Source organism: Emys orbicularis, chromosome 12 (assembly GCF_028017835.1).
Source record: "Emys orbicularis isolate rEmyOrb1 chromosome 12, rEmyOrb1.hap1, whole genome shotgun sequence".
NCBI lineage: Eukaryota > Metazoa > Chordata > Testudines > Emydidae > Emys > Emys orbicularis.
Genome location: NC_088694.1, coordinates 21474570 through 21618748, shown reverse-complemented (window position 1 = coordinate 21618748; position 144179 = coordinate 21474570).

Genomic DNA, 144179 nt, shown 5'->3' with positions numbered 1-144179 from the left:
TAACACACAAGGCTTCAGTTCCCTTATAATTGTTTATTCCACTTAGTCCAACTGTGGATGTCCTCATTATCCATATGAATGCCAACGCCTTTGTCTAATCCTAATCTGCCGGTCTTGCTTGGCCGTACTGTGCAGCTCTTGTTACTGCTTCACCACACAGGATCACCCATCTCCTCTTCACCTCTCCCCTAATTTAGCATCCCCATCTCAGTCATCCTGGGCTACAGCATTACAGAAGTTGCCCTGCTTTTCCTTTCCCATTTTAATACCACTATCCAATGCTCAGACACATTGCTACCAAGCACTAAAAAGCCATTTTTTTTTAAATTCACAGGTGTGACGCCAATAACATCTATTAGAGGGCAGGTGAATCGAAAAAGCTTAAAATGTCAGATCTATCTATTATATCCTAATAGGAACCTTCTAAAATATAAGGCTATAGTGCCATCTTGGGATTGTGGTGACATCAAACCTATGCCCCACTCCTATGGTTTATGATGTCACCAAAAGCCCTTGATGGCATTACAGCCTTGTAAGTCACAATTTCACATCATCTATTCAATACATCACTCATCAAGCTGTTCAGAACAACCTAGGTTTAACACGCTTAACATTTTACAGGTGGCAGGCAGAGAAAAGCTGACCTTTCGCAAAGAGATGAACCCTTTAAAGATGGTGTAGCCAGGGACTGCAGAGTGTTCTTTATTTCCCTATGCAGAGAGTAAACTGATGCTCTAGTCTGAAAAACTTAATTTGAATTAAGAGATGAACAAAACAAGAAAGAACAAAAGTAAAGTCTTCCCAAGAGAGCACATGGTGTGTTCATCTTCTCTGAGTGCAGAAGGAGTCTGCCATATAAGTCTGCACTAAGCGGAAACACAAGCTGGCTGCCTGTATCAGCACACAGCAAGGCCCTTAGAGAATTAAAGCTACTGAACACAAAAAAAAGAAACAAAGACCAAACAGTTACCTTGCTACGTACACCATGGATAGCACATAGGCTAGTAATATGGGGCAGAGGTGATCATCTTTAATCCAACCAAGTTTTAATAGGAACTAAATGACAGCCATTCAATGGCTTATATGAAATCAATTGGTAGTCATGGTGGATATCAGCCTGGTTCCCAGTGGACATATGTCCCAATCACCAGAAAACCCCATCTCTCTTCAGTGCTGTCAATTTGTCACCTTTCACCAGCACTAGATTCCAGTATTGTCAACCCCAAGCACTAAAAATTCTTGAGTTAGGCCCCAAAAAATCATGAGATTGGCTTAAAAACCTTAGACAAAAGTGTTCCTCTGCAACCACGAGGGCTAGAAACTTACTTTTCTTTAAGCAAAAGCCAAGCTTCTCACATCAATACTTGACTCCAGGAGCTGGGGCTGTAAGAAAAACACCAGCTACCCCAAACCTCGAGATAAAAAGTCCCAAGAATTAGCAGCACTGAAACTCACTTTTAAACAACAGACGCTGCTGTTGTCTTACAGCCAAGCTTCTCTTCAAGTATTATGTGCGTGTAGCTAATTGTGCTTATCACATGATAATGTACCACGGTCTGTCTTACAGTACAATGGCGGCCCTCATTTCCAGTTCAAACAATGGCCCGAGGTGGTGCCGGATGCGAAATGAATCGCTATCATGCAGTAGCTGAGCAATGCATATCTCTTAGTGCATTTTGTTTCCTTTAACGCATTTCTTTTTTCATGACCTGCTACTAAAATCTCTTTGCTAAGGGTTTTGGCGTCATCTACGCCACACAAGAAAAGTGTCTGTTAACACATTTAGGTCCTGGTTTTAATTTCTACAGTATTCCCTTTAATAACAATGTCTAATTAAAACATCTGTTAAAAAGTCTGTAACATTAACTTTACAGGGAGAATTCAGTAGAATTATATTTAAATTGCAGCCATTTAACGGGCTTCCTAATTAGGCTGCTTTTTAAAACAAAAACATTACACAAATTAAAATCAGGCCCAGTTTTTTTATTATTATTATTATAACACACACTGTGGTCAAAAGAAGGCAGGCAGTATATGGTGGAATGTGAAGGGGGGAAAAAACAGCAGTCAGTGGTGGAAATGCTAAAGTGCATGATAAGAGTGGATGTATCAAAGGGTAAGGATCCTTTGGCAAATGAGAAATTCTTTCTGGCCCTTTAAATAAATTGTTTCTAAGTGAATCCCTGGAAATACCATCTGCTTGGTGGTTTTCCCCCCAACCCCTGCTTTGGACCCTGTTCAATCCTGAAGGGGAAGAAAAATTGTCTGGCTTCCCCATTGCAGAAGCCTTGAGAAATTGATTTACAGGGTTTTTTGCTGCCGTACGTGATTGTCCACAGCACAGAAGCCTGGATAGATTTGTTCCTGGGCCCAGGTCCTTTACAAGTTTATTAATAATACTTAACATGTGCAAAGTGCTATAGAAGAAATGCTAAGTAATGAATTCTCACAACTCTCCTTTGAAGTAGGTAAATGCGATTTACCCCATTTTACAAGAGGTGTGGTGAGGGGAAAGCAAGACAGAAAGGATAAGACTTTTATTTTCAAACACGGCCTTCTGCAGTTCTGAGTGCCCAACTTGAAACAACTCGGGCTCATTTTTCAGAGGTTCAGAGGCCCCCACAATTCCAGATGTTCCCCAGCCTAGAGAGCGGAAATCCTCCTGAGTTTTCTCCGTAAAGCTTGATCACCTCCACCTTCCCCTCTTCCAACATGGCAGAATATGTGCTGCTGTGGCATGCTTATACTGGTTTATCACTTTGCACATGTCCACATGAGAGCACAATTTAGATTGGAAGCAGAACTCATGCAGACAAAGTCCCAGTAACTTCAGTAGGATGGGCGAGGTGGGGGGAAGCTTTGTAAGAGCAGGAAATGGCACACGTGATTTGAACTATTAGGAGCAGACAATGCTGTAGGTTGAAAGTAGAGCAGGGTGGGAACTGGATTGTCCATTTCATGGGAAAATCCACAATTTTGAAGTTTTTTCCATTACCAAATGGAACGAAAACAAAACAATTCTAAATTTCCTGTGAAATGAAATTGTGAGAGGGGGAAATTGTTTTGGGTTGGTCAAGAAATATCATTTTCATAAAACTGAAATGTCTTATTCTGATTTTCATTTTTTTAATATTTTTGAATTTTACTATAATATAAAAGAAATTTCAAAATTAAATGAAAAACCGAACCCCCCCCATTCCAAAAACATTGAAATGGAATATTTCAACCTGATCAAAATGCTATTTTTTTCATTCCCCCCACTAAATGAAATATTGTCAAAATCAGCACATTTCCATGAAATGTTTTGCTTTCAATGAATGGGCATTGTCCAGCAGAAAATGTTTCCATTGCAAAGTTTCTGACCAGCTCTAGTGGAAAGGAAGGCTTGCAGTCCAGCAGCCTAGGCTGTGATCCTGAAATCAGATCTATGCAGATGGAGCCACATGCCTGGATAGTACCCTATTTACTTCCCTGAACCTCTGTATAGGCACATAGGTCCAGTCATGTGGATCCAAGTGCAGGGTTCAGGGCCTTCTAGCTTGATCTTGCATACTGAACACTCTGGTCTTGACCTAGCAAAGCACTTAAGCACATGAGTAGTCCCACAATAACAACTAATGATATGTAGTATAACAGAGCCATAATTCTTGAGGATTGAAGGAACATAGTCTTTGGCCTTGTGTGGGCATTTGGGGGTCTGAAGGGAGTGAATGTGGAGAACAGGCTCAAACAGCTAGCTATGCATAACTTTATGTCCTTATGTCCTACCTTTGTCCTCTCTTAACCATCAACAGTATTTGAAGGGTGTAAGCCCCAAGGAATTATTTGGGTGTTACAAAGAGTTGTAAATAGAAGCAATGGGACAAAACTACAGACCCTATCCTGCAGCCCTTACTCATCCTGTAAATAATCTTTCCTCATCAGAGTAGTTCCATTGCAGTCAATGGATCTATTTATGTGGGTAAAGGCTACTAATGGGAGTGAGGATTGCAGGACTGGGCCCATAAAGAAGAAAAACATAGACTGAATAATCAAGAAAATCTTCCTGACAGTGAGACCCATTAAACTGTGAAAGAATCTCCCAAGGAAAGTGAATATCTTAGCACTTGGGAATACATAAAGCTTGATGGGACAAAACCTGTAGAAAATGTACTGTAAGGAATAGTCTAACACCAACAGAAGGATAGACTGATATATAATGGTAGGACTTCAAATCTTCTATACTGATACAAACCCATTTTGTTTGTATGCTAGTATTTCAATAGAGATGTACAGAAACTATAGTATGAACATTACCTACACACACATGACATATGGCTGGCAACTGGATTTGTTTGGTTTTATACCTTCCTCTTACTTCAGACAAGCCAGCCCAAAACCAGGAAATTCAATGGTACAAAAACAGCAACAAAAATGTTTACAAACCCAGTTTAAAAATGCATTCAGATTCTTGAGAAAAGTTCTGGTTTTATTCCAATTCACTCACCCTCTCTTACTTTAAGAACAACCTGAAATGAGCTCAAAACCAAACACCAGATTTTTGTTTGGATTCAGATCCAGACTTGGCAACTCGCTCCCCTTCTCCTTATAATGGACCAAAGCAAAACCCCAACATTTACAATCCCTGCTCTACCCTTTTTAATTAATCCTCCAAGATCGGGCTCTATCTTCAAAGAAGGCCAGGAAGTGATGGCCATTCATTTGTAGTGAGTTTTCTGGCAAACGCTCCAGATAACCAAGACTCTGATAAAGGCAACTCTGGGAATGATCTGTAGGAAACTTTGCTGGGGGAAGTTGTGCTTTGAGATAGGGAGGGAGCATGGTCAGTGAATTTTCAGCATGTTTAAAGCATTGAGAAATAAAGTTGTCTTGGAACAAGTCCCAGAGAGTCTGTCCAGTTACTGGTGGGGGAAGGAGGGTTCAATAGTTTAGTATGGCATTACGCATTTGTGGAGTGGAAATTACAGTTCAGCGTGTGGGCACACTTGATTGGACAAGCTTTCAGTTGATGGGTTCTTCTGTTCAATTACTACTAAAATTCATCAAATGGAACAGAGCGGTTTTAATGCCAGTAATTGTTGTACAAAATGCTCTGTAATTGGTCTTACAAATGAAGCTGAAGAGCAAGATCAAACTCCATTGAAAATGAATCTGTCTTTCCACTGAGGAGTTCAAGAGTTGGTTCTAAAATCCATTTCACGGGAAAGTGTTTAGCCCATTCTAATTCTGGTTTGTTTTGTGTAACTCCTTTTATTTGCTTCTTTTGGCCTACCATATGCAAATGAACAACTAACTCTTGAGACTAAGTTCCATGTACTCCCTTTGCTGATAAGTCTAAAAGTGGTAGAATTGTAGATTGCTAACAGTGGGCAAACATCACGAGTGCCTTACGGTGCATTCAGAGTAATTACCCAAAATTTGGATTCTTATCCAAATTATCATTAGGCTTAAAGAGGGTAAGCATAAAGGCCAGAAAGACATCTATAGACATAGATATAAAAACAGTGGCTCCACAGATGTCCTTGGCTGTGGAATAGCCAATAGGAGTTTGACATTAATTGGAAATATTCATACTTACAGCTGCAGCCAAAATGGAACAGCATACTGAAGTACATTTTTGTGTGCCAACCTGTTGTGATCTCTAAAAATCTGGCCCTGAATAAGTTAGAGATAAAGGACAAATACTAGACTTGGGGCTTAATGTTATTAGGGGCTTAAAGCACCTAAGCACCTACATAAAAGTGACCTGATTTTTCAGCAGCAAAAACTGCTCAGCTCAATTGAAGCTGATGGTGCTCAGCTCCTCTGAAAATCAGGCTGCTTTTACATAGAAGCCTAAGAGTGGGTTTTGGTGCCTAGTTGTAGGCACCAGAGTTTGAAAATCGGAGCCAGAAATCAGTAGGCTGAATATGCATGTCGTTGCTTTTCCCTCTCTTAAGAAAGATTTTTCAATGTGCATGTGTTGCCTTTTGAAACCATTTCACTTAAGCCATAGATCAAGAGACTCTGCAGTCTCGTAGCTATGATCTGCTCCTTGCTCTCAGTGGAGGTAAGTGTGTGGTTGTTCTCAGTTATGTGCCTGCCCTGAAAGTTCTTTTCTATTCTTTTCAATATAAGCCCAGCTGCAGCTTTATACATTTTAGCAGCCAGATAGCCAATACACACGTTCTAAAGGGAAAGTTCAAAATGAAACTCAGCCTCAGCACTCCTCTCTGCTCTGTCTTTAGGTACTTATATAGCCCTATTACCTTAATATTTGAGCACCTCACAATCTTTAATGTATTTATCCTCACAGCTCCCCTGTGAGGTAGGGAAGTGTTATTATCCCCATTTTACAGAAGGGGAGTTGAGGCACAGAGAGGCTAAGGGACTTGCACAAGCAGGGACACCATTTAGGGAGGATAAGGGAGGCATCTGCCCCTTTCCCCCCCCCCAGTTTCATATCACGTTTGGGTGAAGTTGCAGCAGGAAGGAAGATGCTGCCCTTCCTCCCCCTGCTGCCCTGCTCTGCTGCCATCTGCAGCCACAGCGCTGCCTCTGCCCCTGCCCCCCTACTCCGCCGTGGAGCCGCTGCTGGTCAAGCTGCTCGGGACTGGGAGCCTGCCTCCTGATCTGCTGTGCAGAGTGGTAGAACTGGGCGCTGTCTCATGGGAAGTCTGGGGAAGAACAGGGAATTGAATCCAGATACCCCAAGTCGCTGGCTAGCACCCTAACCACTGGACTCCCCTTCCTCCCCTCTAGCCTATGCACCCCCTACTGGGCAAGCAGGGTGCTGCCTGTGTTCTCCATATAGGGCTACTATGGAGCATGGGGATTTGAATTTCACCCACACAGAGAAGTAAATAAAAGGGGGAACCTAAGCTCTCTTAGAAACATGGGGGGAAGTGTTGCTTGTCAACTACAGAGGGACAACAGAAGCCCATTCGAACAGATGATCATAAATAGGCATGAGAGCAAAACCAGTATTAGAGAGCTAAAGTGAAGCCTGTGCTAACAGCCATCTGCTAGCTACGATCAGCCAGACAGTAAAATCTTACCAGTGGCCAGAGTTTTTCCATGTTAATTGAACTGTGTAATGTTTCTGTTGGTTATAACTAGGGCTGGTCAAAAATTATCCATCAAAACTGTTTTTCTTCCCAGCTGGACTACATCTTTCATAATGCACCTGCCTTCTCTCGCCATGAGACCATGGTGAATTATGGGAGATGTAGTCCAATTGAGGAGTCCAGCCTATAGAAGAGAATGGGAACATCAGGGCATCTGATCTACAACTCCTATGAGGCACCACAGCAGCATTTCTGAATCAAAATATTTCAGTCTTCAGACTTTTTTTTCCAGTTTTGAGCCAAAATATTTCAGTATTTTAATTTCCTCTGAAAAATCTAAATTTTTCATGGAAAATTTAGCCAACACTTTTTTTCCCATTGTCGTCAATTCTCTACAGAAGAAAAATGTCATTTCCTGACCAGCTCTAGTTATGACAGCCAGCGGTTTGCTTCTCCCACCAGAAGAGATGAGTAATGCCCATTGACTTCAGTAGGAGTTGCTCCTGTCCTATTGGGAGGAAACAGGGCCCCAGAGAAATAACAATCCCCTTGAGTGGCCAAAATTAACAGACGTCATATTTATTTTGAAAACTTGGTGGTTTTCTTTTAACTCTTCAAGCTCCTTGTATGGTGAAGGGTCAGGAATCATGAAGTGTCCTTGCAGCACCAACTTTTTAACTTTGGTGGAAGTGTAGGAAGGCACACAGAGATATCTATGCTGCTATCCTGGATATGGACTGAACATCCATCAGGTACTAGAGAGATTAACGTGGCCAGTTTCCAATGGGGAAGGGTCCTCATAATGGTGTTGTTTTGACTGTCTCTCAAAAGGACCCACTGTGTAACAGCCAAGATCTGTCAGGCTGGCAGTTATAATTGGGTGCTGTTTCACAAAGGGTTATACAAGAACAAGATACAGCAGTCTTTCGCTATCACCACTTACAAATGAAGGGAAGGACAATGGGCTGGGAGCAATAGACTTTAAATGCTCAGATGCTGTGGTACTGAGCGCCAAATCAGTACCTGGAGAGCCAGAACCCTGTTAGCAGAAATAGAAGCCTTAATGTAAATAGATGTGAAGCACAGTCCAGTTGTTAGGGAGTTAGTATGGGATTTAAGAGATCCAAGTTCAGATCCTTGATCCTCTATGAACATTCTATGTGACCTTGGGCAAGTCACTTAGTCTCTCTCTCTGCCTTTGTCCCCCCTCTGCAATAGGAGTAATAGTACTTTCCTCCCTCACCGGGGTGTTGTAAAATAGTATGGTAATGGGAGGTATGTAAGCAACCAGGATATCTAGATTTGAAGTAGTATACCCTGCTTCTAATTATTAGCACAACTTTATTTTTAAAAAATGAAAGAACCCAGGAAGTTATATAAGGTTCTCCAGACATCATGGATTTAGTCAGCTGGTCCAATGTGACAGACAGCAATACTTCATTCTGGTTTCTTAATTATTTCAGCCAAAATAACTTTCGCACACACCACTGCCATCTCTTCCCCTTCCTCCCTTCCCCCCCCCCCCCCCCAAGTTTCCTATTTTTCATCAGCTGTTCTGGAACCTACAACATATTGTTCATGCTGTTTCTATCAGGGCCTTTTCTGCTTTGTTCTACTTTCAAAAAAAAATTTAAAAGGGCTCAGAGGGGATCACTTCTCTTTGTACAGTGAGTTGAGAGTTTTCTTATGGCATGACTTGAGGGTTGGGGGGGGGGAGCGAATCAGAACTTGAGTTGAAAAGACAAAATCCTAGGCTAAGAACTCCCTGTGCTATTGACCCAAGTCAACTTAAACCTCTGCAGACATCACAAATCCCTGCTCTGCATTCTTGGTTTGTTGACAGAATCCACCATTTATGTACACGGTCGTCATTAACCTGCTGGGGGCATGCATGCAAGATGTTTAGTACAGCACATCCTAGAAATATGATAGAGAATAAAAGTGCATGTGTGTGTGCGTGTGCATGTGTGCATCTAGGGTATGTGTAACATAATTGTTTTCCCATTAAAAACAGTGTGTAAATAAAAAGAACAGAATTTCAAATGGTATCTGACAAAAGTAAGAACAGGTTGCGGACAAGGTCATTTTTCAAAAAAAATTACGTACTAGCTCTGTTTATTAAATGTGATTGCTTACTACGCATTTAGTACTAATTGGATTACCCATTTTTGTGTTTTTTTTAATGCACTAATAATGGTTTAATTTACTTCCCAAACAGCATTTCATGCAGATCCATTCCCCACCTCTGCCCCCCACTATCTCCCCTCTTTTCTCCCCTGCCCCCCCAAAAAGCCAACAAGAGTCTTACTTCTGTTTGGATCATTGCTGCAACTAACCAACCTCAATCTGGTCCCAGCCTATCCAATTAATCAGTTCACTGGTACTCTGCATCCAGAAGAGAGAGTGAAATAGATTTGGTGGGTTCTGAGAAATGTTCCCTTTTATTTATTTATTTTGTGTCAGTAGAGTTACGGGAATTTAATTAACATTTCTCCATGAAATGCTGGCATGAATTACCCGCTCTGTATCCATCCTGCAGATAAATCAAGAGCAATTTGTACCCTCCTCTATACGATGCTGTTCCTGGGACAGAGCCTTTGGGCAGGTTACAACGAGGGGTGCACAGCACTGGAATGTTTAGACTGAGTAAAGGAGGCTGAACAACATCAAATGGAAAGCCCCACTGTGATTTATGAAGGTATCTAAATAGAGTAACATACTGGTCAAAATGTATGTGCAACACTTTCCTCTACTGGTTGTATTCAGAATTGTTCAGCTATATGTCATATGCGGTATAGGGTTAACCACTCTAGTAGATTTGCCGAGGGACATTGTGTTGCACACCAGAGTACCAGAAATTTAAAAGACTTTGTTCTTACAATGTATAATGTAGGAGAATATACCACATTCTCCCTTTTAAAGAAGATACTAACCGCAATAAGAGGAAATAAAGCTTTTTAATCGGACTCCTTTGTTTTGGTGATTAAGCCTATACTGTCCTTCGAATTTTAAAAAAAACATAGGGCTCAATTCTCAGTTGCACCAAGTTCATGCTTAGCACAGCTCCAGAGGGGCACAATCTTTCTGCACCCCTCAGTCCTGGGGGCAGTTGGGAGCTGATCCAGCCCCCAGTGCAAGTTGGAGCTACTAATCTAATTTACATTTGTAATTTGTAACATCATAAGGAGCAATTACTCCCATGAGGATCAGATGAAACAGTGTGTGCCCTGGCCTCACTCTTGGCCCTCCCCTGACATGCTCCCTACATTGTAGGGGGGGGGGGCGGGGAAAACAGCTGGCATGCAGCTGGCTACATCAGCTTTACGCCACCAAGGGACTCAGAGCAGCTGGAAGCTTGGCAGAGACCGCCAAGGCCCACTGTGTTTCTCTGAGTCTGTGTTTCCAGTGTTGCTCAGTGTACAAACAGATTTGTTTCCCCTTTGGGAATAGATTACTCCTAAGGTCCTAATTCGTTAACAGAGGGAATGTAATGTCCCAAACCCTAGGTCAGGGTATCACTGAATGAATTGGGCAGGAGACTCCTGCATTTAGGAGAGAGCCCCTCTGTGCATGCCACTGCAGTTTTAGGAAAGGAAAAACAGAAACAACAGACCAGAAAGATCTCTTGGGAAATCTGCATAAGGGTAGCAAGGCCTCTTTTATAACCAAACTGCCAAAACTCAGCAGAGATCGCTCTTTGAAGAGTACATGTCTGGAGACCATGGCATGTACTGGGTGGAGCATACCATTGCAAGAGGGTACAGTTTAGGCAGAGTAGGTGCTGAGCCAGGTATTTCCTTTCCAGCATTCCCTTTAAAAGTGAGGGGAGGTATTTCTAAGTGTTTACCTTCCTCTTCTCCCCTCCCCACTGCTCATCCTTTATCGTCACTAGGAATTAAACAGTCTGTGCATCTCACCTACATGTTCCCAATGGAAACAATGATGGATCACAACAAAGGGGCCTATGGCGAAGGCTTGCTTTTATGTGATGTCCTCAAATGCAGCTGACAGATTTGGGACCTCCCACTGTAAAATTTTGTGATGGATCAGCATTGGGGGTCAGCTGGCTTGAGGACAGACACCCACACAACCCCATTGAAAAATCAAAGGTGCCCTTTCATCCGAGTTTGCTGAGGTAAGGTGTTTCCTGTGTCCCCTTTGTATTTAAGCAGCTTTTCCTCTTGTAATCATTGGCAGAGCTGAGCCACTCCACCCCAATGCACCCCCACCTTCCCACAACATAGAAAACACAAATGTAGGGGTTTAAAAGATTGGGGGAGGGGGCAGAGAATCTAGTTGTATGAAAAACAAAGTTAACCGCTAGTGATGGGCTCGTGGATCTGAATGGTATCTGTATTGGATGGCCTGTTGTTCACAGGAGAGTCAGACCTATGAGTACAAACATGCTCTGAAATGCACACGTGCTCACAATTGCTGGTCTTCAATTGCCCAGCCCCACTATGGATCATGAGATGTTAAGACATCTCTTCCGTCCTCTCCCCTGGTTTCCAGCTACCAACAGGACCTTCACTCCCCCTCACTTAGAAGCCTCCAGAGAGTGCATAGGGATTTTCTTCTCTTACCCCACTCTGCACCAAATGGCAAAAAAGGAGAGGGAACTTGGCGAACATAGACCACAGAGTCTATGGGGAAAGCAAGGCTTTCCTCAGCATTCCTTCTCCTCTAGCCCTAGCCGCTATGCTAGGCCAGGATGAGCTAGTCGCTGCACTTGCTCAGGATCTGCTGCTGTAAGTAATTGTTATTATCATTAGCATTTTACAAAGCTAGAGGGGTTGTGACATGCCCAGCCCACAGAGGGTATCAGTCTAAACCAGGATTTCAGCTCAGGAATTCTTGGCTCCCACTTCTGTCCTTGGACCTCTGGATCATGTCTTTGTCTTGTGCACTCTTGGCCTGGCTATGTGCTACTGCTGGGTTCCATGCCAATACACATATACTCTGAATGCAAGCTGCTGTGTCCCTAAATCTGGGCCTGAGGAGCTATGCACATAACTCTCTAGCACCAAGATGAGCAAATATTGACCCTAAATAATAATCCATCAGATAAACTCATTTTATTTTTGTTCTAGAAAGACATGGGCATTGCTAAGAAAAATAAAGAACCTCCATGTATTGCAGCAGCAGTCAGTACATTTCTTAACCCACTTTATTACTTTGTGGTTTACACTTAGTGGGCACTACTTGAAAAATGAAGAACTTGACCCCGCCTGGAGGGAATCTTTAGAGGGTACTGGCTGAGTCCTAGGTCTCGCTGACCTGGGCAGAGAATATGCAGAGAATGCCAGTTATGCTTAATCCCATGTTCTATGTCAATTTCTGCCTGGAGGACCTATTTTGCCTTGAGGTTCCAAACTAGGATGGCCAATTTACATTAACAGGGGAACTAGAATAGGGCTGGAATGGAGATATGGCAAAGTGAAATACGTGCTGCTCTGATCTATCCAGTTCTAAACTCCATAATCTTGCACTTCAAGCTTTCATAAAATCTGGGACGATGAATTCTGGCAGCTAGTGATGGCTCTACATTTTCAAAATTACTAGTGATTGTGGGGGTCCTCTACTTTTGAGTACCCAACTTGAGTCACCTTTAAGAGGCTTGATTTTGCTGGGCTGGGGCTCAGCACTTCCTGAAGAAAAAAAATGTTGACTTACGCTGGGCACCGAAAAACAGAGACACTTAAAATACTTTTGAAAATGCAGTTCATGATCATTACTGGTCACATGTTCTGATCTGACTATGTAGACAGTATTTCATTTATTTCTGTAAAAATGTAATGCCAATCACTGGTGACTGAATAATTCACAGCTAAAACTGGTTGGAAAATGGGGGGCTTTTTCCATGGAAAATGTTGACTTATCATTGAAAAACTAAACACTGAACATTTTCTTCTAAAAACTGCAAGTTTTAGAGCTTTGGTTAAAAAAAATGTTTAGTCTTTGAGTTTTTAGTTTTTTGACTAAAAAGTCAAAAAGATGCATGGAAAGGAGACACTATGAAGAATTTCGCTTAAATGAAAATGCAATTTTCTGTCAGAAAACAGTCTCCAGAAAAAATTTGACCAGTCCTATTCACAACACATAATTCATTTATATTTTACTTCTTCTTTACGTTTGCAAATTGTCCATGAACAGACAGCAGTTCTTCTGTTTATTCACTATTAAAAATTACCAACAAACTTCTTCAGTGGATAATTTTTGCACTGCAGATTGTTCACAAACGATTTGATTTGAATATTTGCACTTCCTCCTGTGTTGGTTACTTAAGTCATACATTATCATTTTTGTTTCCTGATTCTTATATAACTAAGCAACCCAATGTAAACTGAGAATTTTACAATTTGAAATTCACCCCTCCCCCCAAAAAATACTAGAGCAGTGGTTCTCAAACTTTTTTTTTTCATGGACCACTTGAAAATTGCTGAGGGTCTCGGCGGACCACTTAATGATCTTCCCAAATGTTGGTTCTACTGTTAGCTAACTATTGTAAATCACTTTGGATAAAAGTGTTATATAAAAAGACCCCTAATAATTAATGTTTTTTGTTCTACAAATAAAAGCACACAACTCATATTTTAATATCAATAGTCTTACCTTTCTAATGCGATGGATATGCCCTCTCTCCCCCATCGCTGCACCCCTTGAACTGGGGCTGGGAAGGAGGGGGGTGTCTCTAGGCGCCACCCAGGCATGCACCTTAGAGGGAACTATTCGCGGACCAGCTGAACGAAGCTTGCGGACCACTGGTGGTCCAAGGACCACAGTTTGAAAACCTCTGCACTAGAGCTGAACATTTTGCTTAATGTAAGTATCTGCACTGGTAAATGTGTAGCACATGAAGATGAAAAAGTTGTTATGAATGTGGTTGGATCAAAATTTGCTTTCAAAGTCAAACCAATATTCACAGGGAAAAAAATTCCAATATTTGCTCAGCTGTAATGACATCACTAGTAAGAGCTGGGCTCTTTGGTGTAAAAAAGAAAAAAAATCATGTTTGAAATAGTGTCAGAGCTAAATGGACTTGAACAACATGCTTAACCCCAGAGGTTAGTGCCTGTAAAGAGCAAATCTAAAGCCCAAAGGTGCTTTTAGGTGTTTTCTTCTTTCTTAGGCATTGCTTTTGGTTTTCAAAATGTGAACAATTCCAGGTAAGTAACCAAAGGACAGCCTATTTGTCTCCCCCAAGCAGTGATGCATTGTTTTGTGTTTCACCGTACATTAACAGCAACTACATACAGTGTGAATAATGCATCAAGCACCAGAACATGAATGCCTTCAACTCAGCACAAACTTTGTTTCTTTTGAAGAGTGCTATTTTCAAGATTATAGTTGGAGATCTAGCATGTGCTACAGTACATATGGGCAGCCAAACCACTAATTATGCTAAAACCTCAATCCTGCAAGGTCTTTAGTTACCTCAAATCCCTCTGAATTCTCTGAGAGTTGAGGGTGCTTAGGACCGCACAGAATGGAGCCCTTAAAGTGCTAATGTAAATGAATATGAAGTTAGAACAATGATTAACATTGGAGGTAAGTCCTAGTCACAAGGGTTTATATATTAATTTAATAAATCTGAACATTTTCTAATCTTACAAGGTTCAGTTTGAGCTTTGGGTGAAGCTTCTAATTTTAATGTCAGTTTGCTTATTATGGTATAAACATTTGTTTTATTTTATAATATAAGGCTTTGAAACATCTCTTTACGTTCCTCATTCTATAAAAGCATATATTTGAATAGAGGCATAATATGATCTCTTAGTACTGTAATTACCTGGCTAGTGTTTATATGTACCCTGCTTTCTTCTTGATGGAATCAGAACTGCTCAGCCATGTGTCATATACCCTATATTTCTAATAGACAAGAGTGATTCTACTTTAGCTTTCTTAGTACACTGTTTGCAGTGTCATTGTAGCTGCGGTGGTCCCAGAGTATTAGCAGTTTGAAGCTTGTCTCTTTCACCAATAGAAGTCCAATAAGGGATATTACCTCAACCACTGTCTCGTTAATACACTATCGTCACGTAGAACTCAGATCTTCCTGCACTGAGTTACAACCATGATAGCCCAGATAGTCATAGATTTGTTGCCGTATTAATAAGACCATCGGATGTCTCATCTGTACTAAAAGGACTTCAAAGGCCAGATCCTCAGTTGAGCCCTGTCCTCACATGCTTTACTCTGCCCAGGAGCAAAGGGGATTTTCAGAGCTTCCTTACTTTTGGTTAACTCATTATGCAAAGAAATGTTTAATAAACTATTGAAGACTGCTGAAAGATATACATACATATATTACAGCTGTGCAGTCACTCAAATGACTTTGTCTCTGTTTGATTGGTTGTATAGATCACTTATTGTGATTATAGTTTCAGTTGGAGATGCTGAATTAGGCTATGGTGAAATAGATAATGCAGCCCTAATGCCAGCATGAGCTAATAAGAAAACAGCAATGAATCTACTGTTGCGGATTGAAGTACATGCATTTCATATTATTACTCAAGGCTTGTCTCTCCGATTAGATGATTGCATAACCTCAATATTATAAATCTTGCATGATGTGAATTGTTTAGCTGTAACCACAATGAGTTTTTACTAAGGTGGCATTTCTGTCATCTTGTTAAACACAAACACTCTGTATGTAATAGTCAAAAATTTATAACAGTTGCTTTTAGCAAAAGATGGATCTGTCACTCAGAAGATGCAGTTAACACAAATATGCAATCCAAGTACTTAAAGAGCCAGTCATAATGTCAACTTTTGCTTTGGAAAATGTTGCTTTGTGGATTTTTAATTCTGTATGTGCAAATTTGCCTCCAAAGGGAGCTGGAAAACTTACCAGCTTTGAAACATGTCTATATAAAAAGCACTTCTCAGATCTTCCAAGACTTAGTTTATTTAACCAAGTGGAATCAGTCTTATATTCAAAATGATTGCAGCTCACCCAGCCCTCATGGAGAGCCATTGTTCAACATCATATTTGAGCTTGTGACTTCCCAGTTATTTTGACTTGATTTTCCTTGTGGAAACTTGGTCAATATCTAACACGGAGCTATCTGTGTGTAAATTATATAGGACAAGGCTTCATTGGGAATGTGCACGGTCACTGACATTTAAGGGTTTAAGACTCAACAGATCAACCTCAGCAAGGTTCTCTACTCCCATCAATTCACAGGGGATTTATGCCATGAAATCCCATGACTTCTAACAAATTCCCAAACACGCCATCTGACAAATGGATCCTGATGGGAGTGGATACACTGCAAAACTGTGTTCTTGGTGCGGACTTTGTGCATTATTTAGCATTACATATCTCAGTGACAAACTTATCAGCTTCATCACGTATCCTGTAACAAAACAAAATATGTGCCTATTTTAATGAAGGGATACTATCCCACGTTTTTTCTGGTAATCTTGTGCTGAGATAGCCTAACACAGAGGAGGATATTGAAGAGATAACAGGAGTGCTAGTGGTACCACATGCTATCACCCTTAAGAAGACCAAAGATCCTGTATAATCAGAAAACAGAAATATAATGCAAAAGTATTTACAGGGCACCTTATCACTTCAAGCTTCATTATTACAATAAAATTCATGAATTGACATTACTGGATTGAGTCCATAATCAATAACTTTACATGCACAAAAATACATCAAAGATCTAGGCTAAAATTAAAGCTAAACATAGTTAAGCTTGTTCTTGAAATCAGTGTGTTTAACTGGAAGTCTAATGGTGTGATTCTCAGTTGGGAGGGAGATATGAAATAACCAGTCGCCAATAGCCTGTGGTCTGTTTTTTGGAGCTTTGTCATCTCAGCTTGTAATAGGCTGAATAAGAATCTCTGTACCAGATTAGAAAGCAAATGCTTTATCCGGGCAACATTTTCCAAATGGAAAACAGAAACCACAGAGCTTGCAGTGACAGGTACTTGCAATGACTAGGAATGAAAAGTTGGAGAAAGAATGACTCCATGATGTAGCAGGCAAAAACTGTGATGCATCCTGGCCAGTTATCCTCCAGCCACCAGATTGTATCTAATTTTACACACCCACTTTTGCACATACAACTGATTGTTTCCATAAAATTCCACACGCCACAAATTTTCAGAAGCAAATCCCAAAGCTGCACGTGCAAATCATTTATATGGCTGCCCAACTGTCCAGGCTGCATATTATTTATGTTATAGCGAGGCCATGTCGGGAGAGTCATTAGAAGTGGCTTTTGTTTTATAAAAACAATGAGGAATCTGGTGGCACCTTAAAGACTAACAAATTTATTTGGGCATAAGCTTTCGTGGGTAAAAAAACACACTTCTTCAGATGCATGGAGTGAAAATTACAGATGGAGGCATTATATAATGACACATGAAGAGAAGGGAGTTACCTCACAAGTGGAGAACCAGTGCTGACAGGGCCAATTCAATCAGGTTGGATGTGGTCCACTCCCAATAATTGATGAGGAGGTGTCAATACCAAGAGAGGGCAAATTGCTTTTGTAGTGAGCCTGCCACTCCTGAACCACACCCCCTGCTTCAAAACACTCCCAGACTTCGGGAAGTCCAGATCCAAACTTTGTGGCTCAGACCTAGCTCTGAATGTGAACCTGTGGGTTTGATTCTATATGACTCCACAAAGCTCATATAGGTGTGTGTGTGTGTTGGGGGCGGAGGCGGGGGTGGGGGCAGGGGAGTGACAGTAGTCTCGCATTGGGGAATACTGAAGACAAAGACAACAAACTGTGACCAGCACTTGTTCCTAAGGGTATGTCTACACTACGAAATTAGGTTGAATTTATAGAAGCCGGTTTTATAGAAATCGGTTGTATACAGCCAATTGTGTGTGTCCCCACATAAAATGCTCTAAGTGCATTAAGTCGGCGGACCGCGTCCACAGTACCGAGGCTAGCGTCGACTTCCGGAGCGTTGCACTGTGGGTAGCTATCCCACAGTTCCCACAGTCTCCGCCGCCCATTGGAATTCTGGGTTGAGATCCCAATGCCTGAATGATGCAAAACAGTGTCACGGGGGGTTCTGGGTACATGTCGTCAGGCACCTCCCCCTCCGTCAGAGCAACGGCAGACAATCGATTCGCGCCTTTTTACCTGGGTTACCTGTGCAGACAACATACCACGCCAAGCATGGAGCCCGCTCAGCTCAGCTCAGCTCACCGTCACCATATGTCCTCTGGGTGCCGGCAGACGTGGTACTGCATTGCTACACAGCAGCAGCTAATTGCCTTTTGGCAGTAGACGGTGCAGTATGACTGGTAGCCTTCATCGGCGATCTGGGTGCTGGCAGACGTGGGGCTGGCAGACGTGGGGCTGCATTGCACACAGCAGCAGCCCCTTGCCTTTTGGTAGAAGATGGTATATTACGACTGGTATCCGTCGTCATCGTACTGCAGTGGCTGTCAATCATGGCACCTGGGCAGACATGCTCAGTCCTATCGAACTGTCTTGATGATGATGGCTATCAGTCATAGTATGCTATTTTCTGCCAAGCGCCCAGTATTTTCTGCCAAGCACCCAGAAGATGCCGAGGGCTATCAGTCATGCTGCACCGTCGTCTGCCAGCTTAAGATGTAAAAAATAGATTTGTTCTATATTCATTTGCTTCCCCCTCCCTCCGTGAAATCAACGGCCTGCTAAACCCAGGGTTTTGAGTTCAATCTTTGGGGGGGGGCCATTCTGTGTGACAGTTGTTTGTGTTTCTCCCTGATGCACAGCCACCTTTGTTGATTTTAATTCCCTGTACCTGTACGCCATGTCGTCACTCGCCCCTCCCTCCCTCCCTCCCTCCGTCAGATACTAGTTTCGCGCCTTTTTTCAGACCAGACGCCATAGCACTGGGATCATGGAGCCTGCTCAGATCAGCGCGGAAATTATGAGCACTATGAACACCACGTGCATTGTCTTGGAGTTTATGCAGAGCCAGGACATGCCAAAGCAAAACCAGGACCAGCCGAGGAGGCGATTGCAGCGCGGCGACGAGAGTGATGAGGAAATTGACATGGACATAGACCTCTCACAAGGCACAGGCCCCAGCAATGTGCAAATCATGGTGTTACTGGGGCAGGTTCATGCCGTGGAATGCCGATTCTGGGCACGGGAAACAAGCACACGCTGGTGGGACCGCATCGTGCTGCAGGTGTGGGACGATTCCCAGTGGCTGCGAAACTTTTGCATGCGTAAGGGCACTTTCATGGAACTTTGTGACTTGCTTTCCCCTGCCCTGAAGCGCCAGAATACCAGGATGAGAGCAGCCCTCACAGTTGAGAAGCGAGTGGCGATAGCCCTGTGGAAGCTTGCAACGCCAGACAGCTACCGGTCAGTCGGGAATCAATTTGGAGTGGGCAAATCTACTGTGGGGGCTGCTGTGATCCAAGTTGCCAGGGCAATGAAAGACCTGGTGATATCAAGGGTAGTGACTCTGGGAAACGTGCAGGCCATAGTGGATGGCTTTGCTGCAATGGGATTCCCAAACTGTGGTGGGGCGATAGACGGAACCCATATCCCTATCTTGTCACCGGAGCACCAAGCCACCGAGTACATAAACTGCAAGGGGTACTTTTCAATGCTGCTGCAAGCCCTGGTGGATCACAAGGGACGTTTCACCAACATCAACGTGGGATGGCCGGGAAAGGTACATGATGCTCGTGTCTTCAGGCACTCTGGTCTGTTTCAAAAGCTGGAGGAAGGGACTTTCTTCCCGGACCAGAAAATAACCGTTGGGGATGTTGAAATGCCTATCGTGATCCTTGGGGACCCAGCCTACCCCTTAATGCCATGGCTCATGAAGCCGTACACAGGCAGCCTGGACAGGAGTCAGGACCTGTTCAACTTCAGGCTGAGCAAGTGCCGAATGGTGGTGGAATGTGCATTTGGACGTTTAAAAGCACGCTGGCACAGCTTACTGACTCGCTCAGACCTCAGCGAAAAGAATATCCCCATTGTTATTGCTGCTTGCTGTGCGCTCCACAATATCTGTGAGAGTAAGGGGGAGACATTTATGGCGGGGTGGGAGGTTGAGGCAAATCGCCTGGCCGCTGATTACGCGCAGCCAGACACCAGGGCGGTTAGAGGAGCACAGCAGGGTGCGGTGCGCATCAGAGAAGCTTTGAAAATGAGTTTTGTGACTGGCCAGGCTATGGTGTGAAACTTCTGTTTGTTTCTCCTTGATGAACCCTCGCCCCCGCCCCCCCGGTTCACTCTACTTCCCTGTAAACCAACCATCCCTCCCTCCCCTCCCCCCTTCGAGCACCACTTGCAGAGGCAATAAAGTCATTGTTACTTCACATTCATGCATTCTTTATTCATTAATCACACAACTAGGGGGATAATTGCCAAGGTAGCCCGGGATGGGTGGGGGAGGAGGGAAGGAAAAGGACACACTGCAGTTTAAAACTTTAACTCTTGTTGAAGGCCAGCCTTCAGATGTTTGGGCAATCATCTGGGGTGGAGTGACTAGGTGGCCGGAGGCCCCCCCACCGTGTTCTTGGGCGTCTGGGTGAGGAGGCTATGGAACTTGGGGAGGAGGGCTGTGTTGGTTACACAGGGGCTGTGGCGGCGGTCTCTGCTCCTGCTGCCTTTCCTGCAGCTCAACCATACGCTGGAGCATATCAGTTTGATGCTCCAGCAGCCGGAGCATCGACTCTTGCCTTCTGTCTGCAAGCTGACGCCACCTATCATCTTCAGCCCGCCACTTGCTCTGTTCATCCCGCGATTCAGCCCGCCACCTTTCCTCTTGTTCATACTGTGCTTTTCTGTAGTCTGACATTGACTGCCTCCACGCATTCTGCTGTGCTCTGTCAGCGTGGGAGGACATCTGGAGCTCCGTGAATATATCATCCCGAGTCCGCCGTTTTCTCCTTCTAATCTTCACTAGCCTCTGTGAAGGAGAAACATTTGCAGCTGGTGGAGGAGAAGGGAGAGGTAGTTAAAAAAGACACATTTTAGAGAACAATGGGTACACTCTTTCACGTTAAATTTTGCTGTTCACATTACACAGCACATGTGCTTTCGTTACAAGGTCGCATTTTTCCTCTTATATTGAGGGCCTGCCGGTTTGGTGTGAGAGATCCCTCACGCAGTGCCAGGCAACAGATTTCGGCTTGCAGGCAGCCATGGTAAGCCACAGTCTTTTGGCTTTTTTAACCTTCTTAACATGTGGGAATGGTTTCAAACAGTAGCGCCCTCATTTCCCATACCAAGCACCCGTTGGGTTGGCCATTTAAAATGGGTTTGCAATGTAAAAGGAGGGGCTGCGGTTTCCGGGTTAACATGCAGCACAAACCCAACTAACCCCCCTCCCCCCCACACCCAATTATCGGGGATGATCACTTCACCCCTCCCCCCCACCGCGTGGCTAACAGCGGGGAACATTTCTGTTCAGCAGAGCAGGAAGGGGCACCTCTGAATGTCCCCTTAATAAAATTGCCCCATTTCAACCAGGTGACCGTGAATGATCTCACTCTCCTGAGGATAACAAAGAGCGATAAGGAATGGATGTTGTCTGCATGCCAGCAAACACCGGGACCATACGCTGCCATGCTTTGTTATGCAATGATTCCAGACTACGTGCTACTGGCCTGGCGTGGTAAAGTGTCCTACCATGGCGGACGGGATAAGGCAGCCCTCCCCAGAAACCTTTTGCAAAGGCTTTGGGAGTACATGAAGGAGAGCTTTCTGGAGATGTCCCTGGAGGATTTCCGCTCCATCCCCATACACGTTAACAGACTTTTCCAGTAGCTGTACTGGCCGCGATTGCCAGGGCAAATTAATCATTAATCATTAAACACGCTTGCTTTTAAACCATGTGTAATATACAAAGGTACACTCACCAGAGGTCCCCTGTGTGCCCTCAGGGTCTGGGAGCACGCCTTGGGTGAGTTCGGGGGTTACTGGTTCCAGGTCCAGGGTGATAAACATATCCTGGCTGTTGGGGAAACCGGTTTCTCCGCTTCCTTGCTGCTGTGAGCTATCTACATTATCTTCATCCTCATCTTCCTCGTACCCCGAACCCGCTTCCCTGTGTGTTTCTCCAGTGAGGGAGTCATAGCACACGGTTGGGGTAGTGGTGGCTGCACCCCCTAGCATGGCATGCAGCTCCGCGGCATGTTTGCGGCTCTGCCCCGGAACTTCCGTTTGCCTCTCTGGCTTTGTGGTAGGCTTGCCTTAGCTCCTTAATTTTCACGCGGCACTGCTGTGCGTCCCTGTTATGGCCTCTGTCCTTCATGGCCTTGGAGACCTTTTCTAATATTTTGCCATTTCGTTTACTGCTACGGCATTCAGCTAGCACTGATTCATCTCCCCATATGGCGAGCAGATCCCGTACCTCCCGTTCGGTCCATGATGGAGCTCTTTTGCGATCCTGGGACTCCATCACGGTTACCTGTGCTGATGAGCTCTGCATGGTCACCTGTGCTCTCCACGCTGAGCAAACAGGAAATGAAATTCAAACGTTCGCGGGGCTTTTCCTGTCTACCTGGTCAGTGCATCTGAGTTGAGAGTGCTGTCCAGAGCGGTCACAATGAAGCACTGTGGGATAGCTCCCGGAGGCCAATAACGTCGAATTCCATCCACACTACCCCAATTCCGACCCGCTAAGGCCGATTTTATCGCTAATCCCCTCGTCGGAGGTGGAGTAAAGAAACCGGTTTAAAGGGCCCTTTAAGTCGAAAGAAAGGGCTTCGTCGTGTGAACGTGTCCAGGCTTAATTCGATTTAACGCTGCTAAAGTCGACCTAAACTCGTAGTGTAGACCAGGCCTAAGTCTCCGCTAGCTGCTTTACAATGCTGAAACAGTGACTGACCTGGGACAGGCTTTCTTACACAGACAAAAGGAAAAAATAGTTTTTAATATCAGTTTTTAAAAAAAGAATGTATAGCCCCTATAAACTGTTAAGCTTCACTTTATTGACCATAAATCTGTGTTTTGCTCAATGCAAACGTTTTTCATCTTGTACAGAAAAATGCTGAAACAGCTACAAACACCAAAAACATGACGTTTTCTCTCCCGGACAATTTATATGTAAGTTATTAAATTTCTGGTTTTAAAGCACAGTTACTGCACCGCACTCCCCACAGGGGAAGATTAACTTTGCCTACTATGGCCGAGCTCTGAGCTAGCAGCTCGCTGGTGGGAATGTACCGGGAAAATCAATGAGTCAATTTGATGGGGGAGGACATTAAGTTTTGAGCGGGGAGTGGGGGAATGGGCTGGATATTTCCAGGGCCTGGTAGGGATGACAGGTTTTGATTGGATAAGGGGCTCTAAAGATTCATATCTGAAATCCCGTTTTGGTTAGTAAGGACCAGGACCAAACCAAGAGCATCGGGAACTCTCCTGAAAAGCCATTTGATTGTTTCCCTCCCTCTGCTCCCAGTGGTTGCAGAACCTAAGGGCTGGTCTTCACTACCTGCCCGGATCGGCGGGTAGAAATCGATCTCTCGGGGATCGATATATCGCGTCTCTTCAGGACGCAATAATCGATCCCCGAATTGACGTGCGTACTCCACCAGCCCAGGTAGGAGTAAGCGCCGTCGACGGGAGAGCCGTGGCGGTCGATTTGCCGCCGTCCTCACAGCGGGGTAAGTCGGATCAGATACGTCGAATTCAGCTACGCTATTCCCGTAGCTGAATTTGCGTATCTGAAATCAATCCCCCCCATAGTGTAGACGTAGCCTCAGTCTCAGGGCCACTCTTCAGCTCTGCTCTGGCACATTTGCTGTGCTGAAGTGGCACAAAGCTGATGGAAGCCACTAGCCTGGGATTCCCCAGCATAGGGGACATGTTGGAGGAGTAGCCAGAGTACCAATACACTCCCATGGTCCCAGGCAAACCTTCCTTTTCAAGGCCATACCAGTCAGCATGGTTGAGAGCAGGCCTGAGATGGCTGTAGGTCAGGGAATGGGCATATCAACAATGTTGTGTAAGAAATCTTGCGCAACTGCAGCCTATGCTATATAGTCGTTGTCCTGGGGAATACACTGGAGAATCCTATTTCTAGGGCCGTCAATCCCACACTTTTTTTAGGGACTACGTGTACACCAACAATGTAAATTAGAATGAGAACATTGGGAATCCCTTAGGTTTTCAGCCCCATTTGGTAATCAAGGGTTTTGATGCAAAAGAACATTGGATAGGAAGCAAAACTTTTTGGGTTCTCCTCTGTAGGCAGTGCAGCCGGGAGGTGGCAACTACTGAGAGACAGAACTGTAATCTAGTAGCTCTGTCCCTAGCTAGGAGGTGGTGAACTTCAGTCTCCTCAGCACAGGCTTAGGTTTTCTGGGGGGGTAATGAAGCACAGTGGATGCAGCCGTGGTCTGGAACTCAGGAGAGCTGGATTCTAGTCCCACCTCTGCCCTTGCCCTGCTGTGTAACCTTGGACACTTCACTTCTCTGTACTTCAGTTTGTCCATCTATAAAATGCAGCTAATGATCCAGACCTTCCTTTAGAAAGTACTTTAGCTCTATAGATTAAAAGTGCTGTATAATGACTTGGTATTAATAATAACACTATGCAAAATTCAAGAATTTACAAAGCTGGGTAAAGAAATCAATGTCTGCCAAATAAGAAAGGATAAAATGGTAAGAAAAGAAAAAATATTTTTCAGCGTCTAGCATGAGATGGTACCTGACACTGTGCCTTTAAAATTCTCGTGTCTCCAGTACTCCTGGACTTAGAGTGGGCCATTTTCACAAAGCAGCTTTGTATCAGCAGATGAATCTTATTTGGTTATTTGTATTTGATGGCTCTTTTTTTCCCCCCGTCTGCTGAGGGAAAGGAACTTCTGAGATTAGCTATATTTTTTTCTTCTCATCTCAGTGTCCTAATTTACAATTATTCCACATTTCCTTTTTAACTTGGGTTCACCTTCTCCCCACCAATTCTTCATCAGCTTCTATAGCAGGCAGTCTCTACCTAGCCATACAGGGGTAAGAGTCTCAGTGGAAATAATGCATTGGATCATAACCAGGGTGCAATGCTTTTCTTTGGTAATAAATCATGATGACAGCATTGTAAACAAGAGGCACAATGAGCCCCTGTAAATAAAGGAGGGGTGGGATTGTGGGGAAACATATGTAAAGCGGGAACGGGTGAAATACCATCAAAGGAAACAGGTGCAGGAACTGCGTGATTTTAAAGGTGAAATTGTCTCTCTAATTTTTAATTTTTTACTTCACTTTCTTGAGTGTGCAGCTATGTGCCAGAACTTTCTCCATCCAGTTCATTTTTAAAAAGCAGTACCTGTGCTTTTCCTTTTCTGCTACTAGAGATTCTGCATGCACCTGCTTGTTTTCTGCACTGCTTAGCCCAAATCCTGCTGTACACGGTTTGCTTTTCTCTTTTTTGCTAAATTCACATAGTCCCTTATATGAATTATAGCTCACAAAGTAGCTGTTAAAATGAAAAATGGGCTCCAGCCAATAACCCCAGCTCCATCCTCACCCAACCCCATCATCAAACCTGCTTCGCATTCTGAATCCAAATGTTGTGGTTCAGGCTCATCACAAAGTTTAATTAAAATTCGAAATGACAAACAATCCTTCACAGCAGCCTAATCCTCATGAAATGAGCAACCCTACAATAATAAACCTGTGTGATAGAGGAAACAAACCTTGGTAGGTAAGCAGCTTAGAGTTTGTCTTCTAAGGGGCTTTTGATGAACAATAGCAAGAAAAAAGTCATACTAGAAATTACTCTAAAAAATAACTAAATAGTGATGAGGATGTGGGGTAAAGTCCTGGCTCCATTGAAGTCAGTGGCAGAACTCCCATTGACTTCAATGGAGTCATTGAATAATGGATTACATGCATTCAGGTTGGCTTGATTTCCAAAAGTGCTGAGTACCTGCTCCCACCGAAGTCAGTAAGAAATATGGATATAGAGAACCTCTGATAAATCTGATCTGTTTCCGACTGTGGAAATGGGGGAACCTACCATTTGTCTTTATTGTTAATATTATTTTTTTTCTAAAGCGACAAATATCTATAAACATATATATCTCTGACCCACATTGGTGGTTAGCATAAAATTATCATAATGTTGGGCTTGTGCTTTTTTCAAAACTGTGTAGAGAGTATAGAAAGATTTGAGTTTCTTCTGGGTCAGTTGCTCTGACTCTCATGATTTGACTTGGCAGCATAATTAATAAGCTCTGTAGACTCCTTGACTGCCTGGGTTTTCTCTGCCTCTTCAGAGCTTATAAATTTAGCAGGAGTAGAAAGAGCTAACAAGGCTGGCAAGTGAGTGAAGCTTAGACCAGAGAAAGCCCATGAGGCAAGGACTCCTGAGGCAGATACCAGAGACCTTACAGAGTTTCTAAACTCTGCCAAGTTCTTGACAGAGTTTATTCGTGGTCGTAAAAGTCATATGTCAAAATTCTTCTCTATACAGAGATCTAGCATGAAGCCTATGTATCATTTAATTCCCACGTATGGCCTCAAAACAGGGTTAAAGTGCTGCATATATAGACCTTGCGTTGGCCTGTGGGGTGAAAAATATCTAAAATTTACCAGGCAAATTTCCCACAAATATTCTAATGCAGCAAGTCCGACTAAGGCTGGCCAAATAAAGCCAGTTTGGAGATTGTAGACCAACCCATAAACTTCCCCCCAAATGGTTAGAAAATTTTTATACAAAAGTGAAACCTCTATTTTTTTTCAAATTGTCATATATTTTGGATGCTTTGTCCAATTAAACTCAAATCATCCCCCCAGAGTCTCTTCCCCTCCTCCCCTCTCCCGAACTCCCCACTTCTCCTCTAGCAGAAAGCCACACATGAGAAGTTTCAGGTAGAATGGTTTTGTTCTGATGAAGTCTAGCAGTCTGGCTGACTCTTATCCAGAAGAGTGTTACGGATAATAAACCTTTTGTTAAGGTTTGACCAAGAACATACAGAAATGACAATTCCCCAACTCCTCACCTGAAATTTACGGTGATTGCCTAAATATATAGGTTTCCCAAACAGTTCAGAATATGTGGTTGATGGGTAATAAAATAAAAGGTCTGTTTCCCAAGACATTGAGATATCCAGGCGAAAGACATTATAGGCTTTGGCTTCATTGCAAAAAAAAAAAAAAGAAGAAGTGTGTTTTTTATACTGAATGATTTCCTAGTGGAGACACAGGTCATTTTTAACTTGAGGTAGCCAGTCAAAGTCAATACTAAACCCCAGTCCTGGTATTTACCTTGACTAGCTACTTTGAGGTAAAAACTAGCTGTGCCTTGTTTCAAGTAGGAACAAGACAACCTGTGGAACTTGTTGCCAGGGGATGTTATGAAGGGCAAAGCAATAACAGAGTTCTAAAAAGAACTGGATAAGTTCATGGAGGATAGGTCCATCAATGGCTATTAGCCAAGATAGTCAGGGATGCAACCCCATGCTCTGAGTGTCTCTAGCCTCTGTTTGCCAGAAGCTGGGAATGGGTGACAGGGGATGGATCACTCAATGATTACCTGTTCTGTTCATTCCCTCTGAAGCACCTGGCATTGGCAATTGTTGGACGACAGGATACTGGGCTAGATGGACCATTGGTCTGCCCTATTATGGCCATTCTTATGTTCTTTACATCGTTAGTTATCTCAATGTAAAAAACACACCTTTTTTTGCAGCAAAGACCTTGCCATAAAGACACATACACACTTATATATAAGTGTAACTCCCATTGAAATTTAATGGATGTTACATACCTATCTGTTATTTGTCTATTCTCCTACTAAGGCCTTGTCTTCACAATAAAATGGTATTGTGGGTTTAAGCATGACCAACTGACATGAAGTTGAACATGATTGGTCCTTGTCTACACTGACTACAAAGTCACCCTCAGCATCATGTTAGCTAATTCAGCTTGTCAGTCACATTCTAACACAGTAAGATATGATAGTGAAGATAAGCCCAACACTAGCTCACATTTGAGAAAACAGTCATTTCATCAGCCCCCTGGATTTACCAGTGGACCCACAGCTGCACCTACAAGTTCCCCTCCAGCCCGATGGTCCTGTTGTGAGGTGACTCAGCTACAACTCCTTTTCATAAATATTTTAAAACATCAAAAGTCATTTTAGCTCTTTGCTCTTTGGCTCACATGAACAGGGCCAAAGTCAGAAACATTTGCCTGTTTATGTGGTGTTTGAATTGGCAATTACAAAAGCTCTGGGCCCAGAGGGTGGATAGCAAAGCTATTGTTTGTTTCTTCTTCACTAGTCGCGGGCTCCATCTCTGCTTCAGGAAACCTGGATTCATGAATCGATCAGTTTGTTCACCGAATACTGACAAACCTTTCGCCAGCTTTGCACTCCCAAGCAGAGTTGTTGTAGGCAGGCATCCAGGTGGTGAAAAGAGGAGGAGAAAGTGCCGTGATCATGTAGGGCTTCCAAACATCCTGAGCCCCTGCTCCCTTCCCACCTCTCCAATCCTTTGACAAGCTGCCTTAATGGATAGGCAGTGTCCTTCACCATAAGGGCTAAATTTAAAACTTTCCTATGCTTCCCTTGTCAAAGTTAAAAGCTTTTCATGTCTGTGTTAATGTTTTTTTGTTGTTGTTTTTTCTGTCTGCTGGCACCAGTGACAAATACTACATCTTGCTTTGAGTCACAGTATATTGAATGGCTGGCAGAGGCAGAATAAGGCACCTGTAATTTATCTCCGGGAGTTTGGTTTGGATGACACTGCTGGGAACAGAAGGGGGCTCTGAGCTGTCACCTGATTACTAATTCTAAGATTTCTCCTCAGAGAGTGAGGAGGAGTGAGTTAGGATGAAGGGTACAAAAAGCAAATCAATAAACAGGTTAGTGTTTGCATCATTATTAACACTCTGGCTGTCAACACACCCATTGAAACTATCGCTCACGGCAGCTTCAGATTTAATGGTCAGTGCAACAGATTTACTGTAAATGTTAGCTAAGGCAGAGCAAGAGAGGGGGAAAAAATCTCATTGACAAATAGCAGAGATTTCAGTGGGATGCATGAAACCGTTTATGTGTGTGCATAAATAACCGAGAGATCGCTTCTCCGAGGCCAGTGGCTTTCTGCAGTATTTCTTCCTACGGGGTTGAAATGCATCCACCCCTTAGCCCCCCGCCCCCACTTCCTGCTTCACTCACTACACTTTTCCACAGCTGTACATCAATTAAATCACTAACAGAGCTTTGATCTCAGGAACTCATCGCAAACCCCTTAATTAGCCTGGGGAGCGGATGGTTGGGAGGGGAGGAAGGTGCTGCTGTTTGTAACACCAAATCAGTACGTTGAGGATGCATTTCCCTGTGGAGCTGTCATCTCTCAAGGAATATGACAGGTGGGAGTGGGAGAGCAGATACTGTACATTATACATCCAATTTGGCCAACTTGTTCGTAGTACCCCAGCCCCAGCTATACCTGTTGAGGAGGCTGGGGAAGGGGAAAGTTTTAAAATAAATAAATGATAGGTGGGAGGGTTGTGAATTTGTGCCCATGGCAGGGGGAAATTCACCCTATGCAGAGAGCCAACACACAGCCTGGGCACCACGTATGTCCCCAACTTAGGGCTTGAGGGGGAGTTAAATAGGACATAAGCCTTGTATTGGCATCTGGACCAGGTGAATTTCACCCGATGGAGAGGAAATGATAGCTCTGGCTAGAGCCAGGTGTATAATACAGATAGTGTAGGTTCTGCCCAAACCTATCCCTACCACCAACCACAAGCTCCACCAGTCCACCCTGACCCTGGCTGGCAAACCTGCCACTCAGACTGAATACAGACAGCCTATGGGCCGGATTTTCTGTGGTTTTATGGGCAAAAGTGCCCTGGATACAATAACCCAACCCATTCCCAATAGTGATGCTAAGGAGAGAGTTTTCTATAAAGTTGGATTTTTTTAAAGCAGTTGATGGTTTCCTGGCTTTCTGTCCCCCACCCCCACCCCGGAAAAAGGAAATCTTTGCAGAAATAAAAAAAATTCAAGAGAAACTCTTGAAATTCCTCCTTCCACTGTGACCTACCTCAGCACCTATTGCAATTAACCTGCAATTAAACCGTACCAAATAATATAAACAAGGATACGATCAGTGACCCTGCTCAGATTACTGATGTGAAGATAAATCCACCACAGAAGTAAACTGGCTGCACACTAATCGCTCCAGGTGCTGTCTGCACGATCACTTTTTCAAATGAGAACCTCATCAAGAAATTAAACTTGTGAACATGAACTCAAGCTGTTTTCACTGTGGAGGACTTCCCAGATTGCAGTGTGATTTGGAACAAGAATCCACAGCTGCTTCAGGTTTTGTTTTAAATAGTTTACACACCAATATACAATGTCAACAGATGCAACCCCACCTCACTGTAAATGCTGACACCCACTTATGCTGTTAAAACAGCAGAAATGCTCTAAGGGTCGTGTTAGGTGCTGAGCACTCCTGTGAGGTACCAGTAGGCCCATTGTGAGAAATCTGGGACCCTGGTACATCCTGTTCGCTGGGGCGTCATCCCTTCCCATTTCACCACAGTGACAGACATTTTGGGGAACCCCTGAATTTGGGGCCCCAGTATAATTGTCCCTCTTTTCCCTCTCGTCAGCCCTGAGTACAAGCGCACACAGCTCCCACTGATTTATATGGGTCTTGAGCACCACTCAGCACCTTCAGGTTTGAAGCCAAAGGCAGAATGCATCATGCTGTTGCCCTCGGTTTTGTTCTCCTTCATCCACCTCTAGCTGTTAGTCCTCATCCACAAAGCTATCAGCAGGTGAGGATCTGTCTGCCTCAGGAACCACCTCATTCTGAATATCCCCCTGAGAATATTTTGATCCAAAGTGAAGTTTAGACCCTGGTGAACCTCTTGGGAGCCAGGGGAAGGGCATTTTTGGTGTCAGTCCCTGGCCTGTGGAACTCCTTACCACTGGAGATGAGCATGAACTCAGGTATCTGCTCCTTCACGACAAAACCAAAGACTGCAATAGAAAGCTTTGCCAGCCTATTTTTATCCATGTGTTGCTTCCTCTACAGGCTGTGAGCTTTCACAAACATAGCTCATAGAAAACTCCCACTCAAGGGAGAAGCAGAAAAACCAGGCAGAATCCAGTCATCAGGGAAGAATTTTGAAACTAAAGTGAGAACTATGGCACCACCCCATACATAGGACTTGACAGAGCTGGCTCTCTACTTGTGGGATAGTCAGCTGACCCTACAAAGGTGTGTAGTCATGGATGTGCAGCCTCTGTACACGGATAAGATGCAGTGCTTCCCCTGGGGCTGCATGGCTCTGCACTGTTCCCAACACAGGCAGTTCCTAAATGGCATGATCAAGCCATAGGTGAAAGAATTTGATGCTCAGGAAGCTGCCAGATTGACAGCTCTGTAGGTATATGAGGAGAAACAACTGTGCTGGTCCCCCTTAATCTCCCACAAGTCAACGTATTTCAACATCTAAGGGTGAGTGTGTAAGGCCTGCTCTACATTACATAGTTAGGTTGACGTAAGCTGCCTTGCATTGGCCTAACTGTGGAAATGTCTTCACTTAAATTTGGCTCCCGATGGCATAAGTGCCTCTCTTCGCCGATTTAGTAACGTCACCTCTCTGAGGGGTGTAGAGTCACGGTCAATGTAATCAGGTCGATGCAGTGTCAGTGTAGACACTGTGTTGCTTACATCAACTGCTCCTGGCCTTCAGGAGCCATCCCACAGTGCCCCACACTGACGATACTAGGGCTCCTGGTGAGGACGTGCACCGCCAACCCAAGGAGCCAAGCATTCACAAGCAAGCGATTTAATAACTGTGGTGGCTGTATGTCAGTGTAAGTTAGGTCAATATAATTTTGTAGTGTAGACATGGCCTACGTCTTTTTGCTCTACTGGCCAACAATGGTGCTAATAACTACTGCCAGTTAGATGTGGCTGCTCTTTTAACATCCAATACAGGTCTCCAGCTTCCCTTTATCCTGAAGTTCATTGTAAATAACCCTGAGAGCAAAACTTGGGTAGTTTATGTCTTTCATCCTAATCTTGATTGGTATCCAGACACCATGTACATACAGCTTCATTCGGAGTTTTCTTGTGTTCTGGCTTATATGAGTGAACTTCAAAAAATTCAGAGTTTTGGCTCAATTTGGATAAATCCCCCCAAATTTGGAGGCTAATTATTTAAATCTGTTGAGGTCTTTGCTTTTCATCAAGACTACCTTTTCAGCATCCCGTCCTTCTCCTAGAAGAGGACTGATGGTCCAATCCTTAGGGTACTAACCTCAGATTAGGGAGCCAGGGATCCATTCTCTGCTCTGCCACAGGCTTCCTGTGTGACTGTGAGTGAGTTACTTAGCCTCTCTATGCCTCAGTTTCCCCTGTGTACAATGGGGATTATAGCACTGCCCTACCTCACAGGGTCATTGTGAGGATGACATTAAAGACTGTGAGATGCTCACATACTACGGTAGTGGGGATCACAGAAATACTTAAGATAGATCCCTCCTAAACTAGCCCCAATTCCACGATATCTTAACCATCCTTTCCCTATAATGCCCACACCTTCCAGCTGCACTCATTAACTTGCATTAAGCCTTTTTTAGCTAGAAGCTGCACCCAAGTGCACCACAGAGATGCTGTTTCAGGTTCCTAGCTTTGGCCAGCCTTTCTGCATAAGAAGTTCTAAAAACAAATAAGCCAATTGAAAATGTAGCATTGAAGTGTATTTTTTTTAAAAGGCTAGAGCTAGAAGCAGAGAGCTGGAGCAGTGTCATCTCTGGGAGCTCAGCTCTAATACCCATCAATTCAGAGATCATTTTGCTCTCTCTAATTTGCACACGACAGAAAAGATCCCTCTTACAAGCGTTAATTGGAAGCAAACTGTAAAAGCAGCCCCCTCTCTGATGCAAGCTATTGCAATGGTCAAAATCTTGCTGCACGCAGCAGGGATGTTAAAAAGAGAACCCATTGCAGAGTCCCTGTGATTCAGTGAGATATTTGGACAAGGTGACCTCGGCAAGTGCACATTAGCCATATTATTAGCCAATAAACTGTCTCATTGCTTTACATATACACATGCCCCACATATTGAAGGAGAAGTTTAGCTTGATTATCAATGGGGGGATGAGCCAACAATTACTTTCATTATTGAATATCCTATTAATTATTCAGAAGGTGAATCAATTATTCATATCTCATTTAAACTAGGGAGGGAAAACATTGCCTCTTGACAGAGCCATTTTCAGCATCTTTGGATACAATGGTGATTCTGTCACTATAGGAGAGAATTATTGAAATGCAGAAATTTGTCCAGAAATGATCTTCCATGAGCTGCTCATTCACCAATGCAAATACAGCACCAAAGGCCAAAGCTAGGAACCTTCAACAATGTTGGTACCTTCTGGAGACTCTCCCAATTCATAATTATTTATTCTTATTATTGACATGCATTTTTGTACCTGCTACTCACTTAGGGTGACCAGACAGCAAATGTGAAAAATCGGGACGGGGGTGGGGGGTAATAGGAGCCTATATTAAAAAAAAGACCCAAAAATCGGGACTGTCCCTATAAAATCGGGACATCTGCTCACCCTATACTCACTCCACAATTCAGGCACACATCCTTATTCAGATAACATATGTGCTTAACTTTGAGCTTTGAAGTCAATGAGATTTACGCAGATGTCTAAAGCTAAGCATATGCTTGAGTGCTGTTCTCCTGAATATGAAAGGACTTAAATATGTATTTATTTGATTTATTGAATCAGGGCCTTACCACTAATATAGACTCCAGAAATGATCCTAGACATTTTTTACAAATAAGGCCCTGTTCATGAAAGCTGCTCCATGTGAGAATTTCATGGGAAAAGCAGATTTAAATTGCTCTTTCCAAATGCCGATAACATGGCACTTAGCTTTTATCAATGGTTTAATATTGTTTTCAGTTATTGTTTTCATGCCATACAGATTAGTCATGTTGGGGCAAATTTTTAAAGGTATTTAGATGCTTAAGAAGCAGATAGGTGCCTATGCACTTTTGAAAATCCCACAAGGCACCTAACTCCCATGGTGTGTGTTGGTAGTTCCCATGGGAGTTAGATGCCTAAACGCCTGAGCCCTTCTGAAAAGTGAAGCCTTAATCTCTTTGAGCCACAATTCCCCATCTATAAAATAGGGATATTAATACTTCCTTTCTCCTATCCTTTGTCTGCCTTGTCCATTTCAATTGTAAGCTCTTCTGGTCCCTTGCTATGTGTATGTAAAGCGCCAGGCACAATGCAGTTTGGAGTCTGATTGGGTCTTCTCCTGCAATACAAATAAACAATAGTAACAACATCATCAATTTGCAAACTGTATGGAAAGGCCAAAGTCTGAAAACTCTGCCACTCCATCGGTAACAAAACTACACACTTATATAGTGCCAGCTGGCAGCAGCCATTGGAAGTATATAGGAACAGAAGTAAGTAACAACTTTTTCTTTGCTTGAGACAAATAGGTCCCAAGGACATTTAGCATCTGGGGATGCTCCTTCCACCTTGCTCTCCCATGTGGTTGCTTGTTTTATATGCCTCTAAGCCTTAAGGCCGTCCCTCTAGTAATTTTGATTTTGCGTAAGACAGAAAAAAGACACCATTTTGGAAACAAATTGTCAATTACCAAACGATCAAGCCTTCCATTTGTTTGTTAGATTGGCTCTCAAATAGTCCAATTAATTATAACTGAGCTAATTATTAAGATACACTGGTAGTCATCTCCTCTTTCAGATGGAAGGAGAGAGTCTTTCCCTCTGCTTTGCAGTCACAATTGCAGCCTTCTCCAATAGGGCGATTTATCTCTGTCAAGCCAGTAAAATGATCATGCCAATTACATCACACAAGTAATTGCTGTTGTATCCCCATGGAATTCCCCCTGCATATTCAGGTGGAATATGAATGAGGGAAGGCCAGAGGAGAGTGGCTGCGGCTAGGTGGAACTTTTAGCCCCTTGTAATTGGATCATCTCAATAGTGACCAAGGGCACAGGTGATCAGCCCATGTGCCAAAGCCCACAGGTACTCGTAAAAGTTCATTTTTGTGGCCTGTAAAGGATGAAACAATCTTGCCTGTAATAGAATTGTCACTGTGGAACTCTTGGTATATAAAGCAGCGGTTCTCAAACTATGGGTCAGGAGCCCAAAGTGGGTCATGACCCCATTTTAATGGGGTCGCCACTGCTGGCTTAGATTTGCTGGGGCCCAGGGTCGAAGCCCAAGCCCCATCACCCAGGGCCAAAGCCAAAGCCAGAGGGCTTCAGTGCTGGGTCGCGGGGCTCAGGTTACAGGCCCCTGCCTGGGACTGAAGCCGTTGGACTTTGGCTTTGGTCCCACCCAGGGCAGTGGGGCTTGGGCTTTGGCTTTGCCCCCACCCTCCAGGGCAGGAGGGCTCAGCCAGGCTCAGTCCCTCCTCCTGGGGTCGTGCAGTAATTTTTGTTGTCAGAAGGGGGTCGCAGTGCAATGAAGTTTGAGAATCCCTGATCTAGAGCATTACAGAGACAGTCACTTTCAAAGCCTGACTGTCCCCTTTGACACTCTTAATTCCCTCTCCTTTTCTTTTCTCCTTCCTCTGCTTCATTACAGTATCCCACCTCTGGCTCCTGTACTGCTTCACTTTACCTGGGGTCACAGGAGCCAGTCAAAGCCTATGCAGCATGAACTCCTGAGTCTCACTACTAACTCACAAAGCAGAGGGTATGCTGCAGTGCAAAGTGCTGCCAAAGCAGGAATCAGATTATGCAGATAGATATGCATACTTATATGAACCATGTCTTTATGTGTGTGTGTGTGTGTACACACACACACACACACACACACACACACACTGTAATATAAATATATGTGTGTATTTATAAAAAGACATACCCACCTGTGTTATAATATATGTGTGTGTGTGTATACATCTATATCTCTATATATGCACACACACAAACAACTACAGAGGAGCTCTGAAAGACAGTTACCACAGAAGAGGTTAACTTTGGACAATACCAGATAACTGCTGTTGCTGCTAAACAAAGTAAATGTCCCCACCTTTTGCCCTTGGCCTGCCACATAATATTACAAGCAAATGCTTCTGTATGTGGACAGACACCATACCAAGAACCCAATCTTGGATCTTAACCACCACAAACGTGAACGTGTAACCTAGTTAATATCACGTTTATTAGAGGGAAGGGGAACAGAAAATGAAGATATACTTCATGTTGTTGCTAATTAGAAAAATTGAGACTTTGCATCTGTGTAATGCAGAGCAACATGTGGTGCTAACAGATGTGAACTCATTACACAGCTGCATCAAAGGAAATTGTGCTGCAGTAGCGACAAAAATCTCAAAATCAGATTTCTCCAGGTAGGAGTCAAATACCTCAGCCTCACATTGGTTTCCCCTTTTCCCTGCAAAGGTTTTACTGACTCACCTTAGGAACAGGGATGCTGGGAAGGCAGGGGCTTAGTGAGGATCAATTCCATTTTTAAAGACCCACTGAAACCTCCTGTTAAAATTTGGTAAATATTCCCTTTAGAGAGAACTCAGTTTATGTTGTTGTTTAACTATTGTATTGCACAGGCATTCCGAGGCCCCAGAGAGAAGGAGGGCCTATGGTAGGTGTTATAGAAATAGAATAAAAGACAGTGCCTCCCTCAAGTTATATATTTTCTGTAGGTCTTTGTTCTTTGGTAGGAAGATATGCATGGAAACCGGATATTTTTAAAAATTGCTTCACCTGCATCCTCTGCTTATTCTTCACCTGAACTCATAGAGGCCAGCCAGCTCATCCTGGATTGGCATGATGCTCAGGGCAGGAGAGGAGAGGTGAAGGTCTGTGCCTCCCACATGCAGTGGCCGCCGGGGGTTGGTTTGCCTCTGCTGCACAAACTAAGGCAGCTCTAGGAACAGGGCTGCAATAAGAATGGAACAGATTCTGTGAAGACTTGCTTTGATCACGCCTAACTATGCTGTGAAGCAATCCCAGGGCCCAGTTTCGTATAATACAAATCATCATTAACACACCATCCACAAATGATAGTTTAACATACTGCACACTGGGGCTGGTGCAGACTGGGCCACAGAGTAAGGGAGCTGTAACCAGATCCCTGAAGCCCCCTTTCCCACAAAGTGGACACTGGATGCAGGAGAGAATTAGTCCAGAAAATAGACTCTCAAAGGATGAGAGATCTAAACATCAGACTATCCACTTAAAAACCAACCCGCTTCTGTCTCAGCAGCCTTTAAAGTGCAGACTGGAACATTAGTTGCAACAATATATTGTCTTTTTTTTTCTGTTCCAGAGTACTTCTAGCCAATGGAAACATAGCTGGCATCCCATACTAAACTGTCCCATATGAAATAAACTCTGAGACAATTAACACTTTAATTGCTAGATTACAATGTTGTGCCAAGCACATACCTGACACTGAGGTTTCTGCATTCTTTGAATAGTCCTGAAGCATGCGGGAATAAATATGTATGACAGTGGTCCCTCAGCGACTATCAAAAAAGTGAGATGCTGCTATCCTAGTGAATATAAATACACCTCTACCCTGATATAACGCGACCCGATATAACACGAATTCGGATACAACGCGGTAAAGCAGCGCTCCGGGGGGGCAGGGCTGCGTACTCCGGCGGATCAAAGCAAGTTCGATACAACACGGTTTCACCTATAACACGGTAAGATTTTTTGGCTTCCGAGGACAGCGTTATATCAGGGTAGAGGTGTATAAGGCTCCAATTCAGCAAAGCACATGCTTAAGTGTTTTGCTGAAACAGGACCTAAATGAACAAATTTATGTACTGGATGCTTCAGTGGAAAAAAATGCTTCATATATCCTCCCACCTGCTGAAATAGTCCAAGAATCATTATTTTCAGTGTAAAAACGTGGCTGGTGGTGAGCACGACACGGGTTCTCTAGAAAAGTTCCTGATTGCATTTGTGTGGGCAAATTTGCAAAATCTGGTCTAATATGGATTTAGCATAAACCACTCTGTGTGGCCATTTGTATAAATGTTCCTCTGCCCTAACCCAGCTATAGAGTTGCCTTTACTCACCCTTCTTTGTACTGCTTGGACATGCCATGTGCCACGTAAAAGCCCATAACCTTATGCGAGGCAGCTGAAGCTCTCAGGCCCCTTGTGGTGTATGTTTCATTTCATAGACTTTAGGGTCACTTTTCTTGTGGTCTCTCTTAAACAAAATCACAAAAGCAATTTAAAATCGCTTAAGCAAATCATGAAAGATGCAATATGGGCAAAGGGCTGTGAATAATGGTTAGCCTAAAGCATCACAACAAAAGGAGTGACTGTGTTTCCCTTCAAGTCCTTTCTCTTGGTCTGTATCCTTCTGTTTGATTGTTTCTTCTGTCTAGGTTTTGTGCAGAAACTCATCATAGTAGCAAGAGACTACAACAGACATTTAACATCTCTGAGAAGTCGTCTTGAAAGACGCTCCTTTACCTGAGTGATCTCCAAGACACAGAGTTTGAAACAGAACCTATTATTTTACAGCGTCAGGGATACAAGAGCTGGCAAACAATAATAGCCAGCTCCCTATGGAGTGACTAGCTGCTGGTACAAAATAAACATCAGTCTACTCAGTGAACATTATAGTCTGCTTTAGCTCATCACCTACACTTGGCCACAAGTTCCTGGGAGTCCCCATCCAATGCTGATACAGAGCAAAGTCAGAGGTGATCAGAATAAAGCTAAGTCTTCAGAGACATTGTCCTCCATTCTATGCCCTTATGCCACCCCACTGGGTGTAATCAGGGATATGTGTCATATGCCACAGAATACAATTTCTTATTTCCCTGGGGACAACTTTCTTATGGGCATGGACAAGCTTTTTCATCCTTCATCAAGCCTTTCATTAGCACTGCACTAGCTCTCTCTGTCAAATTCTACTAGCTGAGCAAGTGATCATATTGGACCAAATTCTTGCCGTGGGAATGTGTCAATTTGGACAAAATTTAGGTTTCAAAGAAACGAAAGGGAAAAAAAGCCTTTTGATAAGGTCGCCACCTTCAGATGGGAACTTTCTGAATTTGTGTTTCAAAATTTATTTTCCTCTTATAATAAATAAATAAATTAAATAAAGTCCAAAGCAAAACAAAACATTTTGACTGACTCGAAACAAGGTGGTGGGTTTTTTCAAAACATTTATTCCACAAGAATTTTCTAAATTCTTTGTTTTCATTCCAGTTTGGATTAAAAAAAAATTTTCAAACTCTCCGAATTTCCCATGGAAGGGCTATTCCAGTGCCTGCACAGCTCTAATGTTGGATACATGGAAAATTAGTTGTTTCCATGAACATGTTTCACCGTCCTCACCCTACCCATCACTTTTATTTATCTCCTATCTCTTCTTGGCCTCCTTTCTTCCATAGCCCCACCCCTATTTGAGTGTCATTTCCTCTCTGTGCTCCCAGTGTTGTGTCATAAGGATGCCTTCTCCCCATGCCCTTTTAGAAGACAAGAGAATTAAGCCAAAGGGCCACATAAAGAGAAACAGCTCAAAGATGCATCTAGAGCAGATGAATGAGACCCAGAAGGAAAACATTTTTTACATGAATTGTACAGCAGAAGTTTAACAGGTGAATCTGGATAACACAGAGGAAGCTTTCATTTCCATTCAAAATTCTTGGCCCTTTTGTAATAAACACATCGTTTTCTAGGGCTTGGTTTCCTCAAACCTCTTGGGTAGGAGCTGACCGGCAGTATCCAACAGCTTGGCCCAGATTTTCAGAAGTCACTAGTGATTTTGGTTTCTCAGTTGTTGGGTGCCCAAGCTGAGACAACCTAAAGTGGCCTGATATTCAGAGGTGCTCTGCACTTTCTGAAAATCAAGCCCCTTCGGAGTATCTCAAGTTGGACACCCAAACACTGCAGCAACAAAAAATCACTATTGACTTTTGAAAACCTTGCCCCTTTATTTTAGCTACACTGAGTAAAGAGAGACCTCAAGTTTTTTGGTCAAGCCAGACGCTCTCAGCAGATCTGCTGCAGAACACACTGCACGATTTTCATTCCAGTCTCACTGCAAGAGGACAGCATTGACAGTGTCTCAGAAACTGGATGAAATTCAGACCCATATTCAAACTCTGTGGTAGACCCTTACCTATATCATGGGCCATATTGAAACCTCAAATCTGAATACTTGCCAAACATTGCAGAACTTTGGGTCCAGAGCTGCATTTTGTGGTTCAGGCTTATCTCTACCCCATACAAAACTGCTTCCTGTCCTGCTGAATATAAGACTGATCCTTGGAATGCAACACTCATGCTGTTTCTATAGGAACAAGTTTGTGGCTTCACATTTTCAATGTATGGACAAGTATGTGGAAGAGGAAGTGAAATATTAGTGCTAGTGATAGAATCTGTGTATAGTGAGGGTAGGGGGTTCGAAACAGATTATGTGAATCATTGTATAACCCAAAAGTCCTGCTAGATTAAAGGGGACATGGTGGTACAGAATAGACAAGTGAGTTCTCCCTCTGGGAGATTCTATTTGATGCCTTTACTGTGGTGTCAGAATGCTGCTTCATAGCCTGCTAATGGAACACAGAAACCCTGAAAGCAACTAGTGGGGTCATCAAAAAGAGAGCTGATAAGATGGCTCAGAGGGGAGACCTTTTTTGTTCTTCCCTCCAGAAACTACTCAATAAATGCTTTTAACATACCTTTAAAAAAATCTCATGAAACTTACGCATGATATTAACATTTCTCAAGTTTTCAATTAGCCCAAATGATCTTGTTAAAAGCTATTAATAAACCACCTTTAGCTGAGGGCATGCATGCCACCTGTTTGTAGCACGAAGACAAGCCAGCTCTGGTGGAGTGAAAGCATCAGTGAAAAATTAACTGCCTGATATTAACTTTAAGCATCCGAATGATTAAACCATTGTGCTGTGATTGTGTACGATACTCCCTTTCTTCAGCAATTAAGGCTGTATTGATCTGATAATGTGAGGAAAGGAACTGGGAGAGTAACACTCATTCAGACTGCCATAATGAAGAGTGATCATCTTTTGTTCCAGAGCATGCAACGTTCAGCAGGAGGGGTTGCTTGTAGATAGGGTACCACCACACTATTTCCTCTCGCCTCCCTCCCTTCCCCTAACTATGCCCCACAACACAAACACTTTGATCAAACATCTGTTTAAAATAAAAGCAACAAAGAGTAAACTGGCTTCATGTTGCTCCATAACAGCTTAGGATGAAATCCATATCTTCCACCAGCCTTTTGTCTTAAGCAATGGAGATTTTGCATTTGACATCCAATCAAAGAAGCAGTGAGAAGGAAGAGAGAGAAGGGTGAGCAGCATGGCTGAAAATGCACAACCCTTCATGTTTAAAAGCAAACTTGGACTCCCCCTCCCCCCCCAGTTGCTGAGCGCCCAGAGCTCTGATTGACTTTGGCGTGCTAAGGGCTAATGAAAATCAGGCACAAATTATTCAACAGAAATGAACATTTCCCAGGAAAGTTCTTTGGATTTCCAAGATTTCTACTTCCGCTTGAACGGTCTCTTGCAGTATGTGTTAACTACTTATGCTAAAGAATCTGTTCCACCTTGTATTTAGCTGATACAATGAGTACCTTTCCCAGGCCTGAAGAAGAGATCTGTGTAAACTCAAAAGCTTGTCTCTCTCAGCAACAGAAGTTGGTCCAATAAAAGATATTACCTCACCCACCTTGTCTCTCCAAAATTTCTAGTAGAATTCTTCACAAGTTCCTGAATTGGGCCAGACTGGCTTACCACCCTCCTTAGAACCTAACTGTACAAGGGAACTAATCCAATAGCTTTCCATTGGATCTAACAGAGTCTTTCAATTGACTTCAATGGGCATTGGATCAGAACCAAGGTGAAAATATCTTGCAAAAGGTATTTACTGGAACACCTTAAGCTTTGCAGTACACACGCAATGTCTTGCATCCATATACAACAGATGTCCCAGGTATTTTACAAGGTGTTGGTTGTACCTGTTGGTTGCAACATCTAGGAAGAAGTTTTCAGGTAAGGTCCAGTTAAACTAGTACAATCTATGACAGTTTTCTCATGGTGTGGACAGTAAGCTCACATGTTGCAATGGTACCAATTCAGCCAGTCACCTTCTCTCTCCTACATTATCTCTCTCCCACATTGCAGTTTCTTGCATTTGGAAATTACCCCAAAACTTCTAATTCCAGCAGTTATGCAGGGATAGGTGCCTTAGGAGTTGCAGAGTGCCCGGGTACATCTATGGCTGTAAGGTGTGCTCTGTATGGGTTGGCCAAAATGGTTCCATCAAAAACAGCATTGCTGTACTGCATGCGCTAAACAATTTCAAAGACAGAAAATGCAATAAGTGACTTCATGGAGTTAATGTCCTTGCAATGGCTTCCTCCTTTATTAAATAAATAAATTAATGGAGATATCCCATCTCTTAGAACTGGAAGGGACCTTGAAAGGTCATCGAATCCAGCCCCCTGCCTTCACTAGCAGGACCAAATAGTGATTTTGCCCCAGATCCCTAAGTGGCCCCCTCAAGGATTGAACTCAAAACCCTGGGTTTAGCAGGCCAAAGCTCAAACCACTGCGCTATCCCTCCCTCCAAATTATTGTAGGCACCTCTAATATGCCTTGGGGCACAAAGAGACCTTTGATATGACCATAGTCCAGTTTCTGATCCTAATTGATCAGACTTTAATATACTATCCGCATGCGCACACACACACACACGCATTACTTTTTGTTTCCACTCTGAATACAGCTTCCTAAGCAGATAATTAGCCTACATTAGACCAGGTGTAAGCCCACTAACATCAATGGAGTTTCTCCTGCTTACACAACCTCTGAATTTGGCCCAGTATTTACATTTGCCTGGTGATCTTGCTTTCTACTGATCCCTTGTTCAGGGACAGAACAGCAGAAGCATGTGGGTGCTATTTTTCCATCGCTTATTTCATGGCACATGACTCCAGTTTGTGGAAACTTTAACTGAGATGCCACATTATGTTGATAGCCCATGTAAAGCACATGAACTCATTATTCTCCTATCTAGATTTATTACTTTCTTCTCATGTCTCGTTACATTGACCTGGAGGGTACAAAACACCAGGAGTCAAACCAAAGGGATCTGTGGGTAACATGAGTAACCTGTACTCCTTCTCACCCAAAAAAGCTATCTACCCATCGGCTGACTTTATGCATAGGTCGTTCTTGCAGAGATAGCAGATACCCCTGTTCTAAGGAGTCCCCCAGATAACTGACGAAGCATTTCCACTCATCACAAAATTCACAGGGTACTAACAATTTGGGAAAGTTGGTCTTGTGGCCTGAAGTCCTCGTTTACAGAACAGTTAAAAAATCCCACATTGAACTAACCTTGCATGAGGCTTCCAAAATCCAGCACTGTCCCTCATGTAAATTATAGCTGTCTGTAGGCATTTGCAGAATAATGTTAGAGGGCATTCCTTGCTTAATCACTCTAGCTTTAAGTAAAAAGTCTTTCGTAATCTGTTTCAGTGCCTCTTACTATGGGATCCATAGTACTTGTAATCCATGACAAACTTTGAGAATCAAGCAGTTGGAGAATTGGAAGCATGGGTCGGGGGGAGAGTTGAGCATGAGACCACAGAATTAAACATTTGGAGAAATGCTGCTGGGCATAAACCCTTACTTCTATGGGAAACAAGGGAATTGAGGGAGTGTCACATACAACGCCATCCTTGTAAAAGTGTTGCAGGCCAACATGCCTCTTCCCCAGGGACCCATGAGACCTTTCAAGACTGCAAGCATGTCTGTGTCCACACTTAAAAGTGTGGTAACCAGGGGGGTAGGTTTTCTTCAGCACTGTATGGTGTGTCAAGATCTCAATAACTTTCCAGAGGAATAGGGAATTAATTTGAATGACAGTCTTGCTCCAAATAGATTTTTTTCCCGCATGTGGCAGAATAAAAATGAAGGCACAGAGACTTGCACAGTCATGTAGGGAGTCTGGCAAAGTCAAAAATAGACCCGAGGTAGCCTGACGTCCAACCAGGTGCAGAAATCCCCAAGACTGTCCTTCCTCTCATGACAGCACTGCTTCCTTCAGATCTGATCTTGCATTCCTTACTCAGCTAGAGTTCTCTTTGAAGTGAATGGCCATTCTGCCTAGCTTGAGGGTGCAAAATTGTGCCATTGAGTTGTTTCAAAATTACGTTCAGTTACTTGATTTATAGTCTCATTATATCACCTCCAAGACCACAGTCTCACCATCGTCTCACCAATCACCGCTGCACAGGGCCAAGAATGCATAACGTAGGTGGTCAGTATATCCCTTCATCTTAAGTCAATACACACCTGTTTTCCATTGACCTCCATTCTATCTTTTGGTGCAGAGCACCTTTCATCTCTCTGTGCTTTGCTCTGACTATCCCATTGATGACTGCTAACCTGAACACTAAAGATGTACAGTTTCATTCTGGATTGATAGTTTCCAATGGAATATTTTACTAAGGGTTCTAGTAGATTCTCCATCCCTGGCAATATTTTATCAAGATTGGATATTTTCCTAAAAAATATGCTCTAGTTCAAACAGGATTTTGGGTAATTTCTTTGTCCTGAGACTAGATTATCACAATGGTCCCTTCTGGCCTGAGAATCTGAGTCTAAAGTCCATGGGTGTCAGGGCCCAGGACTTTGAATCGGGCAACTCTCTACAGATTAGCAAAGGGGGCACAGAACTTCCAGCTGTTCTTTTAGACCTCCTGTTATAGCTGTTTCATATTCTCTTTTTTCTTTAGCTTGCTCTCTCTCTAGATCAGTGTTATGCAACAGCTAACGTCAAGGAGCCGTAAAGGGTTAAATGTGAAGTTCTGGAACAATCTGACCTCTCATGCCACAGCACTGCCCTTTTGCCTTTTCCTTATGTATACACATAGTACGCATTCCTTTCCAGTTAACCCCATTAAGCTTTGGCCCAAACTAGATATAGAACTAAATATGTGTGCACCTGTCCGCCTGTAATGACCTGCTATTATCATTTTCCACCCCTCTTTTTGATTGATGGATACTATATGCATAATGACCCTCAGGGTTCGGGGGTTTTTTTCTTTAGGCTTTGCTAAAGCAACCTGCAAATTAATTTAATATCCTCTTTTGGTTGGGAGATATGAAACCGGGGCTCGAGGCTGATGATGCGTAAACCATTTGTGGCATGTATTTAATCTCCGGACAATGGATAGAGATGTTAGTGCATGCTACACTAAGTTCTATTTACGCTGGCTATTAAGTGCAGTCAAGCCGAAGGCAATCGGAGCACATTACAGGGCCTAATGGGAGAGGAAGCTAAACAACAGTACATTAAAGACTGAAAATGAATTAAGAGGGAAGCATGGTAGAGAAAGCAGACAAGTAAAGGGCTTTGTATATAGATAACTCTTATTGACAGCACAAATATTCATGTACAGTACTCTGAGTTCCCAAATCCAATTTTGGTATTGGATACCACTCTAGAGGGAATGTTTTGAACTCCATTTTCATGCAGATGCAAAGTGACTTGCAGTCCTCCACCACCACCACCACCCATCTCAGTCTTAGTAAATTTCATAACAGAATGCTGGGAAATGGATCTCCATGATAGCTCTGCTACCATGCAAAGCTACGCCTCTCAAACACGTGAATCAATCTGACTTCACTCTCCTTGGCCTGCTATGGAAATTTGATTGCTGTAATGTTGGAAGGTACAGTAATTATGAAGTCACCCTCCTGAAGTTCTGGTCCTGCATTTACTCTCCTCTGTTCTTCTTGACACTTCTTGCACCTGGTGTTGGAAGGCAGTCCTGTCTGTTCACAACCAAAAAAGAGCAAGCCCTTTGGGAAAGACTGGAGAGCAGTCCCATCCATCAGAAAGTGACAGAGCGACAATGATAGAAACACATGTTGTGACAAAAATATATCTTTGCTTCTAAGTTTCTTCTTATGTCTTAGAGAGAAGAATTTAAACACAGCGTTGTTTTTGACCCACATTCTTTTCAAATCCATCTTTCAGGCCTCTATGAGGCATTGCATTGCACTATTTTTCCTTAGCATGGAATGCATTTCTAAAGAGTTAAACATTGTTTTGAATGCCTCCGTATTTTTGAGGGTACACTTTAAGCACAATACTCCTCTTGTTGTGAAGAATCCCAAAGCACCCACTTGGGTTTCCTTAATAAAATGGTTAGCTTTTAACATGGCAAGAAAAGTCCAGAGTTGTAATAAAGAGTTTGAGAGAGAGAGAAATACAGCAGCCAAACCAGTTTAAAAGCGAGCATGTTTGTCACTAAAAGCTCTCAGACTGCTTTTTAGGCATAGTTCTACCTGGGGTGACTAATCTGTAGGAAGTTCTACCTGCAGATTAACGATAGTGGCACACTGGAACCTCAGATGTAATAATGCATCACATGTTATTACTGTAGCACCTAGTAGCCCTGGTCATAGGTTCCTAGAAGCTTTTATGGCAATAGGAACACATCAGTTGCCTCAGACCGTATCTTAGACCTGGTCTACACCTAAAACTTAAGTCAATTTCATGCTGTGTGTGAACCACCATAGACACAGCTAGGAATTCTTCCATTGACCTAACTACTGCCTTTCAGAGAGGTGGATTACCTACATTCATGGAAAAAAACCTTCCAATGTAGCAAGTCTCTACACTACAGTCATGCCATAGTAGCCGCTGTAGTGTAGACATACTCTCAGTCTGTACATTAACTGGGTGGTAATTAACACATTTTGCTTTCCCACAATTTGACTTTTTGTTGTTGTTGCTGCCTACAATCCATAACAATCTTCATTAGCTTAATCTGTGTGCTTTCTCGCTTCTCAGCAAAGTGAGATGGAAGAACAGTAGGAATGAACACCCGTTACATCAATATGTAGAACAAGTGAAGCTCTGAAGCTGCAACGTTCATTTCTTGGTGTCTTCTCTGCAGGTACAGAAGGGTGAATGTTTCTTGAAAGTAAACTCATATGATTCCCATGAAATGAACAGAATGGTTTGACTGCTGTAAAGGATACTTCGGAGTCTTTCACTTGTGAAAATGACCATGTTATGTTGTGTGGGACTTGTGCTGATGGAAGCAACTGCACGTTCACCCTTCATGGATGGAGTAACTTAAAAGGCATGGTAAATAAAGGTGCTGATGGTATGAAAGGTACACTGTACTGCTGCAATAGGTTGACATGATTCTAATAAAAGGCATATTCAATTAAAGAGAAGATTCGGGCATGGTATGGTATCTGTCGTGATGGACACATGACAGCCTATCTGTCTAATCTATCTATGTCTTCACTGCAGAGCTAACCGGAGTGATCAGCACCTGAGGATGAGTACCCAGGTTAGCCTCACCCGGATGTGAGCAGTCACAATGCAGATCCCTACTCATTTACTGTGTCCTCACTGCTGCTGCACTCACCTGTGTGTGTCGCTAGGACTTCTGGGGTATTTCCTTGGTTCTTTTGTGCCACACTAAGTTAAGCTACTCTGAGTCTTTCCCACTGAATTGTGGAAGAACTTGTCTGTCCTTCCGGGCCCCTAGGGGGAATTGTGGGAAGGCACTGGAGGACTGTCAGCTGGAGTGATTTAGCCTGCATCCATACCGCAAAGTACACAAGTTACCAGCCTGAGTGAAAATGGCACCCAAGCTTTAACCCATAACCCCAGCTAGGCCAGCTAGCCCAGGCTGAAAGCACCATTTAACTCAGTGAGAGGGTTTTGTGTGTGGATAGGCAGAGACTTAGGGACAACATCCAAGTAAGCATATGTCTACATTGCGGAGCCTATAATGGCCTAGTTATGTTGGCATAACCTCATAGAATAGAAGCAGCCTACATAGATGGAAAGGGGTTTTCTGTCAGTGCAGGAACACCACCTCCGCTAACAAAGTTAGCTATGTTGACGGAAGCCCTCTACTGTTGACATAGCTGCATCTACACTAGGGGTTATGTTGGCCTAGCTACATCTGTCAGGAGTGTGGTTTTTTTCACACTCCTAATTAACGTAACTATGCCGATATAAGTTTTCAGTGTTGACCAGGCCTGACACTCAAATCTAGTCTTCAGTGAAGGCTTACCCATTGATGTTGACTCAGTGGAACTACCAGAGGAGTGTAAAGTACTACTCAGCATGAATAAGAGTATCTGGGCAATATTTTATTTAATTTATTTATTTATTTATTTATTTCAATGTACATAATATTAAAAAGATGCCTATCAAGGCTCTAGGCATCCTAACACATAATTAGCAGTTCAAAAAATGCAGCATCAAAATAGTCGTTCAAACAGGAACTTGGTCAGCTATCCACCTGCAAAAAAAAATTCCTTCATCATTTTGGGAGGCAAACCCATAGCCTTTTCCCAAAACCAAATTGAACAGGTATCTGTGGATCCAATGCCAGATGTCTTAAATGTTTAATAAATACTTCCCAAAGATTTTCTAAATAATAATTTTAACTATTTCCCACAGGTCAGACAACATTGCTTAGTCAATTACTTCTTTTCAGGAATTATAGTCTATGTCCTTTTATCAAGACAGTGGCTGTACATTTCCTACATGATCTGCAATCAAAGAACAAGGGTTACCGCCATGTGTTTTGATCTAGTTACAGTTTGTGGGAAAATGCCATTCAAGGATCATTTATGTCCATTGTGGTGTCTCCTCTTGCTTGGAAAGGAACAACTTTTCTTTAGAGCTTCTGTTTTCACCTCCCCAGAAGGTCAATCTATCCAAAAAATTAGCACTCTCTGCTGTTGGCTTTTATTTTGAAAGGAAGAATGATATCTGATTTCTCATCTCAACCCTCCCTCCACTTCTTAGAGTACCAGATGGACATGTCAGCTTCTCTCAGGGACTTGTCTGTATTAATTTCCATGGACTTGTAGTCGAGTTAGTAAAATCAGGCAGCTATTTCATCATTCACTCATTTTGCATAGTTACCCTTGATATGTTATAACATCATTGGTTTTTCAAAATGGTGGCAACTCTTTCTTTCTTTCTCAACATCATTTCCTTATTAACCAGCAGGATGTAAATCGAGCTGCCATGTTTAAAGAACTTTAAAATCCCTGCTCACCCTTGTAGCTCACTGAACATTGGGACATGACACCACTTGAAACAAATTAGCAATGTTGTGAGGTCCATCATTACCATTCTGGACCCATTTTATCCACTTTGTGCTGGACCAATCTACATGCACTTTCTTCACCTTCCAATCCCCCCAGTAGCCTTTGCAATTAACAGCTAATTAACAAAGAAAAGAAAAGCTGCCAGGTGGAACATTCGCACTTCTCAGAGGGGAGCAATTAACTACTGCTAGCAAATGGCTGTAAGAACAATATTTTGTTATAGGTTGAATCAATGTGCACAAGATTAGACGTCTTTCTAAAAAACATTCCCTAGCTCAACCACAAGGTGTGGGCTTGATGAAGGAATTACTGGGTAAAAGTCTAGGTCTTATGTTATGTAGAAGGTCAGACTATATTATCATAATGGTCCATTCCTGGCCTTAAGTTCTATGATTCTATGAATCTACTGCTTGTTTTTTTTCCAGGTGCCTTTAATGGGGACTATTTAGTCATTCAGTCTAGGTCATTTATGTAGACTATGGAACTCACACCCGCAAGAAATAAGATTGATCACAGAACTCGCCACTTTCAGAGCTAAATGCAAAACTCATTAGCTTTTTCTGAGTAAGTTACATGTGCACATGTACAAATAAACAGCAGCAAAATAAAACCCTACAATCTAATCAAGCTATTTCTCCTATAGGCAGAGAAGAAAGAGGGGAAAGTCTCTTTCCAATCCCTATTTTGACCTACGAAAAAAGACTGAGTTTAAGTTGGTCTTAGCTAATATGTGCCAGCAGGAGCCTAGTCTATAGTTCAACCTGCTAACTTGATTTAAATGTGTTACCCCACATGTACACTGGGAAAAGGTGCATTTAGGTCAGACTTAGCTGGCTTGTGATAGCTAAGCCTGACTTAAATGTGACCATTTTTCCTAGCCATGACAAGGTCTGATTGACTGGCTTGGGCTGTTTCAAACCTTTGGGCTTGATACTTCTCTCACAAATATCAGTGTAAGTGACTTCTATTTATGCTGGTGCACGTGAAAAGAGAATTGGGGCCGTAGGATCTTCAAGATTTCCTGAGCTAGGGCCTGATTCTGCAAGATAAGAGTGCTTCTGAAAAATTAAGAAAATGCTTAAACACTCCCTTATATCTCAGTATGAACTAAAGGCAAATCTTATTTGAGATTCAAATACCTTTGTGTTCTTTTCGTTTCTTGAATTGCTTACATCTTAAAAGATGTGTGTTTATATATGTGTTTATAATTCCTTCAGCTACAAAGAACACTCGCTGATTAAAATAGCAATTATATAAAAATCTACTTACTTTCCACTACTTGTGCTCGGTTTACATTTCTCTCGGTGCTGACAGTGAAAATTGGCTCAACAGGTTCACAGTTCAGTTTCACTTTCTGGTTCTCATGTCCTGTCACAATGCTGTAATGTTTGGGTAGCAGCAAGCTCTGACTATGTTCACCATGACCCACTGCTCAGTGTGTGTTACTTGTTTCCCCTCTGTGCCCAATCCACAGAGGACAAGAGTCTGTTGCAGCCCTCAGATATAGACACTGGGGATTAATCCAAAGATCTCCAGAGCTTAAAGCTTGGATCTATACCAAAGTGTTGGCCATCATATTTGTCCAGTGCCTGGCACAATGGGGCTCTGATCCCTGACCAGGGCCCCATCATCAATACTGTAATATAAATAGTAATAACAACGATAATAAACTCTGCAGAGGAATGACATCAATCTCTTGGAGGTGAGTGGATTTCAGGCCGACTCATCTGTTGAGTCTAAGTGAATTTTGACAACCCTGACTACAGAGGACTTGCCCTCACCTTCACCCAGGCTCTGTGCAACTTCCCTCTGATGTTCATCATTCCCAAATATCGAAGCAGCGAGTGGTGATGAGACCACTGAACAGCAAATGTCAATAGAGTGACAGTCTATAGAATGACAAGCTATTCATTCCACCCTGCTGGAGCTCACGCGATGACATCTAGTACCAGCGTGCCAAGTCTATCCGCTTAGATGTTTTAGAATTTAGATACAATGTAAATAAGTAGTTTCTGCTCCTGCAGAGAATTCCACGCTTAGGAGCTGGTGAAGAAATTCCATGTGCATAGAATCCCCGAGTCCTGCATAGGCTGGCCAGTAATTCAGGCTTGTAAAAGTATTTTTGGACTCCTGCCCAGTATGTGTACCTCTTAATCCCTAGTTCCAATTGTATAAACAAGGCATGACATAACTGGTATGCCATGGAAATATGCCATATAAAGTTGATTACTGTGCTTCATTCTATTAGAATAGCAGTCATTGTAAACCTATGGATATGGCTAAAGCAATTTATTTGTGTTTCTAAGGGAGATGCACAGATTTAGTCTTTACAGAATGTGATCAAGCTTGACAGACATATACTCTAGCTACTTAAGAGCTCTTACAACACGTCATCCAGCTTTGCACTCGGCAGAGAGTTTCTTATCCTGAGATTTCAAAGGGCCTGATTGCACACGCAAGCAAGGGCCAAGCATAAAGAGGGGTTGGTTTAAAGAGCCTTCCCTGGCCTATTCACCCCTGAGCAGAGCACATTGCAATCCCTGTGCTCTCCTGAATGGAGGAACTGCTTTCAGTGCCATCTCAAAGAAGGCCAGGCCATAACTGCTGGCAGAGCTGACTGGCGATCTCATGATAGATCCTTCTAATGAATAGCGCAGCAGACACATACCCCCTGCATATGATGGCGCTCCAGGAAACTCAATGCCTCCCAGAATTCCCCCTGTGGAATTCACATGGCATTGTCTAGCTCAAAGTGTTTTTGAGTCAGTGTCATCACCGATTTACAGGTCAGACAGAGAAATTAAGATTTGCTCAAGGTCACACAGTGAGTTAGTGGAAAAGTTGTGGGTAGAACCAGATTTCTTCAGTCCCAGCTCTAAGCTCATTCCACTGGACCACAGTCACCTCCTGCCAAAAGGAAGAAACAAGTTTATTTCACATAAATATTTTCCGCCTTGTCAAATGAGGCAATTCTGAACTACTATTGTGCATGCAGGTGCCATAACAATAACCAGGCCACAACTGGTATGGCAAGCTTCCTGTACAATGGAGATAGAGGCAACTTCAGTCTGCACCTAGACAAGTGCCAGGGGTGCATCTGCTCATGGTCCTCAAGTCGCTGTCCACTTTCTTAGCACCCCCTTAACACAAACACTTGACCTACCCACCACCTTCTTTCCTCACTCCTTGCCCCTTGATAAGTGGCCCAATCCCCCACCTGATTGTCAAACACTTCCCTGCAAAATGTCCTGTATAACAGTGGGTTTCAATCTGTGGTCCGTGGACTATGTCTAAAGCAGTGCCCACCACTGGTCTAAGGGGTCCGCAAAAGGCTTAGACTGAAAACTGTCTGAACAGAATTCAACTACATATACAGACGATAGATTTCCAATGGGATCTGCACCTCCATTTGAAATTTCCAGAGGGGTCCACACCTCAATTCAAACTTTTTTAGGGGTCTGCAAATGAAAAAAGGGTAAGAGCCACTGCTGTACAAGAAACTGAAGCCTCCTTAGGGTCCTGTAAATCGTACTTAACATAGGTTCCTGCAAAATCAAGAGCTAGTACATTGTGTTAAATCATCTGAGGAGACACCTTCTTCCTAATGTATTGAAATTGCTGTATTTATAATCGGCAAATGGTCCTGAACCAAGTTCCCTTGAACCTGGGAGTGCACACCCGTCCTCTTTGAGGTGCACAATTTCAGTTTCCATCCCTCAAATTTCACTAGGAGTTTCAGATTCAAGCAAAACCAAAACCTCACCATGAAGCTCAGCCAAACCCAGTGGCGCTTAGCCAAAGCTCAGGTTGAAAGCACAACTGCATTTGCTGGGTTCCAGGTCACCTGAAACACAACACCAATTTGCCCAAAGAGTCACAAAAGCTATGAAAATCTTGTTGAATCTGGCCCAAGAAGATTCACGTGGTTTCAGGTTTCATTTACAAAGCAGCTCAAAGCAAAGCACCTAGCACATTTCTGGGGTGATAAGTCTTTAATAATAATAATAATTAATTAATAATTAATAATATAATAGTCACTCATGTGGGATATAGTCAGGGAGTACTTTTGACCAACAGCGTATACATCTCAAAAACCCACTTTAGGGCCTAGTCTAACAACTCCCTTTGAAGCCAAAGTGTCTCCCAAAAGGGAGTTGATTAAGGCCCTGTGCCAGTATAATTAAACATGTGGAAGCCGGTAGTGTTATGAAGTCAGCTAGAGAATGCTTTGAAGACATCTCTGTGCTGTGAAGACATCTCTCTAGCCTGATGAGAAACGTAAGCGCACCTTCACGTGTTCATTTCCCTAGCCTGATTCTTTAGCACAGTCTCTCTCTCTCTCTCTGCCTTTCTGAAGCCTTCTTCAAAAGGTTTTTCAGCCTGGAACTGTACTTGATTTTAGTCTAATTGGAATGAAATGTAAGACCCAAATCTTGGTTCTCATTGGCATGGGGACACTTGTGTACAATCACAGTATGCAAAGCAGCAGAAGCCTGAATTCATAATTGGAGGTTCCAAAATGTAATTATGAAAGATGAAATGCTCCTTTCAATGAGAAGGCCGTAAATAGAATAATTAATTTTGTGTTTGCTTGAACAATTCTGTATTATGGACCTTACACTGGAACTGAAATTAATTAAGTGCACCAGGATTTATGGAGGAGGTGAAGAGAGAGGGAAAAAAAAGAATTAATCTGAAGTAAAAGATAGATGACTTTGTGAGTGTAATGATGCGTTAGTCTGGGGTATTCTTTAACAAATTTAGCAGGCATGTTCTGGGTACAAACAGCACACACTGACAGAATTATCACAACTAATGCAGCTGCTGGACTCTGAGCAAATTGAGATTGCAGATGAGTACTTTAGATTTAGAGCCATTAACTCTTTATGTGCAAGAGGCTCTGCCTCTGTTAGTTTGGTGGGAATTAATACTATTATTTATTGTTTGTATTTCGGTAGTGCCTATGGGCGTCATTCAGGGATCTGGGCCCCATTGTGCTATGCACTGTATATACATGTAATGAAAAGATGGCCCCTGCCCCAAAGGTCTTGTGTGTTGGAGCATTTGGACAGTTCTGGTAGGAAAGCTGAAGGAAAGCAAAGCACTAGAATAGGAAAGCAAATTAAAGTAAAGTTTGGGGAAATTCGGGGCAAAACAGTCTCAGACATATTTGAAACTTCAGAAAGAAGGGACGGCTGGCTATTGTAGTTTCCTAAACAGTGGGTTCAAAACTGTGAAGTGTTGAAGGAATAATTTAAATTAGGTGCCATATTCCTCTCACTCCCAGGGTAAGGCCTCTTCCTAAATTATTGAAAAGAAGCAATTTTCACCCCTAGTTGGCAACCTTAGAGTCGCCATACTGGATCAGATGGCTAGGACATCTAGAATAGGATCCTGAATCTGGCATTCAGAAAGGTCAATTATAATGAATTTCTAGTTCCCAAAAAGGAAATATAAAGTTATGTTATTTTCTTTAAAATTACGCCAGTCAGACTTACTTCAGTGGAGAGCCAGGAATAATCAAAGCAATATTTCCCCCAGCCACCAGTGCAGGAATATCACTCAGAAGCAATAGTTTTCAAAAAGTTGGCCAACAGTGGAGGATCACTCCTGCAGGTAAGGAAGGCATGGCACACCAAGTCTTTGGGTCATCATTTTCACCTACTAAAGAGCCAAATCCAGAGTAGCTATAAAACTCACTGATGTTTCTGGGAATTGCAGGAACTGAGTACCCATCAGGATCTGTCATAAAGCAATATTATGAAGGTGGTGAATAGCTCACAAGTAATGAAGTGCGTTCCCCTTATCCCTATGTAAAGACCACTAACGCTGTTTGAAAACATCTGGGGGTGCGGGAAAAGTCACTCATATTATTATTATTTATTGTTGCAGTGGCTCCGAATGGCCCTAGTCATGCACCAGGATTCCATTGTGCTAGGCACTGGACAAACAGAACAAAAAGCTAGTTTCTGCTCCAAAGAGCTTACAATTTACGTATATGTCTTGCACCTCCATTTATCAAATATGCATAATGGTGAAATACATTCCGCCACCCCCAGCACATGCACACTCTTATAAAAAGCCAGAGTAAAAAGGTTTTGTTTGGTTAATTAAATGGGAATTGGGGTGGGGGGAAGGGGGTAAAATCCAATCCACAGGCAAGACATAGGGACTTCCACATGGGCAGCTTTCAGGTCTGGGCCACATGCCCATGTGCTAGCAAGATGCAGTGGTTATATATCCACAAATGAGGAAGCAGACACTTATGCACCAGAGTGGTGAGCTTGCCCCAACATTGCAACAGCTGACCATGCAGATGAGAGCCCCTTTATCATTGAAGAAAGAGGGGTGGTTGCCCTGTGGAAGCTTGCTACTCTGGATGGATGCTAGCCTGCCTTCCCTTCACCCACCCACGTGTGCACATGATCAGCATCATGATTCTGGTGCATGGGTGAATGTTACCCAACAACACCGATTGATCTCTTGGTAACAGAGTGTAGCTGGGGAGCATGCATATCTGCATATTATCAGAGGGGTAGCTGTGTTAGTCTGTATCCACAAAAACAACAAGGAGTCTGGCACCTTAAAGACTAACAGATTTATTTGGGCATAAGCTTTCATGGGTAAAACACCCACTTCTTCCATGCATCTGAAGAAGTGGGTGTTTTACCCATGAAAGCTTATGCCCAAGTAAATCTGTTAGTCTTTAAGGTGCCACCAGACTCCTCGTTGTTTTTATCTGCATATTGATATTTCTTTTCATTTAATCCCGTGTAATGCTAAATATGAACTATGGTTAGTCCACCTCAAATTTTCAGCGAGCTGCATTTTCCACTTGCTTGGTTATAGCTCTTTAAGTGATACATTATATTGTTTGCAAGAATACTTCTACAAAGTCTTTGCTTCATTTAACTTGTAAAACAATTCAGCCAGATTGGTCTATAAAAGGTGTACTTAAAAACAGGATTACGCCGGGACTCAAAAGTGCCGGGTGTTAAAATATAGTCTCTCATTTCCCATGGCCTTCCAAGCATTTGCAAACATATTTATACCTTCTACATTGCAGCAAACGTAATCAGAAGGACAGGCTTGCTAACATCTGTGCATTCCATTCACTTCTGGAGTCTTCTCAGTCTCTTAAGAAACCTGATTCTGGTTGTCAAAATGCATAGTTCTCTATGGTGTGCATTATTCGGACGTTTAGACATCTGTCATCGAGAAGTGTGATGGATGGTTTTATTAACCTGCAAAGGCAAAGACTGTGACAATGAAGGACTCTTAGGCAGGGAGAAAGTATTTTACAAACCTCCAAGTGTGCTTGATCCTTTTCACAGCCTACTGTTGCAGAATAGACAACATTTGGAAGTGAGAGATGTGTTACACATTAGCTGATATCAGACATATTTTCCCCCTGTAGTCTTTGACTGAGTCAAGTCATGTATGTGATGTGCTAACCCCAACAGCAGCAGAGGAAATTGTGTTCAAGATGCACTGACCTCCACATAAAATGAAGCTACAAGTAGCAGTTTGCCTAGCAAGCTGCTGTTGGAAGTAAAGGCTGAGATTTTCAAAGATGCCTAGGGGATTTGGACATCCAGTCCCATTAAAATCAATGACTTTGAACATCTCAGTCATAGTATGTAGCAAATACACCCAACAAAACCCACCCCATCCACCATAACAGTGATTTCTTCTCTCCACTCACAAAACGTTAGCTGTTTGGGAGAATTAACATCTCAACACTTTAGACTCCACAAGCCCGCATTTTAATAATTGCCTCCAATTCTACAGGCATGATTCTGTGCCTAGAAATTCTTTACACAAACTCTGGATCTGGCCCAGGATTCAGGGATGTTCAGATGTGAGGTCTGGATTTGCACTGATCTGCAGTTTAACTAAAGATAATCCTTCCTGTCCCCCATCCCTCAATGAGCAGCTTCTCTTCACAGCCGCGACTGGCCTGGGTCAGCTAACTTGGGCTCGTGAGGCTCAGGCTGTGGGAATAAAAATTGCTGTATAGACATTTGGGCTCTGGCTGAAACCCAAGCTCGGGGACCCTCCACCCTCACAGGCTCCCGGGGCTTGGACTGGAGCCCGAGTCCGAATGTCTATACAGCAATTTTTCAGACCAGGAGCGTGAGCCTGCATCAGATGACCTGGGCCAGCCAGGGTTTTTTTATCTCCATGTAGACATACCCTGAAAGTCTACAAAAACAACAAGGAGTCCGGTGGCACCTTAAATACAAACAGATTTACTTGGGCATAAGCTTTTGTGGGTAAAAAAACTCACTTTTTTGAAGAAGTGAGGTTTTTTACCCACAAAAGCTTATGCCCAAATAAATCTGATAGTCTTTAAGGTGCCACCAGACTCCTTGTTGTTTTTGTGGATACAGACTAACACGGCTACCCCCTGATACTTGACACCCTGAAAGTCTAGTGTCATTATTCTCCAGGAACTGACTGCAAAGCATGCGGTCTCCTGGTTCCCAAGCTCAGCCTACTAGACAATTAAGCACAGCTACAGATACACATAAATACTTTCCTAATGTTGCTGTTCCATGGAGTCTATTACTATAATTGCCACAGGGCCATTATGGGATCATGGATGGGAAGGGAGATGGCTTATGCAGTTATGAATGGGAACTGTTGTAGTCCCTACAGTCATGAATGGGAAGGGAGGTGAAGCTCTCTCGTCAAATATTATCCATGCTATGAAAAAGTCTGAGGACAAGTAGTCTGGTTGTCAGAGGTGCTGAGCACCTGAAGCCCCCTTTGAATTCAATGAATTTGTGGGTGCTCAGCACTTCTGAAAATCAGGCCACAAATTGTTCAGACCAAGATGCCTAAAGTTAAGGTCTTGTTTGAATTTAGACACTCAGGCTTGAGCATTTTGATCTGAGAATCCCTACAATAGAATTCTGTTATACCGGACTAATGCTCAGGAGGAAGTAGTGAGAAGAAGGATGATCCAGTGGTTAGGGTGCTCACATGAGACTTGGAAGACCTTGCTTTAAGTCCTAGCTCTACCGCAGACTTTCTTGCATGACCTTCGGTAAGTCACTGAGGCCATGGCTACACTAGAAACACTAGCGCTAAAGCGCTTCATTGTAGACACTTCCTACAACAATGGAAGGGGTTCTTCCTTCACTGTAGTAAATCCATGGCCCCAAGAGCCAGCAGCTAGGTCAATGGAAGAATTCCTTCATTGACTTAGCACTGTCTACACAGGGACTTAGTGAAGACAGCGTGAATTTTTCACACTCCTGAGAGACATAGCTGGGTCAGCCTAACTGTCTAGTGTACAACAGCCGTAGTATCTCTGCCTAGATAACAGCACTTCCTTTCCTGACAGAGATGTTACAAGGTTTAAAACCAATAAAAGATTGCAAAGCTTTCTGATACTACAATAATAGGGGCCATATAAATATCTACGGTAAGATACTTTCCTAACCCATTACATCATGTACATTGACACGTTTCATTCTTTTGACGGAAACTAGATTCAACCATTTCTAAACATCCAGGTTCTTGACACCTGCTGAAACGAAACAATTTGCCCCCCTTTTTATGAAAAACTTTTATAATTTCATTGAGTTTTTGTCCTTCCCCCTTTATGAAAAGCTGAATTTCAATCTCTTGTTTTGTACCTCTGGCCTGCTCTCTGGTTTATAACTACATGGGAGGAATCAGTGTTGCCAGTTCTCATGATTTTATTGAGAATCTCATGATATTTGATGTTTTCCTTAAAGCCCCAGCTCCTGGAGACAAGAATCTCATGAGAATCTGTTTTTGTTTGGGAAAAAAAAGGTATGTTTCTAGCCTTGATGATTGCAGAAGAAAGCTTGAAAACATTACCCCAGTGTACCCTAATGGCTCCAAAACCAGAAGGCAAATAAAAACAACCCAAAATATATTATTTTTCAAAAATTCTCATGGTTTTTAAGACAATCTCGTAATTTTGGGGGGGGGGCTTGATTTTGGCACATTTGGGGCTGGCAATACTGCATTTATTAAGTAATAAAAATAGAAGACTCTACATCTTGCAGTAACACGGTGACCTGTTTATAGAGACAACCTGGTGATGGCTGCAAAAAAAGGCAAATCTGCCTAATCATTATAACAGGATAATTTGAACTAATTACACAACCTGCAGTTTTACAATTTTATATTGTTAGAAAGAAAACCAAAACTGAGCCCACGTGGCACTAATTCGTCAAATAAATTAACCACATTCTTCTGTTAACTCTCCCTGGTAAAACAGGGTTAAAATTCTCAGATCTCATTCATGTTGCTAATGTCTTGGAGAAAAGAAGGCCAAGATAACAAAAGCCAAATATGCTCTTTTACCATCTCTGACTAACCTTGAGGGGTTTATTCTTGTAATATTTCTCTTAATACAAAAGTGCCTGATTAAGACATCCCTTAAAAAAACATTAATTCAGGAACTAAAAAAAAAAATTCAAATGAACTCAGATTTTCTCTGGTAAGTTAACATTGCATTTAGTATAATGGATAGGGAAAAGGATGGGTTTCATGGGTATAAATCAATAGGCAGGGGGGTCTGATGAAATTGCAACCTGTGAGCGTAAAGCCCCAGTGGTTTGTGATATCATCAGGAGCCCGAGATTAATTCATTTGACAATCCATCCTTCTGCATTCATTATTTTAATAACATGCACACAGGACTGGTTACATATATTAACCAGTTAGCTGAATGTTTATATTCACTTTGGGGCCTGATCCTGCAGCATTTGAAATCAATTGCAAAATTCCAGTTGACCTTCTATGGGAGCAGGGTTGGGACATGTAAAAAGATTATTTTTTTATTGTATTACACAGTGGAAAAATGGAGAGTGGGGGTGGGGAGAGGATTATGGGAAAGGAGCAAAGGGTGAGATGATTCTTTTATGGAAAAATGCCAGAGTAATACGTTGGTCTCATAGATGATTAGGAGCCTGATTCTGCCACTCTTAGGCCATGTCTACACAAAAAGTTAGGTCGACGCCAGTTATATAGCTAAAGAGTTGTGGAAAATCCACATCCCTACGCAATGTGGCTATGCTGACCTAACCCCACGATGGAAGAATTCTTCCATCAACCTAGCTACTGCCTCTTGGGGAGGTGGATTAACAACAGTGATGGGAGACTCCCTCCCACCAGTGTATGTAGTGGCTATACTAAAAGCCTGATGGTGGTGCATCTGCAGCATTTCTAGTGAAGCCTTACTCTCACTGCGTCTGATGAAGTGGGTATTCACCCACAAAAGCTTATGCTCCAATACGTCTGTTAGTCTATAAGGTGCCACAGGACTCTTTGTCGCTTCTCACTGAATAGTATCTTCCTATGAAGCTACTCCCATTGATTTCAATAGGACTTCAGAGGGAGTAAGGTTATGTCTACATTACGGAGGCTATGCCAGCAGCTATACTGCTATTACCAGCTAGTGTAGATGTAGTGTAGACCAATAGGAGGTGTTTTTCTGCTGGATAAGAACACCACCTTCTCGAACGACATTAGCTATGCCAGCAGAGACACTCTTCTGTTGGCATAGCTGCATATACAATGGAGGTTTTGTCAGCTTAGCTATCTTGATCAGGGATGCGCTTTTTTCATAAGAACGTAAGAACAGCCATACTGGTCAGACCAATGGTCCATCTATCCCAGTATCGTGTCTTCCAAGTGGCCAGTGCCAGATGCTTCAGAGGGAATTAACAGAACAGGTTTATTAACTAATGAGTCTTAGGTACACCTAGAGCATGGAGTGGTAACAGCTAATTTAGACCCCATCATTTTATATGTATAGTTGAGATTGTTTTCCAATGTGTAGTACTTTGCAATTACCAACACTGAATTTCATCTGCCATTTTGTTGCCCAGTCACCCAGTTTTATGAGATCCCTTTGTAACTCTTCGTGGTCAACTTTGTACTTAACTATCTTGAGTAATTTTGTGTCATCTGCAAACTTTTCCACCTTACTATTTACCCCTTTTTCCAGATCATTTAGGAATATTTTGAACATCGTTGATCTCAGTACAGATCCTTGGGGGACACTGCTATTTACCTCTCTCCACTGTGAAAAATGACTATTTGTTCCTCCCTTTGTTTTCTATCTTTTAACCAGTTACAGATCCATGAGAGGACCTTTCCTCTTACCCCATGACGACTTATTTTGCTTAAGAACCTTTGGAGAGGGCCCTTGTCAAAGTATACTACATCCACTGGATCACCCTCGTCCACATGTTTGTTGACAACCTCCAAGAATTCTAATAGCTATGTTGACCCTTCCCCAACGTATTGTGTTCATCTGTGTCTGATAATTCTGTTCTTTACTATAGTTTCAACCAATTTGTCTGGTACTCAAGTTGAGTTTACCAGCCTGTAATTGCCAGGATCTCCTCTGGAACCTTTTTAAAAAATCAGTGTTACATTAGCTACCCTCTTGTCATCTGGTACAGAGGCTGATTTAAGTGATAGGTTACATACCACAGCTAGTAGTTTTGCAATTTCATATTTGAGTTCCTTCAGAAGTCTTGGGTGAATCCCATCTGGTTCTGTGGGCTTATCACTGTTTAATTTATCAATTTGTTCCAAAAGCTCTTCTATTGACAGCTCAGTCTGGGAGACTTCTTCAGATTTGTCACCTAAAAAGAATGGCTCAGGTGTGGGATTTGCCCTTATATCCTCTGCAGTGAAGACCAATGTAAAGAATTCATTTAGCTTCTCTGTGAACAGCCTTGTCTTCCTTGAGTGCTGCTTTAGCACCTTGATTGTCCAGCGGCCCCACTGATTGCTTGGCAGGCTTCCTGCTTCTGATGTACTTAAAAAACATTACTGTTAGTTTTTGGGCCTTTTGCTAGTTGCTCTTCAAAGTCTTTTTTGGCCTGCCTAATTATACTGTTACATTTCACTTGCCAGAGTTTATACTCCTTTCTACTTTCCTCAGTAGGATTTGACTTCCTACCTCCTCTTTTTCTCTGTCGTTTAGCCATGGTGGCATTTTTGGTCCTCTTGCTGGTATTTTTTTTTTTTAATATTTTTTTTGGCATACATTTCGTTTGAACCTCTACTTTGGAGTTATTAAAAAGTTCCCATGTACATGCAGGTATTTCACTCTTGTGATTGTTCCTTTTAATTTCCACTTAACTCACTTACTCATTTTTGTGCAGTTCCCTTTTCTGAAGTTAAATGTTACTGCGGTGGGTTTCTTTGGTATTTTCCCCCTCTACAAAGACGTCCAATTGAATTACATTATGGTCGCTATTACCGAGCAGTTCAGCTATATTCATCTCTTGGACCAGACCCTGTGCACCACTTAGAACTAAACGAAGAATTGCCTCTCCCGTTGTGGGTTCCAGGATTAGCTGCTCTAAGAAGCAGCCATTCATGTTGTCTAGAAATTTAATCTCTGCATCCCATCCTGAGGTGACATGTACCCAGTCAATAAGGGGGTAATTAAAATCCCCTCCATTATTACTGAGTTTTCTGTTTTTGTAGCCTCTCTAATTTCCCTGAGCTTTTCACATTCACTGTCACCATCCTGATCAGGTGGTTGGTAGTATATTCCTACTGCTATACTCTTGTTTTTCAAGCATAGAATTTCTATCCATAGAGAATGCATGATTCATTTAATATTTTTACTATATTTGACTCTATGCTTTCTTTCACATATAGTGCCACTCCCCCACCAGCACGATCTGTTCTGTCATTCCTATATATTTTGGACTTTGGTATTACAGTGTCTCATTGCTTATCATCATTTCACCAAGTTTCGATGATGCCTATTATACCTGTATCCTCATTTTATATCAGACACTCAAGTTCACCCATTTTAGTATTTAGACTTCTAGCATTTGTATACAATCACTTATCAAATTTGTCAATATTTAGTTGTCTACCTTCATGTGACGTAATTGAATGGGACTCTTTTTTTTACTGTTTCTCTTCAATCCCTACCTGTACTTTATCAACTTCTATCCTCTCCCCTTTACTAGGATATAAAGAATCCTCCTTAATAAATCTTCCCTGAGGGATGACTCTGTCCACACTGTATGCTCCTCTGCACCTTGTGACTTTCCCCGAGAATTAGTTTAAAAATTCCTCTATGACCTTTTTGATTTTACATGCCAGCAATCTGGTTCCATTTTGGCTTAGTCTGAGCCCATCCTTCCTGTCTAGGCTCCTCCTTTTCCCAGTTCCTAAAAAACCTAAATGCTTCCTCTGAACACCATCATCTCATCCACTCTCTGAGACCTTGCAGTTCTGCCAATCTACCTGGTCCTGTGTGTAGAACTGGAAGCATTTCAGAAAATGCTACCATGAAGGTCCTGGACTTTAGTCTCTTACTTAGCAGCCTAAATTTGGCCTCCAGGATCTCCTACCTTTCTCTATATCATTAGTACCTACACGTACTACCACCATGGTCCTCTCCAACACTGCACATAAATCTGTCTAGATGTCTCGAGAGGTCTGCAAACTTTGCATCTGGCAGGCAATTTACAATGCAGTCCTACCAGTCATCATAAACCTATCTATATTTCTAATAATCAAATCCCCCTTTACTATTACTTGTCTCTTCCTAATAAAGATACCTTGGAGGGGGTATCTTCAATGCAAGATAATACTATTACATCATCTGGATGGAGAATCCCAACTATAGGATCCTTTCCCTCTGCTCCGGCTTGATATTCTCCTTCTCTGAGACTTTCATCCTCCTCAAAAGTACAGTGGCTTTTAGACCAGGGGTGGGGCCACTCTACTGTGTCCCAGAAATTCTCATCTATGTACCTCTGTCTCCTTTAGCTCCTCCAGCTCAACCACTCTGGTCTCAAGAGCCCGTACTTGGTCTCTGAGGATCATAAGTGGCTTGCGTCGAATGCACACATATGCATTCAATGCAGTAAGCCGGATTGCCCCCACTCTTCTGCTGGACTTCTGCCTGCATTATTTTTTCTCGTGTAGGGGTTTTCACACCTCTGGCCAACGTAGCTATGCCAGTATAAGGTTTAAGTGTACACCACATTTAAGAGACTACTTGGCATGGGTAAGAGGGTAAGAATCTGGTCTGGGTAGTAGTCTGCTTGCTGCATAGTTTGCCTAGCAGTGAATTCTCTCTATACTTTATGGAATAGCGAAAGATTCCAAATGGAGATGTGTTGTTTTGAATGCAGAGATAAAATCAGATGCTGTAGCCTTTAAGCTTTTACTGTTCATTTGCTGTTCAGATCGTTGTATACTGACAGCCAAATCCTGCTAAATTTGAACCTGATCCAATGCCCACTGAGGTCAATAGAAGAATGCCCATTGACTTCAGCAGTCTTGAGATCAGGTCCTTCTTCATATGCATAGTCCCATTAGCTTCAGTTGGACTATTTGTGAGAGTAAGTCAGGCAGCATTTGGTCCTGAGTCTTCAAATTTCACAGTCCATTATGGAGCAATTCTGTAGACATGCTGAAACCCTGTCATAGTCTTTTGTTAGGGACTAGGAAACTTTTCTGTCCAGCTGGAGTTAAGTGTATCTCATTACTCAAGGAAATTTGGATTTGGACAATTCTTCAATGACAAGCAACATATTGTCATAATTAGCAACAGTGGATTGAGAGTCCTGGAAACTGAATAGATCAAATATGCCAATTTAGGAATATGTTTAATTGGCACCATGCAATGCAACATATAACCTAAGAATGCTCTCCCACACCCCAATCATTTATTTCTTCAGTTTCCAACTAATGGGCCTTGCTATTAATATCGTGTGGTAACTTTGACTGTGTTAAAGTGCCTATTGGTCTGAACAGGGGACTGGGAATCTGGAACTACTGAGTTCTAATCCAGTAAATAAATTTCCACATGTGGGCAGAAGGGAGCAGAGTATAAAACATATCACCTTGTAGTCTGACGTTCCTTTAATTTGATGTGAATGTTGCACAGGAGACTAAAAGATCCAGTTCTATTCCACAAGCAAAGCAGATGTACCATGAAGCCCATGGACACTATTGGCCAAGGTCATGCCCTCTAAATCCACATATGGAGGCCATAAAGGAGTCTCCCCCATTCTATGATAAAGGGGAGGCTCAAAGGCTTCCATGGCTCCATCCCTTCCTCTGGACCTGTGTGGAAGTTTAGATCTAGAGCCGTGTAACCATCTTTGGAGCTTCGTTTTATCACTGGTCCTATAATGCTTGGAAAGTGAAGCAGTGATGCGAGGAGGAGCAGAAGCCACGAACCTTCCCAGCTCCTCTCAGATTTATTAGAACTTTAGAAATCTCCCTTCTTTTTCCGTAACTCCTTTACATGAATTATTAACAATCACCTACTTGTCTGCTGTCCATTACGTTGGCAATTATAAACTAGGCCTGTAGCATTCATGAGGGGGTCATTCGCCTTCCCAAGGGAGCTCCAATGCAATTTGGCAGTTGCTCAGAAATCAATTCATGCTCACCTGGAATAAAGCATGGATAGTTACTCTTCCTCCTAAAGTTTGAGGGAGGCCATCATGAATTTGCAAGCTGTGACAAAGAAAGGTGTGAAGTTGCATCATCACTGTACAACCTTAAACACACCCTCAGTTGTGTTGGGACACCCAAGTATCTTCAGCTTCCCAATGAGTTCAATTACCATAGCCCCCACAACTGCACTTCATGAAGACTGCAAGATGGGGGAAGGATAATCTTGTGCTTTGGGGTATAGATCTGAGAGTCAGGAGAGAAGGCTGCTTTTTCCTGCTCTGCCACAGACTTTGTGTGTGACCTTGGACAAGTTATTTAACATAGGCCTCAGATTTCCCCATTTGCCAATAATATTTCCTTACCCTAAAAAACTGTTGTGTCCTTAGCTCTTTATACAACAAACATAACAGGAAGGAACCACACGAGCAGAGTGGGGTCCAAATGAACTATATACAGCATTTGAGGCCTAGCTACATATGCACATGGCTGCAGTGGCCCCTGAACCATAGAAGACAGCCAAAGCTACCAGTGGGTGTACAAACCATCCAACGGACTACCAACCAATTCCTAAATACTACACATGGTGTCATTATTGTTTGCAAAACGCCTTGAGATCTTTGAGCAGAAGGCCCTATAGACATGCATAGTATTATTCTTTTGCTACAAATATACACTATTACATTTTCATAGTTGTGGGCCAATGTCTCATCAAGCATAAAGTCACACCACATATTCGCCTAGCCAGAATCTTCATCAGTCATTCAGATTCCCCTTCCTCATACGGCTTGTTTTATAATGAAAGAGAGCCACTCTAACTTTTTTAATGAAACCAATTTTCATATTGTCCACATATACATACAGTTAAGAAATTACAGTGACAGTGATAAAAAATGTTAATTTTTCTTTCCAGATGCTTGTAAAACAGCCTTAACATATGTCCGCTGTTTAATTAACAGAGCAGCAGCATGGTGGAGAGGAGCCAAGCTAATAATTTAAAGAAGCATTCTCCCTCCCTTGATTTGAATCCCAAAACACATCCATCATGTGCATTTCTGAAACTGCAAAAGATTTAATTTTCTGAACTTTCAGTAAACATCATAAAACAAGTCAAAGAGAAACCAGGAGTCAGGAGCCTTTGAAAGCGTCCAGCTTCGGAACTCACTCAAGAAATTCATTTTGTAAAGTGAATTAAAAAATTGAGCGTTTTTGTTACATTAGCTTTTATTGTCATCTGCTGCTTGGTGGCCAAAAGGTGCTATTTGCTGCTCTGATTCTCCTTCTGAGCTTCTTGCTCAGACTCATGATTCTTTCATATGGAGTGAAATTCACCTCTGAGCACAGAGCCAGCGCAAAGCCAATCTGTCCTTGGTGCTTATATGCACCCCATGATCGTAGTATTTGAGTACCTCATAGTTTTTATATGTATTAATCCTGACACCCCTGTATGTTAGGGCAGTGCAGTTATCTCCAATTTACACATGGGAAATGGAAGTGCAGAGAATCAAAGGCCCAGATCCTCAAAGGTATTTAGGCACCTAACTCGCATCTGGGCCAAAGTGACTTGGCTTAGGCTACCCAGGGAGAAAGTAATTGAATGCAGGTCTCCCGAGCTGCAGGGGAGCACTCTTACCCACTGGCCCATCCTTCCTCTCTATGCACTGCTTAAGTCCCACAGGGTGAGTTTCACCGATGGACCTTTTCTATATAACCTGAATCTATTTCAAGAATCTCAGAGAAGCAAAAGCCCTCCAGTTGTGTGCAACTCTTGCCAGCAAATCCACTCCTTCACCCTGATTGTATATAGATATGGATTTAAGACTTAAAGTTCAAATCCAAATTCCAACTCTGCCAAACTTTTGGGGGTGTTCAGATCTCTGGCTTTGGTTCTCCCAGTACAGAGACACCCGGGAAAGCCAGCACTACCCATCCGCCACAAGCAGCAACTACACCCATGTCTCCCACCATCAGACCTAGAGCTGTCAACTGCTCATGAGGGACCAATATGCCTAGGGAAGGTATATTGTATTTTATGAATTTGGGGGTTTTGCCCAAAATGCAGGGTTGGAGGGGAAGGGAGTTTTGTTCCCAGAGGAACACATTGTAGAACATAAAGGAGCGTGCTATCCTGGGAAACTACATCCTCCACTATGGGACAAGGAAGAGATTTCTGACAAGCAATGCCATCTTTCATTAAATGGAAGGGCACAGAAAAACAGATGTTAAATTTCAACAGGCAAGTGGAAAGATGTTGTCAGGGCAATGCTTTCCTTATACACATTTGGAGAGCATGCTCTGTCGTTCGGCAACTCACAACATAATCTGCTGACAGATCAGAGATTGCAAGTACTAATTTACCCCTTGATCCACCAGTTGTTCTTTGGGGTCTTGCTGGGGATGCTATTAATGAGTTTGAAAATACCAAATGAATGCGGCATTTACGGTGGCAGCACTTAGCTCTCTCACCACTCACTTTGCATTAGCATACCAGCATGGCTGGATTCAGGATAGACATGGCAAAATGGAGAGAGAAGTGGAGGCAAGAGCCTATAAACTCACGTGAGGGTCTGCTCCACATATGGACAATCAAAACCAAGAACCTCCAGTCCTATAAAGGATACTGTTTAAAAGATGGTCCTATGCTTTCCAAGATCTGCAAGGCCTAGATAAAATGGAGTAGAAAAATACTCCGCTTGAAATGGGCAGCATTTTCACAAAGCCTAGATCAGCATAGTCTGTTAATCCCAGGGTAGCTCAATACTTGTATGTTTAATCATTTCAGCAGGGAAGGCAAGACACTATCAGAAGGGCAGCAAAAATAGAAACCACGATGTCCTAGTCTAACTCTCCAGGTAACATTCATCCCTGCTGTAACTCCACTGACTTTGATGGGGTTACAGGAGGGATTAATTTGCCTCATTGTTTTGATCTTGAGATGCAGGATTGACTTTCTACCAGTGCTTCATCCCAGATGCTTTAGAATAACTATGCCATCAGCTTTCAGAGTAGCAGCCGTGTTAGTCTGTATCCGCAAAAAGAACAGGAGTACTTGTGGCACCTAAGGTGCCACAAGTACTCCTGTTCTTTATGCCATCAGCAACAACATCATATCAAAATGGAGACTCAGTCACATTGCGTAGGATAAGTCTGGAACCAATGAGAAAGATCCAGACTCATTCACATGGTAGGATAAGCTCTTTGCGACTGTAGCGAGTAGATGGAATTACAGCGGGGGAGGGGGGGTATATGCATAAGGACCATCTTACAAGAAATGTATTACACATTGTAGACCTGAGTATAAACAGCTGGAACAACCAGCAATGAGTCAGCTAATATACCAGTGACTTTCTCCAGAAACGTGGCCAGCTATTCCCTTAAAGAACCAGTTTTGGCTAGCTCTCCAAAGAAGGCTCAGTGATTGTGTGTACATTAAAAATGCTATCACCATTATGGGTAGTTCACTAAAGGTACAAGAGCATGACAAATATATGTAATTTGTAAATTGGCCGGTCTTTTACAATAATTTAGAGACACTAGTTAGAGGCAATAGAAACCCAACAATTACTGATGTTTAAGGTTTGCATTGTTGCTCTGTGAATATTTCATGCATAAATGAACTTCCCCTGGACCAACTGCTGTTTCTGATGAGGCACTCTGAGGCTTTATTGCCAAATACTCAGCAGGGCTCCAACAATGAGCCACATAACGGATGATGCATCGCTTTCAGAGCTTAAATAATGCAGGGTATCCGTAGTTTATAGAGTGATAGTACACTTTATTTACATATCAATTGACTGGCCATACTGAATATGAAGAACTATGAGAAGGAAAGGATATAGCACTTTTAATATTTCATATTGGTAAGCACCCTGCAAAAATAGGATACCCAGGCTGAGATTTTAACTGTACTGTGTATTTGTGTGTGTGTGCTTTTGGCAAAAGCTTTCCCCAAAGTCAAGAAAATATGTACATATTCCTATTTCGGCGAAATTCTTCACAGCTGATAAAAATAAACTGCATAAATCTACCAACCTGAAGTTAAATTTTCAAGTATAGCTTGTTAGGAAACAGAAACAAGTGCACCCTTAACATCTCTCCTGATTCTTTCCTAGGGTGTGCTGGTTTCTGTACTCTTGGTTTTTTTTTTAATCCAGTATCTGCCATACTGTAGACAGGCAAAGAAAACTTTTGTCTGTGGACAGTCCAGCCCAGAGCACAGCAGCACCCTGCTGGAAATCCCTGTGGAATGCACAGTGCTCATAGGAAAGGTGTTACCCAGAAACAGAGCCTTCTGTAACAACTGGAGAGGTATCCAACAAAGACCAAAGTCAGTTTGGGTTCATGCAAAAGAAGCATAATTTAAAGATATCTGCGTGAGTGGCAAGAATTGGTTCCTTCCCATCTTTTCACTGATTTTAATGAGCTTTGGATCAGACCCTGTATGAGTATTGGTTCCTATAAGCCTAGGCAGGCATCATCTATAAGGCAGCATTCCTAGTCTGCCCCCTGTGTGGTGGAGCTTAGAGAATTAACATGACACAGACACCATATTATTTAAAACAATTAGTTTTGTCTGTGTGTGGGGCACGGCATTAGTCACTCCAGTGATAAATGTGACTAGTAAGGAGAATGACACAGTATAACCTAGGGCACGTTTCTTTACCTGATTTCCTCTTGCAGGGCTGATGGAGTGCATCTCTCAAGTAACATACTATAATCCAAGACTATGTACAATTTTCATGTGCAAAGCTATTCTGCAGTGACATATCCTCTTTATTATACCACAGTCAGAGGAGAACTTATGTGTGTTCATCTCTTTTTGTAAGAACCTATTAAAATTCCAATGCAAATTACCAGACTCCCAATCTGGGCTTCATTGAGAAACACTGTTTCCTGCTTTCCCCTGTAATGAAATTATTGGCTGTGCAGATGGTCCATTTTTAAACTAATACAATCTCCTACTGGTTCTTTTAATAGAGTGCATCCGTGTATGTACATATGTATATGCACACACTCTCAGAGACGCACACACTGTTTTATACCATGTACATATGTATATAGTTAGCTAAATAGTGAATTATAATTATGAATATAATGGGTGAAACAGCTACATATTCTATCTATGTGGATTAAAAAATAAACAGGGAAATCTAAAGGCAGTTTAGCCTCTGGAAACTAATACACTGAAGGACCAAGTTGTGAAAATGCTTGATTATTCTCTTTCGCTCATTTCATCCCTAAGGGATCTTCTTGAACTGTTACTTTAACTGCTCAGCTTGCCTTTTCCACTGTGATAGTCAGCAGATGAAGCCCTTCACATTTAAGTGTAATAGTGCCAGAGAGACCAACTGCTCCTCAGAGTTATGACCTATAAATGTCGCTTCTGTGTCAGAATGAGAATGTGCCACAGAAGATGCTGAAGTCTGTAGAGGGTTTACTTGACAATTCATGCAAGCCATTAAACTTATTCCTCCCCTCGCCCCCACCCACCATCCCGTACACTGGGATTTCTTTCTTTCATGGATTTCTGAATGTTTCTTCTGATGCTGGTAATAACCAAGCAATTTATCTCCATTTTCAAACAGTACAAGCACGGGGTGGACTGTGCAGCATCCATCTAAAGCTGGTCTTCTTTTCACTTGGGGTTCACAGACACTTTATGTTCCCCTGCCCTGGTCCTGGCTTGACTTTTACACCAACGTACAGATAACTGATGCTCTAGGTCATGCGTCTTTAAGTGGGGGTGTCCTGTTGCATAATGCAACAATATATTCAGCTGCATCCACATTCCATAGATGACAGGGAAGTGGGGGAGAGATTAAAGCAGGGACCTATTGGGATCCAGGCCCTGCTGGTAATGCTAAAATGTCAGTGAGGTATAGCAGCGGGTGACAGTGCACGGCCCAGGTGTCTGCTCAGGTGGGCTTTGGCAGTCCCACCTGGCTGTTAGTGCCTTCAATTGCCATCCCTGGGAACCCACATTTTCTTCTCTGTCTTTGACTCTGACTGGCGGTGGCTGAGGGGGCTCCAGACAGAGGATGAGAAGATCTCACACCGCTCCACAGCAACCAGCGCCTTTTGACTGGTTAAAAAACAGAGCGAACATAGTCTCCTAGCCAGCCCCCCCTCAGCCAGAACATCAAAGGCTCCTACATAGGGCCTGAGGGTTGAAGGAGGAGCTATAAAGACCTTGCGGGGGAGGAATTCGGGATCCTTTGGGGCTGTGGCAGAGATCTTCGGATGGCAGGTTGGTCTACATGAAGAGAACCCAGTTGGTTTTCTTTTCTGCTCCAGTACCTTACTTTTTACATAAATCTCTTTATTGTAAGAGATTAATACAACATTCATTGAGGAGGAAATAGCAGTATGTTCTGTTTAATCAACGAGACCTTTAGAAGGTGATTAATCTCGTGGTTAAGGAGCAGGACTAGGAGTCAGGACTCTTTGATTATGTCCCTGGCTCTGGCACAAACTTTTTGCGTGATCTTAGGACCAAATTCATCACTAGCAAAAGCACAACTCCACTGGCTCAGTGGAAGTGCACGCATTTACCCCAGGCCAATATTTGGCCCTCGGTGCATGGTTGCTCATCTGCAAAATGGACCTACATATTTACCTACTCATATTACTTTATTATTTCTTTAGTGCTGCCAATGTGGGTGGGACTGTACAAGATGGTATGAGACCCCCAGGGAGTTTACAATCTACAAGCCAGATCCAGATAAGCTGTGATGTGCTGGGGAACAAGAGGTGGTGTGTTAACCAAGGACATGTCTACACTGTGTGTCAGTGCACACCAGAACATGGAAACTATTGGGCCAGATCCTCAGCTGATGAAAACTGATTTTGGTGACTTACATCAGCTGATGATCTGGCCCATTTTATTTTTGACTGAAGAGGGTTGATCTTTTGGGGCATTATGGAAAAAGCAACTTCTTAGGGGGAATTTGAATGAAGAGAGGCTCAGGGCTTGATGCACAAAGATAGAAAGGTTCAGTCCATGCATAGAAGAGAAAGAAACAAAGGGAGTGGTGAGGCTGAGAGTACTGAGGACACAAAGGGGGCCAGGAAAGCTATGGTGAGAGACAAAATCTGAGCTCTGTGCCAGGGCAGAGCTTTACAGGTTCTTGAGGGTGAAGATGTGAAGTTTAAACTTGAAATGGTGTCTAAAGGGAAGCCAGAGGAGGGAGTTGAAAAGGAGGCAGTCACATGAATAGGGGAAGGAGATAATTTTAGCAGCTGAATTCTGGATGGCCCAGTGGAGGGAGTGTGATGCAGGAGTCCAGTTCTATCATGCCGGGCATAGGGCTGTTTACGTGCAACGCATTATTATATTTCACACACAGGAAGGTCTGGATGAACAGGCAGCTTGTGGCCCTAGACTGTGAAAGTCAGAAACTCCCATCTGAGTGCTTTCCCCTTGCCTGAGCCATCTTCCCCTGGTGTCTTGCTGACGGCTTTCCTTTAAAGCTCTTGTCACTCACCCGGTTCTCAGCATTATGCTGGCATATCAAGCCATTTATCATAAGGATGCTTCTTGGTAGGGTACCCTGTTATGTTCCAGCTCCAAAGCTCTGACATCAGGGGGCATCTTCCCACTTGCCAGTCACTGAGACCATTCCCGCAATGCTGACACCCACCTCCCCAAACTTCATTGACTATGAGGCAACAAGGGGCTGTATTTAATTCTGCACTCATGCATAGCTGAGGACACAGACTATTTTTCAGTCACTTGACTGGTGAAGATGGTTACGGGGGGGGGAGGGGGGGAGGGGCTGACATTCTTTTTGAGACTGCCACCTGGGAATGCCAGCACTTCTACTAATGCACACTGAACAGCTAAATCATACATTATTGATTTGTCAGACGTATTTGCATATAAATAAGCATGATCATTCATACAAACCTTAATGTTGTTGTTCTCCCTTTAGTGTTGTGATCACAGATGAATGATTCTAGTTAGACACAATCCAGGAAAGCTTGTACCACTGCAGCAAAGTAAGCTGCTGATTTAAAACTACATTTATTGGAGCATGTAAGTGTGACAGTCTATTGGCAAATTTTGGGATAATTAGTCTAACAGACAAGATAAATGAATCCTGAAAGTGGTATTGTGAGGAAGAAATGATCCCTCCATGCTAGTAAAGCTTTGATGCCAGAAATATTGCAAATGATAATTAACTGGGAAACAGAGAGGAATTATGTTTCAATTGTATTTTCAAAAGAGCTTAGAATCTTACACACAAATTGATTGGGTTCCCCCCCCACACACACACACACACAACGTGTGATTATGAAAGCTTGTCTAATTTACTATATGAACTATGAAGCGTGTGAGAAATCGCCAGCTTGCCTTTATACATCTTGTTCATACATTTCATCCTGGCAGATATCTGCTTATTGTTTTTAAGCAAACCAATACAGGTATTTTTCAATTAGTCTTTCCCAAGGCTTAATCTAGACAGATCTGCTGGCCAGCCCAACACACTGACCCATGAAAATTATATCTGCTGTATTAATTCATTAAGCTTGCAATATCAAGCTGTAAAATCTCGCCCACAATAACATCACCCGTGCGAGTGGGCTAAATCTGAAACCCTCCTTTAAAAAGAAAATGTTATAGACTGTGCAATGCAGGGGAAACATTGCTCACTAACACTTCATTTTAATTGTCCTAAATTAGAGCTGAAGACTTACAGAAGTGCACGTGACAGCCAATGAATATCAAATGAATTCATTAGGATCGGTGCTGTTACAATGAATAACTAATCTGTAACGATGGGGCACAACTCTGTGCCTCGCCCCCTTTCTGCATGGAACGCAAGAGGGACCGATCCTGCCCTTCTGCTTGAATGATATGAGCATGCTTTGCCCCATGCGTAATAATAAATAAATAGAGTACGCTCAAAGAACTCAGCTCTCGGTCTCATGTTGAAGCCAGATTGTGTAGAGTCCTTTGTGAATGTGCTAGAGGGGAAAGAGTGCTCCGGGAACCCTTTTGTCCACATGAGGCAGCCATCATCTGACTGTAACATGCTGGAGAGGACAAAGGGGAAAGAGGGTCATTCAGATCTTCCTGCAGAAGTGGTGTGTCTTGGCAGGTTGGGGCATAGCTATGGCTTTGTCTCTCTCTGCACAGTGTCTCTCTAAGTGCTGGCAGGGCTGCCCTAGGAGGGAGTGCTGGCTGCATGATTTCAGAAGTGTAGTAAGAGCCACGGCTCAGAATGTTCCACCCACAGCTCAAGAGGCATTCTGCCTTATGCAGGAAAAATCTGGGCCAGAGTGCACCGGAGTAGCTTTGCCAGGGAAACAATGGTGGTTTCTTAAGTGCTAAGGCCTGCCATTCAAGCTGTAGACCTGAGCATAAGGCAGACACCACTTTGGTTGTGGTAGTTGATGATCTCCTCCAAGCAGTGGACAAAAGTAAAGCATATGTGATGGCCCCCTCCAGGCTGGCATAACAGGTATTGATCCAGACCTTCACAGCTAAATGATGAGCTGCTACACCTTGAGCTAAACCTCTGTAGCTGGGGACCATAAGGCCTGGTCTACACTGGGGGTGGGGGGGCGGGCGATCTAAGTTACGCAACTTCAGCTACGTGAATAACATAGCTGAAGTCAACGTACTTAGATCGACTTACCATGGTGTCTTCACCACGGTGAGTCTACTGCTGCCACTCCCCCGTCGACTCTGCCTGCGCCTCTCACGGTGGTGGAGTACAGGAGTCGACGGGAGAGTGCTCAGGGGTCGATTTATCGCGTCTAGACTAGATGCGATAAATCGATCCCTGCCCGCCGATCTGGCAGGTAGTGTAGACATACCCTAAGAGACTCATAAGCTCTGTGGATCGGCACAGAGGAAGATCTGTAACAAAAGCTCAAATTCTCTCCTCACTTACACCCCATGGGAGGCAATTGAAATCACTCTACAGCGTTCCCGTGTATGCTCCAGCAATGGGTGATACATACATGCTGATCACATTAGATCTGTCAGCACCTTTGTGAGATTTTGTTGACTTGCTTGTGGAACCTAGCAGAGGTGGATGGAGCCACTCTTGAGAGGCTCTGTTTTCATCCTTTGTAGAAAACATAAAGGATATTTGTGGGCAATTGCTGTTCTCTCCTGGGGGTATCTTGAGGTCTGTACCCTTACCCTCTCGTTTAACATGGGTAGGAGGCTGCTGGAAGGAATACTTAGGAGACATGTGGTGCAGTGTATTCAACAAGCTGATAGCTTCCAACTCTCTGCTATTACAGTTGACATGGTTGGAGAAGTTAAATGAATTTTGACTATATATTAATTATAAATACCGTATATACTCGTTCATAAGCCGAATATTTTTGGTAAAAAAGTGACGCATCAAAGAGCGGGGGTCAGCTTATCAATGGGTCTACACCAAAATTTGATGATTTTAAACTCTATGGAATCATTGAACTGAATATCTAATACAGGGATCGGCAACCTTTGGCATGCGGCCTGCCAGGGTAAGCACCCTGGCGGTCTGGGCCGGTTTGTTTACCTGCCACATCCGCAGGTTTGGCCGATCGCGGCTCCCACTGGCCACAGTTCACCACTCTAGGCCAATGGGGGCGGCAGGAAGTGGCAGCCAGTACATCCCTCGGCCCACACCGCTTCCCACTGCCCCCATTGGCCTGGAGCAGCAGACCGCAGCCAGTGGGAGCCGCGATCGGCTGAACCTGCATGCCACTTCCTGCAGTTCCCATTGGCTGGGAATGGCGAACTGCAGCCACAGGGAGCTGAGGGGCTCGCCTGCAGATGCTCCAAGTAAACAAAATGTCCCGACCCGCCAGCGGCTTACCCTGATGGGCCGGGAGCCAAAGTTTTCCAACCCCTGAAATATAGGGTCAGCTTATGAAAGGGTCATACAGTTTTTGCTATTTTTACCTATCCATTTGGGGGGGGGGTCAGCTTATAAACGAATGGACTAATGAACGAGTATATACGGTAATTATCTTAACAAAAAAGTGGAAATGATAAAGTCAAAATGAAATGTTTCAAGCTTATGGAAATGAATCATTTCAATAATTTTCCATCAGCATTTTTGGACAAAATCGATATGTTCCTGCAAAACAGTTTGATTTTATCAAATCAGAATTTCCCAACAGAAAATTCTCGACCAGCTCTACACAAGCCCACTGATTTCAATGGCCTCCCATGGAGTGTAAGCGAGGGGAAATTTTGAGCTTTGGCACTGCCTGACTTTTGGTTGCACTGTTCTTAGGGATTGGGTTATTTTTTAAAAGAGAAAGGTAAGAATCCTTATCGCAATATAAAGTGCATTAAGATCCTGTGTGGTGTTCCTATTGATCGACAGCAGGCCAATGGAGACACTCTGTGAACATTGTTAGAGCCACAGCCCCAAGTATTGCCCACCTGCTCTCGAGACTATTCCAACCTCCCCCACTCAGGGCCGGCTCCAGCTTTTATGCCGCCCCAAGCGGCGAAGCAGAAAAAAATAAATAAATAAAGCCACGGCACTTCAGCGGCAGCTCCACCGCGCCGCCTCATTCTTCGGCGGCGGGTCCTTCCCTCTGAGAGGGACTGAGGGACCCGCCGCCAAATTGCCGCCGAAGACCCGGACGTGCCGCCCCTTTCCATTGGCCACCCCAAGCACCTGCTTCCTGCGCTGGTGCCTGGAGCCGGCCCTGCCCCCACTCCTCAGCTCCAGTGCGCTGATGCCTCCCCTGCCCTTTCAATGTGGAGCAACTTCCATCCATTGATGGCCCTCCATGCCTGCAGGTGGAGTGGAGCGGAACGGCAGGATCTTACCCCTCATGAAGTAGGCAAGTGATTTCTGAGGTAAAAATATTTAGGGCCTTGTGTGAGATCTCTGCTCTGGGGCTGATTTCACCCCTTGATTTAAAAAAACAATTCTGACCTACTGAGGCCTTGGTACTTTAGAAGGTTTTGTTTACTTGTTTAATTGTCTGTTTAGTATTATTAAATAATCATGTACTGCATCCATATAATGCTTTGCATTCTGAAGATTCCCAAAGCACTTTATAAACACCCACTCCTAGTACTCCTAGGACAGGAATCACTTCACCCAGCACTAAAATGCACCAGTGATGGTTGCAGAGCTACAGACAGCTCCTCTGTCCTCTTCCTGGTCTGTCTGAATGCTCCTCCTCAGGTGTCAGGCTTTGGGCCTTTACCTGTCCTGGGGTGGCATTCCTCAAGTCCCCCACTCTTAGACCAGTTTCTGGGCTACAGTACCCTGTGTATAAAAAACCATGCTTACCCAGCAGGTCCTAGTGCATCTTCCTTGCAGGAGTCTGTGACCAGTGGAGAATATAGTGACACATACTCTTCTTAATCCAAAGTATCACTTATTTTAACAGTAGGAACCTAGCATAAGAGAAAAAGGATTTTAAAACAACAGTCTTACACACATGTCTATCTTACCCAAAGGCTTATCATCCCCTGATGGTAGCTTGGGTAGACCTAACATCCTCAAACACCCCAGCAAGTCCTAGGTGTCAGTCTGTTCTGCCTAACCAGCTCCCCAACAATGGCCTCCCCACAGAAAGAACTGTTCCTTTTTTAGCCAGGTATAGTCCTTTTTCTGACCTGACATTATCTCCTTACAACCCTCAAGTGTTTGGCTCCAGATAAGCCATGTCTCAGCATTCTTCTTCCTGCCTGCTTGTTTTCCTTACAGCTCACTATTAAACTAAACCAATATATTCACCGAGTAAACACCCCAATAGCCAGGTCAATATACGAGACTCATAAATTATCACAGAGCAGCTCTGTTTCCATCACAGCAACTATCTCTGGCATGGAATGCAGCAGAAATATAACAGTGATCACTAACAGTACAAGAAGAGAAGAAGAATACTGTATCCATTCAAAAATTCAGGTAGAATTTTACATAAATGGAATGTAATTACTCCTAATGGAAATTTGTCTTTGACATCAGCAATAACCAACTATCCCTGCTTTTGGAAAAAAATGGACAGGAACCAGATTCTGATGTCAGTTACAGAGAGAATCTGATCCAAACCTTTGGTTTTAAGGCTCAACCAAAAATTCACCACGTTATTGTTCCCTACCAGCATGAAGGGACATTGGTTCAGTACTGATTCAGGCCTTGTCTATAATTGAAAGGTGTGCTGTTAAAACCTGTTAGCTAACACTTTTAACTAACATTCTAAAGCTGTAGTGTAGACAAGGGAGCATAGACTTTAACGTGAGGTAGCTCCATAAGTTGAAACCTAGGGCACTGGTGCCTAAGAGTTAGCACAAGAGACGAAGCATCACAATTTCTGGGTTTTAGTCCTACCTCTTCCACTGACTCTTTTTATGACGGCTTAGTCCAAAATTTTCAAAAGTGACCTCCACGTTTGGGTGCCTCCATTTCTGGGCATTCAGCCTAATGATCAGAAATGCTGAGCCATGGCAGCTCCCATTGAAATCCACTGGAGTTGCAGGTGCTCAGCATGTCTGAAAGTCAAGCCCAAGGTATCTCAAGTGCCCAAACCTCTCATAAGAACATAAGAAAGGCCGTACTGGGTCAGACCAAAGGTCCATCTAGCCCAGTATCTGTCTACCGACAGTGGCCAATGCCAGGTGCCCCAGAGGGAGTGAACCTAACAGGCAATGATCAAGTGATCTCTCTCCTGCCATCCATCTCCATCCTCTGACGAACAGAGGCTAGGGACACCATTCTTACCCATCCTGGCTAATAGCCATTTATGGACTTAGCCACCATGAATGCCTCAGTTTACCTAACTTTAAAATATGTGCTATAATGCTTGCTGCACCCACCTCCAAGCAGGATGGTGAAGCTGAATGAATGCTCATAAAGCATGTAGAAATCTTCTAATGAGAAGCTCTGTTTTAGTGCAAAGAGTCGTAACATTTTGTGATGAGGGAAAGTTCGCCCCTTAGGGAATGTGCCCCCACTTGTGCCCCTGTAAAGCTACTTGAGTGGGACTAACATTCTGTCTGTAAATCCAGCACTACCCAAACTGCTTTAGCAGGGAGTGCTTCTCTTACCACTCTACTTTTGGGAAATAGAAACCGTCCTGGAAAGGTCAAGTGAAGCCCACCGAGTGTGGAGATCTTATTCAGTGTGTATCCTGTGGGTCCGCTCAGCCTGTTTGCAAACCCTCTGTGTGCTTATCATCATGTAATTGAAATAATGCATATTGACAGAGACTTGAAAACAACTGCTCAATTTTCCTCAAAATTAAATTAAACTTCGTTTATTCTGGGGATCGATCCAATTAAAAGGGGGGAAATTTCAGATAGTCCGAGCCATACAATCCATCTTAACACACTGTGTCTATCACTGTGATGTAATAATTCCTCCGATCAATACTTTAAAAGCATTTAGCAGTCTTGATAATGAACTTTTGTCAAAATAGCCTTACAAAGCAATAAATGAGAGCAGATTAATATGTAGTCATAAAGCTATGAATAGTTTAACACTTTGAAAGGGTTCCTTGGTAAATTACAGGCTTTATTTATTTATTTATTATAATCCTGCTCTGTGATATTATTGTCCAAAATTCTGAGTGGTCAAGAAGGGTTTGGACTTCTAATGAATGGTCTGACCCACTCCAGAAGAGAAATGACTAGGACTAGAGACTAAGGAATATAATTTCCCAGTCTATTTTATTTATCTTATCAACATAATTCCGGCAGTTACCTTGAACAAAAATGGATTTGCAGTTGTGTAGATCTCCAGCAAAAGCAGCTCTTTTCAAACCTACAGCCAGGCTGCTTCCCACACACTAAACTGTCCCTGTCAGAGGGCTTGGGTCTGCCATAAACATATGAAAGTTCTTTTACAAGAACTCTGAGTTGTTAAGCCTAACCAATTCTCACTTTGTGAACATTTTCTTCAATGGCCTTATGAATTACCCTTCTGCAGGAAGTCACAACTGGGATATTTTTCTCAACAGTTATTGATTTAATATCTTTACTAGTTTTACCGCACTAAGTTTCAGGTAGCTCTCAGCATTTCCCAGTCTACTTCTTTATGACAGCTGCAGGAACTCTACCCTTCCACTCATGGATGGAATTAAATCCTCGATAACCTCCCAATGCACACATCCAAACATGTGTAAAAGGTTGGGTTAAGGAGACTGGGCTTCTCATAAGGAGCTTTAAACCTGAGAGCTCTGTAAAAACATCTGGTGCTCATTAGAGGGAATATAAGTGAGCTGAGATCCATCTAAACTAGCTGTTTCAGAGAAGGTATATTGCCACACATGATAGCAGGGGAAAGTGGATTTTACTTCTAAAGTGGTCCAGTTAGTCTGTTTGTGTAAAAACCCCTGTTTTAATCTGAAAACTGTTTAGCTAATGCTTCCTGACAATAGAACTTGAAAGGAAGCTTTCTCTGTGTTGGACTCTACTGGCCAGCTGCCATCTTTACACATTTATAATGGAATTTTTGATGTCTTGGTGGGTGATTTCCAACAGTTAGTGGGGCAGGGAAAACTGACCTCAAATAAATACTTTTCAAATGCCTTAAAAAACAACTGCACTGCTTTGGGGTTGCTTGGTTTTTGTTTTGTTTTGTTTGTTTTTAACTTTCAATTGTTTTCAATCTATTGTGAAGGAACCCTTTAGGGGGGCATGACCGTTGGTGCCCAAAAGAAGGCACTTCTATGCTTGTCCGTCCCAGGTCCTTTTTGAGCAGATGGCTTGCACAGCCCTGCAGCATACTGCTGGAGGAATCCATATGCTTCCCCACCATCCCAAGGCAGACGCAGTGCAGGAGGAACACAACTTCACCAGGTCTGCTAAGAGCCCCTGAGCCTCCAGGCTGAGCAGCACAGAAGAGGAGCAGGAGGGAGGGAATGATGGAGAGGACCATCTCCCCAAGAGGTGCGGGAAAAGCTCAGCCAAGCCACTGCTGTGGTCAGTGACAGAAAAACCAATCCCAAATCCCTGTTTCTTTCCCCCAATATTTGGATGTAGTGTTTGATCAAGCAGCTCTCCAGGGTATCTCACTGCCTGACCCAAGACGGGAAGGACAGGTTGTCCCTAGGTTCCAAGCACACACACCAAATATGGCCAGACCCAAGGAACTGCAAATTGCAATGGGCAGTGAGAAAAACACCAGAATCAAATCCATGCCCTCTCATTAAGGACTGGGGTGCAGCAGGGTAAGACTCAGCAACCGCTTAGGGAACCACGCAAACAGATGATCAGTCATAGAATATCAGGACTGGAAGGGACCTCAGGAGGTCATCTAGTCCAACCCCCTGCTCAAAGCAGGACCAATTCCCAACTAAATCATCCCAGCCAGGGCTTTGTCAAGCTGGGCCTTAAAAACCTCCAAGGAAGGAGACTCCACCACCTCCCTAGGTAATGCATTCCAGTGCTTCACCACCCTCCTAGTGAAATAGTGTTTCCTAATATCCAACCTAGACCTCCCCCACTGCAACTTGAGACCATTGCTCCTTGTTCTGTCATCTGCCACCACTGAGAACAGCCGAGCTCCATCGTCTTTGGAACCCCCCCTCAGGTAGTTGAAAGCAGCTATCAAATCCCCCCTCATTCTTCTCTTCTGGAGACTAAACAATCCCAGTTCCCTCAGCCTCTCCTCATAAGTCATGCACTCCAGACCCCTAATCATTTTTGTTGCCCTCCGCTGGACTTTTTCCAATTTTTCCACATCCTTCTTGTAGTGTGGGGCCCAAAACTGGACACAGTACTCCAGATGAGGCCTCAACAATGTAGAATAAAGGGGAACGATCACATTCCTCGATCTGCTGGCAATGCCCCTGCTTATACAGCCCAAAATGCCGTTAGCCTTCTTGGCAACAAGAGCACACTGTTGACTCATATCCAGCTTCTCGTCCACTGTGACCTCTAGGTCCTTTTCTGCAGAACTGCTACCTAGCCATTCGGTCCCTAGTCTGTAGCAGTGCATGGGATTCTTCCGTCCTAAGTGCAGGACTCTGCACTTGTCCTTGTTGAACCTCATCAGGTTTTTTTTGGCCCAATCCTCTAATTTGTCTAGGTCCCTCTGTATCCGATCCCTACCCTCTAGGGTATCTACCACGCCTCCCAGTTTAGTGTCATCTGCAAACTTGCTGAGAGTGCAGTCCACACCATCCTCCAGATCATTAATAAAGATATTAAACAAAACCGGCCCCAGGACCGACCCTTGTGGCACTCCGCTTGAAACCGGCTGCCAACTAGACATGGAGCCATTGATCACTACCCGTTGAGCCCGACGATCTAGCCAGCTTTCTATCCACCTTACAGTCCATTCATCCAGCCCATACTTCTTTAACTTGGCGGCAAGAATACTGTGGGAGACCGTATCAAAAGCTTTGCTAAAGTCAAGGAATAACATATCCACTGCTTTCCCCTCATCCACAGAGGCAGTTATCTCATCATAGAAGGCAATTAAGTTAGTCAGGCACGACTTCCCCTTGGTGAATCCATGCTGACTGTTCCTGATCACTTTCCTCTCCTCTAAGTGTTTCATAATTGATTCCTTGAGGACCTGCTCCATGATTTTTCCAGGGACTGAGGTGAGTCATACGATGTATCCTGGCCTCGCCCTAACTTTGGTCCCAAATAGAACAGCAATTCACCCTCTGAGTCATGCAGGTCCATTGAGTCAATCCCAGTGCTCATGGATGAATTCATATCCAATTGTGGAACACCACATGGCAACATGTGACAAAACTCAGCCACCCATCAAAAGTTACAGCGGCAATTCTCTCTCTCAGGTGCCTGGCTGGCTGGTTCTTGCTCACATGCTCAGTGTCTACCTGATGGCCATATGTGGGGTCAGGAAGGAATTTCCCCCCAGGTCAGACTGGCAGTGACCTTTGGGGCGGGGTTCACCCTCCTGTGCAGTTTGTGGTGAGGGTCATTTGCCAGGATTATCTGGCTATATCTCACTTAATCATTTCCCTGCCATTGCAGGGACATCGAGCACTGGTGCACCTTGATCCCTCCTATTCTCTGCCTGTGGCACATCATAGTCTAGTCTCCTGTGGGCTGTAATGATTCGGTCTCATTTCTGATGTTGGGTTCAGTGTGCAAGAAGAGAGCGGACGGCTTCTCAGTGTTCCAAGCTTCAGCTGAGGTCACTGAGGGAATGGGATGATCCTGTGCTTAAGGCAGAGGACAAGGAGGCAGAACCTCTAGGTTCTTTTCCTGGCTCTGCCACTGACTTGCTGGGTGACCTTGGGCAAGTCCCACAGCCTAAAATTTTAAAACTTGGGTGTCTAAAATTAGGAACCTCAATCCACATTTAGGCACTCAAGCAAGTGGCCTAATTTTCACAGATCCTGAGCAAATTCTGCCCTTAGTTGCAGCTGTGAAACCCACATTGATACACACACACACACACACACACACACACACACAGGAATCACTCCACCTCCCACAGAGCTGCAGCCCTCTCTGCAATGGAACACAGCAGTTGTTTAACAGCTCACAGCAACACTACCCAACAATCTTAGACAGCAAATGAAAAATGCCACTCTACCGAGTAGACGCTGCAGGGGGAATTTAGGTTGAATCTTTACCTCTGATGCTGCCATTCAAAGTGATTTCACACCATTCTCTAAATCCTTGTGACTTGCTGATTTCTGCAGGTTTGGTATATGACAAATCTATACAACTCTGATTTACAGACATTTTGCAGGGGCTCAATAAACGTGAAACACAACAGCACCAAATGAAAAATGTTATCTACAGTAAAACCTTTTAGCTCTGCAGAGCTGGTAGTAAGTGGTGGCATTCCCATTTTGCAAACTTCCCCTGGAAACATTCCATTTGCATGTGATCTATTAATTGTAGAAGAAACATGCACACTCCTCCATTGCGTCCTCATTTCCCTACAACAGGCCAAGGATGGGTCGTTTAAATGTGGCAAAATTCAACTCTCTCTCAAATCTGAAAACAATTTAAGATAGAGACTCATGTTAAAATTGCTGCTTTCTTAAAAGATAAAAACCTAGGCCCAGACCCTCAAAAGTATTTAGATTCGTCTCTTCCATTGATTTAAATGAGCCCTAATGTTTTCTAGAGATCCAGTTTCTTACTCATCTTAGACCCCAGCGTTTTCCACTGTAGACCATATAAACCAGTGAGTCTCAATCTTTTCCATATTGTGTCCCCAGAGATGAGCAGATGTTTCTCAGAACTGTCCCTCAACACATGACCCAAAATAACATTTATTATTCTTTATCATTTGTGTTACCTTAGCACCCCAGAGCCCTAGTCATGGACCAGAACCCCATGGCGCTAGGTGCTGCACAAACACAGAACACAAAGACAGTCCCTGCCCCAGTGAGCTTACAGTCTAAAACAAGAGACAACAAACAGATACAAACAGACTGACGGGGGTGTACAAGGTGTAACTACTGGGGTTACTCTGTACCCAAGCCCCTAGGATGCCAGTAGCGTATCCAATGGACCATGTCTCTGATGCATGCGCTGCAGGTGCTTCAGCAGCTAGCCTTGTAGGTGCTAATCCTGATGGGTCCCAACAACCACTCAAATACTTAGCCAAGGGAACGGATTTGCTAGGGCTGGCAGGAAAGGGAAAGCTCCAAATACCCTAGGTAGAGAGGCATAAACAGTTAATGTTCAAAGTGAGCCACAGCAGTCCAATCGAGAGTCAGAGCTCTGCAGGCCTAGTGCTTGGGATGCTCTCCGTAGCTCAGTCTCTATTCAGGCAAATAAGCATTTTCAGGTTTCCCAGCCAGGCTCCATTAGTGTGTCTCCCTGGGACCCCTCTGTGCTGGCTCCCTACCCAGCTGCTGCTGCTTCCCCATCAGTCCCACACATACCTGCACCCAGCAGGGATGTCTGGCACTCATAGCCTGTTCCACTTGCAGTTCTGTCCACAGTTCCTGGGGTTTCCCTCCAGTTCCCTGCTGCCATGTGGCTGTCACTGCCCCCACAGAGCTTAGCCACCTCCTACTTCCAGACCTTTCTGCTTACATAGTCAGTGGAAGGGGAAATGCAATGAAGCAGGGACTGATGGGAAATATAGGAGGAAGAGGATGGACACTGGGGAATGGGCTGATGGGTGTTGTAGCCCCTTGTTTTGCAGATCCATCACAAAGGAAACAATGAGACAATATTGGTCCGCATGCCATGCAGTGGTCTCGACAATGCGTAGTCTGCTCGTGTGCTAAGTTTTTTTGTAGGTATCACAGAGGAAGAGAATTTTAAGGAGCATTTGTAGCAATCCAGGCTGTGTAAGAACTCTAGCCAACAGCCTTGTCACAGACTGTGTGCTGATTGGCCACATAGGATCAGAAACAAATCCCACACACACACACACACACACACACACAGTGTGCAGTACAACATTCATTCATTATTACTAGACAGTATTTCTGAGTACCCAGAAGTATGTCAGGCACTTCATAGGTACAAATAAAGACATGGACTAACATTTTCAAAAGTGTACATGGTCAGGAATTTTCTGACAAAACAGTTTTTCATCAGAAAATGCCAGTTCAGTGAACCTGAAACTTTTGGATGGACTAGAAAGAGAGGCACACACCAGAGCAGCTAGTAGCCCACCTGGGATGTGGAAGATGCAGGTTCTGATCTGCAGCAGGGGCTTGAACCTGGGTTTTCCACGTGAGTGCCCAAACCACCCGGCTCTTCTGCAATCTCTCTCACTCTCTCTCTCTCTCTCGTTCTGTTTTTCTGCAAAAAATTTCAAAAGGTCTCCGTTTTGTCCTGATTTAGAACACGAACATTTCTTTGAAAGCTCAAAAATTTTAGTGGAATGGGAAAACTGTCCAGTCTTGTGTACACTTAAAAAGTTTGCCAGTCCCTCCTAGTGCAGAAGCAGCTTATACCAGCAATAAAGTCCTTTTGCCGGTATAATTTATTCCAGCTCCTAGACAAAAGTAAAATACCCCAGCAAAAGAATTTTTTTGCCAGAATAACTGTGTCTACACTGGGGTTTTGCTAACATAGCTATGTAGGAGTGGCGTGTTTATTTGGCCAGCAAAGCTATTAAGTATAGGCCAAGTCTAAGTGACTGAGGACCCTAAGTCCCATTTTCAAAGGTGACAGACACACATGGGCTTGTTGTCACTGCAAAATTAACTCATATAACTTGAGTGCTGTCCCTAACTCGAGTCCTGTATATACACAAAAAACCCCTAACGCAAATGTGATGATGCTTTTCACTCAAGTTGGCCTTGTCCAAGAGGGGTTTCAGGCTGAAGGTCGAATGAGCACAACTCGTCCGCTACTAACATGACCACTCAGCAGTGAAGATGCAGGCTAGGCCACTTGAGTGCCCTTACCTCTCCAGCACCTTCTACAATTCCCCTCACATGCCCAGAAAGGACAGACAAGTTCGCCCACCATTTACTAGGAAAGAATTCATAGAGCAGCTCAGCTTATGGCAGCTTACTCTGGGAACTGCCCTGAGAAGTCCTAGAGAGAGACACACGAGTGAATACAGTGCCAGTGCAGACACAGCAACTCAAGTGTTATTTGGCTGTGTGTGGCCACGCTCGCTCGAACTTGAGAGGAGTAACTCAAGCATAGATAACTCAAGACATACAGAGGAGATTAAGTCTCACTGAAAGTCAACAGGAATTGGAATCCTAAGTGCCTAAGTTACTTTTGAAAATGGACTTGAGTTCCTAAATCGGGTGCTTTTGAAGATTTTAATACATGGTCTCTGAACCAGAGAGCTTAAAGTCTAAGGCCCGATCCTGCCAACACTTGCACACCTGCCTAACTTTAAGCACATGAGCAGCCCCATTGGCTTCAATGAGACTACTCATGTGAGTAAAGTTAAACACATGCACTCGTGCTGGTAAGTAGCAATGATGAACTTGCTTCTTGTTGCAGTTAGGGCTGTCCATTGTGCCTGTCGGAGGTTGCCTGCCTCTGAAACACCAGGTACTGGACACAGTTTTAGCAGGGTACCCCCCAGGGGCGTACCTGAGGAGGGGTGGCACTGGTAGTGTAGCCCCAATACCAGGTCAGAGCGGGGCAAGGGCCGGAGCTGTTGTGGCAGCACAGGGCATTCGCATGGATGGCCCTGCCCTCACTCTGATTCCCCACAAGGAGTCATAGGGTGAGGGGGATCAGTCCTGTGGCCTATTCTGTAATAGAGTGGAGCCAGCCCTGTTCCTACCCTGGTAGAACAATGCAGGGAATCCCCACAACGGGACTCCATGTTTAGTTTTCCTCCTCCTCACAGTCTTGCTGAGGGAGGGAGTAATCCAGTCCATTGTTTGTAAATGGCTTTGGCAGCTTCAAGTGGATGGTGTTACCTAAATACAATGCTCCAGAGAAAGAGAGACACTCCAAGGCCCCTAATAATATGCTCTAGGGGGTGGAAAATCCTTCTCAAACCTACATTAGAGGATTTTGGCTCAGAAACTCTAGTGTGATCCAGCGTCACACCGCTAAGTCAATGCGGCTATGCCAGCTGAGGATCTGGCCCATCATCTGAGGAACTGAAAAGATTTACCCTCCTTTCCCTTTAATGGCTCTGAGGTCCCTTTCCAGAGAGAGTTTCTAATTCTTGTTTTCACTCCTTATACGTGTGGGTTTTTTGGGTGGATAAGGGAGGGATAATGCTTATTTTTTGAGGTAATCCATTCCTCCAGGCTTTGGTCTGTTATGTCTCCTCTGCTGGTCCTTTGAAATAAAGGACTATCCAAGCAAACCAGAAAGAAGATATTAAAGAACCCTACTAAAGCCCGATAAATACATTTACAAAGGTTTATAGGTGGAACCATTACAGGTTCAAATGAAACTTACTCCTTCTGTGCATCACAAAAAATTGCTAATAACATTTCTCCCCTCCTCTCCCTCCCCCCCCCCCCAAAAGAGACATGTTTGATGCTAAAGGTATTGCAGTCGCTTTAAGGAACTGGCACATCAAACATCATTTGGGAAATTTCAAAGGGTTGTTTCAGCAGTCTCACTTTCTGCCATTTTTCCCCCTTCCACCCACCCCCCCCCTTTTAATTTTTTAGTTCCTGATGAAGTTTCAGTTACTGCTGAAGTCAGTTCTTGTGTTCTTGGCTATCAAAGAGCATTGCAACATCAACGTCAGAGTTAAACTAAAAAAAAAAAAAAAAAAAAAAGCATCCCTTTTACTTTGGAGATCAGAAAGTCGTATAAAAAGGATGCTGATTTGTGGAATAAAGGGTGGGATTCCCTGCTGAGACGATAGGCATCTTCTGACTTAACTGAGTTAAGATTTGAATACATTTGGCCCAGACAAGGGGAGGAAAAAATCCATTAGTTTTGAGAAAAGCCTCACACAGTTTCAAAAGGAAATATGTTAATACCAAAAAAAAAAAAAAATTTGTATGTATGTTCCAGAGACCAGGAGTTTAATACTACCAGCCAGAAGCAAATAAAGAAATTAAATTACATGACTAGCAGAGAGACGCATCTTGTACAGCCAAGGCATGCACTGGGAAATGTTAAACTCCTCTAGTAGCTCTGCCAGGTAGAAATTTCTTGGGGTAAAATATACCTACCTACAGCCATGGCAGCTGCAAAAATAAAAGGGCATTGGTAACCTGCCACAAATGTCCACAGTGCACAATTCAGCCCCTATGTTTGGCAGAATCTAGATTTCAGTCTTACCCCATCAAATTCACCACTAGGCAGAGCCTTCTTTGGGACATAAGTGGTACATTTGTCTTCTGCTGCCCCCTCTGAATTTCACTCCACAATGAAGTGAACCCACTCAAGACCCTGTGCAACATTTAAGCCCTTTACACCCAGCTTAAGTAGTGCAGAAGGCCTTGTATGACCCCTCTGCACTGAGGCAAATTTCACCCTTTTATGCAACAGTCTGGATACAAGAGGATGTTTGGACCAAATAATGGACTGGGTAAATCTAATGGCCACAGAAGTTGGGAGGCAGTATGGACTTGTGGACAGCGTACAGGCTTAGGACTGACACCTGGGCTCTGTCACTGACCTGCTGGGTGTCCTTGAGCAAGTCACTTCACCACTCTCTGACTCAGTTTTCCCATCTGTACAGCAGGGATAATGATACCTCTTTTGTAAAGTGCCAGTTCTACTATGTGCTACATAACTCTACATAAGATCTAGTTATAATTAGATAGAAAGACTCTAATTGACCTCAGTGGAAGACAGACCAGGCCCATTATAAAAGAGAGAGAAAGGAAAGCAGACATTCGCTAAGTATCAGTATTGTTATATATTAATCAACAACTTGGATTGAAAGTTCTTTTGGGGACAGGAACAGGGCAAAGTGCCTAGCATTACAAACTCCCAATCCCTGTCTACTACTAATAATAATGTGCTTAATGGAGTAGATCAGATTTATACTTCGGGGGATTGATAGGTTATAAACTGTTTGGGGCAGAGACTGTCTCATTTTCCCTCTTCTACAAATGCCTCTAAGAAGGCCAAGCGCACCATACTTCCAGACTCCCATTGCAGTTAAAGCAAGACCATGCCCAACAAGAAACCAAGAGACACTTTCCACCACAGAAATGCAGATGTGGAACCTCAGTGAAGTTTAAACAACACTGGATCATATCATCAGATTATTTCCATTATCTCACAATTCGCTGAATCAATGGGGTTTTCGCCCTCCATTAAAAAGATATTGCCAAAGGGCCCTATTTTCAAGTAACTCCAACTGACCTCAGTTGGAATTACTCATATCCTGTATAGGTATTATCAAAACTAAGATGTTTAGGTTAAAAAAAAATCAGTATAAACAATCTGTGGAGACAGACACGCAGCTCTGAGGCAAAACACCAATTGACTTCTGTCAGTGCTGATTCCCCACTCTGGCACTTCGAGTGCAGAAGGTGGGGGCCTGCAAGGATTCTAAAAATTAATACTGGCCGCTCCAGGCTTGTATTAAACTTCCAAGGTTACAGCTTCTCTGACCTTGGATGGGTAGATGCTGCCACCACCCAAGTGCAAAACCCCTTTTTAGAACTCAGGAAGGCACACTTGGGAATTCCTTCCTGTGGGGTACCCTCAAGCCCCTTCACCCCTCGCCCCCTCCGGGGTAGAGCTGAGAAAGAAAACAAAGGAAATCAGCTGTTGCCACCAGCTAATTAAACATGTACAAAAACCTCTTAGGAGACAAAATCCAATCCTGTTCTTAAAAAAGGTAAATTTTATTAAAAACAAAAAGAAAGAAAATACATTGAAAACTCAGACTATTGCTAGATTTAAAAAAAACAAAACAAAAAAACACAATAATTAATCATCAAGAATAACCTTTTTAAGGTCCAGCTTAAAGGTTACAAGCAAAACAAAAGAATTTGGGGTTAGCACAGAGGAGTCCACAAGCCATAAAGAAATAAACAGAGATAAACCTAATCGCGTCTTCCTAGACATTTCCTGATCTACTTACATATCTGGGGTTTCAAATGAGTAGTTTCTAGGTATGATTTTTCATACCTGGCACAAGCTCTTACAGCATAGCTGCAGCTCTGTCTCTGCTTATCCCCGAGAACAACAGACAGACAGACAAAGGGGAAGTTTTTCCCCCCAATTTTAAAAAGTTCTAGCCTTCCCATTGGCTCTTTTGGTCAGGCGCCCACTCCCTTCATTTTACCTATGCAGGGAGACATTTTAACCCTTCACAGGTAAAGCAAGTAGAGAAGTACTACTAAGAGGGATATTATAGCTAACTGGCTGGGCGCCCATAAAAGGGAGCTACCACCCCCCTTTCATTTATCACAACTTCAAAGTGAGTTTTGCTTGAATAAGGAGTACAGTACTGGGCAGTTGGGTTCAGACTTAAATTTTCCCCTTGCATGTTGAAACTCAGACACAACAGTGTTGTGCTGACACATGAACAATAAAGTGAAAGTGAATAAGGCATGGTCTACGCTTAAAAATTAGATCAACCTAGCTACGTCACTCAGGGCTGGGGGAAAATGTTGCATCCTGAGTGCCCGGGATAGGTTGACTTAATTCCCAATGTAGCGACGGTAAGGTCGATGGAAGAATTCTTCTGTTGACCTAGCTATTGCCTCTCAGAAAGATGGATTAACTCCATTGATGGAAAAAACCTTCCACCAATATAGGTCTATGGCTACAGCATCACAGATGCACAGCACATATTCTAAAGTTGAGTGAAAAATTCTGCAGATCTGATTAATTCAGGGCTGGTCTACGCGACAAAGTTAGGTCAGCTTAACTATATAGCTCAGGGCTGTGAAAAATTGTGCGATGTAATTAAGCCAACCTAAGCCCCAGCATAGACACTGCTAGGTCAACAGAAGAATTCTTCCATCTACCTAGCTGCCAGCTCTCAAAGAGGTAGATTTACCAGAGTAATGGAAGAACCCCTTCTGTCGCTATAGTAAGAGTCTAGACCAGGGATCGGCAACCTTTGGCCTGCAGCCCGCCAGGCCAATGGGGGTTGCGGGAAGCGGCGCGGGCCGAGGGATGTGCTGGCCACCACTTCCCGCCGCCCCCATTGGCCTGGAGCGGCGAACCGTGGCCAGTGGGAGCCACGATCAGCTGAACCTGTGGATGCGGCAGTTAAACAAACTGGCCCAGCCCGCCAGGGTAACCGCGTGCCAAAGGTTGCCGATCCCTGGTCTAAACCACAGTGGTGCCCCTGTGCCATTGTGGTGTTTCTAGGGTAGACATACCCTAAGCCTCCTTTTCTTGCTTTTGGAATGGCCTCCAAAAGAACTCAGTTTCCTCCTATGTATTGTTTGTTTGAATTTATTCAATGCATTATTTTTTAGATCAATTGTAATTATATAAAGAATCACTTTTCCCACCACTGAAACGAAGCCACCTCTGGTGCACAGCAATGGCAGCTGTTAAAGAGCACTAGCAACACCGTGGTAGATTTTAGAAGAGCAAGGAAGAACATTGTAACCAATTGAGGCCCCAGCAGGAATGCTAGAGAAGCTGAATGTAATTTCCTAAACCGGAATTTTGACAGGACACCAAGATTACTGCCCCCTAACTGTGCAAAAAATGTCATGTAATCTTAAATGACCACTGTAGATCTCAGTGGGGAAGGAGGTGCCCTGTTTTTATGTCACATCTAAAAGTTTTGTTCTTCTCTCTTGCGGAGATATTTCATCTCCCAATGTGCATGAAATCCACTGAAAGGGTTTGCAAACTACAGCAAAAATATATACCTCCCCTTGCAACCCTGGCCCAGGAGCACCAGGTGCCTGCAGGGCCGGTTCCAGGCACCAGGCAACCAAGCACATGCTTGGGGCAGCACCTGGTAAGGGGCGGCCAATCTTGGGGTGGCAGGGGGCAGCGTGGCGCGGCATTCCGGGGGGGGCGGGCTCCGGCAGCGCAGCGCTCGGCGGGGGGGGGCAGCGGGCTCCGGCAGCGCGGGGCTCGGCCGGGGAGGGGGGGGCGGGCTCTGGCAGCGCGGCGCTCAGCAGGGGCGGTGCTGGGGGGGGGGGTTCCGGCGGCGCGGCGCTCGGCAGGGGGGGGGCTCAGCGGGCGGCGTTTTTTTTTTGCTGCTTGGGGCAGCAAAAAAGTTAGAGCCAGCCCTGGGTGCCTGGCATGGATCTGAGAAGTTTGGGGAAAGGGCCAGACATGGAGGTGGGAGATCTTGCAGGGGCGGCAGGCTGTAATGTGGAGTTGTCAAAAGAGTAGCACAGTATTAAATCCTTTTGATTGTCCTTCTGCTGAGAGAAGAGATGATATCTCATCATTAATGGACTTGAATTAATATAAATTAGTTGAACATCTCGTTGCCGCTTCCGTTCAGGCAGAGAAAAGGGGTTTATTGGGGAGGTGAAACCAACGATCCCTTTCACCTCACATTCACTCTGCCATCTATAAAGACGCTGCTGACCTCGCACTCTTGTCTCTCCTCCCCTTCCCAGCCCCCCTCCCCTCCCAGTCAGCACCTGGGAACTGTAAAATAAAATGATTATGTGACACACTGGGATTATGGTGCCTGTCCACATCACAGACCTCTAATGACCCTAACAGGAGTGTCAGGTGACCTCTAAATCTGCACTGGGGAGATTGGAGGTCACTAAGATGACTTGAACCTCTGCCATCCTGCAGCCACAGCCACACTGCTTATAGCTTACACTCAGAACAACAGGGGATCAGGGAAACCTCCTTAGAGGCATGGGCTGGGCTATAGTGCAATTTCATCTGCTTCTCTTTGCACCTCACTTTCCTTTTCTTCTTCCATTTGATCTGTGGGTTGCTTTCCTTCCCCCCACCCCTTTGCACAGAGACAAGAGAGAAATTCTTATGCTCTCTTTGAATTTACGAATGAGCAGATTTCGGATCTGAATTAACAACAACATGTATTCTGATGGTGTGCACATTAGAAAATAGTGTAAAATAAGGTTTATTCCAAAGAACTTCCCAATTCGCTTGCTCGCTAGCTAGCTATATATAAATAAATACAGGAAGAGATGTCTTGGTAGATTGAGAGGGGCAGGGTTATTTTTACAAAGCAGGCAAATATTCTTTAAGGTGGGCATAAGCTTTATAATATCTTTTGAAAAGGGTTGAATATTCTACATGGGGGTGGGGTGGCATATGCAAAAAGTATTATTACAGGGGTGCATGGTTCATTTGTCAAAACTGTATATTAAACAGGCAGAACATACAATGTATATTATAGTGAACACACAAAAACTATGTTAAAAAGCACATTATTAATGTTGTGCAGGCAACCTTAATTCTGGCACTTCCTAAATTTTGAGTGCTTGACTTCGCAACCTTAGTAATGTTATTTTAACTTGTGTGTGGTATATTGTGGTACTGTCACTTTAAAATTAGTCATGCGTAATCACCAGGGGGCCTCCAGTTGTGAGGGGTCTCTCCCATAATGCAGGCACAATGAGGGTCTGCACGCTCCTAGTCTGTAGGAGCCATCTTGTTATGTATCTAATAAAGAGAATTGTGGTTTAAACCTTATATCCCTGGTCTCACTCTGAAGTACAGAGGCTGCAACATACTCACAAGGAAGACACCCTCAGCTGTCTGACCATTCTAGAAAGCATGACCGTGGTTGTCTGTAATTGCCTACATTTTTAAAAAAGGAAACTGAAAAAAACAGAAATTCCACAGCATGGCTGAAAGCTTTAGATTCACCACACAGCCCTCTGCCATTTCAGCTAAGAGAGTGACTGATAGCAGTAGTAGGTTGTCTTTTTCTATGCGAATCAGCACTGGAGGGACATGGGATGCTTTGCCAGAGGGTCTCACGAATTGAGGAATGGTGAGACTCAGGAATCTTGAGTTACTCTACTCCAGAGCCTGGAATGTGTGTGCTAATGGGCATAGAGTCTTCTGCCCATTCTCCCCAAGCATGACCCCTTCTACCCAAGCCTCTCCAAACTGTCCCAGTCTCATCTTTTCCCTACCCATGGCTCCTCGGCCCTACTCTTCACCTACTGAGCATGTCCGAACTACATTTTTTCAAAGTTTTATAACTTGATCACACTTGTTCAGATATTCACAAAGACAGCAAAAGGCACATCCTAGACCCAAAGGCCACACCCCATTCCAAATCTCAAGACCCTGCTCCAAAGCATCAGCACACTAGAGCTTTTCAAAGAAAAGGTTGCCAGAATTTTAGACGTGGACAAAACAAAATATTTTCCCTAGCTTTGTTCTTCCCTAACTTCAAAACTATTTTGGCTGGAATTTTCAGAAAAATTCAGCTTGAGAGTGACACCAGCACCGAAAATTTCAAATCAAAAGCTTAAATGTTGGCAAACTCATAAGCAACTGAAAACAGGGTCTTATAATGGGAAGTGTCAGACAACCTTAATAACAGGCAATTATTGAGACACAGCACGAATTCTGACCGAGGTATTCTCTGCTGGGCATTAGTACCCAGGTTATGGCCCTTTTGCACCACCTGAGCCATGCGTATAGAATCTGGCCCTGCAACATCAAATAGCTTCTGGCCTCTGTAAATGAAGATTCAAATACTACCATATGGAGCTGCATCACCTGACCATTGTGTGTGCATGGGCACTCCATGCCACTTCACATTCAGATCATAGGGTCCGTGCCTTCTCCTGTGTCTTGTACAGCACCGAGCACTCTGTTGGCACAGAACAAGTAATAAAATAAAGACAATGATGACGAATGGCTGGGAGAAGTACTGAACTGCCTCACTCCTGTATTAAGGGTGAAATTCACACTTCATAGAGGGCCAGCACAAGGCCTTCGGCACCATTTCACGCCCGCGGTGGACTGCAGAATCAGGGAGTCCTCTGCACCTCTATTTACCATGAAAAGGGCCTCTAAGCTGGTAATAGGGGAGGCCCAGAACAGGATGCCTGCAATACAGTCTTACATGACTCCACTACCTCCAACACAGAGTGCAAGTGGTACAGTGTGCTGCGGATGCTACTCCAGTCCACAGGTTCAAGAGTTGTCTGAGGAGGGAAAGATGGTACTGCAGCCTCACGCCCTGGCTCTAGGTTTAGAAGAGGGTGGTTTTCAGCTCCCAGACCCCACTTCACCTGCATAGTGCCCTTTTACCCATGCTTCCTGGAGGAGATACAGTGTTGCCAAATCTGGCACTTTTATTATGAGTCTTGGGATATTTGGTGTTATTCTTCAAGCCCCGGCTACTGCAGTCAAATTATTTGGGAGAATCACAGTTTAACTGGAAAAAAATATTTTTCTTGACCTGATAGTTGCAGAGAAAAGCCTAAAATCATGACCTGAGTGCATCCTACAGGCTCAAAATGCAAAGAAAAAGAATTCCAAACACATTGTTTCTACATCTCCTGGGGTGTTTAGCCAATCTCATTATTCTAGGGGCTGCTTCATGATTTCAGAACGCTTGTGGCTGGCGGTACTGTGAATTTTACCCTGAGAGATCAGTAGCAAATTTACCTGTGACCACTCGCAATCACCTCACATACCCCGCAGCAGCCTTAACTCAGGCAAGGATAAAAAACCCCATTCCCATATTTCCTTCTTTTCTCTGTTTGTGCCGCACCCCTCCCTCTGACCATATTGCAGGGCTTTCAGGTACCAGCTGCACTGGTGCTTTGGCAAATGCCAGATGAATTGATTGAATTCAAACTGAAGTACTCTGGTCATTGTCTTCCGCTGCAAGGCTAGGAGCTGGGGACAGCCAGCCATGGGGGAAACTGGCTGAAGCGAAAAACTAGGCCCTGGGAGACCAATACTATGTGGAGAGCTCTTACTTCCTGTCTCAGTTACAAATGCAGTCATTGGAAGCTGAGAACACAAGCCCCCACCTGTACCATGAGGCTGATGGATAGACTCCACTGTAGATATGTGAGGGAGAAGGAAGAAGGGGTTTGCTTTCGCTGTTGATCCGACTAAAAAAAAAAAAAAAAAATTCAAATGAACTAATTTCTTGTTCTAAGACCTTTTTTCCCCTTTGCAGCTGCTTCTGATACAAAGGCAGAACCTTATCTCCCTGTTGCACTGATCCAATACTACAAACCACTGCCTTGTTGTAATGCGCAGAATGTTTGGCATCTGAGAGCAGCCTACAAAGAGAGAGAAAGAGGGAGTCACATTCTCTGCCAGTTTCAGCCCTGCTTTTTTTCCTCTCCTCCTTGCGTTTGCTGGCAGCTCGTATGCCTCCTAACACCTGCCTCCCAGATACTTCTGCCACTTAGCCGAATAGGTCATCTGGGGGTCTGTGGCAAAAAGGAAATGCACCTTTCCCTCCTCCTGTCCACTGAACATGTTCCATAACCCCAGGGTCTATATGTAACTTGCTGGTCAATCTATGTTAGGGGGGAAGGGATAGCTCAGTGGTTTGAGCATTGGCCTGCTAAACCCAGGGTTGAGAGTTCAATCCTTGAGGGGGCCATTTGGAGATTTCATTGGGGTTAGTCCTGCTTTGAGCAGGAGGTTGGACTAGATGACCTCCTGAGGTCCCTTCCAACCCTGATATTCTATGATACGCATCCCCCTCCCAGTCAGCGAAGTAGGCTCTTAGCTCAAGCTGTAGAGACTCATGCTTTTAGCTCTGGTGGTCACCAGCCCAATCCCCAGTCTATCTAACATACTTATAAGGCCCCCCATTACTATAACATCTGAGCACCTCGCAATCTTGAATATATTTATCCTCAACACCCCTGTGCTAATATCCCTATTTTACATATGGGGTGCCAGTCCTGCCAACCTCAACTGTTCACAAATCATGAGTATGGACCCCAAAATCTAAAGGTTAGAAATTTGCTTTATTTAAAACGAACACTGAGGTTCACATGTAATATCATCCAGCTGCGTGGGCCTTAAAAATCACAAGACTTGTAACAAAATCACAAGAGGTGACCATGCTAAGGAATTGAGGTATTAAGTGATTTAATCGTGGTCACACATGAAGTTTGATTCCCTGCTCTGCCACAATCTTCTGTGTCCCAGGCTAATGTACTAACCCTTGGAAGACCTTTCCTCATTAAAAAAAATGTACTTGGCAGGAAGGGACCATCCCATATGCACACAGTCTTTCAAGGTGCTGAGTGCCTGTTGATTCACTGGGACGACTATGAAGTCCGCGGCAATGGAGGGCACTCAGCACGTCTCAGGAAATGCTCAGCACTAGAGCCGGGCAGAGAAAGGATTCCATTTTGCAGAGGATTTTGATATTTCAAAATTTGGTCCCATTCTGATTCAAAGTGCAACTAAAGATTTTTAAATTCTCCGTGAAAAGCCATGGAGCCCTGGCTCTGGGGCAGTCCACCTGGCAGGCGGTGTTGGAGCCGCAGACCCAGGAAGCACTGTGAGCTCAGCCTGGCTACTGGAGAGTCTGCCAAGAAGCCAGGAAATGAGCTAGCAGGAAACTAGGTTTTGAATCCTGCCTGGGTTCTGTTGGAACTTTGTTGAAATCGAACCACCTCCACAATGTCGATAACTTCTGATGAAAAACTATTTTGCCGGAATTTTTCCAACCAGCTGTAATCAGCCCCTTGCACTTGCACGTTCCAATGTCTGATACACAGGTGAAAAGGACCTTTCAGACTCCCTTCTGGAAACCACTTATCTATTAAAAATAATTTTCTTACCATCTGAAATTCTCCTTAAATGCTATAGCTATGGAGAATAGGGAGAGAGAGAAAATGAGAATTAGCCAACTTCAGACAACTGCTTGCTCCCACCCGCTCTTCCACACTGCACAAGCCTGGAACTTGCTCTCAAATTGGGATGGAGCCTGCTTATGCTTAATAAGGCCACAGAAGCGAAGAGGCTGCAGCTGTAATGTTTCTGTCAAAGCAAATGAGGTCATTAACAGACGAGTTCAGTGATAGAATTGTCTCTCACAGTATTTATTATATGGTCCTTTTCCTGACACCTCCCACTGAGAGAATATTAAATATTTAATGCACACCAAGGCTGCGCTCATTTTTCATCCCCACTTCAGCATTCAAGTCGGCTCCAATCTGCTGCTAGCTACAAAGTCGACTGGACAATGGACCATAATGAATTAACCCTTTGGCGGGCGCGGTAGCATTTACAGAATTGCAGAAAGACTAGGTGCTTTATCATGTCTGACTTGTGCTCGGGCTCTAGAATTCAATTCTCAATTTATTAAAACAAGGAGGGGGGATAATTTGGAAAACATGCTAGGGGAAACAAAGCAAAAAATAAAGCAGGGGGAGATGAAAATGTTAGCCTGCCAAGGTGACAGCGGCTTATTTATTTATTATTTCTTGAGACATCGTCTCCAAAAATTAGGGTCCCTGCTGTGAAAATTAAACCAGTGTTTAGAAAGCCAGAACATCAGCTAGTCCTGCAAACAAAATATGGGAAGAAACGAAAAGCTTGTGCAAAGGGAGACCCGACTGGTCACAGAAGATGCTGAAAGCAGAGACACTCCGATGGACTTTCTCAGGGATGGAGGTTCCCAGGCAGAGGACTGGATTCTCCACTGTTTTGGACCCTGTGTTGTTATTTGCCCCTGGGCAAAGTAGGTGAAAGGCAATTGTAAAATATTAATGCACTGATTCAATTGAGACATGCATCCATTTTGCCTGGGTACACAAAGTACAAGGCTGTAAAGAACCAGGCCCAAGGTCCTTAGACTCAGAAGGCCCTGCCTTAGCCTGATCTAGGAGTTCTAAATACTATGGAGATAGTTTCACTATATGGCTGAGTTTTCAAAAGAGTCTAAAAGCATTTTTGAAAGTCCAACCCTGGATGCCCAAGTGTCCTAGGAGCACAAATCCCATTGACTGTCAATAAGGCTTCGGCTCCCGCATCACTTAGGTACAGTACTTGTGAATATTCCATCCCCAAAGCCTTCAACAGTTCCATCGGAGCTGGATGGCTAAACTCTAATAGGATCCTTTGGAAATCCCAACCAAGATGTTTAGAGTAGACCAAACTTTCAGACAGGGAACAAGGCCAGCCCAGTCAGTGCATTTTCTTTTGTGAAACTCCATCTAGCTGGTCCTAGAGGCTAAGAGATACCCACCATGAGCCAAGCCATGTATGTATGTCCATGACAAGGGAATGTTTAAACAACAGGTATCCGGACTAGTGACAGCTGTGAACATCTCCTAGGTAACCATGTAAGGAAGTAAGATATTCTAAAGTCATATGGCCCAGATTATTCCCTGGGTGAGGGGCTCGGGCAAAGGAAATCTTATGGGGGCATATCTGTGAGGGATCCACACATCATCCCACCAGAGCAGCAGGGTTTGCCCCACTGCAGGAAAAAAAATAAAAAAAAATAAAAAAAAAACACACCCCACTAGGCCACCCCAAATCTGGCAGATCCCATGGAATCTGCAGGGAAGCCTTGTGCCTCCAAATTCCCAGCAGAGCCCCTGGCTCCACCTCTCTGGCAGCACAGCTCCATGAGAGCCACAGTACCAAGAAATCTCCCTGGTCACAGGTCCTCCCAGAGATCCACAAGTAGGGGCTCCACAGGGCTGCTGAAGAAGGGAATGGTATGCAGGATAATGAATCCATAAACAGAGAGTCTGTCCTGATCTCTAGCCACCAGTTCCACCCTTAAGCACTGTCAGGAGGAGGAGAAGTTTACAATCTGAATATTTCCAGGCCAATGACTTTGTTTTTTACTTTTCCCAGACCATTTTACCATCACAACCTCCGAAATCATAGGATGCAGAGTTGTTATAGCTGTACTAATCCAGGTAAGTACAGAATAGACAGTCATACAGCTTTCTCCCATAAAACTGTTAGGCAAATCCAACCCTTACACACTACACTACACTAGCAAGGAGGTACACTGGTACATTGCCCCTTGATTCAGGCTCAGTCTACCACTTGCTTATCTTGTTAACCCTCTCTGTCACTTTCACTAGGTTCCAAGAAATATGATTCCCACCCACATGATGTGAAATCAGCCTGTGTTCATTTGACCTTTTTAATGTTTTGTAATTTGATTGGGTGACCATTCCCATATTTCTTTGTCAGCAGCCCAGTAACCTGAAAGGAAGAAGTGGAAGAGACAGCCAGTTGAAATACACAATATAGCAAGTGGGAAATAGTGGGGCCTCGGAATCCTGGGATGACTGAAATCTACAGCCTCACAAACATGGATCAGCCTAACTGTGCTTTTGGGGTCTTTCTGAAATAATCTAACAATGTTGCCTAGTGGCTGGAGTAGGGAGCTGAGTCACCACTAAGAGGAGAGGAGAGAAGAGATCTGAACCCAAGATTCTAAGGCCTAGTCTACACTTAACAGTTTTACTGGTGTAACTATATCAGTGAGGGGGTAATTTGCTGGGTCCTTCAGCAAGTCTTTTAATGTTTATGTGCCTCTGTTTCCCCATCTGCAAAATGGGGATAAGCTTAATACTGTTTTAAACTGCTTTCAAACCCCCAGATGACAGGTACTCTAAAAGGACAAAATATGATTAGACACTTTTAATTAAGAAAAAAATAAAGACATTCCCTGAAAGCACTAGTTTTCTGCTGTAAACCCCACAAAACCAACACATCAGTGTAGGAACAAACCAAAGGAATCAGCATTCACTACCACTATAGTCTCTTTGTGTAAGATCACCAGTGAAATGGAACAGGCTGCTGAGAAACAGTTTTTGACATGAAATTGTTTCTTTCATTACACTCATGGGGGCTTACTTATGGAGCTGAGGTTAACAATACAGCCCATGCTTCCAGCACTCACAAAAGGAAACAGTAGCCAGTTGTTTGGTCTGGTTTGTGTGATCCTAGCTGCAGTCCCCTTTGTTTTTACTTCCCTTCAGCAAACCTCTCCCTGTAGATTGACCCCTGCCCATCACAGAGAGTTGCTTATATAGGCCAGCAAAAACTGCAGCAGTTGGTGTTTTCAAATATTCATCTTTTTCTAAGGTTGTTGGGAGGTTTTCTGCTACTTAGTCCAGAGCTTTGGCTTTTTTCATTACCCAGACAGTTTGCAATATAGTTTCATCATAATTATCCCTTTTCAGCTTCTGCTGAAGTGATTGGCTGTAGAGCTATAGCAGCATAGAGTAGTCTCAAATTAAAGCAGACTTGGGTCACTTATTTACATAACTTTTGCCATTTTTGCTCTGATCAATCCATGAATTTGAATGCATCCCACAGCTACTGGGAGAAAATAGGGTTTAAAAGGTGTCATAGGCTGCTCCAGTGGTGTAGCGCTAAACCCAGCATGCTGTCACATATGGGATTGTAGAAGTGCAGACTCACCCCTGTGGCACCTCCTGCTGGTCATCCATGGGAATTAGCTCAATCCAGCCCAGAGCACCCTCTGCATGCCAGTGATCCACCTGTCCTCTGGTCCTGTGTCCCTCCCTGGACCCCCAGTGTCCCTTTAACTGGGGTGCTGCCCCCTGGCAGCACCCCACCAATCTGGGTCTTCCCTCCCTGGGGAACCCCCAACCCACTATCCCTCAGTTTTGGCTACTGCCCAGTCTCCATCTAACCCCATTCACTAGGGCAGACTGCAGTATCAACCACTCATCATAGGCAAAGGGGTTTGGACCTGCTGCCTTTGCCTACCCCTTGGGCTGCCCCCTACAACCCCCAGTACCTCTTGGCCTTATACTAGGCCACAGCCTGGGGCTTTCCAGGCAGGAGCTCCCCAGCTCCTCTGCCTTTCCCCAGCCCTGCTCCACCCAGGTACCCTGCGTCTAGCTCCCTGCAGCCAGGTCCTTCTCCCTCTATAGGCATAGGGAGACTGTTTGCTCCTGGCTTCCCTGGCCTTTTCATACAGGCCAGCTGTGGCCTGATTAGGGTGTGGCCCAGCTGCAGCCGCTTCCCCAATTAGCCCAGCTTTTAGCGTTACAGCTTTCAAGCCCTCCCAGGCCACTTTTTAAACCCCTCAGGGCAGGAGCGGGTAACCACCCCGCTACAGGGATCAGAATTTGCACTGCACTCGGGGCTGAAAATGCTGATGAGGCAGTATGCTCCAACCCTAGGGAATAGGGAGAGCATAAGCTTTGTATCCTCTCCAGTGAGCCCTTCTAGTTGATGCAGGGAGAAGCATAGGTGTCCTCCAAAGGAAGTCACATCCATCCTTGATCCTCACATGGAAAATCACCCATCCTCTGTGATTTGGGTCTTTGTCAATGGGAGGGAAAATAAGGACACCTCTACTCCCTCCCCTCACCAAAATATAAAACAGCTACTGATGCACACTTTATTTTGAAAATAAAACATAAGCCATAAACTAACCCAACAAAACTAAGCTTTAGGATGGGTGCAGGTGCAAGAGGGTGAATGAAAGAGGTCAGACCAGGTGTATAAAGGTAATTGTAGGGTTCACTTTGCACACTGAAGGGACTCTACTATCATACATTACTATTATTAATCTAAAGTTACTTCGTCTATAGGGACATTTTCATCCATTTTCCTGTTAGTTTGTCTTAGGAGTCATTGTTCTGTTTTTGGAACAATCCCTTGTATCCAAATACAGAAGACTGCATTGCCAGCTGAAATCAGCACCAAGTGGACTGATTTCAGACCTGTCTTCACTTGCTCACACCGGTTCTGCACTGACATACCTTCGTTGACATCAGTGGGGATTCTCCTGATTGACTTGCACAGAGCAAACCTCACCTGTGCAAGTGAGAAGAGAACCAAAGCTATTGTCTCATCCTTACATATCCACTAGAAATGAGTCCAACATTCAGATTCCAGATCCAGATTGGAAACACTCCAAAATTCAAGGGTTTCTAACAGGCCTTATTCTCCTACCACAAGTACAAGTAACTCTGGCAAGCCAGGGATAAATGAGTAGGTGGGGCAGGCAAAGGAAAGGCAATAGTAAAAGTCATCTGACACCAGGGCTTGCATAGCATTTGAGTCTAAAACAAGGGACATCACCCATAAGAAGGGACAGAGTATGATCCTAAAATGCCAATAATCATGATGCGTTTCCACTCTATGTCACAGAGGGAGTTCATTTAGGATATTTTTCCCTGTTATTCAGACTCAGAGTTATTCCATAGACTTGTACTCTCGCTGCAAAGCTGGCCTATCAAGTAGTTTGGATGCAATCATGTTGGAAATCCAGCTCCTGAGTAGAAGTTAATGAGGCAGTAATGAAGTCCGGTCACCCCCAATCTTAGCACCATAACATCGCACAATTCTTTACATAAGGATGATCCGCTCTCGGTACTGTCTCCAATGTGCTGAGGCACAAGCTGGCTATTATATACATTTAACTAACTCTATTTGTACAACCAGGCACATCTCGTGAACAGCTCTGGTTTGGGCCACAGGGTTTCAAAGCGAAGTGGAGTGATTCCATCCCAGCCAAAGTGTTAATAAGATAATTTAGACGTAGAACTCCCCCTCAGGGTATCCTAATGTTCATTAGGAAACACTGAAATCTGAAATAAAAGGAGGAAATAAAGTTTAGTGGATTAAAATTGAGAATCCTCCACAGAATAATCCTAAAATGGAACAGGCCAAGCCCACAAAGATAGATCCCAGGGGATCAGAAATACATAGATCCCAGGGGATCAGAAAAAGTTCAGGGTGATCCTTGTGGAGCCCCCCAATGCTTCTTTGTTGGCTCCATAGTCCCACTCACTGGGGCCCTTTGCAAGTCTCTTAACCTCTCTCTGCCACAGTGTCTCCATCCCTAAAAGGAGATAACAATACTTTGCTACCTCACAGTATGTTGGGAAGATTATTTAGTTAATGGCTGTGAATGTAAAATTGCTGTATATATGCTACGTATAACTATTCTGCAGGGTACCTAGGTTCTGCATAAGAGTCATTATTATTTCTTAAGTACTAGAAGTGGATGGATCATCCAGTTGTTAGAATGCTAGCTTGAGTCTTCAGCGACCCAGGCTGTATTCCCTTTTCTGCTTCCTGTGTGACCTTGGGCAAGTCACTTAGTCTCTCTGTGCCTCAGTTTCCCTTCTGTAAATAGAATAGTACTTCCTTATCACTCCAAGTTGTTGTTAGAATAAATACATTAAAGATTATGATGTGCTCAGATACTGTGGTGTCAGGGTCCATATTGATGTCTAAGCTAAAGAGAGATAGAAGGGCTCAGTCTTATATTGGCCAAAAAGTTAAGACTAGAAGAGCTTGCAGTATAAAATGATCAGGCTTGCAGCTCTACATGTGCTACCTTTGTTTGTCCTGCATTACCATATTTCGGCTGTAAAGGGCAATGCCCCCCCCCCCCCCCCCCCCGCCACCTGAAGGAGGCCATCACCAGCTCATTTCATGCAGGCCACTGAACAGCCATCAGATAATAATGACTTTAGGCTCAGATTTTTCAAAGGAGCCTAAGGGATTTTGATGCCCAAATCCCACTGAAAGTCAAAGGGAGTTGTGTGCCTTTGTAAATCTCAGCCATGGCTCATTACTGACTCATTATTTTTAAAATAAACTCTGCTAGGAGGGCCAGAGGCCTGGCCAGTTCCCATTCAAATCACACCGCACATGCTTCCCCCTGCCCTCTCTTTTCTCTCTTCTCTGGCTCTTGAGCACTGATGCAAGAATTTCAAGCAACATCAACCCTGATGTAACTCCACTTGATTTACTGGCAGCTGGAGGCTATCCTCTGGCTGCTGCGGCGCTGAATGACGGACGACACACAGCCCTTGTTCCTTCCCTGACAAATCTCAAGTTAACACGAAAGGTCGTGTGAGACTTGAGACACCAGAGCAATCGGGGTAGTGGGAGGGGGAATGAAAGAGCCACCACCTGAATTTAAATAACAGCGCCACTCAGCACACTGCTTACTGCATCGAAATACAATGACGCCTGTGCTAAGGGACTACTCAACGGGCTGAGAACAAGGCATTAAGTTTATGGGGCAGAGCCTCCACTGTAGTTCCATTGGAGTCACTGGAGCTAGGATGATGAGGTACACCAGCTGACGCTCCACCCCGATTATTATGTTTATCTGCTCTCTGCTGTTTCAGTAAGAGTCTTGAAGCAATGCATGGAACTATGGCCAAGTGTAGTGTCTCTGGAGTACACACAAAGGACCCAATTCTACCCTTACTTACACTGCAGCGTGTGGATCAGGAAGTCAATGGCGTGAATCTGGTAAAGGGTCCAATCCAGCTGTCATTGATGAGGAACGCCTCTCATTGGATTGGGTACCAGTGAGTAAAGAATCGGGCCCTCTCTGTGTCGGTACGAGCTGTAGTGGAGCTGTCTTGCAGGACAGGGTGTTGCTGTACTTGGAATCAATTCAGGGTGGTTTCTGGTCTCAGTGGAGAGGAGGTCGCTTATCACAAGTAATTGAGCATTGTAAAATGATTTGGGAAGATCTTCATGTGGTTGCTTTCACTCAGTGTCATTTGGGAGTCTTTCTGTTGGATCAGTAGGCTTTGGATCAGCCCTAATCAACAGTATCAATTCCACTAGACAGCAAGACTAAGCCTAGGCCTGGAAGCTGACAATTCCTGCATTCTAATCCTGGTTCTAATCACAGCTCTCTCTTGGGCAAATCACATAGTGGCTTTGTGCCTCAGTTTCCTCACCTGTAAAATAGGGATAATATTTACTTACTGAAAAGCATCTGAAGATAAAGAGTGCAAAGGCTTATTACTTATTAATCACCATGTGAAGTCAGGGGGGAAAGAGTTACATATAATAAACTGGAAATACTGTCCATCACAAGCTCATTAGGGCTGCGTTCTTGAGGTACCAAATCCGGATATTTGGAATGATTTTGCAATGATACATGAGCAAATTAAATCATCATGTTTGATATAATAGATGCTCATGGTGGTTTTTAAAAAAGGACGAAAAATACTTTGAGAATGAGATCAAGCAATATATGCACACAGAGACAGTGAGAGAGAGAGAAAGAGTCTGTCTGAATGAACAAAGATTGAGCATGTGCTCTAAAGAGGGTTAAATTGCAAATATGGAAGTCCTACAAGGATTTCAGAGGCAAAGTAAGTGGGTTGTTACTATTGAGAGCACAAGCTGGTATTGAGTACAATGAAGCTGAGTTATGAAAAGCACTGCATAACTGATCTCTCCAATTTTGGCAAGGGATAATGTTTATTTTGACTTCGGATTGATTTTCCATTGCCCTGCACCTTGGGGTAGTCATTTAGACTTGTGCCAAGTAGGATTAATACACTACTATTCTGATTTGGTAGCATTTCACACCCACTCTACACTCACTTGGCGCAAGCATAAATGACTATCAGAGTTGCAGGGCAGTGAAAAATCAGACCCTTTTTATGTATGGTGAGTGGAGTCTTAAAAATGAGAGCAAGGGGTGACATCAAATGCCTGTAAAAAGAAAAATGAAAATGATGGTCCAAATTCTGATCTCAGTGACACTGGAGCAATTCCAGAGCATTGCCTCTGATTTTAATGGCGTTACATCAGTGTAATTGAGAGCAGAATCTGGCTCAAGAGGCCTGATTTTCCATTCCATTGCACTGATTTTACTGTGTTACTCCATTATCATCTATGGATTTACATTCTTGCAAAACAATTGTAACAGGGTGGAGCAACACCTGTGCATTGCTATTTGCCACATGATGGACCTAACCCCAAACCCCTGCAAACGGAGATGGGATCCGAACATTGTGACTTGAGCCCATGTGCCATTACTATTGACTGTATCAAACAGAAAAACAAGATGAATCATTGCAAAGGGAACAGGATATCTCTACTGTAAAAGGGAGAGGCAGACCATATACATATGGTGCTGGAGGGATGTACTCTAGCAATGTTAAAGATCTTGCCAATACCGACAAATAACTGTCCCATTGGCTGAGACACACATTGTATTCTCCAATCCTCTGAGTCCCCTTAGCAAGTCCCACTATCAGCAGTAACACCTGTTGTTGGGGGCATAACTGAAGCTAAACCATAGACTCTCTCCTGATGCTAACACACTCAGTCAACGCGCTGCTGTGAAGCAAACCTCAACCAGATGGATCAGGACTTGGCCAGTGGGAGTTTTTACAGACAAATCTCTCCTCCTAAAAGAACTGATGCTGCTGTAGTTATGACCTACAGATCCATCACCAAACAGCAGGGCATGACCATCAGGATAAAAAAAAAAAAACACAAAAAGCCCCTAAAACTGCAGAACAGAATAATTCTGAGTCTGAACAGCAGGGCCGTAGCAACAAAGAACGTGGCCCCCTCCGAACGGTGGCCCCCTCCGAACATATGTCCGGGCGGGGCCCCTTACAATGCAGAAACTGGAATGCGGTATTTATTTTGCCACTTTTAGGGGCCCCCTTCCTTGCGGGGCCCCCTCCGGTCGGAGGGTACGGAGGGCGCTCGCTACGCCTCTGCTGAACAGGAAGAGTCTGTGATAACAGAAGGCCTGCTACTATACGCTACTTGTCAGCCACTCGGTCCTCCCACCCAGATGAGCATGTCTGATCACCAAAGATATTGTAGGGAGTGAGGAGAAGAGAGGAAGGGCCATTCACAGAATAGGATTTATCCCTGAAGCAATCAGAACCCTGCCTCACTCCTCCTTTTGCTTATGTTTTTATAAATAACCATCCATGTCAGTGAATGGAATAATTTTCTTTAGTGGTTGATAATAGGAGAGATCCACTTCTGTGTGTCCTGGAATTTGTAAGGCACAGACTGATGAAAGAAAGAAAGAATGGATGGGTGGATTTGGGCCATCAACAATATAATCCCATACTCCGTCAACTCCATACTTCATCCTTTACTTAATCAACAAGATTAAGACTTGTCATAAGTGACTATAACTCCATTCATTTCCCTGGAGTTGCACCCGTTTTAATCAGGGATGGACTTGGCTCCATAAGTGCCAATACAGCGCAGCGTAAAGATGGAGAGAACCTTTAGTCTATCTCCTGCCTCTTGGCAGTTAAATCCTGGCTTGCAGTAGGTGCCTAAATGGAAGCTGAGCTCTTCTGAAAAATCTAGCCCTATATTTTACATAAATAGACATGTATAGCTATTTGGGTACCTTTGGGTACCTAGGTACTTAAGTCACATTGACTTCAATGTACTTCAATGCCTTCCTAAACAGGGATGCTTTCCTGAATTGGTCCATGGCCCCCATCACCTTAGTGTCCCAGGGTGGGATCCACAAAGGGGCTTAGGTGTTGCAACACTGAGTGTCACAGTGCCTAACTTTTAGGAGCCTAGAAAATCACAGGAACACCACTGCACTCCTCACAGCTGAGTTAGGCACCTAGGCTCCATATACAACGAATGGGGAGAGTCCGGCACCTTACAATGTGATCCACAAAAGCCAGCACGCGAGGCGGCTCTGCACCTAAGGATAGCCAATGGGAGATGCTGACTAGAGAGTGTGTGTTAAGCCCCACCCTGATGGGTGTCTTAAGTCTGGGCTTCAGGGAGGCACCTAGCTCTGCTTAGTGAGCCACGAACGGGAACCAGCTGCCTGGAGTTGGGCGGCTTAACCGCTTCTTGTGGGAATGAGTTAGGTACCTCAACAGCTAGAGGACCAGCTGCCCACCTTGTAGCTTTTAGCCCAGTGGTTGAAGCACTCCCCAGGGATGTAGGAAACACAGGTTCAACTCCCCCACCCCCTGCCAGAGGGGGAGAAAGGATTTGAACAGGGGTCTTCCATCATTCAAAATAGTGTGCTAACCACTGAGCTATGGGATATCTGCTATAGAGCTCCCTCCACCTCACCTGTTCCACTCTGGAGAAATAATGAAAGAACAATTGGAGCAGGGGGAATGGATCCAGGGTCTCCCACCTCTCTAGTGGGTGCCCTAACCAGGGACTACAGAGCCAGTCTCTCACTCTCTCTCTCTCTATGGCCCACTGACTGTTCCACTGTGGATAAATACTTAGTCATTGGGCCAGAGAGCGAGCGGAAGTGACTCTGGTCCAGTGACTTAAGTCTGGAGTTTAGGCACCTTTCTGGCTCATGACCCAAGTGCCTATAAGCACAATCTGACAGTCTATAACATCCATTTTCAACATTGGGAAACTGGTCAATATAATACATGCCGGGAAATAGTTCATACAGTGAAAACCATTTAGAGTGGCATTCGTTGATGTTTTTCAACAGCTTATGTGAAGTTTCTCTATAAGCAGAATTTCAGTTTGCATGTGCCAGTGATTTGGAACAACTTCTGCTCCAGTGAAATTGGCGTTCCACTCCAGCCACGTTCACTATAAGAGCTGGTCCCACCACTGCATATTGGCTGATGATTTTACAGAGGCGCGTTTTTCCCGTAGAGATTTGCCATATATTACAGACCAACAGTCATCAAAGTTCCCTTGCACTGACAATACCAGCTAGAAGAACTAAAGCTGTAAAAGGAGGAAAGGGATTTCATCCAGATAGACGGCTGGAAGAAAGCCTGACACACTTTATTGTGGTCACACAGACCATTCCTTTGTCTCTGCATTTGGAGTACTTGGGGAGCTTTGAAGCATTTAATAAAACTTTGAAAATATCCTTAAGGAATCACTTTTCATGTAGTCCATTAATTTGTCCTAATGTTCTCCGATTCATGTATTTTATAGTGTCTTTTTGATTGCCTTTGTTTCTAATTGTGGACTTTCTTCTTTTTTCTTTTCTTTTTTTAAACAATGGTTCTAGCTGCTTCTGCAACTGCAGGATTTGGGGAGTCTATGTGGCAACTGGCCTTTGGCTAAGTGAACACATAAAGGATCCTCACTTGATTTATATGTGAAATTAGTTGGGTCTTCCCCCACTCCACCCCATAAAGAATAAATAAAAGTAACAGGATACATAAAAGTGGCATTCTGAAAAGCGTCTGCAGCATCCTTCACAACTGACAACTTCCACTAGATGGTGCTGGTGTCACTAGTGCTCAGGAGTTCATATTGTGGCAATTAAGGAAACAGCCTATGTGAGGGGCTCAGCACTCAAAGAGTGCTCAGCCTCTTGCAGGATCTGTCCCTAAGAAGTGATGCTGTGATAGAAAAGCACCTGATAGCTCACCTATTGAATATGAAGCTCACATATCTCAGCTTTCTTCAGAGAGGTTCTCTCATCCGCAGTACTTTCCTGCTCTCTCTCCCATCAAAATTCAGCCAGATTATCAGAACGTGCCTCCCCATCTCTACATGGAGAGATGACACATGTTCTAGGTTTGGCAGCGTGTCAAGCTACCATAACCCAAAAGGAATGGGTATGCAGAGATCTGCCTATCATGCTGACCTGAATTGTTTCTTTGTACTCCCCCATCTATCTGTCTGGATTCATCTATCTCTTGTTTTATACTTAGATTGTAAGCCCTTTGGGGCAGGCACTGTCTTTTTGTTCTAGGCTTGTACAGTGTCTAGCACAGTGGGGTCTTGGTCCACAACTGGGGCTCCTAGCCACTATGGTAACCCAAATAATTAATAATATAATACGTCTTCTGGGCATAAAAGATTCCACCACATTTTATACACAGATAGCTGGTGACTGGCAAAATTCCAGTTTGAGCTAATTCTATTCTGCAAAAATAGAGTCCCTCTGTAATTTCAGTTGGGTGTAGTATTCTTATTCACTTCCTGTCCTCCCCAGTCAAGTGGTGTTGCTCTGTGCTTATAAACAGATGCTGTATTCCACTTCAAGTGTAACTTTATTTCAGAGATAAGATAGACAGCTAGATTTGTATTTAGTACTTTGGGATCATTGGGGATAAAAAGTTGTATATAAAACATAGGATCTTTTTTCAGTTGTAAGCTGTTTGGGGCAGGAACTATGCCTTCCTTTGTGTTTGTATGGGACTGAGCACACTGTGGATGTTACCATAACAATATCATTATAAGTATAAAAGGTCATCTGAAGATGGTGATTGAGCAGATAATTTGCTTTTCGCTTGGAAATAGAAGGATGATTCTTCCACCTTCTTCGTCACCCTGCAAGTGCCATCTCCAAAAGGAGTACTGATGGAACGTAGCGTTGCAGTACCTCGAATGACTGATGCTATGACACCACACAAGGACGTGCCACCTTCCAACAGGGGTAACTCTGGGCATGACCACTAACACGACAGAGCCTCCTATCTACTATGCCTGCTGGTCATTCGTAGACAAGGGGCATCAATGTCACACTCCTGAGCACTTCAACTACTGCTTTATGGCTTGATCCAAACCCCATTGACATCACAGTGAGTCTTTCCACTGATTTCAATAGGTTTTGGATTAGCCCATTAGCGCATGTGACATACTTCCTTCTATTGACTGACCCCAGCAACTTAAACAGCCTGCTACTTCCACACAGCCTAACAACTGACCACTTGAAGAGCCTGCTGCTTACACACTCCTTTAACTCCAAACTGTAGATCTTTGTGTCTCCAGTGACAGAGCAGGTGGGTTCAATGCCTGGTGTTTGTGTATCTGTGGCTATGTTTCGTTGCATACAGAGGTAGAGTGACTCATAGAGGGGACAATGCATTTGGCTATCAGGGCAGGATTGTTCCCTTCAGCACATTTACTATTGGATTGTCCAGGCTAGTCTTAAATATTCCAAATCATGTGACTTTCATGGCAGCCTCTTGGGAGACTGTTTCATAGCCATCTAAGAAGCCATTTTGGTCTGAAGACTGTAGTGTTCTGAAAACAAGGAAAACAGTTAATTCTGAGTCAACATGAAAAAGCTGGCACCTTTAACAACCTGTTAGCCCTGACCAGAGCCATCAGACCTTCTCTCAAGGATCACAGCACAGGCTCCCTGAGCTTAAACATTCTGCACAGAGAACAGCAGATCAAAGACAGGACAAGAGAAGCTCATTATCAGTTGGAGAGAGAGAGAGATTTCCATATGAAATCGTCTTAAAATATCTTTCTCCCATTTCAAGTCCAGCTATCTTGGCTGAACCTAAGTCACCTACTTAATAAAAATTCCATGTTCTGTCTGCAGAAATGTTTCCAGTACAATTAGATCAATTTCCTCTAAGTAGCAATAAATGTGTTTTCCTTTAAAAGGCCAACACAAGCACATTATCACAGCTCATAATCCCCATTCTCTCTATTAGCTCAAAGTACATCCTAAAGGCCAAGGGTCATAGCTAAAGACTAATCAGTCTCATTAGCCTGTCTAATTTATCTTAACTAGGGGGACACAAACACACTCAAATGGTTAGCGAGACTTTTTGATCAGGAGATGGGAACCGTTCATCAGGGACTCACAGCCTGCAGAGACAGGAAGGAGAAAAATGGCCCAGGGACAATGCTGCTCTCACAGGACTCTCCAAGTGGAGATGCACCCACATAAAAAAGATGGGAGGGGGGAATCAGTACAAAATGCATGAGGCCTGCAGTCGTATGGAAGGAGACATCAATAGGAGAGTAGAAAGCTGGGGAGAGGGAGGACATCTCTATCTTGTTCTCACACACATGACTTTCCTGTGTCCCCAAGGCCTCAGTTGCCAGACTAAGCACTGTGGTGCCTTCCCTACTCTGCCTTAGGATTTATCTCAAGCTTGTTAAAGTTTAACCCTTCCACAGGATGCACTCTCCCCAGGGCCCTGTACCTCTCCACAATGCCTTCAACATGTAAATACCCTACCCCTCCCTCTTTCAGATGCATCACCCTGTTGTCAGCCCCAGATATTCATCCTCCCTCTTCCCATGTCCTCTCCGCTGTCGGTGAGAAGTGCTACATCATGCACTGTTCCTGGGGCAAGTGACTCTGAAGGGAATGCCATGCTGACCTGTTTTACTTTAGAGCTCATTCGTCTGTGAAGGGAAAAGGAACTGCGGAAGTGACTGCCAATCAGACACGTTAGTCAACTTTCACTGATCAACTCCAGTGGGAAAGCACCTATTAGCTTGCACCCTCCTGCTATCTTGCTGCAAGGATGCAGAGAAAGGAAGCCCACCCTGCTTCGCAGCGGAAATTCCTGAGCACTTTAAAATGTACACACCACTACAATGAAGCGCGTACTCCTGCCCTTCATGCCTTGTCCACAATGGGCAACGCAAGTTCCCACGAGGGCACCATCCTTTGTTATGGGTTGGAGAGTGGGTGCATAGCTTTAGTAGGATCTGGGTGGTGCAAATAGGGATCAGACAATTCATCCGGCATAAGGGTCAGGCCCAAATCCCAACATCCATTCGCAAACCCCTGGAACTCACGGAACTTCATATCCCAGTCAACGTTCATTGTCCAGGCCCTTCTTTGTTTGACACCAAAAGAAAAGGTTTTCTGCTGAGAAGAGAAGAGAGGGAAATGCAGAATATTTAAAATAGGTTAAAGGGGAGAAGGCTGGTTGGGTTGTAAATCAAATTGACCTCTTGTGAGTCTCCTGGGTGAAAGGAAAAGGTTACTCTTGAGCTCCACATTACCACACTTGGAAGGCAATGTCTATGAAGGTCTGTGATTCCATGTACTATGACAACCAGTACAAAAACGATGCCATTGTAATTATAAACAGTTTCTTTAATACAAACAAACTCTTTTCTATATCTTACTTTTGCCCCCTTCCTGCCCTTGGCAGTACCCAGGATGCCTCAAGAGGGATGAATGTGCGCGGAGCTGAGCAGAACACCTGGCAGTCTAGCCCTGATCAATCATGGAGTAATCCTTTCCTTAGTTGTCCAAGCTGAGAGGTTGTCACCAAGCTTTGTGACTTAGAGATGACTGGGAATTATGGCTTCAAGTAGTTGTATTTTCCTTGTACTAAATCTTGTACATTAAACCTTAAAGGCCAGACTCATCACCAATTTACATCAGCTGAGGATCCCGGCTCTCAAATCTCAACCATGTTAATTTCTGTTCTATTCAAAATGCAATGGTGGAGGCAGGGCCGGTGCAAGGAAGTTTCGTGCCCTAGGCGAAACGTCCACCTTGCGCGCCCCCCCCCAGCCCTGCGGCAGCTCCCCACCCCACCCCTCCACCCTGAGGCGCCCCCCCCCCCCCCGCAGCAGCTCTCCCCCCCCGGGAGCCGTGCGGCAGCTCCCCACCCCAGCTTAGCTCTGCTCCGCCTCCTCCCCGAGCACGCCGCCCCCGCTCTAATTCTCCTCCCCTCCCAGGCTTGCGGCGCCAAACAGCTGATTGGCGCTGCAAGCCTGGGAGGCAGGAGAAGTGGAGTGGCAACTGCGCGCTCGGGGAGGAGGCGTAGGAACGCTATAAAAAAAATTGGGGCACCGCTTTTTGGCACCCCCAAATCTTGGCACCCTAGGCAACCGCCTAGTTTGCCTAAATGGTAGCACCGGCCTTGGGTGGAGGTATTTGCAACCAGTATTTTCCACTTGGAAAAGAAGAAGAACAGTGGGTGAGGGGGGAGATTCAGTTGCTGGGATGAAAAATTAATAGGGATTTTAAAAAATGGTTGACAGTGTCCATTTAAATCTTAAATCTGCATTGCACCAAGTGAAGGGATTTGTTGCTTTGTGCCTGTTTACACTGATTACCATCTTGTTTCACATTTTCATATAACCTTGAAATAAAATAAAGTCAATGTATGCACAAGGTGAGGTTTTTTTCTTGTGTGTGTGTGTGTGTGTGTGTAGATAATCATATGATGTAAATGAGCCTTTGTGCTTTTTTTCCACGCAGGCCATCTTTTACCTGGGATCCATCTCTAAGTCCCATCTGTAAATAGTCTTCCTGTTCCAGGAATGAGAAGACGCATGTATACATTCAAAGTGTATATAGTATTTCCAGCCATTGTTGTTGAAACTACTGGGCTTTGCTGGTCTCACTCTTTGTACAGAAAAATGATTGGGGGGGGGAGGTATAACCCAGATCATGTTATTTTATTTGCTATCTGACTTGCTTTTTAGAGACAAGCAAAAATCTCACGTCCCTCCCCCCACCCCCCAACACTGAAGGAAGATTTTTATAGCACTTAATTCCCATGACAGATATTGATGACTTAGTTCTGCCTCCTCCTCCTCACTATATCTACCCCATTGTCCTTACAACTATCGGCATGAGATGAAGCAGATAAGCATTTGCTTTGCTGAAGAGAATGGGAACTCCATAAAGTTGGCTGGTTATTTTGCAATGCAGATAGCATTAACTGCATCATTTTCAAAGGAGGTAAACAGAACAAAATCCATCCTCATGGAAATCTGTGTCTTCTTTCTTACATGCTACATTCCACTGTCACAAATACGCTACAAACAGTATCCTTCCATTTCACATATTATATCCAACAAGCTTTTGCTGACTACATAACCTTCACTAACCTGAAATTCCTGAGTAGTCCCAAGAGCTCAATGCATCTTGGAATAAAATTTTTGTAATGTCATTTAAGGCTATCCCTAATCCAGAATTATTGAGGAGGCCTGGGTCATGGGAATTGAGTTTGACACTTGACAAATACTTGGCTTTGTGTAAATGGACAGGCCACTGAAATAACTGCCTTTGGATGTCACATGAAGAGAAATTAATTCTTTATTAACTTCCGCAATGATAATCTAATAAACTCGTTTGGTCTGGTAGTTTCAGCACTTAAAGCACTCAGTGGATTGGATGCAAATAGATTTTTTTTCTCCCCTTCTGGAACTTTGCCTTAGTAGCATAAGATGCGATAATTAGCTCAGAAGTCCAGGCCCAACATTTTAGGATATTGCATAAATTTTCAGACCCTACTGTCCATATGAAGTGGTATGAAGAGAAGAGAGAAGGACCTAACAGCTGGGCTTGGCAAATACCATTACAAGCGAACAAACAAAACCCTTTTCTGTGACTACTAGTTTGAATTTAAACAAATTTGCTTGGTCTGAGTTTGATCTCCAGAAGTATTGTAGCAAAACAGTTTATTAGGAAGAATATTTGTAAAAACAATTTATTGTTCAGTTATTGCTTTCTCATTATAGCAGCTCCCGAAGGCCCCAATCAAATCATGATCCTATTGTGCTAGACCAGGGGTAGGCAACCTATGGCACGCGTGCCAAAGGCAGCACGCGAGCTGATTTTCAGTGGCACTCACACTGCCTGAGTCCTGGCCGCCGGTCCAGGGGGCTCTGCATTTTAATTTAATTTTAAATGAAGCTTCTTAAACATTTTAAAAACTTTATTTACTTTACATAGAACAATATTTTAGTTATATATTATAGACTTATAGAAAGAGACCTTCTAAAAATGTTAAAATGTATGACTGGCACGCGAAACCTTAAATTAGAGTGAATAGATGAAGACTCGGCACACCACTTCTGAAAGGTTGCTGACCCCTGTGCTAGACACTCTTCAAACATATAGGTAGGCACAGCCTCAGTCCCACTGACATTACTGGCAAAGATTTGTGGAAAGCAAACATTGAATTCAGAAATGTCAGTATTGGCACCAAACTCCTGAGTCTAAGAGTTATGGTCATCCAATCAGAGAAGCACATCACACTTGTCTTATATGTCCAATCAAAACTAACCATCACAGCTCAGATTTTGGATTGCAGATATCAAACACTTGCAACAAACTGCTTGGAAATTATCTGCTGACCGAGAGTTAGTTGCAAAACTTATTCAGCAGATAACTTTGAGTAAGGGCTTGTCTAAAACACTTAGTTCTTGGCAAGCTGGTGTGTAAATCTACCCTGCCGTGCACTAACTATCCGTGTGGACCCTGCTATGTGTACTTGGAAACAGGAGTTAATTAAATCACACTAGGGAACTTTTAATGCAAGCAGCAGAGTCCACAGGGACACCTCGTGCACACCAGGCTAATGTAGGGTAGATTCACACCCCAGCTTGCCACTAAGTGTTTAGACAAGCCCATAAATCTGAACTGTTCTTCCCCACATCAAGGAATGGGCTTTCCAGACCAAGGAATCAGGCACATGGGCAGAGCAGTCATGAGAGGCTTGCTCTGTTGTATCGCTGAATGTGTCTATTCTGTGGATAAATAGGAGACTTCATTTTCCAGGGCAATCAGTCCAGCTCCTTTCACCGGTAACAAATTCACACACACAAGAGAGACCGTTTCAGCAATTGTGCAAATTAGAACCACATAATAAATCAGGCTCTGATAAAAATTTTGACAATGCACTATTGCCACTTGCTCTTGTATGTGTGGGAGGCATGTTGAAATGGAAGTTTATCTAGAAAGCTAAGTCTGGGATATTTAAATATGTACTGAGTGAAACATTGTTTTCATGTGATTCATAGACTCATAGACTCATAGACTTTAAGGTCAGAAGGGACCAATATGGTCATCTAGTCTGACCTCCCGCATGATGCAGGCCACAAAAGCTGACCCACCCACAACAGAATATTCCAGCCTGCGAGCCCTGCCCTATGCTGCGGAGGAAGGCGAAAAACCTCCAGGGCCTCTGCCAATCTACCCTGGAGGAAAATTCCTTCCCGACCCCAAATATGGCGATCAGCAGTACCCCGAGCATACAGGCAAGATTCTACAGCCGGATCCTCATTTTACCCGCGATGGCACGTTAATGCCTAATTGACTAAAATCACGTTATCCCTTCAAACCATTCCCTCCATAAACTTATCAAGCCTAATCTTGAAGTCAGAAAGGTCTTTCGCCTCCACCGTTTCCCTCGGAAGGCTGTTCCAAAATTTCACCCCTCTGACGGTTAGAAACCTTCTTCTAATGTGATCTCTTTAATGGTACATTTGCACAGGCCCAATATTTACATCGTTTATTAACGGAACAGCTATGCAACAGCATGAACAATATTGAAGGTCTAGCTTGCAAATTGGATGTAAATATATAATTTGCCCAGGAATATGTTTTACATCTGATTAGAGGAAATTATCCTATGACGCTGCTGAAAACGGCTTATGGGTTTTGTTGATTACTTTAATTATCAGTACTGCTTTCTGCTGCTCTGGGGGCGCTATGCAGGAGTTATCAGTAGAGAACCCCTTACCCTAACTGCCATGTCTGCTCCGTAGCTTGGCATGTGAAGCTTCCACTGAGGCTAACTTAGGTCACAAGAACCAAGCTACAATTCTGATGTTACTATTTAAAACCCTAATAGCTTTTAAAATTAGAGCTTAGTCAACTCATTTTTATTCTGTGCAAATCTTAGGTAAAATCTTCCAAAGCACCTAAGTGTGGCACTTGAGTCTGATTTTCAGAAGCAATTTAGGCACTTTGGGGCATATCTCAGAAGGTATTTTGGCAGCTAAAGATTCAAATAGGTGCCCAGTGGGGTTTTTGAAAATGCCTAGGCATTTAGCTCTCAGATTTCAATAGGAGTTAGGTACCTAGGCACTTAAAATCCTACTTGGCACTAACGTCTACATAGGAGCCTAAATACTTGTGAAAATCTGGCTCTTTGGAGTCTAACTCCCATTGACTTTTAATGGGACTTAAGCACCTAAGAGTGGGATGGAATCCCTGAACAGAGCATGGGAAGAAATAGGCGCCTAAGCATGGGATTCACAAAAGCCAGTGAGCTGAGCAGGAAGCCACCTAAACTAGCCAATCTGAAATGGTGAGGAGACGGGTGTGGCTTCAGCCCTGCCCCTCAAAGGGAATTAGGTGCGTAACAACAAACCAAAGGGAGACACCTATCTCCACTTGGGATTCACCTGGAGTTAGGCACTGAAGCCAGGTCAGTCATTTTTCAAGAAAAAACAAGGGGGGAAGTGATGTCTCCTGCTTTAACTATTAGTCCAGTGGTGAGAGTGCTCACCCTAGGATGTAGGAAACCCAGGTTCAATTCCCTTTTTCGCCAGACGTGGAGAAGGGACGTGACCTTGGGTCTCCCCCCACTACCAAGAGAGTGCGCTAACTATGGGGTTATGGGATTTGCTGGGGCAGGGCTCACTCAATTACTCCTATTGAAGCTGTTGCATTGGGCCAAAGAGAGCGTAAGAATAACTCTATGGCCCAATGATTAGACCCAGGTGCCAGTCCCCCTGCTCAAATGAATATTTATGTATGTTGGACTTAGGCACCTAAAGTGGCAGTTAGGCGTGCAAGTATCCCTTATGAATCCCTGCCTCAGTCACTTCTGAAAATGCAACTTAGGCTCCAGTGTCATCTTCCCCTTGCCTAGACGATTACAGCAGATTATATTTTATCTCTTTCTTTCTCTTTTTTTAAGCAAAAAAACAAAATAGCCAAACAATGGTGGAAGGTTTTTGGATGCTGGTGAATACCTTAATTTTAAGGGTACCACAATTCAGAAAATTCTTGTCCAATACTGTTCAAACCTGGAAGAAAAATTCTACGTTGGCCCAAGACCCAACTCGCCAATTCTTATACCAAAATGAATCTGTGAATGTTAGATGGGGGATCAAAATCAGGCTGATCATGGAAACTGGTTTGCAGCTGCAGCCTGAAACTATAGCGGGAGAACTGCCACTCCATAGTAATACAAAATCTTCCAGTTTGAGGACACAATCCTGCCCAGGTGCTGGGCTCCTCCTGGGTGCAATTCAATGCCCTCTGTTGCCACCAGGTCAATGGCAGTGGAGGGCACTCAGCACCAGACATGACTGGGATCCTGGGGAGTACCATCCCATCAGGTGCCATGCTGCTGGCTTTTGATCTTTACCTGATTTTCCTTGTCTGCTCTGGTGAGCTGGTGCAGTAATCGAGCCTGCTGTCCTGGTCCCGGCAGGGCTGACTGTCAGACCTTTCTTTCTGCCATTATTAGGCCACGATGCCACCCTCATAGCACTGAAATAATATTTTGTTTTCAGTGAGCGATGTCTGAGGCTTGAATCTGTTCCCCGTGAAGTCAACGGGAAAACCCGTATTGACTTCAGTGGGGAAGGCATGGGCCCTTTATATGGCAAACTTGCACAGGCTTAGCACTTTTAGAAGAGAACTAACTTTGTACCGCTTCTTGCTGAAATAATTCCTGACACATGGAAGCAGGAGCCAGCAAGACTCCTAGGCTCTGTTACTTACTGGTAGCATGAAGTCAGAGAAATTCTCCAACCCCTCCTCCACCACTCTCTCTTCTCATACCAAGATACCATCCCCCTCTTGCGCTATATTATCTATCCCCTTGCTCTAATGTCAGAGGATTTGTTTCCTCCTCTATATATTATCTGTGGATGATCTTATACTTCATTAAAGAAATACTAATGAGTTATTTACCTCTGTCCCTACCTGCTAGACCTTCATCCGGCTCCCACTCCATAGATTCCACCCTCGCTGGTATAGGAATTTCACCAATATATCCCCGGCCTCTGCTAGCAACCACACTGGAGAGTTTCAGCTTGGCCACTGCCTATGCCGGTGGCCCATCATGCTATTTACAGAGTCCTGCGTTGCTCTAGCGCTCATTGCCATCATCACCCTGTCTCTGAAAAGTGGCCATTATTTATAGGCATCCTGTGCTTCCCCACAGTTACTGTAAATAGCGTCAATGAAAAGGTGTGTAATGGGACCACCCCCCACTCATAGGAATATATTAGCATAATTCTCACCAGCAGCATCTGATTAGGAGGCACACCCCGGATGTGAGGTGAGAATCTGCTTCTCTAGCTTGTAGACATGCTGTTATCACACACTGTGCCGCAAAGAAATTATTAACATCAAAAGCCTGTGGATTTTGAAAACTGAGCTTCTGAGAAACCTTATTTATCATTTAAAAAGGAAGCAGAAATATGATGTTTCCCACACCCTTTAAGATTGTTATGCATTTATTCTGGTCGGATACCTTGTTTCAAGCACCATCTGCCACCCCTTTTCAAAGCCAATGCCAGTAACTTCTAGCAAGCTGAGAAATGTGTGGGTGTCCTGACACAGTACTTGACAGTAAACATCCAAAATGCCGCAGTATCACAACGGGAAGCTGTAGCGGTTCAGACTGTTGCTGTACAATCCTGCAATACCATTTCACAATGGGACCGGCAGTCCCTTACATGGAGATTTCAGATGTGGGCAATATAATGTTTGCAGGCTATTTGGCTACTGTAAGTAACTTCTTTAGAGTATGACCTTGCAAGTGACCCATGTGTGAAACTCTCATTGAAGTCAAGGGCAGTCCCGCATGTGAAAGTCAGGCAGGATCGGGCCTTGAAGATAACAAGTCTTCCTAGCATTCAGTAAGAGAATCTTCTATGGATGCAGAGGTAAAACCTGTGCCATAACTTAGGCTTTCCCCGATTCTGTGTCAGGCCAAGAGGCCCAGCTTGTTTTCCATCAAACAAAGTATTAACTCCTTGCTTAGACCTTACATGCATGTACAGGGAGGAGTAACAAGGTAAAGCTGGAGGGTGAAGTCCAGCCACACATTCAGGGGAATACAGGAATTTCTAAGAGCTAGATCCTCAGCTTGTAGAAATTGGTGTAGCTCTATGGAGGTCTGCCAATTTACACTAGCTGAAGATCTGGCCCTGTAAGAAGTTACTTGCCAGTCAGAAGTGGGGGAAGCCTTTGAGAAGGGAGAGCACGAAGGCACCCACTCAGTGGCCCGAAGACTGGGTTGTACTCCCAGCTGGGAAGTTTTTCTGTTGATTTACCTAGCCATGTTTAACTGTCTGGTTTTGCTGGTATACACATCACCCTCTTGCCACAGAGAATAAAACTTAAGTGTACATCTGCACTGCAGTTGGAGCTGTCATTTCCAGCTGAGACAGACATACACATGCTTTGATCAAGCTAATGCACCAAAACTTGCAGTGTAGCTGAGCCAGCGTGAGCAGAGGGACGGGCTAGCCACCCGAGAGAACCTTAGGATCTTGGACTGGACTGGAGTTGGATGGCTAGCCCATCCTGCTGCCCACACCGCCACAGCTACAATGCTAGTTTTAGTGTGCTAGCTCGGTCATACCTACCACCGGTAAGTCCACCCATACCCCTCCAGCTGCAATGTAGACAGACCATCAAGCTGACCAACACCAACATTCTCGGATGGTGAACCAGCAGATTCACACGAGCAGGTTGCAATGCTGCTAGTCTAATCTTTTCGGTTGGGGTAATAACACTTTGCATTAGTCTAGCATGATGACAGGATTCCAAAGCACTATGCAATTCTGAATTCATTCTCCAAACACCCCGTGAGGTAGTTTAGTATCGTAAGACCCATTTTACTGAGTAAATTGAGACACGTATGTGTGTAGCAATTTGCCCAAATCCATATAGTGAGTCGGTGGCCGAGTCATGAATAAAACTCAAGCATTCTGACGCCAAGACATTTGATGCAACCATTAGATAATAATTTTTCTGCCATCCATTATTGACTCAATCAAGGGGAGTCCTGCCCATGATAGTCAAAGCAGGTCTTCCCCTTGCTTTCAATGGGCTTGGATCAGCCCTATACTAGTAGTAAAACAGCATATCACTGTCTAACATTTTCTACCTCCGTGACTACCAGTAATCTGAAATAGGGGCAAGGTTTAAAAAGAAGTATTCAACTTTCCGATTTGGCTAGGCCATTGTATCATCATGACTAGTAGTCAAAGACCATGGAACATCCTAAAGTCTTCATACAACAGCTCGTGGCTGAAGGGAAGAAACAGGCACTGACCTACAGTGATGGAGTTAAATTCATTTAGTGCATATGACAGGAGGTTTATTCCAATTGCCTACTTACACCAGTTTCATGAAAGCACCCACAAAGTCAGCTCAGTGATGTGTCCAGTAATAGACATTTTCCAGGTCAAGCAGCATAAATCCCTTCCACTGTCTACCTGATTTTGGACAGCGTCATATAGATAGCATAGTATTGTGGCTCATTCATTTCCACAAAGAGGAACGAGAATCGTATTTACACTAAAATCAGGAGAGGGGGTCTGTCACATTAAAAAAATAAACATGTTCTTTCAAGCTGAAAGGACAGCTACTAGTGTGATAAGACAGTCTGACAGTAATGATTCTTGTACACAAAGGAACTTTAAGCAAAAATGCAATACAGTAATAACAGGAAACAATGGAAAATGGCAACACCATAAGGTTTTCGTTTTGCATTAGTTCAGGTCCACTGATACCACCTGTTTAATTTCACCTTTTCCCCACCAATCTCTTATGCAAAATTCAAGGTTACCCCCTACGTTTATATTTGGGTATAATTTGAGTGTAATTTGATACATAATTAGGGTAGAATAGAAGACTGAGTATTTAACTACCCATACATCCCTCTCTAATTTAAATAATTCCTAATATATCTAACTAGTCTGCCTCATATTGCATTGGTGTGTATTGAACTGGGGATAATGAAATAAGGAATGTGAGGGGGGAAATGTTATTTCAGAGTCTGAAGATCACCAATTAATGGTATGAAAAACCCACTGGGAATATCTGTGCACTTAATGCCCCTTAATGCGGTCAAACTTTTTGGTGTTGAGACTCTGTGATTAGTCATTAGACTAACTTGCATTTCTATGAAACTTTTTCAAGCAGATGCCATGCAGCTTTTACAAAGGGCTTAAATACAGAGAAGGCAGTAGCTGAGTGATCAGACAGTCCTTGTGAGCCAGTCTAGAATGCCATTGCCAGCAAATTCACGTGCAATTGTTAAGTGTGAAATGGTGAGGGTCGTGAAGCAGGTTATACCTTATTCTATTCCAATAGCACTGCTGGATTTTTAAGCCTCAATTCAGGAAATAGTTGATCATGTGCCTAACTTTATGCACTAGACTTAGACAGGTGCTTGCTGAACTTGGCCAGAAAAAGAATTTAATAGAGCGGGTCAAAAAAGGGAATAACTGTCCCCCAGGAAATGCTGAGATTTTTGACATTTCATTTCATCCCAAATAGGGACGAAAAGTTGAAATCTTGGAATTTTTCACCAAATGAAATATTCCAAATCATTTTGTTATGATTTTATCATTTCAACTTTAATGAATAATATTATAATTAATAATGTCAAAACAATAAAGTCTAAACAAAATGTTTTGACCTTCCCACCCAAAAATGTGGTGAAATTGATACGTTCCCACAAAACATTTTGATTTAGTCAAATCAGCATTTCCAACATAAAAAATGTCTGTTGGAAATGTGTCGACTAGCTCCAGAGCTTAGCATCAAAGAACAAAGCAGTAACTGAGCCAGGCCCCAGAGCCACGCCAGGAAGGGTTGTCACCTGGCTGGTTTTCACCATCTCTGCCACACCTTTGGTTTTCACCAGCCTAACATTACAATGTTGGGTCTGGTGTCCAGGGCCGGCTCCAGGCACCAGGCAACCAAGCTAGTGCTTGGGGCGGCACCTGGAGGGGGGCGGCGCGGCGCTCGGGCCGCCGGGGAGAGCGGGGCCACCGGTAACAAATTCACACACACAAGAGAGACCGTTTCAGCGGGGGGCGGGGGGGGGTGGAGAGCCGAGCCCCCGCCGGGGCTCGCCGCCCTCCTCCCAGGGCTCCGGCCGCCCTCCCCTCCGGCGCCCTCCCCCCGGCCGCCGGGCGGGAGAGCGGAGCCCCCGCCGGGGTTTGCCGCCCTCGCCCCGGGGCTCCGGCCGCCCTCCCCCCGGCGGGAGAGCGGAGCCGCCCCCCCCGGGCTCCGCCCCCCCCTCCGTGGGGGGGGGGGCGGCCGGAGGCTTTTTTGCCTGGGGCGGCAAAAAAGCCAGAGCCGGCCCTGCTGGTGTCAGAGGGAAGGTGCTGTTTCGTCACAGTTCCTCATTAACATCAATGCACATTTTCTTAACTAGAGATGACGCCAAACCAAGACACCCCCCCCCCCCCCCAGTTCAAAATACCCACTCCCAAACTTTCAGGAGGTTCAGATTCAGATCTGGATTCAACCTTTGTGGCTCAAGCCCATCACTCTTTTTAAAGTGCATGGAGAAAATTCTGCCCTCACTCACTGGAAACATGGTTAAAACGCAAGTGGGGGCATACCTAAGAGAAGCAGAAACCTGTGGAAACCTGCATGGAACTTGGAGGGAGGAGCACAGGTTGCAGGAGGGAAGCGTTTGGAGCAGGCTCCAGGAAGGTAGTCTGCATGGACATGGGCAGAATGCTGGCTGCAGCTGCATCATCTCTATAAATAGTTCTCTTAAGAAACAACCAGTTTAGTTTTACAAGCACGGAGTTCTCTCATTTTATTATCTAGCACACGGTACATGAAACAAAGCTTACGTGTTTCTAGTGAGAAGGGTACTGGCTTCTAAACTGGTTAGCAGGGCCGGCGCAACCCATTAGGCGACCTAGGCGGTCGCCTAGGGCACTAACATTTGGGGGGCGGCGACCGCGGCGGCCGGATCTTCGGCCGCCCTGGTCGTTGTCGGTATTTTGGGGGCGGGACCTTCCGCCGCCTCTGTCGGGGGTGGCATTTCGGGGGCGGGACCTTCCGCCGCCTCTGTCGGGGGTGGCATTTCGGGGGCGGGACCTTCCGCCGCCTAGGGCGGCAAAAAAGCTGGCGGCGCTCCTGCTGGTTAGGCTGCTGCTTTGAGCTCTCTCTATCACACCTTGGAAACCATGTCTCCGTTTAAGGAAATCCAAGTGGGTGCCTTGTGATTCTTCATTACAGAATGTGTTTCCTCTAGCACAGATTGTAAGCTCCTGGGAGCGTGGATCATGCTTTGTCTGTCCCCAAAGCACTCTGTAAAGCTATGGTACTTTATAAATAATAATAGGGCAAATCCTGACATCTTTAGTCAATTCTTACTTCCTAAATGGGCAAATTAAACCAATGGGAAGCTTGCCTGTGTTAAGAACTGAGTAAGGACTTCAGAATTTGGAATTTACCATACTAGTAATTTTAATCTGTTTAGGTACTTATATGGCTCCCATTGCCACAGTATTGGGGCATCTTGCCATTTGTAATGTATTTGTCCTCAAAACAACCCATATGAGGTAGGGAAGTGATTATCCCATTTTACAGATGGGGAACTGAGGCACAGATAAACTACATGACTTGCCTTAAAATTACATAGGAAGACTGTGGCAGACGAGGGATTTGAACCTGGGGTTTCCCAAGCCCTAATAATCACTGGACCATCCTTCCTCTCAATAACAAACCCTTAGGTAACAGTTCTACCAGGCAGACTAACAGAATCCTCCAACAGGATCTAGGTGGAATACATCAGCCAAAAGCCAATGTTACACACACCCCAGCTCTCTCAGCCTATTATCAAGGATCCCATATAGAACTCCTCACATATCTATACCAGAGCATAATGCTCTCCATACCATAACCATATTGTTGGGCTCGCTACTGTCCCCACACACCCCCACCACCTAGCCATGTTGGAGCCCTTTATGTGCCCCCCCAACGTCAGCACATCTCATTCTGCAGCTAGAAGCATTGCTCCCAAATGTAACTCCCAGGAGATCACTATAGCCTCTAGTCATCCCCTCACACTCCAGCTACCACCCCCGCTGCCACGGGCATTCAATCAAATTCCAAGGCCTTCCCACAGAATGCCAACAGCATTCCAGACAGCAGGAAATGTAAGTGCTTTCTCTCTTGCTCTCTTCCCCCTGCCCCCTTGTCACTGCTTCTTTCTGTCCAGAACAGATGGGCACAGGCTGTTTGGGAATGACTGCCCTTCCCCCCCACCCCAACAATCCCTGTTAAAAGACACATCACAGGAGTGTGTGGCCAGCTCATCTTAGCTGTCATCACAGCACCCTTTCCAGGAGGCAGGTAAAAGTTTAACCAGCTTGTCTTTCAGCAGCAGCGGCAGAGCCCCCATTCACAGCCATGATAAATTGCTCCTGTCAAAACTACATGAATGCTCATATTGAAAAGCGCTTCTTTCTTTCTTTTTAACTTTCCCCTTCTCTCCAGCCACACAGCGTCTCCCGCTTGTTAGCCAACATTTAATGCCCACTTAGTCAAAGGGTACTTGCGCTCCTTCTTGTCCCTCTGTCCTGTCCCCTGGGGCTGCCGGGGCTGAGCTGTCACAGAAATAATGACGGGAAATAAAATCAGAAAGACAGAGTGGGGGGAGAGAGAAAGAAAAAAGAAAAAGAAGAAACTCTTTAAGGTTTTTAAAATAAATCTCTAATTCTTTTAGATCCGCTCCTTCCCCTGGTGTCCCAAAGCCAACAGATCCTCAGTTTGCTGGAAGAAAGAAAGAAAGAAAGAAAGAAAGAAAGAAAGAAAGAAAGAAAGAAAGAAAGAAAGAAAGAAAGAAAGAAAGAAAGAAAGAACGTTCCTTAAGAGAATCTATAAGCTCTGACTTGTTTGAGGGTTTATATTTTGTAGCATTTTCGAAAGACAACAAGTAACAGCTAATGCATAATGACCCAATTCCTGGCTCTCCCTCAGCAGGTGCACAAGGCATGGCCCACAGGGCAGTGGAACTGGAATGGATCTGCCATGGAAAGCTCATGTAAGGAACCAAAATAAAGTCCTAAGGGGCCTGGTACCCTCCTACCTGAAAGACTGCCTCTCTGTTCTCTTGGTATACAAGAGAGAGAGGTGGTAGCAGGGTATGGTGCGGGAGGGCCCCCTGCCTCCTCCTGAGGTCTGAAATAGCGTGAATCTGTTGACCATCAGGGCACACTGCAAAGCCTATAATTTAGAGCACGTACTTAGGCGGGAGGGCAGAGGCTTTTGTGGGAATCAGTGGGGTGAGGGGATTTGGCTCTGCAACGCTTTCCTTGCTGACTAGTTATTTATGTGGGTGGGGTTTGCTGCTGCGGTTATTGTTCGGGGCTCCATTCCATTTCCAATTGATGGCAGGGTGCAGAAGGCCCAGGATAAAATACATAAATAAAATTAAGGGGGTCCCTGTGTAATTCAGAGCTGTGCTCTCCAGGGACCCTCTCGCACAGCATGAAAGGAGATTAGAGGGCAGGGTGCAAAAGGTGTTGCCATTAGATCCTGGACACACAGATCTAACAGGTAAACCCCTCATACACTGGAGTGTCCAGCAGTGGTGGAGGTTACTGAAGCCCACGGTACATCCATATTGACCACTGAATGAGGGGAAAGAGGGGGTGAAGATTTTGTCCTCAGCTACAACCAATTGTATTCTTGGGCTTTGGGCAGAGGGGGAAGATTTGGGTCATGGCACTTGGTATGACCCATAATACTGTCCTGGATCTGTCTGCAGAAGAAATATACAATGTGCCTCTCTGTTTGGGCTGGGCTGGCTAATTAACCAGGTGACCATAAATGCCATATTCCAAAAAAAGAAAAGAAAAATCTAGAGAGAAATGGGGATTCCAAAAAGTTCATATGACTCTTTTCTGGTTATTTTTCATTGCTTGTGTGTACTTCTGCATTGTGGGCACAGGCGGGCACCTATAGAAGTGGCAATGCTGTGGGTATTGAAGACCCGAGTGGCCCCACAGAAACTTTTGGGTGCCTCTACACGCCTTTCCAGTTTGCTCCTCTCTATTCCAGCTAAAACATTTCATTTATGAAGAAGAAACTCAGTAGGAATCACTCGCAGCAGGGGAACTCAGGATTTCTGAAAAAAATCCGCAATCTTTCACATGAAATAACATCTGTCCATCCATCTCTTGCAGTGGTTCTCAAACTACAGTTCTTGGAGAGCTGGTAGGTCAGGTGGTACTGGCTCTTCCTCCTCGATTCCTGTGGCTTTTACAGACCTCCAGGGGAGTCTTGTAAAGGGCCAGAATAGCTGCATCCACTAGGAATCCCTGTTACAATAAGAAAAAATAATCAGTTACTGTCACAAATCTATCTACCAGCTATAAGCAGGACATAGATTCTATGGTATTTCTCAGGCACCTAGCACCCTGGTATCTAAGCATGTATTTCACACTCTATATCCACTTGCATTTGAAATTAATTTACCAATAACTGGGTTTAGAGCTATTTCCATGCATTACACTATGTCCCACCCTACCATCTATTCTGTTCATCCTGGAAACCAGCCAATTAAATGACATTATAAATGTATTTCTACAGTGTAAATGTATATCTTGCTCATCTTTTATGCAGAAACCTAGATACATAAAATGTTTGGCCAAAACAGGACTATTCTACATGAGCAAGGTTTGTTTACTGAGTTTTACTTCCACAATGAAAAATAAAATGAAATCCTAAACAAGCAGAGCTACAGACTGACAAGTATTCCAGATACAACCATGTTAACTAGTTAAAATCTTATTCCTCACATCACCAAATGGCCTGAGGTAGAATTAATTGCTATCCACATCTGCATATGCAGTGATATTAATACCATCAAGACTCATTCGTTATCAGGGCTTATTTGTTCATTAACTGTTGTAGTGCCTGAACTACAGAATGCATCCAATGAAGATCTTGTAGGCTTTATAGACCAAATTCCGCTCTCACTTATAGTGCAAGACTCCATTGCTATGAACAGAGTTGTGTGGTGTAGACAAGAGCAGAATTTGACCCTGTCACTGTGAATTCTCCTTTGAAGATGTTAGTGTATACTGACTAGAATGGAGCGACTTTAAAAAGCTGTGGCCCCAAACCAGCAAAGGAAGAGGTATTTTGAAAAACAGCGGATGCCTCTGACAACTGAGAAACTTCTGTGAGGCCCCAGTTCAACAAGCACTTAAGCGTGTGCTTAACTTTAAGCATGTTCTTCAGTCCCATTGACTACAATGGATATGAAGTACATGCTTTAAATTAAGCACATGCTCGAACGCTTTGCTGAATTGGGGCTTGAGTGAGCAAGAATCTGCATGTGTGCACAACTCAGATAATTGCAGGGCTGTGTGTCCTAATGGACCGGGCCTGGGGAGACCTGGGATCTATTCCCAGCTCTGTCACTGGCCTGATGAGTGACCTTGTGCAAGTCACTTCATTTCTCTGTGACTGTTTCCCCTCTCTGTACTGTGGGGATAATGATCCTGATCTTCCTTTGTAAAGTGCTTTGAGATCTAGAAGAGCTAAATATTAATACATGCCTAACTACTTCCCTTTGTCTATGCGCAGTTGCCTTCCTCTTGCAGCTGAACTGCACCACCCGGTCCGGACTGCAGTTAGGGCTCGACACACAACTCTAGCTGTAGGATCCAGCTCAAAAGTAAATGAACTGACTGTTCTCCCAGCAGCCCCATGGCCTTTTCTGTTCCTGTCTCCTCTCCACACACCTATTCAAATTAGCCACATTGCACCCCAGTTATTAATTGTTTTTGACTGACTTCTTAAGTTAATTACAATTTCACAGTGTAATATCAAGCATGATTAAAACAATTAGATGTTCCACCCCCATGCAATCCCTCCCTCCTTCTCCCCAAGCCCCCCTCCCCCCCAACTTTTAGATACGCTTCTGCACCATTGCAACAAATTGTATGGTAGAATCTGAAATGATTAGCTTTTAAATGCATTAAACTGTTCATAAAGCAATTTGTGACGCCAGTTACCAAACTACAGTGAGCATCCCAGCCCAACCCCTCCTAAATGCAGAAAGATTCTTGGCAGCACTTGACTGCTGCAATGCTCTCGCTCTTTTTCTTTCTCCTCTCGCCAGTCGATGCATGAAACTTAGGAGAAATCAATGCAATTATAGATATGAAGGTCCAATTACCGAGAAATGTGATCAGACCCCGACTTTATTTTTGAGCCCCTCAAACCAAATCAAGGAGGACTTTTTTTTTAAAGGAGCATTTGATCACATGTAATAATATGGTGCAAAATAATCATTTAGCAGGGGTCTGAAACAGGGACATTTCTAAAGCTCAGTGGACTGATTCCGATCTTGCGCAATACTGATTTTACACTGCTGTAACTCCATTCACACCAATGAAGTTATGCCTGATTTACACCAGTATCAATCCATTGTGTTCTGTGAAGTTATTCCTTACCTACACTGGTCAGACCCAATGTATTTCCCAAACTGTGTATTCAGATTCAGGGACCCCCTTCTCCTTTCCACTGTATAATTTTACCCATTCCGTATCTTTCTTTTGCTGCATATCACATCTGCTCTCCTTTGCACAGCTGACTTGGCTCCAGCGCCCATAACAACAACTGTTGAAGGTGGTTGATAGGACTGGGAGGCTGCCTGGCTACTCTGGATTAATATGTAGCCATTATCTAGTAACAGGTCTGCCCGCTCTCCCATACAACAAAGCTACGAATGACTGGGGAGGTGCTGGGATCAAAATAGCCATGCTCATAAACTAATTTGCAAGCTGTTTAGGTCCAGATCCTCAGCTAATGCCTATCGGTGGAGCTTGGGGGCTATGTCGATTTACACCAGCAGAGGATCTGACCTATATAAACTGCACAGAAGACGACCAATTAAGTAACACAGTTTATTTCAGTTCCCCGAATTACAGTATAGGAAGCTGTTTACCATCATAGCCAAGTGTGATGAATACTATTAATAACACTTAGGTGGCACCTTTCATTTGCGGATCCCTAAGCGCACTGCAAACATGGACAAATGAAGCCTCTCCACATTCCTTCGGTGAAATTTCATCACCATTCAGCACAGCCAGGAAGAGAGGATCCCAGGAGTCCTGAACTCCTAGTCCTAACTCTCACTACTACACCACACTCCTTTCCTGTCTAAGGAACTCTAGTTCAAGCAGAAACCTGTCTTTCAAGTTGTTTCTGTAAAGGGTTCTCTTTTCAACAGCTCCTGCATGTCCACACCCAGCTGCTTAGGGCTGACTATATGCCCACGCATCACAAACATAGGTATATCTCCATATATTAAACCTCATCTCATAGAACTGGAAGGGACCTTGAAAGGTCATTGAGTCCAGTCCCCTGCCTTCACTAGCAGGACCAAGTACTGTCCCTGACATATTTTTTCCCCCGATCCCTAAATGGCCCCCTCAAGGATTGAACTCACAACCCTGGGTTTAGCAGGCCAACACTCAAACCACTGAGCTATCCCCTTTAGGGGAAGGGGTCTAAAAAGGGGGTGTAAATTTGTGGGCCAGGTTGAAACCAATTTGGTCCCCATTCTCCGATTTGTGCAGGGAATGGCCTCTCTGCCCCTGAAAACGCCTCCCAAGGTCCCTTGCCTGCAGTGAATTCACAGGAAGAAGTCCATAGTCATTCCCACAGAAATACGGGATAACGGTTATGAGCACATCCTTGTCCCAGCATACCACATAAGCAGCCTGTGTGCTGGCCATCCTGCAGGAGGGGGAGAAATCCTCCCCTGGCCCAATGCCAAGGATTGAAGAAAGTACTCTCTGGGTTGCTGGACACCCACTGGCTTCTCCAGGGGATATGGAGGGGAATGGACTGTGGATCAACACATCCTGTGAAGTGAACCTGAACCTGCTCTTCCCCCAGCCCTAAATTATACCCCTGCCCTGAGCATTTAAAGGGTGCTCACCCATTGCATAGGGTCTGGCCATCATCAGCTTCAACCTGCACCTCAAAGGCACACTAGTTCTGTGGCTTCCAAGGCTTTGCACAACCTAACAGAGGAGGCTACAATGGGGCAGGAGGAGAGCAGGATTGGTCCGTCAATGTCCATTTCCCCTCCCTTTTTTGTCATCTTAAGCATATTTCTAATCCGTGGGGGGAAAAGATCCCCCTTACAAAGAATATTACTAAAAAGCGATGAGATTTAAGAGCTTGCCAGCTACCTGCAGGTGAGCTGATCAATGAACCACCACCTAATGGCCTTTCAATAAATGTTACAGACTAGCTACAGTATCTCTTTTTGTTAATCTCCTGGGTTACTAGGTCTGGGATGGCAGCCAAACCTCCTCTGTCACCCTCCCAACCTTCAGGATGACACCAAAAAGCATGCAGTTGTCAAGGGCTGTCTAGAGCCAAGGCATTCTTCCCCACCCCAGCCCCCTGTTCCCCGCAGCCAGGAGTCTCTCATGGCATCCTAAGGCACATCAAGACCATTTCTCTGGGCCACTGTTATTCACTGCTGTGTGACAACAGCCAGATGAAATCAGTGCTGTCCTTGTGCCCGGCACTGCAGCAAGTGTTGGCTTACTCATCTTGTGCTCGGAAGTTCAGTTCTCTCCAACTGTGTATTTTTTTTACAGGGCAGTGGTTACAGGTTAAATGGGCTGTGTCATTTATTTAAACAAAGCCTGGTCGTGTTCTACACTGAAAAGAGGAGAGGATAGGGCGGATTTGAAAGGTAAAATGGAATGTACTAGTTAAATCAGAATGGATCTCTATTGACAGGCAAGAACTGCAAACATGGGAGCACCAACTGAACCTTCAAAATGCAAATGCTTGTAACACCACACCCATCAGTCTGTTTTATACATGCACATACAGTACTGCCAACCACAAGAGCATAAAAATCATGACTTTGGCTCACAAATCATGAGACTTCTAAATATATATATATTTCCGATTCTTTTTATTTGTCGTATGGTTTGTGACCCCATATGCTGATCACATTTGCAAGCTTTTCCCCTGCAACCATGAGGGCTAGAAACTTACTAAAGTTTTAATGAATGCTGAGATACTCATGTAATCACTTGACTCCAGGAGTGGGGACTTTAATAAAACATCAAACATCACAAGATTGGATATAGATATATATATGTATACACATATATAAATAAAACATATCCTGTATTGATTGATTAATTTAGATGTGTTCATCACCTTTATTAAGCTCTTTATTAAGGTTCTATAATAAATTAAACGTACACAAAAATCCAAGACAAAACTAGGACATCCCAAAATACAACTAAACACCTTATCCTCTACCAGACAGTCCAGCTGATAAGACCCACATGAAAATAATCTCTCCCATAAAAACAAACCCAATCACCTATCATCAGCATTTCAACCCCGCCAGGCTCCTGTTATCAAAAGTCCGGGCGACAATATGAAGATTCCAGCCTAAATGCATAAACAATTGCAGCGGTGCAAGTGGATGACTACTGAGACACTTAGTCCCAGCAGTCTTCCTTGCATGAACAGACCAGATTTTCAAAGGTATGCAGATAGGCACCTACTGGGACTTTCAAAAGCAACTAAGCAAGTAAGGGGCCTAACTCAAGCACCTATCTGCATCTTGAGATGCCTAACTACCTTTGGAAATCTGGCCCTACCGCTGCATGCACAAATATCTGATTTGTGTGTGAAACTGTGGACATGACATTCAAGTATCTCCATGGTTATGCATACCTGACCTTTATGTGAAAACACTGATAAGTGTGTCTAAAAGCAAAGATGGGCCAAAAATGGACCCATTTATCCACCCCTTCCTTACCCCTTAATTTTAAACTTGAATTTTTTTATTATTTTTATTTAATATTTATATTGTGGTAGCGCCTAGAGGCTAACCAGATCCAGGACCCAAGGTGCTAGGCACTGTACAAAGATAGTTAATGAACATTTGTTATAATGTGTGTAAGGGTAAAATTTTTCATTTGGAGATAGGTCACGTGAGTAAACCTGACACCAGTCATTGGACACAACCAGGTTTGGCCGTGTTCAAAGTTCAGCGAACTAATTTGCCCCAACTGTAACTGTAACACTATATTCTGTTTTTTCTTCCAATTTATGTAATTTGAAACTACAGATAGGGATCTCTGTTAGGATTTGGTTAGTAGCTCGATCTCTCTCTCTCTCTCTCTCTCGGGCTCTAATGCAATGTCCACTGAAGTCAATGTGAGCATTTCCATCTATTTTAATGGGCTTTGGATGAGATCCTTGTTCCAGAAGCTTTTAAGTAAAGTCCCACAACAAAGACTTGTTCTGTTCCTGTCTTGTATACGAGACTTTAAATAGACTTTATGCCTATTTCCTCTGAGAGTGGAAGATAAAGGTGCCAAGGCACTTTTCAAACAAAGCAGGTCATAACCTTATGCCTTGACCAAAAGTCACCTCCTCGGTAAAGCAGGTTCTAATGTCCAAGGCTATATTTGAACTGTTGATATGTGCAGACAGCCAGTTTCCAAAACTGTGCATGGATAGTTGAGGGTATAACTGTGCATCCATAATTGTTCACACGACTGTCGGTTTGTGCATTGAAGACATGATTCACTGAAGCATGTGCTCAACTTTGGAGCATGTGCTTAAATCTATCCCACTTCAGCAGGCCACTTAGGCATATGCTTAATGTTAAGCTTGCATTTAAGTCCATAGGCAGCAGGTGGCCAGGCTAAGAAGGGATCTCTGCCTTGCCATCCCACTACCAGCCCTGAATCAGTGAACAGCAAGAGTTAATGGGCTGGAGCGGGGAGCCAGGCCCAGCTCCACAAGACTGGAACCACTGCCGTGGGGTGAATAGGGGGCAGGCTCGCTCTCAACTCACCCCCCCAGGTCCTCTCCTCCTCACGGAGCCGGGGTAGAGACAGAGAACCCCACACACAGACAGCAAGGCCTCACATACTCCCCAGAGAGTGGACTCCTCCCTCAAGGGCATGGGGTGGGGACTCAGCCACCCCCAAGAAAATTTTCAGCAGCCACCTATGTTCGAGTCACATCGAAGTCAGTTGGTGCTTAAGCACTTTGCTGAAGGGGGGGCTCATTTAGCCGGTCTGCTTGCACAACTGCAGGTACTGTGCTTGGTCACCCATAGGCAAATGCCTATTTTATGTGCACAGTTTAGGACTTGAGTTTTGAAAGTCTGGCCCATAATGTTTTGTCTATTTACCTAAGCAGCTGCTAAACTACATGGATTTAGACCACAAGAAGCGCCCACAACAGTCACTGATGCCAGTAGGAGCTGAGGATGGGAGCTGTGGGTGCTCAGCATCTCTGAAAATCAAGCCCTCTCAACTCACTATGTTGCAAAGCTCTCAGAGATTCCTGGAACACAGAATGCACAACTGTACCACAGTAGGTATTCTAATCTAAATATTACTGTCAACTAACCTTGATTCACACGATGGAAAAAGGCACCAGCTCCTTTGAAACTGGCTTCCAGTTAGTAGGTTTCACATGCTCTCCAGTCACTAGTCAATCCTTTCTCTGCAACTTTCAGCAATGCAAGATAAGCATCACTTATGAATAAACAGCAACCATTTATTTGCTTCCATTTTTCGTCCTCCTTGTTTAGCAACCATCCTAGAACCTGATCTGCTCCCTGACTGCTGGCATTGATGAGGTTCAAAGCAGAGACAGGATGGCTCAGCATATAGAAGCCAAGTCCAATTCTATAATGCCAAGAGCTGTATTAAAAATGTTTAGAAAGGAAAGTGAGTGGAAGAGACAGTATATAGTAGTGGAAAGAGCTTCTAAATGCAACAGCTTGACAAAATTTTCATCCATTATGTGGGGGTTTTTTATGGAACAATTTCCTAATCATATGTTTAGTTTTCCTCTTGAATTTTGTAAGTATTTTCTAGTTGCTCTTTTACACCATATTACAAGAATTACAATAAGCAATTTGCCTAGCAGGAGATAAGTAAATCATGTTACTGTATATTCTGGTTCTGCAACATTGAATGAGTATTGCCTGATATGGATGTAAATCTAGCATTTATTTTGAGGGGAAGTATGTTATGTACATGCTCTGTACTTCTTTATTCCACATTCTGTCTCTATTTCAGGATGATGTGATATTCAGAAGAATGACTTGCTTTAGAAGCTAAAAATAAATACATACATACATACATTGCTAAATAAATAAGTACATTAAGGCAGATTAATGTTCTGATTAAAATCAAACCCAAATACATGGGGGAGGGGCAAATTATCAGGCATTGGACCATTAAAAAAACAAGAATTTTAAGGCATGTAATAGGGTAATAATAAATTAAACTGTTTTTAACCCAAATATTCAAATTCTGGTTTATTGCACCAAATACAGTGAAATCTACTCTGCACCTGTTAAGCTAATGCTATGATGACAAACACTGAAAAAACAGTTGAGATAGATAGATTAGATAGATAGAAAGAACCCAGCAGGTTGTCCTCATAAACATATTTGATGACTGTAAAGAAAAGAAAACTAGGAAAGGAGCAGCTTGTCTAAAAAGGGTTCTCTGTATCTATTCTTGCTGTACCATACCCCAAAAAGTTAGGGTCCAGTGTATGGTACCTTCCCCTCTGACACTAAATTGCAAAAGTGATCTCCAATTACAGCCTCTAAAACCATTACCAGTTAAGAGAAAATAATCCTTGCAATTTGCAAAGCAATAAGTATTATGTATAAGTGAGGAACATGTGAAAGGAAATGCAGACCCATATGTGCTCTGCAGTGAAAGGCAAGTCTCTTAGCTCAGGAGTGCCACCTCCCTGTTCTCTGAAAAGTGGAAAGCTTTTCGTCCTTACTAAGCTACTTCAGGGACAGTGAGCAAATCTGAAAATACTCAGATAAAAGTACATGACATTTTTGGGTTCCTTAAAGAAATGATGGTGGTTTCTCTTCCACTATGAATGAAGTGTCTTGGGGGAGGTGTTCCTACACTTTGATTCACCTACCATATGTACATCTCATACCAACTAAGTCGTCCTTTAGGTCACCTTCCTAAGTCATTTCTCACACACACACACATACACACACAGATTGAAAAACAAATGAAATGCTTTCTCCCCACTCACCTCCCTTCTCCGCTCATCTGCCTGCAGTTACTATTTCAGGTGCTTGAAGGTGTCATTTGTGCCGTAGGTAATATACCTGGACTGGCACCTTATAAATACCACAGTTGTTCAGTGGAGCATTGAGGATCTACTGCCTTGATTTTGGTTTAATTCAATATGTTGGGGAGGGAGAAGGGAGATTTTGTTTTCCTTTTCAGTGATTTTAGTGCTGGTGAAAGGTGGCAGGTTGACAATACTTGAATGTGAGGACTCTCTGTCCACAAAACAAGAAGGAACGAGTGATCTTCCCCTTACACTGGCCAGCTAGTAGGCCTCATCTTTGACTCAGGAGAACTGCTTTGAGAAAGTAGCTTATTCACCATGCTCATTCAGTCCTAGAGCTCTCTGCTACAACTGTAGTGAGGAAAGTGATGGTGAATCATGTGACATATCTGTCCACACTAACTGGATGGAAATTACGAATGCATTTACATAGCCCTCCTGGTACCCCACTTCAGTTCATTGGTTATTTCTAGAGATGGACCCAAGCAAATCAGTTCATATTTGAACATGTATCAAAGCTTTCCCTAAGCTCATGGGTTTTCAGATCCTAAGTGTTGGTTTGGGCCTATCTCTATTTATTTATTATTTACCTTTTGGCAATTCCACTGTCAACTTGATGCCTATGGGTTTGAATCTCCTATTGCACATGCTGGTCAAGTTTATTGAACTGCCTTTTCTGACTTTATCCTTACTTTTTAGGTGCATGTTTCCTCCTCATTGCTCTGGAAAATGTCCTTTTTCAACAAGACAACAAAACCAATCAAGCCTTCCTTTGCTTGTACAGAAACCACAAAGGATATGGACTTCTTTGATTGTTTTAGAATGGCACCCCTAGTTGTGATCTATTGCTCTTCTAAGTATCATCTGCCCTTTTTCTTTATTTTGAAACTTAACTCTTTTCCCTAGAAGCTTAAGGAGACCAATCTTGAAGTCATGACACTAACCTAACAAATTGGAAAAAAGGGAGGTACAGTAATTCATTTAACAATGGCAGTGGGAAAACATTATGGACATTTATGAAAGTCCAGACATAATGAAGATATTGACTCGTGATGTTTAGAAGTATAAATAACACATCGTGAAAATCTGATTCAAATTCAGATCATCACCCTTAAAAAGAGATGAGGAGGGTTTGGTATTCAATCCTGGGAAAATATATAGAGAATATCTCCTGAGTCTTCCTAGAACTGGCTGTTGGATACAAAGTCCCTGCAGAAAGAGATCTTCGGAGGTGTCCTTCTTGAGAAATATGAAGATGAAGATGAACTGTGAAAGATATATTTGACTCATCATATTCTAGCCAGGTTTCAACGTCACAGATCAGCCGGACCCTTCTGTGGAACCTGGCCCCTCCTGTGCAATCTCTGAATCCTTCCATGATCTGACCTCTTCTTCTGAAGAAATGTGAACTCTCCAGAAGCCCCAACTCAGGAAAGCACTTAAGCACATGCATAACTTCAAGCATGTGCTTAAGCCACTTTGGAGTAGATTTTAAGTACATGCTCAACTGCTTTCCTAAACTGTGGCCTAAAGGGAAGTACATTTAAAAATGACTTCTTTTCCCCAAATGACTTTGCGTGCACAAGACATGATGGGGCCCACCAAGTTTAGGAATGTAGCATAGGGACTACAAATCTGATCAGTAGGCGTCCAAACAAGAGGACCTAGACTTTGCATGAGACATTTGGCCTGTTGCCTTTATAAAAAATATTTTAAATGCTTTGGTCATTCAAAATCTTGACCTTTTCAAAGGAGCATATATCCACTAGCCAATATGAACCTCTCTACAACCATACCAAGGCTGAACTTGCCTCATTCCCAATAGCAACATCCAGAGGTTCTTTATTACACTTGTTGCTCCAGATCCACTAAAAACAGCTCTTTATTAGAATAATGAGGCTCGAACCAGAAATGAATTTCTCTTTTTAACACCAAAGTTAACTAAAGAGCTTTAAATTGCCTACTGAGTTCTTATCATTACAAATAAGAAAGTCTCTGCAGATGTTCTTACCTTTTCTGTCCTCTCCCATGGAGCTGGAATCGCTCATGCTCTCCTCTACATTCCTTTTAAATGAATTGTCCCCTTGTTCTTTCTTAGCCTCAGAACTTTTTCTGGAACCCTACTAGAGGCAGAAGATTTGCAGAGAGGAGTCCCAGTGCAATCACCTCTTTGCCGTAGTTCCCAGTCAAAATGTTTGTACGTACAATTCCGAGTATCATTTATCTTGAGGGATGTCAACTCTAAAAATGTTAGCATGTGTCACTGTCATTGTAAATGCCAAAAATTAGCTTTCTTTCATCTGCAAGAGGAATAATTAACTTTGCGACTGTTTCCAAAAGTGCTAATTAATGGGTTTCACCAATTTGATTTGTCAGGATACATCTTGATCCAAACAGCAGCTTGTTTTTCCCCGGAGAATTACAGCTCTTCTTTTGGACTCTTTTCCTTATCCACCAGTTTGCTGCAAGTTGCAGAAAAGGAAGTAGTGTATAATGCGAAAGTAAATAAGCAAGAAAAGGGGAAACCCCAGGTACTATTATTAATGATTATTAATTATTTTCTTTATTAATACAAAGTAAAAACATGAGATTCCAATTAAAAAAAAATCTTTTAAAAAATGTTTGTTTGTTTTTAAACAAGATGATTCTTGAATATTTTGAGCCAGATCCTAATCTAAAGATCCAGCCCTGTAATGCAATGGATCCTCTCTCTGGAATGAGAGAGGCATCTTTCAGGCACAATGTAAAACTTAAAGTCTTGACCTCTTGTGATCATAAGAACTCCACTTTTTGTAAGAGAAGAGGTATTTGCTCCAGTATGCTGGACAAACTCCAATTCCAGTAATTACATTTTACCTCCTTACATTCCCCCTGCAGTTTCTTTAGATACAATCTTCTTCCTTCTCTGGACCATTGGGAGGTGGTAACCTGCCCAAGTTTAAATGCTATGTTTCTTCTCTGTAAAGCCATTTCATATTTAGATGCAAGTGCAACCATTTCACCCCACGGTGGAGCCATTGTTAGAAGCCCAGCCACATCTCCACATGCCCACATTGAAAGCACAAGGACTGAGATTTTCAAACAGGGCTGAGAGAGTTAGATACTCAATTCCCACTGGAAGTCAATGGGAGTTGGGTGCCTAAGTCCCAGAGGCTACTTTGAAAATCCCAGTCCAGGAGCACAAAAAGTTTGGATGGTTCTGTGAGTAGGACGGTCATGTTTTCCTCCCTCAGTCTGACCTGAGGAGCTAATGAAGAAGATTATGTCCAGAACCCACAGAGATACAATTAAAGGAAAAATTTCCTCCAGGACAAGCTCACACTCTCAGTATTTGTTTCTAGGGCTACAGGATTAATCTAGCCACCAAGTGGAAAATCCAGACCTTGTTAGAGGTCAAAGGTTACGTTACTATTACTCTATACCTGACATACAAAGATCACATGCACGAGCACACGTGGTTGTTGAAGGACTTTCTGTGTATTACTCTAAGAGGGTGCTCTTCTTAGTGACAGAAAACACATACATGAAGACCAGTGTAAGTTATTAGGATACATACAGTTAGCCAGGCTTTAACCATTTTTATAGACAGAAATAACAACACTGGCAATGCACCCTCAATTTAGATCATATAGGAAATAAAGTCCCTAATTTAGGACTGCAAATATATAAAATATAACAATATCCTCATATACTATTTAATCCTCAGATTAAAGGACCCTGGAAGGTAGGCAAAAGGCCATGAGGTTTGAGATGGGGTTGGGGCTGCTTCTTCCTATGTAGAGTCAAGTCCAAAGTCCACTGAAGTTAGTGGAAAGACCCCCACTGAATCCTATATGCTTTAGATCAGGTCCCCACCAGTCCGATCACAATGGTACACACACACGGCCCAAACAGACCCTGCTTTGCTAGAGCATTTCAGCATGGAATCCACACTGTGAATTAAAATGGACAATTGCCTCAAAGGACTATTGTTACTGGTTTCTTTCTTGGGCATGCAGCTTGCTGCTGCTACCGTAGGGTTTTTTTATAAATATTTTTTCTTTAAAAAAATTCTAGCCTAAGAATAATTGGAGTCATTAAAGGGAAGAGTGGCTAAACTTTTGCATGTGCTATTGAAAAGAAGCTGCATAAGATTTTAAATCCAGATTTCTTTTGGTCATACTTTATGTTAAGGGTATATTTACAAATAGTTTATAAATGGTTAATAAATTATTAATAACTGTTTTATAAACATTTTACACGCACGAACAGTAAGTGATTATGGATGGTTATAAGCATATCAGGAAAAGATGTTACAGACAGTTATAAGCAAATTATTGATCTGATGGATTCTAACAAGTGATGAATTGATCAATTAAAAATCTATTAATCATTTATAAACTATTTATAAATGTGATCTTTATAAAAAGTATTTTCCCCCAACCTTTGATAACTTTGGGTACATCCTTGACCTGGCTATTCTTATTCATTTCTTCAAAACAACTGGTAACCTAAACCCTACAGGCCAAAGCAGTCAGCCAGGCAAGAGTTCATACCAAGAAATAATATTGTCTAAACTGGCCAACTTGCAACTAGTAGAAATCGTGACGTTGCATACTGTTTGCATACTCCAAAACTGTCTGATACCAGATACAGAATTAGCTCATCCAACAGTATCTCTGTTTACACTGATGCCAACATCATTTATCAGATATTTCTATGTAATTTGTTGTTATATTTATATTTACAAGACAGGCTAAAATTCTCTGTCCCTGCATTTTTAAGTGGGGTCTATGTTGTCTGTAGAGGAGATCACAAATTCTGACATTTACTAGGAGCCACTGGGTCCTCTTTGCTATTGGGATAACCAAGAAGAATAAATTTCCCACCTATTTACTGTCACTTTTCCAATTTCACCTGTAGAGTCAAGCCAATCTACTAGATTAAATTTGTTGCTGGACTAAATTTACAGGACATCAATTTGTATTGATTTCCTATTTAGGGTGACCCTTTTATCTAAGCAATTCATATGAGACTATTCTTGATGGTTTCTCATTCATCTGATGTTTAACACTAAGGGATTTTAACTGAAGCTGGTCAAATAACGGGGGGAAATATCCAAGCGTAATTTATTTGATATTGATGGGAAAATATCCTCTATACAGAGTGTGGAGGGCCACCAACAATGACTGAGAGCTACATTCTGTCCTCAGATGTATGCGGGACACTCCCATTGGCTTCAGTGGGAGCCCTGTGAATATCTGAGGGCTGAGTTTGAGTCTGACAGTGGACTGAAGATGGAAAGAGTTCCCAGAGGCTGAAGGAGACCTCGGGAAAGCCAGCAATCATGTATAATCTGGCATTGGTACAAAGTGTATTACAAAAATGTGGGAGCAGCTTTAGCAAAGCGCTGTGACTTGCTAACGAGGGGAAGAGCTATCCACTTTGTTGAACATGGTATAGTGCATGGGTAGCCACAAAGCACTGCCTAAACTCCCAAACTATCCCTGTGTGCCCTGGGCTCAGTGTAGCACCTGAGACAAATTCTTTGGTCAGTCTCTCTTGACTGTGGCTAATTCCCCATCAAGAATCTGGGGCTGCTAGGGGATAGACTCATAGACTTTAAGGTCAGAAGGGACCATTATGATCATCTAGTCTGACCTCCCGCATGATGCAGGCCACAAAAGCTGACCCACCCACTCCTGGAATAATTCTCTCCCTTGACTCAGCTGTTGAAGTCCCCAAATCATGATTTAAAGACTTCAAGTCGCAGAGAATCCTCCAGCAAGCGACCCCTGCCCCATGCTGCGGAGGAAGGCGAAAAACCTCCAGGGCCTCTGCCAATCTACCCTGGACGAAAATTCCTTCCCGACCCCAAATATGGCGATCAGCAGAACCCCGAGCATGTGGGCAAGATTCTCCAGCCAGACCCACATTGACCATTGATACTAATTACCAGCGATGGCATGTTATTGACCTATTGACTAAAATCACGTTATCCCATCAAACCATCCCCTCCATAAACTTATCAAGCTTAATCTTAAAGCCAGAGAGGTCTTTCG